Below are 121,758 nucleotides of genomic sequence, written 5' to 3'. Positions count from 1 at the left end.
TCTGCTGTCATCAGATTTTTGAGGAAGTCTGTGATTCAATTCATTCAATGACATTTGATAACTATTATATGCCTATTACACACTAAATATTGTTCTAGGTGGTGAGGATAAAGCAGTGGGAAAAAAAAACCAGACAAAATCCCTTCCATACAAAGGGGGAGACAGAAAATAAATCATAAATAAAGATAAGTGCCATGTAGAAAGACACAACTCAATAAGGAGGAAAGGTTAAAGGAGGCCTGTGCTGTTTATCTGGGATGGCCAAGAAAGGCCTCTCGGCAGTGGCAGTAGGCAAGGGGGCAGGAGGCAGGGAGACCAGTGAGGAGGTGACTGCAATAATCTAGACAAGCAGTGATGGTAGCTTGATTCTGGTGGTCACAGGGGAGGAAATAAGAAGTGGTTACATTCTGGGTATATTTTCAAGATAGAGTCGACAGGATTTGCTGATGGATTGGATGGGGATATGAAAGAAAGGATTGGTAATGACTCCAAAGTTTTTGGTCTGAACATCAGGATGAATGGAATTGCCATTAACTGAGATGGGAAGTCAGTCTGTAGGCAGGCAGTAAAGGGCACTTTAATCACTGTCCCAGAGAGACTTCACAACTGGTGACAAACATCTCTCTTTCCCCAGCTGTTTCCTGTCTTTTGTGAACCCCAGAGAGATACAACCAACAAACAGTTTTTTCCAAGACCTTTCTAAAGCTGAGGCTTCAGAAGCTAGGCCACATGTAGGTACCCCACTCAACTGTCCCAGTAGAGCCCAGGCTTCCAGCCATCTCCGCCAAGGTGCCAGGCATGCGTGACACTATGTTGGATTCTCACAGCCAATCCATCTGCCAGCTGTGCAACCTCAACTGACACCACAAGGATCACATAAATGATCCAGCCAAGTCCTGCTTAAGTCCAGCTTCTGGTGGTGGCTGCTGGAGTCTAGCTCTACAGCCTGTGGGAGAGGTATTTGTTTTCATAATTAATTATCTTGGGACCAGCCTGACCCAGACAAAAGCATGAGAGAGACATTGCTTCTCCTTAGCATTCTGCAGACTTTTCATCCAGGTTCTCTCTCGCCCATCAAAAGGAACATGTGTCAGTCAAAGCAGCGGAGATTGCCTGCTCAAAAAGATCCAGGCTATAGAACTAACTATCAGCTGGCCAGTGCTAGGCAAGTTATTTAATTTCTTCTCCCCTGGTTTCCTAATCTGGAAATAACAATGATTGTCATAAAGATTACAGGAAATGAAGGCATGTGTTCCATTACACTTGCTGCATGACAAACTACCCCAACAGGTAATGACTTAAGACAACCAACATTTTATTAAATCTCACAGATCCCGTGGGTCAGGAATTTGAGCAGGACTTGGCTGGATCATTTATGTGATCCTTGTGGTGTCAGTTGAGGTTGCACAGCTGGTGGATGGATTGGCTGCGAGAATCCAAGATGGTGTCATGCATGGTTGGCACCTTGGTGGAGATGGCTGGAAGCCTGGGCTCTACTGGGACAGTTGAGTGGGGTACCTACATGTGTGGCCTATCTGGAATGACAATCTTAGTTGACTTTTTTTTTTTTTTTTTTTTTTTGAGATGGAGTTTCACTCTTGTTGCCCAGGCTGGAGTGCAATGGCGCACTCTCGGCTCACTGCAACCTCTGCCTCCTGGGTTCAAGCTATTCTCCTGCCTCAGCCTCCCAAGTAGCTAGGATTACAGGCATGCGCCACCATGCCCAGCTAATTTTGCATTTTTAGTAGAGACAGGGTTTCTCCATGTTGGTCAGGCTGGTCTCGAACTCCCAACCTCAGGTGATCCACCCACCTCTGGCTCCCAAAGTGCTGGGAATATAGGCATGAGCCACTGCACCCAGCCCTTAGTTGACTTCTTACGTGGCAGCTGGGTTATCCTAGAGCAAGCATCCCAAGAGAACCATGTAGAAGCTGTACGGCCTTTTCTGACCTAGCCTGGGGAGTTAGATGGCATAATTTTCTTCACATCCTTTTAGTTGCAAGTGAGTTGTAAAGCCAGCCCAGACTAAAGAGTATGGGAATTAGACCCCAGCTCTCATTAGAAGAGTGACAATATCAGATTGTACAAGAGCATGTGGGACGGGAGATAATGTTGTCATGTCTTTAGAAGTGTTAAATGAAATGAGGAAAATAAAGCACCTGGCATAGCCGCAGGCTCATAGTATGTCTTTCAGTGGTGGCATTTCCTCTCCCTTGACCTTTTTGTCCTTGTCACTTAAGCTCCTTCTGCTTCCCAGCAGGGTTTTGCCTTAAGTCATGCCCTATGGAGGAGAGACAGGTAATTGTTCATACTCATCCTATGCTATTTGCATACCGCCAAAAGCAGTGATTCCTTCCAAACCCACAGGAATCAAACTTTAATTGTTAGAAGAGATGTTTTTGAAAAGTGGTTTAAGTGGAGCCTCTGAATCACAGCCCAAGCTACTTGCTATAGTCAAGACCAGTGTTTACAGGAGAGAGCCCTAGACTTGGGTTCAGGAGGTCAGAATTACTAGCTATTTGGCTTTAGGCAAGTTACTTAAGTCTCAGAGCTGCTTTAGTTTCCTTAACTGTACAACAGGGATAGAAATACCAGCATAAGTTTCACAAATCAAGCAATTGATTTGTAAAGTGTAAAAGACTATACAAATCTCAGGTGCTGGATTATATTTTTTAGGTCATTCCCAATGAAATGGTGGCTAAACTGAGGCATTGACTAGGGTCAAATTTGTGTTTCACTCTGATGGTTTTTAAACATGGCTGCAAATTCTTTGACCCTCCCCCCATCAAGATGTGAAGTCTATGTCCTGTCATGTATATTGTACCCTTGAATGTGGGCGGAAGTGATACTATGTGACTTCAGCTAGATCATAAACGGAGAAGCTATTTTTACCTTATTCACTGGAATAGTTACTCCTGAAGCCCTGAGCTACCACATAGGAAGTCTAACTACTCTGAGGGCCTCCATGCTGTGAGGAAGCCCAAGCTACATGAAGAGGTCATATGCAGACACTCTGGTTGGCTGTCCTAGTGAAGCCCAGATGGTCAAGTCATCTCAGCCCAAGTGCCAAACATATGAATAAGAATGCCTTCAGATTATTCTAGCCACCAGCTACCCAAGTCTTCCCAGCTGATAGCCAGACATTATAGAGCAAAGACCAGCCAGTTCTCTGGAGCCCTTGTCTGAATTCCTGATCATTAGAATCCCTCAGCACAAAAAAATGGTGGTTGTTTTACACGAGCAAGTTTTGGAGTGGTTTACTACACAGCAGCAGATAACCAGAACAGCCACTATTAGTATTTTTTGCCTTGTGCATGCTACTTACACACTCAGATCCCTTGTCTGAAAAATGGGGATGTAATAATAGTACTCACTGTCTAACTGGGTTTTTGTGAGCATTGGATAAGTTAAGAGACTTGTGTCTGGCATAGTAAATGCCCAAGGAATACTTTTACTGTTGTTCTTACTGACATTCAGTTACTTAAGGCTATGATCTTGTAGAGCTGTTTGAGAATGAACACTGTCAGTTTTCAGGTGGGATCATTTTAAGCAGCTTCACATCTAACATTAATGTCTCTCCTGGAGGCCCTGCTCCTCACCTGTCACAGGTGTGTTACATCTGCTGGCTTGGGGACTCAGTGATGGTGCCCTTGGGAAGTTTAGGCTTCAGGGGAGGGGCTTGTGGCAGATGTGCAATCTACTCCTTTTCCCGCTCCCTACTGAAAGCCCAGCTGGCTCACTTTAACTATCAGTAGAGAAAGCAATTTTCCAAATTTCCTTTCTCCCTAATTCTCACAACATCCTAGTTATTAAGATATCTGTATCAGTCAAGGACCCTCCCAGAAATGGATGGTACCCTCATATTGGGTGATTTGGGAAGGGTTTAATAAAAGAACTATTTGGGAAGTTATGGAAAGGGTGGAAAACCGCATGGGGCGGGGGGTGTGCAGTGGCCCAGAGATTTTGCTCCTAGGTCTGGAGGGGAGAGGACACAGAGAGGCTGTGTGGTGGCACTGCTAACAGATACCGTCTTACAAAAGGTGAAGCAGCCACACTTGCAAGGAGGAAGTTGGAAGAATAAACTCCCCGACCTCCAATTTCCTGCTGAGGCCCCCACTGGCCAAAGAGGGCTGTCTGGTACCCAGAGCAGGATGGGAAAGCATAGAGAGGAGATCTGCAGGAGCAAAGGGAGCTCAGCCAGCCCAAAGTCATCATCCTGATTTAATTTACAGAGGAAAAACCATGAAGGTTCAAACAGGTTAAGTATCTTTCCCAAGGATATAAGGAAATGGATGCCACTTCCTGGAGGGATGGCCCAGTCATTTTCCTTATGAGTAGGTATTTGAATCCAAGTTCCCTGATATTATTGCAAGATGTGGGTGGTGGTGGTGGTGGTGGAGGAAGTGGAATATGACCAAAATACATTTGAATTTGAATCTTTTAAAATTATTTATGTCAAGTGGCTTCATTGGGAGAAAGATTCTCTCACTAGGTTGGGCTAATGGCCGCAGGCTGTGAGGAGAGCGAGTGATTAAGGTAACTCCTTCTGAACCCTAGGAATCATCATCTTGAATGGAAAGACATCTAATGTTTTTTTCCTTTTTTCCACTGGGTTTTCAATGTGACTTCAACTCAGTTCTTCCTTTTCTCTTACATTTCAGCGAAGTCTGGGTTCTAATGAAGACTGAGCTGAGAAGTATTTGCTTCCCATGCTAGTAAGCAGGCAATATTTGTGTTATCTAAGAAGTGTATACCAGCCGGGTGTGGTGGCTCATGCCTGTAATCCCAGCACTTTGGGAGGCAGAGGATGGTGAATCACTTGGGGCCAGGAGTTCAAGACCAGCCAGGGCAACATGGCAAAACCCCGTTTCTTCTAAAAACATATTTAGCTGGGTGTGGTGGCGTGTGCCTGTAATCCCAGCTACTTGGGTGGCTGAGGCATGAGAATCAGTTGAACCCTGGAGGCGGAGGTTGGTGAGCTGAGATTGCGCCACTGCACTCCATCCTGGGTGACAGAGCAAGACTCTGTCAAAAAAAAAAAAAAAAAAAAAAAAAAAAAAAAAGCTGTGTAACATAGGCTAATGCAAGAGAGATTTGGGCTGATTTCAGGCATGAACAAAGTTGACTTTTCACTGAATCTCTCTGAGCCTTATCTAGGAGGCTGGAGTGTGGCCAGAAGGACAGATTCTGAAGCCAGACTACCTGGCTTTGAATACCAGCTCTGCCATTTCTAGCTATGTGACCATCAGCAGTGGACTTAACCTCTCTGTGCCTTGGATTCCTTATCAGGAAACCAGGAATTGTAATAAGAGCGCCTGCCTTCTAGTGCTCTTGTCAGAATTATACTGCTAAATATTGTGAAGCACCAAGAGCAGCCCCTGCTTGCTGCCAAGTAGCAATAACTATTAGCAATTTTGATCTCATAGTATGGTTGTGAGTACCCAATGAGTTTATAACATGTAAAGTACTCAGCATAGTTCTTGAGACATAGAAATGTTAGGGTTTGTTTTTACTTGTCATTCATTTATGCAACAAGTATTTATTGAACACATAGTAAGAAGCAGACTTACTGTGAAACTAATTTTGCTTAATCTATAAGCCCCTCAATTGCACAGCCCCTTCCAAAGGCCCTAGGAGGACCCCTAAGAATGTCTTTATATTTTTTTTGCCTAATTATATATTCTCTTTCTTAAAGGATACTCTCAAAACTGCAAAACTTTCTGACCCTATAAAACGTGGGTCTGCCTTCTTAAAGTTTATTATTAGGAGTAGTAATTATTATTTGGGTGAAAATCATAATTATTTGTTGGAAAATTAGGTGTTGTTATAGGTGACTTACGAGGTCTTATTTTATTACCCTGAATCTTTATGCATTTAAATATCCCAAAGAAAGCCAGCCGTGGTAGACTCAGAGGCCAGCGGCAGAGCCCTGTGTATTCAAACGGGGATGACAGCATTTCCTCCTTTTTCACCTCCTGCTTCCCCTTTGACACATTGTCATCATGGTTGTGCCATCTTGTTAAGCCTGAAAGCTTATATGAAACAAAATGGTTTGCATCAGCTGCTCCCTCTGATGCATTATCTCAAGGCTATGGACTGGGCTAGGATTCTTCTGGTAGGGAGGAGGCTTAGAGAGCGTGGAACCCCAGACCTTCGATTCACAGATACAAGAAAAACCTGGATAGATGAGTGCTCAAAGTTAGGACCTAAGCCCAGCGCTCCTTTCCCTACAGACAAGCAATGATCCATATTTGTCCAAATACCACGTAATGGGTGTCCAGATGTTTTCTCACAATGTACCGACTGTTCAGGTATCTGCTGCACACACGCAAATGTCATTTCCAGCCTGCCCCGGTGGAATGGCCTGTTTGGATGGCAAATAAGACTTTGCTCCCTCTGAAAGCCTCTGTACACAGAATGTGTGCAGCCCATCTGACCCTAGGCAGCTGACTCGGGAAAACAAACAAATTTGTCAACAGGGACAGACATTAAAGACACACACAGAAAATTTATTTTACATGGTTATAAGTCCCTCTAGAAAAACCTGTGCTTTTGTGGACTAGAAATACTTACGTGAGTAAGCTAAAAATAATTAGACATTTTAAACCATAGCAAGGTATCATTTCATATATATCTAGTGCTATTTATTGCCATTCTGGGGGAAAAAAGTATAAAATAGAATTGCCCATCATATAGGTCATTGTGGGGAATTACATGCAAAATTAATTTATTCCTTACGCCAGACAAGCACATATAATTATCTGCAGTGGCTCGGATTGAAGTTTTAAACAGTGCTGGGAATGGCAATGGGTAAAAAAGGAAAGCTTCGGATGGGAGCTTTCAAATAAATACTCCGTTAGAACCGGTTTATTAACTTTTGATATTAAATGAATATATCTATGACAGACTTGTTCTGGGAATAAATTATCTTTAACCTTCTCTGTGTACCCAAATGTCCATACAACTTTCAAAAATTACACTGGGCAACCTTGCTTTTAATAGTGCCTTTTATACATGGCCATTTGAATAAAGGCTCTTCACAAGTTAAATAATTTAATTGCACATTATTTTTAAAAGCCTAGCTTTAAAAGTACTAGGGGATTGAAATGGATGATGATTTTTATTTCAGTTGTCTTTTCATCCAGCTCCTTCCTTTTTGTTCCTATAACATATTATATAAACTTTCATTAGAGCCAGTGACAATCTGAGTGTACATGTTTTTTCCAGCTGTCGTATCCATAGTTTCTCCTCTGACTCTTAAAACTGTCCCACCTTGGGGACAGTTGCCTGGTTGTTCTAATTATAGCACAGGTCACACTGAGCTGTGGCATCTCCCTACTGAGATTGTGGGTTCCCCGAGGAAGGGAGCCCTTTATTTTCCTTTTATCTTTGTGTCCTCAGTGCCAAGAACAGAATCCGAGACATAGTAGGTACCCTGGAAATGTTTACTGAGGGACTAACAGCCAGTCACCAAAGGATTGATATTTCCCACTGAGATTTTTTGATTAAGCCCAGTCTTAATTATTTCATTCTAGTTACTGTATTGTGCTTGAGCCTACTCGCTAATCACAACTGGCCACTAGTAATGACTGGAAAAGAAAAAATGAATTGACTTGAAATCCCTTTGATTGAGTGATAGAGTTATAAGAAGACATGAGGCAGAGGAAAACAAAGGAGGAGGTAAGTATCACCCAAGGCCTGGGAGTGTTCCACAAACAGCAATGATTTCAAAATTTTCTTATGGAACAGGATGTGCTACTCCAAAACCAAAGTTTGGAAAATGAAATCTCCCTTGCAGTCAACAAGTATTAAGATCTTTCAGTATTTATAGTGATATCACATGCTAAAAAGAAAACTATTTATAGTGCCTGACTTGCGTGTGGCTGTAGAATAATATGTTTTAATCTTGAAAACATAAAAATGATAGTTTATAGAATTATAATAACTAATCCTTTCTGAAAAGGTCTAGAATCCTTAGGGAAATGCATGTTAAGATTCAGTTTTAATATCATGTAGTTCACTTTTATTTAGTAGAGTAGAAGAAATAGTAGTTTTGATTCATAAATTTATTCCTCTGCTGAAATTATTCCCAAAACATAAATATCAGAACCAATGAAAAGGGAATAAGATTTCCCTCTGATAACAAAGGATATTTAGGAAAACTGTCACTGGATAATTTGAGTCTTACAGCTGTTTAAGGAAATGTCTACCGTGAGCACTTTTTACCACCAAATTGTGAAAGCAGTAAGAACTCATTGTCTAACAATAAAGAAATCCAAGAAATGAAAATTGCTTCTTTTCTATTCTTCTCTCCAGAAGTAACAATAATTTTATTTATTTATTTATTTATTTATTTATTTATTTATTTATTTATTTAGATGGAGTCTTGCTCACTCGCCAGGCTGGAGTGCAGTGATGTGATCTCAGCTTACCGAAATCTCCACCTCCCTGATTCAAGTGATTATCCTGTCTCAGCCTCCCGAGTAGCTGGGATTACAGGCACCCGCCACCACGCCCAGCTAATTTTTGTATTTTTGGTAGAGACGGGGTTTCACCATCTTGGCCAGGCTGGTCTTGAACTCCTGACCTCAGGTGATCCACCCACCTCGGCCTCCCAAAGTACTGGGATTACAGGCGTGAGCCACTGCGCCCAGGCAATAATTTTATGTTTTAATTTAAGCAAGATTAAAAAAGGTTTTTGGCCAGGTGTGGTGGCTCATGCCTGTATTCCCACCACTTTGGGAGGCCAAGGAGGCTTGAGGCCAGGGGTTTGAGACCAGCCTGGGCAACATAGTGAAATCCCATTTCTACGAAAAATAAAAAATTAGCTGGGCATGGCAATGTGTGCCTGTAATCCTAGCTACTTGGGAGGCTGAGGTAGGAGCATCACCTGAGCCCAGGAGACTACAGTGAGCCATGATTGGACCACTGCACTCCAGCTTGGGTGACGAAGTGAGACACTGTCTAAAAAAAAACAAAACAAAACAAAAGAAAAAAAAACCAAAACAATCCAGGCATGGTGGCTTATGCCTGTAATCCCAGCACTTTGGGAGGCGAAGATAGGCGGATGGCTTGAGTCTAGGAGTTCAAGGGCAGCCCTGGGCAATATGGCGAAACTCTATCTCTATCAAAAATAAAAATAAAATTAGCTGGATGTGGTGGCATGTACCTGTAATCCCAACTACTTGGGAGGCTGCGGTGGGAGGATCGCTTGAGCCTGGAAGGTCGAGGCTGCAGTGACTCTAGCTGGGGTGATAGAGAGAGACCCTGTCTCAAAAAAAAATTTTTTTTTAAGTAAGTATGGTTTGTACACACACACACACACACACACACACACACACACACAAACACATGCATACATCAATGCAAAGATACTTTTTCTGGAGGTCAATGTCACTTTACTTGTTAATGGAGTATAAATCAGTTACCAGTTATAATCCTAAAATCCAATGATCCAAAAGAGCCTTTCTTTATTTTTAATTTTAAAGAAAAGAAATTGCAAACACAGTACAAAGAGGTCCTTGGAACCCTGAAGCCAGCTTCCCCCAATGGTTACATCTGGTATAACCATAGTATACTATCCAAGCCAGGAAAGTTTGTTTTTTTTTTTCTCACTTCTTTTTGAAACATCAAGTCATCATTTTGGGAAAATCCTGCTGTAAATATGACAAGAGACACTTTGAATTCTTTATACCCACATAAAATTTTTCTACAAGGTTTCTATGTAGTAGAAGGACCTATTAACAACTTTAATAAGTGAAAGTAACAAGATATCAGGTCACAAGCCTGGGTAGATGTCAACAACATAACATGTAATGGGCTTTGACAGACAATATTGTTTTAAATTCTACAACTTCCTAGTTTGAATAAACTGAATTTAGAGTAAAAAATGGTATTGATGGCCCAAACACATTTATACTTAGTGGTAATGAGACTGAAAATAAATTTTTCTTAGAGTACTAGGTACTTCATAGTACATCATATATACTTTGGAGCATTGCTCCAAACAGCAATCAGCAGTATCTGTAACAATCATAAGAACGATGGCACCAGTATATTTTAGTTGGAACTTAAAAACTTGCCTTGAAGGCCTCACCCACATTAGTTCCTCAAAAGCTGTGTGTTTTATGTTGGCACCTTCATTTGGTACCTCATTCCCTTCACTCTTGAGGTTGCATTTAGCAAAATCAAAGAATGCAAATAACACAGTAATAAAAGTATTCCCAAAATGCAGTTTCATCATTATTAAGCAGGTGGTTTGGGGCTTGGCAAACATAATGACAGTGTATTTCATAAGCTAGAACTATGAAGCAGAGCACAATAGCAAGTCAAAAGAATCTGTAAGATAAAAAAATTAATTTATTTAATTAAGAAATACTTACCGAAGGTCACCTGGTGGGCAGGCACAGTCCTGGGCACTGGGTATACAATGCTAGATCAGACTTTTTCTCCCAACAGTTTGACATCTCAAAAGTAGAGAGGTAGCTAATTGTGTCTTAAAAGCACTATTGGGCCAGACACGGTGGCTTACACCTGTAATCCCAGCACTTTGGGAGGCCGAGGCGGGTGGATCCCAAGGTCAGGAGTTTGAGACCAGCCTGGCCAAAATGGTGAAATCCCCTCTCTACTAAAAATACAAAAATTTAACTGGGCATGGTGGCACGCGCCTACAATCCCAACTACTCGGGAGGCTGAGGCAGGAGAATCACTTGAACCTGGGAGGCAGAGGTTGCAATGAGCCAAGACCACACCATTGCACTCCAGCCTGGGGCACAGAGTGAGACTCCATCTCAAAAAAAAAAAAAAAAAAACTAAAGCACTATTGTCCAGATAGTAGTTGTCACTGCCTACACATTTGTGAATTTAGTTATAATTCCTTTAATGTTTTGGTCAGTCTTAGTCCATTTTGTACGCTATAACAGAATACATAAGACTGGGTAATTTATAATAAACAGACGTTTAGGCCCAGCATGGTGGCTCATCCCTGTAATCCCAGCACTTTGGGAGGCCGAGGCAGGCGGATCACTTGAGGTTAGGAAATCGAGACCAGCCTGGACAACATGGCGAAACCCCGTCTCTACTAAAAATATAAAAATTAGCTCAGCGTGGTGGCGGGCACCTGTAATCCCAGCTACTCAGGAAGCTGAGGCAGGAGAATCACTTCAACCTGGGAGGCGGAGGCTGCAGTGAGCTGAGATCATGCCACTACACTCCAGCCTGGGCAACAGAGGGAGACTCCATTTCAAAAACTAAATAAAATGAAAAATAAAAAGTTTATCATTTCTTGGTTCTGGAGGCCAGGAAGTTCAAAATCAAGGGGCCAGCATCTAGTGAGGGCCTTCTTGCTGCATCATCTCATGGTGGAAGGGCAAATAGAAGGTAAGAAGGAGACAGTGGATAGAACTCATAGCCTCAAGCACTTTTAGAATTGGCTTTAATCCATTCTTGAGAGCAGAGCCCTCATGACCTAAGCACTTCACATTAGGCCTCACCTCCCAATACTGTTGCATTGGGGATTATGTTTTCAACACATGTTTTTTGGGAAGACACACTCAAATTATATCAGTCAACAAATCATTTAAAAAGCATTTAAAGAAGGAATATGAGTCCTGGTTATTGTCTAAAACCCTTCTGTTGACCCAGAAAAATCATTAAGACTCACAAAATGGGTGTCAAAGCATTGGGAAAAACCTGGAGACAAGAATGGAGCACTTTCTTAAGATATCCTGAATATATATGATACTCTTGATGTCTTAGAGGACAATATGATACATATACAATCTATACATTATATATGTATTAATAAACATATTTTCCTTTTATATATACGCAAGAGGAAGATATGATAAAAATTTGTGTAATTAAGTTTACTAAAAAGTAATCCAAAGTAATCCAATAGGAAAATAAAAATCTTTCAATGCATGGTGCCAGAACAATGGATACCAATAAGAAAAAATAATTTGCTCTCCACCTCATACCATATCCAAAATTAATTTGAAACCTTAAGGTGGTGGATAATTGGGTATAAAATTTCAACTTTTTTGTATGATTGAAAATTTTCAAAATAAGATGGTGGAAAAAATTTTTAAAAAGAAATCCAGGCTGGGCACAGTGGCTCATGCCTGTAATCCCAGCACTTGGGGTGGCCAAGGTGGGTGGATCATGAGGTCAGGAGTTCAAGAGCAGTCTGGCCAAGATGGTGAAACCCCATCTCTCCTAAAAATATGAAAATTAGCTGGGCTCGGTGGTGGGCGCCTGTAATCCCAGCTACTCAGGAGGCTGAGGCAGGAGAATTGCTTGAACCCGGGAGGCAGAAGTTGCAGTGAGCTAAGATCACGTCATTGCACTCCAGCCTGGGCAATAGAGTGAGACTCCATCTCAAAATAAATAAATAAAAATAAAAAATAAAAATAAGTTTAAAAGAGCTCTTTCAAGAAGTACAAAACAAAAATTTTAAGTGATAAGGAGTCATTGTCTCATAGTTTAGTTGACAGGGTTTCTCTCTACTTTATTAATTGTACACAAAATAACGATATATCTTACAGTTGATGAAATTTTAGATTTGAAGAAATATAATGGTTCATAGGGTGGAAAAGAATACAATCTTCCCTGACCTTTAGGAGCTTACAGTAGAGAAAGGAACATGAACCTCAGAGTGGGTGGCATTGAGTGCTGTAATGGGACCGTAGGAGTGCACCTACAAAGCAGCCCTTATATTTTAGAGCTTGACAGCTTGCACTGGGCTTCCACGTTTATATTTATGGCATCTTCTTAACCATCCTGTTGGTAGGCCACATGATTAGCCCAATATACACTGGTTTAATGAACCCATAAAAAGAGTGGGGCCCAAAGAAGTTAAATAACTTAACTAGAATCATTTGGCTAGTAAAGGCTCAGTCTCAGACAAGGTTCTTCCAATAATTCTTCCTCCTAAGCCACATTTGTTTTAGGTTGGGTTCCCTAGAAACAGAACCTGAGATGGGGATGCCCTTGTGCAAGTGATTTATTGAGGTTGTGATCTTGGGAAAAACCTGTAAGGGACTAACGGATGTAGGATAGGGCCAGGGATTGAGGCTAAGTGAAGATGTAGGTTCAGCCCAAGTCCAGCCTCAGTCCGATCTCATGCGCAACCCTGGAGAGGGAGTTCCCACTTTGGGGTAAGAGGCTGGGCTTACATACCCCTCTATCAGTCTGTCAATGGCGTTGGGTGCCACACCTTCTCATGTTGGGAATATGCATCTCTGAACAAGGTGGTTCTGAGTGCAGTTATCTGTAGAAGGTGGGGAGCTGTGACCCATTAGCAGCCAAAAGTCAGCAGCAGCTAGGGAATGGTTCTGCCAGCCAGGTAAGGCGATCTTGGTGGGGCAGCAACCACATCTACTACACCACCGCCGCTCTCAGTGAGAATTCTATCAGAGACATAGCCTCACATATTATCTTAGGGGAGGCTCATTGTCCTCGCTAATGACTTCCCTGTGAGATATTGTAAACAGGTAGCGTTTAACCATTAGGCCTGCTCTGAGAGTTAGACAATGTTTACTGCAAAATAGATATTCCCGTGACATTATGTTCTGCTGGTCTAGAGAGGTCTTAGTTCCAGAGGGAGGAATGCTGCTATCAAGAGACACAACAATGATTCCATTAAACTGGAAGTTAATATTGTCACCTGGTCACTTTGGGCTCCTCCTACCTTTAAGTCAATAGGCTAAGAAGGGAGTTACAGTGTTGGCTGGGGTGATTGACCTGGACTACCAAGATAAAATCAGTCTACTACTCCACAATGGAGGCAAGGAAGAGTATGCGTGGAATACAAGAGATCCATCAGGGTGTCTCTTAGTATTACCATGTCCTGTGATTAAGGTCAATGGGAAACTACAATAGCCCAATCCAGCCAGGACTACAAATGGCCCAGAACCTTCAGGAATGAAGGTTTGGGTCATTCCACCAGGTTAAAAAAAACACGACCTGCTGAGGTGCTTGCTGAAGGCAAAGGGAATACAGAATGGGTAGTAGAAGAAGTTAGTCATCAATACCAGCTACGACCATGTGACCAGTTGCAGAAACAAGGATAATAATTGTGCATATTTCCTCCCTATTTTGTTAAGAATATGTTTGTGCATGTATACACTTGTACTAAGAAAATATCTTCATTTTAAATTTCCTTTCTTTTTCCTTTATCGTGTGACGTAAGATTTTTTGACTTTATATCAGCATTTAAGTGTTGTTAACTTTATGTAAAAACATTTAGGTTAAGAATTAGTGCGCTTCCGGTTGTACAAAGGATAGCTGTATTATGTTAGGTGTAATTATGACCTTATTATTGTCTTTATTTGGAAATTATGTATGATTTCAGGAAATGTGTATGGCTTCAAGTTGACGAGGGGTGGACTTGTGATCATTAATATTGTCAACTTGATTGGATTGAAGGATGCAAAGTATTGTTCCTGGGTGTGTCTGTGAGGGTGTTGCCAAAGGAGATTAACCTGTAAGTCAGTGGACTGGGAGAGGCAGACCCACCCTCAATCTGGGTGGGCACCATTCTCAACAGCCGCCAGCCTAAAAGCAGGAATGGAAAGGCCAGACTTGCTGAGTCTTCCAGCTTCCATCTTTCTCCTGTGCTGGATACTGCCTACCCTCGAACATCTGACTCCAAGTTCTTCAGCTTTTGGACTCTTGGACTTACACCAGTAGTTTGCCAGGGGCTCTTGGGCCTTTGGCCACAGACTGAAGGCTGCATTGTCAGCTTCCCTACTTCTGAGGTTTTGGGACTCGACTGGCTTTCTTGCTCCTCAGCTTGCAGACAGCCTATTGTGGGACTTCACTTTGTGATCCTGTGAGTCAATTCTCCTAATAAACTCCCCTTCATATATACATCTATCCTATTAGTCTGGTCCCTCTAGAGAACCCTGACTAATACGATAGAGTTAAAGACAAACTCCTTGTACTGCTTTATCTCAGCTTACTGTAGAGGTCATAAACCAGGGTCAACAGGCAGGATTTGGCTCACAGATGCATTTCATCTGGACAGTACAGTGTTTAGATGTTTTAAAAAGTTGGTTGCCAACATTTAAAAATTTGGAGATTCCAAATTGTGGGCTCTCTTGCTTTCACTGATAACTTGAAAGGGCTGAGCGGCTGTGCCAACATTCCAACATGGCAACAGTTTGAGTCTCAATGTAAAGCAAGCTGAGCAGTGGCCTCCCATTGCAGACAGGTGTTCTCCCACCTGGTGGGGTCCACCTCTCACTTTCACTGTGTCTGCCCTGAGGGTATTGCAATTAGTGACTCCAGGTATAACCTCCTTGCAAACCCTTTGCATGTATTTTTAAGAAAATTTTATGAAAAGTGTATATACTTTGCCCGGTTCTCCATCTACACAGTATAATTAATTTATTAAACTTGAAGTATAATATACATATAAAAAGTGCATATTTCACAGTGTACACCTTGATGAGTGTTCACAAATTAAACATATCTGTATGATAATACCCAAGTCAAGAACCAAAACATTTCTAGCACCACAGAAGCCCCCTTGTGTCCCCTTCTGGTTACCCCTGCCCCTGGGTCACCACTATCCTGATCTCTATCAACATAGATCAATTTTGTCTGTTTTTGTAGCTTCTAAAAATAGAATTGCCTATCTAGTATAACTTTAGAAACATTTTCGATAGAATATGTTTGACTCCAGTTTGTAATAAAGCGATACACTTTACTGTCCTGCCATACACTTTGCAGAGCCTTCTGCCTCAGCCATAGAATAACTGCATTTCCAGGTGAGCTGGGCACAGTTTAATTCCATTGAGGTTTTCGGTACACTCCTGGGAAGAACTTGGTCAAGAAGACATTGTACACGAAAAGGACCTCTGAGTATTGGCGCCTCGGGAACTGAGTTGTGCTCTACCAGGGAAGATAATAAGGTTTTACCTACAACAATAGCCTTTGTTTTCAGTCTACGTGTAATTAACAAATCCCCTGCTCAATGCCAAACTCTGGGGATATATACAAGAGAAACTTCCCCTTAAGATCTCATAGTCTGGCCTGGATAGAAACACGTGGCTGCTATTTCTAGTTCAGGATGATAAGTGAGTGCATGACTCTGGAGTCAGACTGCCTAGGTTTAAAATCATGTCACCACCAATCAGCTGTGTGACTTTGGCTCAGTTCCTTAAGCTCTCTGTGCTTCAATTTCCTCACCAGTAAAGATTATTAATAGTACCTGCTTCATGAGTCTATTTTGTGGCTTGAATGAAATCGTTTGACCGGGTGTGGTGGCTCACACTTGTAATCCAGCACTTTGGGGGGCAATGTGGGAGGATTATTTGAGGCTAGAAGTTCAAGACCAGCCTTAGCAATACAGTGAGACCCTCACCCCACCCCCAGTCCCTTGTCTCTACAAAATAATAATAATAATAAAAAGCCAGACATGGGGACACATGCCTATAAACCTGTACTCCTAGCTACTTGGGAGATTGAGGCAGGAGGATTGCTTGAGCCTAGGAGTTCGAGGTTGCAGTGAGCTGTGATTGTGCCACCGCACTCCAGCCTGGACAAACAGAGTGAGAGCCTGTCTCTAAAAATAAAAAATTTAAAACATTTAAAAAATAAATATGAAAGAAAAATGTCAAAAAAAAGACCAAAAAAAAAAAAAAAAAAAAAGGAAGTCATCTAAGTAAAGCACTTAACACAGTATCCAGAAGATGCAGACAGCTCAGTAAATGTCACCATTGTTGTTATTGTAAAGGAACACAGAAACATATGAGGCATACTGAGGAGGGACTCTAACCCAGGCTGGATGGAGTCAGGGGCTGGGGGAGATAGAAAGTGGAGAGGAATGAAAGGAGGTAGAGGAATAATCAGAAAAGCCTCCACTTAGGTGATCCCTTGCTTGAGTTTAAAGTTGCCCTTCAGGAGTTAGCCAAATATTATCCAAGTTAACCAAGGGGAGAAAGGACCGGAATGTGGCAGAGAGAGGAAGGGTGTTTAGGAAGAAGGAACAGCCTGTGCAAAAGAAAAAAGGCATTAGCGAGTATTATATGTTCTGGGCATTACACCCCAAAGTGTTTTCCTGAAGAAACCAAGAAGTGGCAGGAAATGAGTTTAGCAAAGTGCATAAGGGTCAGATTATGCAGACTGTTTTAGAGAAAAATTAGAAATAAAACCAAGTGATGATGACTGCATATGACTGCAGTGTCCTACTGAATTTCTGAGTAAAGGGCCCACCCAAGGGCTATTTATTTCTCTAGGCAAGTGTACCATTGTGAGATTTTGCTACTTTTTTTTTTTTTTGGGACAGAGTCCTGTTCTGTCGCCCAGGCTGGAGGGCAGTGGGCTCACTGCAACCTCTGCCTCCTGGGTTCAAGCAATTCTCTTGCCTCAGCCTCCCACATAGCTGGGATTACAGGTGTGTTTCACCACACTCTGGTAATTTTTTTGTATTTTTAGTAGAGACGGGGTTTTGCCATGTTGGCCAGGCTGGTCTCGAACTCCTGACCTCAGGCTATCTGCCTGCCTCAGCCTCCCAAAGTGCTGGGATTATAGGCGTGAGCCACCATGCTCAGCCTTTTTTGTTTTTTGAGACAGAGTCTTGCTTTGTCACCCAGGCTGGAGTGCAGTGGGGTGATCTCGGCTCACTGCAACCTTTGCCTCCTGTGTTCAAGTGATTCTCGTGCCTCAGCCTCCTGAGTAGCTGGAATTACAGGCGTGTGCCACCACGCCTGGCTAATTTTTGTATTTTTAGTAGAGACAGGGGTTCGCCATGTTGACCAGGCTAGTCTCAAATTCCTGGCCTCAAGTGATCCACTCTCCTCGGCCTCCCAAAGTGCTGGGATTACAGGTGTAAGCCACAGTGCCAGCAGATTTTGCTACTTACTATTAATTAAGGACTCAGACTTTGTGACGTTCCATGTAAATTAGTAGATTTGTGTCTAGCAGAGATGTAAATAATTTCTGTCTGGTAGAAAAATAATCCCAAAGGTTACAATTTTATTGCCTTGCAGGATATTAGCCAGTTTTATGTCTAACCTAGCAAACTTATTCTAATCATTTTTTAAAGGACCATATAAATCCTAGTTCCCCAAGCAGTCCAGCTCTATTTTCTGATTGGTTCCCTCGCTAATTAATGAATTCAATAAATTTTAACCTTTTTGTTCTGTATTTGTATGAAAGTCTAATTTTTTCAGTTTTCAAAATTATACTTTGATGAAGGCCATTGCATACCATGATAAGAGGTATGGAATTTATCCTTAAAAGAGGAGGAAAACTTTGAAATATTTATGCACAAGGATGACATGATTATATTGGCATTTGGAAAGGTCATTTTTTCAGCAGTGTCTAAAAGGAGTGAGATAGTCATTGATGTGAAATTTAATTCTGAAAACCAGCGGACATTTGGTGGCAACAGTAGCGATAAGAATTTCTGAATATCCTGGGAGCAGGTAGTAATTTCCATATGGAAATTTTATCATGTACAGAATCAAGGAAGAATGGTATTTACACTGCAGTTTAGGAGGATGTCCTGCATATTAATATCTATTAACAACCACTATGGTAATCAGAGGACATAAATATTTTAAGTAGATAAAAGAAGTTGTGCTCTAGGGTTACCATCAGAAGCACATTATCAATGTACCCATGGATATGCAGTTAGAAAAATGAGTCATCACTTGCCTTCAGCTGGGAAGAAAGCCAGTTTATCTGCTGTGAAGCTATCTCTAATACCTTTTTCTCTTCTCCTGGTATTCTCTAAACCCAAGAGATGAAGTAGAATAAGGAAACATCTTGGGAAGCTCAAATTATCTGGCAACACTGCCTCTGGTCAGTGAAACCAGGGAAAGGAAGGACACATACTATTCACATGCCTTTGTGTTTTACACCATTGGAATGAATGCACTGGTGTTCTGCATACTGCTGTACCCATTGGGCCACCCTCTGTGGGGGCACCATTCATATTGTAGACATTGTAGATCTGGATAAATGTGCCTATTTTTTGGTAGTTGTCAGTAAAGTGTCTTGGATCAGGATTGCGTTTTTGCACAAAGGCACCAAATGGGCTAGGAGTGGCCTCATGAGTGACTAACTTTTTCACATGTATTTAAAAATGATAACAGGTCAGATTCCTAGGATTTGGGAGGGCTGACATTCTGAAGTGTTTTTCTCATATTACTCACTATTGTACCACTGTTTCTCCCTTAAGATGTACCTATTTCTCCAAAGTTCTGGAAGGTAAGCAGAAGGCACAAGTTCTTCACCCTAATGAGCATGATCTTTCTGTTTTGTGTTACTTTCATATTTAGAATCCTTCCTACAGATGACACTTGTCCGTGTATCTATCTGTCTATCTATCTATCTAGACAGAGTCTTGCTCTGTTGCCCAGGCTGGAGTGCAGTGGCACAATCTGGGCTCACTGCAACCTCCATCTCCTGGGTTTAAGCAATCCTCATACCTCAGCCTCTGAAGTAGCTGGGATTATAGTCACGTGCTACCATGCTGTACTAAAATTTTGTATTTGTAGTAGAGACGGGGTTTTGCCGTTTTGGCCAGGCTGGTCTCGAACTCCTGGCCTCAAGTGATCCACTCTCCTTGGCCTCCCAAAGTGCTGGGATTATAGGAGTGAGCCACCACGCCCAGCCACACTTGTCATTTTAAAAAGCTGCTTAGCATCTACTCTGCCATTAAGACATTACTTTGAATTTCCTTTGGGAAACCACTCTTTCCTCATTCTCAGCCATGTGATTTAGACGGGATTGATTCTAAGGCTGAGCCCCAACTGGCCTAAGTCACCATCTGGGCCACTTGACTGGTTCAGCAAAGGGAATATATCCCAATCAGAACTAGTGAGACAGGAAGGTGTTTTCTGGGGTATTTTGCTGCCACACAGGCGAGAGCCTGATGCTGCTGGAGGGAGAGCAGCTGGTATAGTATGAGAAGAAATCTAAAAGCATAGAAAAAAAGTCACCCATGGAGACATCATTTGAGTCTTGCATCACATTGATTCTGAAGCCAGCACTGCCTTTGGATATTGTGGTTATGTAAGCCAATGTAGTCCATTTCTTGTTCAAGCAATTTGAGGTTTTTTAGGGAGGTTGGTTTTGTTTTGTTTTGATTTTGCCCACATGAAACACACACACATCCTCAACTAATCCGTTCTATTTCTTATGTGATTTGGATTTAACCATTTTCAGACTAATGACTTAAAGGATGACTCCAGGCTACAGCAGATCATTTTAAAAGTAACTACTTGCTATTAAAAGCACTTAAGTTCAGGCGCGGTGGCTGATGCCTGTAATCCCAGCACTTTGGGAGGCCAAGGTGGGAGGATTGCTTGAGCCCAGGAATTCGAGAGCAGCCTGGGCAACATAAGGAGACCTCATCTCTCCAAAAAATTAAAAAATTAGCTGGGCGTGTTGGCATACACCTGTAGTTCCAGCTACTCGGAAGGCTGAGGTGTGGGAGGTCAAGGTTGCAGTGAGCCATGATTGTGCCACTGCGCGCTAGCCTGGGTAACAGATGAGATCCTGTGTCAAACAAAAAACAAAAAACAAACCAAAAGCAGGGGGTGTGGGGGAGGCACTTCAGCACTTAACACAAATTGCTCATGTGAGAGCCTCATATTATTTGAAATTTACAATTACTTTTTTTTTTTTTTTTTTTTTTGCTCTTAAGCAGAAATGATTACCCTGACTACTCTTTCTTGATGTTTTGCTTTGGATAAATGAACTGTAACATCATGCGTTTCACAGTATGGGTCCATTCAGGAGAAAGAACCACACCATAGGTGAAGTAGAGGAGGCTTTATATAAAGAAGCTTTAACTATGCTAAAAGAGTAATAATAAGATACAAGAAAACGCTATGTGGTACCCTAGGCTGAGGGAAAGTACTAGAGGAAGCACAAATCTGGAAGAGGTTCACATCTCACTGGAGAAGGTGTGGTTCAGCCCACCAGGCAGCAGAGTGGTTTCCAATTCTGCTGGGCCAAAGCTGGCCTACAGCTGCTGGAAAGCAAAAGGCCACCTTCCAGAGTGCAGCCTGGGAGCTGGGCTTGGGTGAGCGTGGGAGTCCGCATGGGGACAGGAACCCCTCAGGGCACATAGGCTGCACCAGAGCTTTGGTTTCCATGACAAGAGGGCCATGGAAAGGCTGTCACCAGGCTGAGGCTGTAATGTCACAGAGGGACTGTGTCCTGGGCTGGGGCAGGCTCTACTGGATGTCCTGGGACCCATTTCCACTCGGGAAATGACAGGAGAGTCTCTTCCTCCTGCAGTTTCCTCCAGCACCCTGTACAGAGAAGTTTAATTAACATCATGCCCTACTTCAAGAAGAAATGCTTAAAAGAATTCTAGGCTGATCCCAGAGCATATACTGAAGGTTGCATTCAGAGCTGAGAAGCAATAAATTGTGTTTTTCCAAGAATACAGCTCTGTCCAATTCATTAGGGACTGTTTGGGGGGAAAGAATAACAGAAGTTGCCTAATCTTACATACTGAAATTCCGAGTTGGGTTAAGGGTTTCCTGAAGGGGTGAACTTAGTCCAGGCACGTGTCCTCTAGAGTGTTCTATGTACTAGTATGAAGCAGAAAAAAATGGAGATACGCTGTGCTGAGCAAAGTGATAAGACTGACTGTTGGACACTCCAGAGCTTTCATATGCTAATGTATAATAACTTCTCTCCAAATTATTCAAACTGATAACCCTTTTTCCTTCAGGGTTATGTACAAGTTGCCTATAGCAGATTTTTTTTTTCTCAAAATTCCCACATCTTCCCACATTCTCTTCTTACAATGTGATATTGAAACTCTTCCCATTGAGAATTCGGATCTGTTTTTCTTCCTCTGAAATTTGCGTGAGCATACGACTATGTTGGAAGCGATACTACATGGCTTCCAAGGTTAGATTATAAAAGACAAAACAGCTTCTGCTTGGTTCTCTTGGGACAATTGTTCTTGGAACCTAGCCACCATGCTTTCAGGAAGCCTAAGCAGCCACGTGCAGGTTTTATGTCCAAAAGGCCCAGCTGCAGTCCCAGCCAACAGCCAGAATCAGTCACCATACATGTGAGTGAGTGAGTGTTCAGTTGATTCCAGCTCCCAGCCATTGAGTCACTCCCAGCTTCCAGGTCTTCCCAGTCAAGGCCTCCGACATTGTGCAGCCGAGGCCAGCCAGCCATACAAAGTCCTTCCCAATTCCTGGACAAGTAGGATCCATGAGCGTAATACAATGGTTGTTGTTTGAAGCTACAAATTTAGCCTGGTTTGTTACACAGTAATAATTACTGGAGCACACCCTGTAGGAAAGACTTTCTTGCAAATCCCAACTGCGTTACAGTTTTGTCCCATCCTTCAATCCTTCTTTTCATTAATATCAGGCTGTCCACTGGTTAGACCAGATATCCACTGCTCTACCAAAATGATTGCCAGTGTGCTGCGACCCTGTGAGCAAATTCTTCTCCTCTGTGTGACCCATACTGACCCGGGCACTTTCCAGATTCTTTCTCCATAGTGTAAGATATGTTCTCCTTAGGTCTGGAGAGGAGAGGATGCTTGACTTAGCCCAGGTTGTTTAACCTTAGGATTGTGTGTTGGTCACAAAGTGTAAAGAAGTGAGTCTGAGCGTAGCCAGTTCTGTTTCTTCCCTTTCAGAGTGACTGCCCACTGTGGTATTAGCCCTCCCCAGGATAACTCCTCCTCCTTCTTCCCACTCCTCCTCTTCCCTTTCCCCCTTTGTTTTCCTCTCTCCTTCCCCTTCCTCTTCTTCTCCTCCTATTCCTCTTCCTCACTCCCTCCTGCTTCTTAAGCAGTTACCAGAAGCCAGGCACAGCAACATAACGAGGTGTGAGCAGTGCTGTCATCCCCTGGTTGGTGCTGTTCGTATTCCTAATCCCTGTGGATCCCTTTACCATTTCCCTGCACACAGGCTTCCCAGCCAGCACCTGAGTCTCTGGTTTCTTTGTCCTAGAATGGTTCTTGGGCTGCCTAGTTGCAAATGCCTGGCAGTTTACACACCTCCTTCCCCCAGTAGCCCTTAACCCTTGTGGAACTAAACCAAAACTTTCCTCTATGGAATCTGGCTTGACATAGCACTTTAGCTTGGCCCTCTTCCCTTCTCTGTCTCCTGGGAATATTTCCTGATATGTCACTTTTGCATGAATCCTAGTCTCAGGGTCTCTTTCCGAGAAATTCAGCTTAAGATATTTCTATTTAATAATCAGGGAAACTGAGAAGTAAATTGCACAATCTCTGTAAAAAAATAAGTGATTGACATTGAGATTTTAACCTGGCTTCCTTTGGATCTCAAATCTACATACCTGCTCATTACTCAATACCGCTTCCCGAAATAAGGCAGCCAGTTAACACCTAGGTCTCTCCCCAGGACAGCTCTAGGCAAAGCACTGCTAGGAAGAGCCACCCATGCCAAGTCAGCTGCCTGTTTATCCACCACCCCACAGTTCTTTAAAGGTAATCCTTTGAGAGCAGATCGTGCTATTTTGAAGTTTGCAGCCCCACAACATTATTATGCTCATGACTCTGCAATTTGGACAGGGTTTGGTGGGGAAGGAAAGGCTCGTCTCTGTTCCATGTGGTGTCAGCTGCAGGCCTCAACTGGGGAAAATCTGCCTCTAAGATGGCGCAGTCAGGCTTTCAAGTTGGTGCTGTCAACTAGACGATCAGCCAGGGCTGAGGCTGGAGGGGTCTCTCTAGGTGGGTCTCTCCATGTGGCTTCTCATAGCAGCAGAGCCAGGCTCCAAGGGCAAGCCATCCCCAAAGAGAGCCAGGAGGAAGCTGGGTTGCTTCTGTGGTCTGGGCTCAGAAGTCAGATAGTATCACTTCTGCCCTTCTCTACTGATGGAGGCAGTCACAAAGGCCCACCCAGTTTTTTCAAGGGATGGGGACAGCCACAGGCTCCACCTCTTGTTGGGGAGTGGCCAGGTTCTGGAAAACGTGTGATGGGAGATATTACTGTGGCCATTTTTTGGAAGCACAATCTGCCACACAGATATTATGTTCATTCTCTTGAGTTAGCTTCTGCCAGGCATGGAAGACACGGGCATCAATAATTCTCAGGTTCCCAGCTTCTGCTCTGTCATCCGAGAGGGATGCCCTTCTTGCCTTTGGCCCAGTTTGGGTTGCATCTTTGTTCCAATTGCTGTGGTATGAGATTGGATAATATTATTGGTTTATTTGGGGTTGGGGCCCTACCTCTGCCAATCCCTGTGGCTTAGGGTGTGAGATCTGAAAGCAGATGGCTCTAAACAAGAGGATAAGGATGAGGGTAAGGAGTAGAGCCAGAAGAGGGGAGGGGTGCTATCCCGAGCAGACACATTAATAGCTGTTCACCATAGGCAAGAGACCCTGACCTTAAGACATGCTGTCTTGGAGGCATTGCTTGTAAAGACTTCTCTTCCCTCCCCTCCACTGGGCGGCAAAGAATGTGGCTGCTTGGATAAATGGGCTCCCAGCCTGCCATCCCAAGGGAGGACTTGTATTACTTTATAGACCCAATTCTGCCAATCTAGCTAGAGGTTTAGGTGGAAGTTGTGGAGATTTATGATTAAAGAAACAAACCCAGCAGGTTTAGCAATAAATGGGATCCATTTCTTCTTGGAAGTTTCTGCTCTGAGAGGTGTGGAGTTGTAAGTTTTATGATCCTTGATGGTGGCAGTCAACCCACATATGTTTCTCAGAACAATTTCTTTGAACACTTCAGTTTTTGTTTGAATTATTTTGTTTTATTTTGTTTGAAATTATTGTTTATTTAAATGGACAGGTATCATTGTATGTTTTTTATCATGTACAACATGATGTTTTGAAGCGCATATCTATTGCGGAATGGTGAATCTAGCTGATTAACAAAGGATCCCTTCAGATTTTGAATGCCAGCACTGGCCCTAAAAAATGAGAACTGCTTGAGACCATCTGAATACAATTTGGATTTTGGGAGGCCAAATATTCAAGACCTTTTGTAATCTGGATCCAGCTAAAAAAATGATAGCCTTTATTTTCACTACCGATTTAAGCTTCAACAAGTAGAATTTAACATAAGGTTTTAAAAGCCAGGCACAGTGGCACATGCCTGTAGTCCTAGCTACTCAGGAGGCTGAAGAGGGGGGAATCCCTTGAGCCTAGGAGTTCAAGGCCAGACGAGGCAACAAGTGACATCCCATCTCCAAAAAACAAATAAATAAAAATAAAATAATGTCTTAAATATCCCTTTTCTTTTCTTTTCTTCTTTTCTTTCTTTTTTTTTTTTTTTTTTTTTTTGAGACAGAGTCTCACTCTGTCACCTAGGCTGGAGTGCAGTGGCATGATCTCGGCTCCACCTCCTGTTTTCAAGCAATTATCCTGCCTCAGCTTCCTGAGTAACTGGGATTACAGACATGCGCCACCACGCCTGGCTAATTTTTGTATTTTTAGTAGAGATGGGGTTTCACCATGTTGGCCAGGCTGGTCTTGAACTCCTGACCTCAAGTGATCTGCCTGTCTCAGTCTCCCAAAGTGCTGGGATTATAGGCATGGGCCACTGCCCCCAGCCTAAATATTTCTTAATACTTTTATTTTTACCTATGGTGGTTTCCTCGGAAATGGATTATAGATCTTCTTTTTTGTTTTCTTCCTATATTTTAATATAATTGAGGAAATCCAACAAACATAATTCGGGGAACATAAAATTCCTCACTCAACAGGATCCCCTCAAAGTCATCAGGTGCTGCTGGAACATGTCTGTGGGAGAGAACACACTGCTGTGAGAGGCTGTCCATCTTCCACCGCCCGACAGTCCTCACTGTGAGAAGGGTATTACATTAAAGCCAATCCTGCCTGTCTCTCATCCAGCAGTGCATTTCTGGGCTCTGGACCAAGAAGCACAATTCTACTTCTTCCCATGACCGCCCTCTGGATATTTTGAGATGTTATCAGGTTCATTACACATGTTCAGCCCAAACTTTCTGTTGCCTAAGTTAGTTGTACCCAGAATCGAAACCCCACACCATTCTGACTGTCCTCCTCAAGATGGATCTTCATTTTAAATGTTCCCTCTGAAAGGGGAGTGCTGTACTGAATATGGTATTTCTTCATGCTTTCATCAACCAGGCATTGAGCACCTATGTGGGGGGCAGGCACTGCTTGTCATCCAGGGATCTAGAAGGTCACAGGACAGATGCAATCCCTACCTCACGAAGTGTGTCATATCCCGAAGGAGCTGGGCATGCAGAGTGTCAGGTGTTGGGGAGTTGGGCATGCAGATTGTCAGGTGCTGCTTTGATTTTTCCTGACCACCACTCTTTTGTCCTACTCATGCTGCCTAAAACTGTATTATCTGATCTGATTTCCACAACAAACCATGTGTCATACAAACTGGGACAATGCCAGGCACCTGTCATCCCGTACCTGTGCAGCTGTATTTATTTTATGCATAAATACAGCTGTCATTTCTCTTTTATCTTGTTGGCTACACCTCAGGATTCTGATCTGTTGATATCATTTAAATATTGATTATGCAATCTCTTTTATTTGCCATTTCTCTGAGTTTGGGATCATCTGCAAAGTTGATAAGCATGAATTTTAAGGTTTTTGCTTTTAAATTAATAGCTGATTTTTTTCAAAATGGGAAGGATGGAGCAATAAACAGCACCCTATGGAATACCGCACTAGTTCAAAAAGTCTCAATAAAATACTTGAATGAACAGCTAGATATGAAGAATAAGTTCTAATGTTCTATACCAGTGTAGGATGACTACAGTTAACAATAACATATTATACAGGCCAGGCGAGGTGGCGTATGCCTAAAATCCCAGCACTTTGGGAGGCCGAGGCAGGCGGATCACTTGAGGTCAGGAGTTCGAGATCAGCCTGGCCAACATGGTGAAATCCCGTCTCTACTAAAAATACAAAAATTAGCCGGGTGCGGTGGTGTGTGACTGTAATCCCAGCTACTCAGGAGGCTGAGACACGAGAATCTCTTGAACCCGGGAGGTGAAGGCTGCAGTGACCCGAGATCGTGCCATCGCACTCCAGTCTGGGCAACAGAGTGAGACTCTGTCTCAAAAAAAAAAAATAAAAATAAAAAAAGAAAGAAAAGAAAACAAACAAAAAAACCCCACAAAACCCAATAATATTTTATACCATTTCAAATGGCTAGATAGCTAGAAGGAGAATATCGAATGATCCCAACACAAAGGAATAATAAGTCTTTGAGCTGATGGATATGCTAATTACCCTGATCTGATAATTGTACATTAAATGTATTGAAACATCTCTATGTACCCCAGAATATGTACAGTTATTATTTGTCAATTAAAAAAATAAAATAAATACTTGAATGAATGAATATGTCCTTTTCTCTGAAATTTTTAAAATCTGCTTTTCTAAAGTCACATTTACTATTCTCCAAATCAATTGATCACTTTTTTCCAAAGGGTTCCTGGCATTTCAATGTAACCAGGCTGGTTGTAGTTACCTGTTGTTTGGAGGATTGTACAAATTACCATATGCCCACTAATCCTCCCCTTACCCCTCTAGAAAGGAAAACTGGGTTATTTGAATGCAATGTTCAATTCACCTTTGGTTGTGCCAAAGAGGATAGCCTTTAAAAAAGGATCTGAGGTCAAAAAAGACATCTGCTGCACCCTTTTGTTGGTAATTTTAAAACTCTGGGCTAGTCAGGAAGATTCTATTTTTATGCTCATTGTTGAGAGAATCAGGTAACAACAGGAAAACAACCCTATGGAGTGAAATCAGATAATCCCAGACAATGGGTTGTCTGGCCACTGCCACAAAGCTTCTGGTCCAGCCTGCAGGGAGGTAATGGTCTTCTCGCAACCCTGGAGCAAGTTCTGCTTCCAGAGGCTTCACAGAGCAGAAGTTGGAGCCATATCAAGTAGGCCTCTGATTTATGAGGGTAAGTAAGACAGGAAAATAAACATGGCTCCTGCCTGTGCTGAGCCAGGCTGTGTCATGGGGCTGAGGTGTGTGTGCCTCTGTGTGTGTGCGCATTCCTCATGAGCACAGACCTGGCTGCCCAGGATTTCTGCAGCATGCAGTGTTGGTGAGGTAAAATTCTGAAACCAAATATTGTTTATAATCTTGCTGTTACAGGGACTGACAGATTTATTTTATTATCAAAATGGAAACTCCTTTATGTCTCCCAGGAAGTTTATGGACCCCCATGCACCATGGTGTGTGGGGGTGGGTTTGGTTTTGTTGGCCTGGAGAACAAGCAGTCTGGAAATACTTAGAGAAATTAGATGTGCAAATATGTACCTGACAGCCCAGTATTCTCCTCTCCTGGATATATGTCCCAGAGAATCTCATTCCTAGGTACATGAGGACACATGGAAAACAACATTCATTGCAGCATCCTATGTGATAGAGGAGTTGGAAGCAACCTAAGGAAGGCGTCCCTCACTAAGGGAGTAGAAAAGTACACTGTTGAAGAGAGACAGACACTTAGACCAGATGGAAGCAATGAACTAAGGTACATAAATAATACAGACAGACTTTGAAAACATGATGTTGAATGATAATAATTTTTATTACTATCATTTTTATTTTATTTTTTATTTATTTTATAACCAAGGGAGATCTAGAATTGTGCAGCTTGATGTGTGGTGCACTGTCCACAGCCTCAGAATCCCCAGGCAACCTGTTACAAATGTTAACTCTCAGGCCCCATGCAGACCTGCTGAATCAGAGTCTCTGGTCCAGGAATCTGTTTTCTCCAGATCATCCTGATGCAGCTAAAGTTGGATTACCAATTATATGCACTTAAAATGCATACATATACTAAGTTGTGCTCTGTATTTTTCAAAGGTAGGGTCATAGCTAAGGAAATACTACACATTATAATGAGTGCTGATGGGGAGAAGGGTGGAACAGAAATGCAGAACAGAGACCGGGCACGGTGGCTCACACCTGTAATCCCAGCACTTTGGGAGGCTGAGGTGGGCTGATCACCTGAGGCCAGGAGTTCAAGACCAGTGTGACCAACATGGTGAAAATTTGCCTCTACTAAAAGTACAAAAATTAGCCAGGCATGGTGGTGTGCACCTGTAATCCCAGGTACTTGGGAATCCAGGAGGCAGAGGTTGCAGTGAGCCAAGATCGCATCACTGCACTCCAGCCTGAGTGACAAGAGTGAGACCCTTTCTTAAAAAAAATAGAAAAAGAAAAAAAGAAACACAGAACAGAGATGAAGGGGGAAAATCCAATAAAATAAAATAAAATACATGTAAAAGTGAGGCACAGCCCAGGCACAGATGATAGTAAGTGATACACTGAATCATAAAAGAATGTAATTCTGTAACTGATGTTAAAAATATTTGTCTGGTTCAGAAAATCCCAAAGAAAACTGGCATGCATTTGTAGTCCCAGCTACTCAGGAGGCTGAAGTAGGAGGGTGGCTTAATGCCAGGAGTTCAAGATCAGCCTGGGCAACAGAGCAAGACTCTGTCTCTTTAAAAAAAAAAAAAGGAAGGAAGAAAGAAAGAGAGAAAGAAAGTAAGAAAGAAAGAAAGAAAGGAAGGAAGGAAGGAAGAAAGAAAGAAAGAAAGAAAAAGAAGAAAAGAAAAGCTGGAGAAAGAATTAGGACTTCAGATCCAGGGGAAATTTTTTTGCCCTTTATTTGAAGTCCACTGACTCTGCTCCGGCCAGCAGAGGCATATTCAGTGAATCAAACTGTGTCTATGTATGAACAGAAAACCAGTTCTTTCTGCTCCCCATAAACAAATATTTAAGGAACATCAGTTTAAGGGAATGCCAAATTATTAGCTTGCCCAAGATGTCTGCATCTCATATTCTGGCCCTAGAGGATTACCTGATTTTAAGAGACCTGTAAGTCAGGTGAGAGGATGTAGTTGGAAGAAAAACACAGTTTCTCTACTAACCATTTAGCCTACAGACCACATAGGACACATTCAGAGAATCAGGTCTGAGGAGGCCTCGGCCCACCCAACAAGAAAGCGGAAATGACCACAAAAAGGCCAACTTTTCTCCTGTTTTTTTTCCTTTGTTTGAGACTCTTACTTCTGACTGTTGGGAAAAGCTGAGTGGTGGTTTCCCTTGGCTGAGACCTTATTAGGGAATTAAGGTGCCAGAGGAACGGAGACACTTTGTGGGTGGACAGGTTGGCATGGTGCTGACAAGGGGTCCTGTGTGTCCCAGGGCATACCAGCCCCTGGCTCATCTGAATGCCCTCTCAGTGGTGAGGAGTTGAGTGGCCATCTGAGGTGGTTGATGGTGACAGGTCCACAGCCTGGGAGTGGAGAGGGCTGGGTTCTCACTGGGTTCTGGAAAGGGAGACCACACCATCACCATTTATCATCCAAACTGTGGCACTTTGAAAAAGCCCTAAATACTTCTATGTGTATTTCCTAAACCTAAGGACATTCTACATTGATAGCAGTGCCGTTATCTAATCTACAGTCTTCAGATTTCACACGGCCTGCTGATGTACTTTTTTTCCATTCAGGATATAATCTTGTACCATGTGTTGCATTTAGTTGTCGTTTCTCTTTAGTGTCCTTTAATCTAGAATGGTTCCTTGGTCTTTCTTGTCTCTCATGACCTTGATATGTTTTGTGGCTCAATTGTTGTGTGGAATGTCCCTCAGTTGGGGTTTGTCTGATATTTCTTAGTGATTAGATTCAGTTTATATATTTCTGGCAACAATATCACAAAAGTGCTGTTGTGTCCCTCTTGGCACATTTTTTTTTTTTTTTTTTTGCGACAGAGTCTTACTCTGTTGCCCAGGCTAGAGTGCAGTGGCGCGATCCTTGCTCACTGCAAACTCCACCTCCCGGGTTCAAGCAATTCTCCTGCTTCAACCTCCTGAGTAGCTGGGATTACAAGCGCATGCCACCACGGCCAGCTAATTTTGTATTTTTAGTAAAGATGGGGTTTTACCATGTTAGCCAGGCTGGTCTTGAACTCCTGACCTCATGTGATCTGCCTGCCTTGGCCCCCCAAAGTGCTGGGATTACAGACGTGAGCCACTGTTCCTGCCCCTTCTCAGCACAAATTTTTTCCTTTCTCTCTTTTTTTTTTTAGAAACTGATGTTTATTTTCCATCAGCCTTATTTCCATGTTGCTTAAGAGCCTGTGCAAGAACAGCTTAAGACCATTCAGTGGTTGCTCCTACCCATTCAGTGGCCTGAGCAGTGGGAGCTGTAGACCAGTCTTCCGTGGCATGCTGAGAGCTCTAGTCTTCAGTAGGGATCTGCTGGATAGGCACAGAGGGCACCTGCACACCTTCAGACCAGTCTGCAACCTCAGGCTGAGTAGCAGTGAACTCAGGAGCTGGAGCAGTCCATTCGCCCTGAAATTCCTTCTTGGTCACAGCCTTTTCAGCAGCAGCCTGCTCTTCTTTTTCAATCTCTTCAGGATCTCTGTAGAAGCAGAGATCAGGCATGACCTCCTACGGGTGTTCACGGGAAATGGTGCCACGCATGCGCAGAACTTCCCGAGCCAGCATCCACCACATCAGACCCACTGAGTGAGCTCCCTTGTTGTTGCATGGGATGGCAATGTCCACATAGCACAGAGGAGAATCTGTGTTACAGAGCAATGGTAGGTAGGTTAACATAAGATGTCTCCGGGAGAGGCTGGTGGTCAGCTCTGGGGTCAGTAAACACAAGAAGCCATGGCTCCCAGAAAGCTGCCTGGATCTGATTGGTGAAGGTTCCAGGGGTGAAGCGGTCAGCAATTGGAGTGGTTCCAGCGGCAGCAGCAAACTTCAGCACAGCCCTCTGGCCAGTATTCCTGGAGGATATGACACTGACATCGCAGGGTTTTCAATGGCAACAATGGCACGAGCTGCCAGCAGAAGCTTCTCCCAGGTCCTCTTCAGATTTAGGATGTAGATGCCATCACTTCCTTTTATAGACGTACTGTTCCATCTGGAAGTCAAGATTAGTGCCACCTAAGTGGGTTCCTGCTGCAAGGAACTTAAGGACATCCTCCTCCTTCATCTGTAGGACATCAAGGGCTCCGGACATTGTGAAAGTTTCCGTTTAAGTTACGACTGGAATCCAGAACAATGCTGTATGCACCCCTCTGTGGGTAGCGTGGAAAGTTCTGAGCAAATCTTAACAGGAGGCACATGATGTTCATTGGTACCATCTGTGAAGATATTCATCTTCATTACTGGATTAAGCATCTGCCAGATTTCTCTACTGCAAAGTTACTATTTTTTTCCTTCATAATTCCAACAATTTTTTAGGGAAATACTTTGAAAGCATGCATATATCAAACATGTATTTTGAGAGGAAAAAAGGGTGCTACTGATACTCAAACTGTGAGAACAGAAGCAAACATATCATCCTGGGGAAACTAGGCCATATGGTCATCCCAGTTCTGAATGACTTTTGTTATTTCCTGCTGTAATGTCCAGGTTGCTCCCAGCCACATTTTAAGGGTCACATTCATGGCGAAACCATTGCTGAACCCCCTCCTCTTTGCCTCCATTTCACCCTGTGAGATGACCATCATAGATTGTTATGTCTCTCTGACTTCCTGTCTCTTTCTGTCTCAGACCGACAGCTCCTTGAAGGCAAGAACCTTGTCATATCTTTATCTCCTAGGGCCTTATATGGGGCTAGTAAGCGAGAAGCATTTCCTAAAAGTTTGAATTCATAGTGACCTCTGAACATTGGTTTTCTCATCTTTTGCAAAGAGGGATAATGAACTTTGCTGAATTGCCTCTAAGGATCAACTGTGATGAGATTTTACAAGTGAAAGCACTTTATAACCTACAAAGTGCCAGAGGACTCTGAGGCACCACTGTTTGTTTGGAGCTAAGAACGACTCCAACACCAGTGAGCACTGCTGGGTCTCCTCTCACACTCGGCAGGTGGCCACCCAGACTCTGATCTGAAATCAGCTTGTTCACTCCTTCATCCTGTGGCTGCCTTGTTGGTCTTAGTAGTTTCAGGGCTGAGCACAGAACACAGCCAGGGGTATTCGATAAGTGTTTTGAAAGAACACCCCTATGAATGAATGCATCTAGCCCCTTTCCCTCTTCTTAGTGTCCAAAACTCCGAAAAGAAATTTAAGAACTAGCACTGTACCTGACACAGTATTGTGTAAGCATTCAAGATGAATGCTATGTAGAGAATTACAGCAAGTAAAGAGATTGAATTAGCAAACAAATAACTACTCACAAAGAAAGCCCCAGACTCAGATGGCTTCACTCGGTGAATTCTATCAAACATTTGAAAAAGAATGAATACCAATTTTTTCACAAACTCTTCAAAAAATAGAAGAGGAGGGAACATTTCCCAACTCATTCTATGATGCCAGTATTATCCCTGATACCAGAGACAACTCAATAAAAGAAAACTCCAGATCAATGTCCCTTATAAATGTAGTCAAAAACCTTTAACAAAATACCAGTGAAATAGAAGAGTTACACACCCTGACCAAGTGGGATTTATCCCAGGAATACAAGGTTGGCAATATATGAAAATAAATCATGTAATATACCACATGAATGGAAAAAAGGAAAAAAGCCACATGGTCATCTCAGTAGACACAGGAAAAGCATTTGACAAAATTGAACATACTTTCATGACAAAAACACTCAACTAACCAGGACTAGAAGGGAACTTCTTAAACCTGATAAAGGGCATCTACAAAAAGAAAACCGATAGGTAATATCATATATAATGGTGGAAGACAAATGCTTTTTTCCTAAAATCAAGAATAAGATAAGAGTGTCTGTGCTCATCACTTCTACTCAACATTCAACTAACTGACAAATTAATTAGGAAAGAAAATAAAATAAAAGGCATCTAGATTTGAAAGGAAGAAATAAACTATATGTTACCTATTGGCAGACATAGGTCTTATATCTATAAAGTTATGAAGTATCCACTAAAACTTACTAGAACTAACAAACAAGTTCAGCAAGGATGTAAAATCAATATACAAAAATCAATTATATTTCTATATGCTGGCAGTAAACAATCTGAAAAATTAATCTAAAAATTCCATTTCCATTTATAATAGTATCAAAAAGAGGAACATACTTGGGAATAAGTTTAACATAAGAAGTATAAGACTAGTACACTCAAATTACAAAACACTGCTGAAAGAAATCAATAAAGACCTAAATAGATGAAAAGACATCCCACGTCCATGGATTGAAAGACTTAATATTGTTCAGATGGGAATACTCTCTAGAGTGATCTATAGTTTCAATGCAGTCCTTATCAAAATCTCACCTGGATTTTTTTTGCAGCAATCGACAAACTGATCTTGAAAATCATATGGATTTGTTAATTAGCTCAATTGAGCCATTTTGTAATGTACGTATTTCAAAACATGTTGTACATGATAAATATATACTATTTTTCTTTGTCAATTAAAAATTAATTAATTAAAAAATAAAACCCAACAGTAATGAGAAAAACTAAAAAAAAAAATCATATGGAATTCAAGGTATCCAGAATAACCACAATCATCTTAAAAAGGAAGAATTAAGTTGGAGGACTCACACTCCTCTATTTGACAACTTACTACAAATCTATAGTAGTCCAGACAGTATGGTACTGGTGTAAGGATAGATATATAGGTCAATGGAATTGAAGTGAGAGTCCTGACAGAAATTTATACATCTAAGCTCAACTTGTTTGCTAAAAGGGTGCCAAGATCATTCAGTGGACAAGGAAGTTTCTTCAAAAATGATGGTGAAACAACTGGATAGCCATATGCGAAAGAACGAAATTGAACTCCTACTTCATGCCATATACAAAACTTCATCAAAATGGAGCAAAGGCCTAAATAAATGTGAGAGCTAAACTATAAAACTCTTAAAAGAATGCATAGGCTTAAATCTTCATGATCTTGGATTAGGCAATGGTTTCTTAGCTATAACACCAACAGCACAAGCAACAAAAGAAAAAATAGATAAATGGGACTTCATCAAAATTAAAAACTATTATGCTTCAAGGACATCTTCCGGAAAATGAAAAGAAAACCACTGAATGGAAGAAAATATGTGTAAATCATGTATCTGACAAGGGGCTTATATCTAGAATATGTAAGAACTCTTACAATTCAGTAATAAAAAGATAAATAACCCAGTTTTTAAATGAGCAAAGGATCTGAATACACATTTCTCTAAAAAGACACACAAATGGCCAATAAGCACATGAAAAGATGTTCAACATTGTTAATCATCAGGGAAATGCAAATCAAAACCACAATGAGATACTACTTCACACCTACTAGGATGGCTAGAATCAAAAGGTAGATAATAACAGGTGCTAGTGAGGCTGTGGAGGAATTAGAACCTTCATATTTGTGCTGGTACAAACATAAAATGATACAGACACTTTATTTAATAAAGTCTGGCAGTTCTTCAGAATGTTAAACATAGAGTTACCATATGACCCAGCAATCCCACTCTTAGGTATATACCCAAGAAAACTAAAGACATATGTCCACACAAAAACCTGCATACAGATGTTCACAGGAGCTATTATTCATAATAGCCCAAAAGTGGAAATGACCCAAATGTCCATCAACAGATGAATGTGGTAAAGCCACATAAGGGAGTGTTATTTAGCCATAAAGAGAAATGAAGTATGTGCACCTGCTACTTCATGAATGAACCTTAAAAACATGCTAAGTGAAATAAGCCAGAAACAAAAGGCCACATATTGTGGGATTCCATTTATATGAACTGTCCAGAGTATGCAAATCTATACAGACAGAAAGTGGATAAATGGTTGCCAGCAGCTGGGGGCAGGGAGGACAAGGAGTGACTGCTAATGGGTTGGAGTTTCTATATAAGGTACAGCCTTTTCGGTTTGCCTGGGACTGAAGGATTTCCCTGGGATGTGGCAGTACTTCCAGTGCTAAAGTTGGGGCAGTCCCAGCTAAACCAGGACGGATTGGTCGCCCTATTCCATACCTGGAAATGAATGTGTTGTATTAGATTGTCTCTAAGGTCTCTTCGAGCTCACAAATTCTTTGAGATTTGTGAAAAAAACAACAAAAGCAACAACACACGCTGGAAAACAAGAAAAGCCTCTTTTTCTTTCCCTGTCTGGTAAATGATCCTCTTTGGGCTAGCTTGCTGTCCACACCTGCTGACTGTGTATCACAGCCAGCAGCAAAGTTCCCTGGTTTCAGGAGAAGCGTGGGTACCATGCATCTAAAACAACATGCATACTTAGCCTCTAACCCCAGATCAATTGAATCAGAATCTCTGAGGGTGGGACCCCGGCCGTGGGTATGTTTTTAAAGCTGCGCAGGTGATCCGAATATGCAGCCAGGTGTGAGAATCAGTGCAGGGTGATCTGAGAGCCACCCAGCTCCTCATTTCCTTTACTCCCAGCCTGTGTCAGCTCCTCCATTTGATTGGACCAAGCGTTGTGAGACATATGAGATGAGCCAGTCAGAGCCTCTCTCTGGAATTTCAACTAACACATTTGGGGAAGCTTGACAAAGGCTGGAGAGGCCATAGCAGGTCAAAGGCCAGTGTGCTGGGGAGGAGCAGAGGCTGAGGGAAATCAAACAAGACCAAGAGAAACTGAGTAGAGAGAGTGCAAAGCAGACATGCAGAGGTCAGAGACAGAGCAACTGGTCCATTCCAGGGTTTTCCTAATTCTAGTCTTTTGTATTTTTATAATAAATCCTCTTTTTCTTAGCAGTGGAGGAGATTCCATTTTTCAAAGATGGCTACAACACTATCTCCATCCCACATGCTCTCCTCAGTGTGATCTTGCCACTCCCCCATCAGGAGGGGACCTATGATTCCTTTCCCCTTGAATCTGAGCTGACATTACTATAGTCAACAGAGTGCAGTGGATGTAACACTATGTGTCTTCCAAGGGTAGGTCAAAAAAATCATGCAGCGTCCATGTAGTTGTGACATATAATAAAATGGTTTTGCTTAATCAACAAAGTTTTAGGGTAGTTTGTTATGCAGTGATAGTAAGTGGGACAGGTAGTCTAAGAAAATCCATGTTCCTTGTCATCAAAAGAGCCTGACGAGCACACCTGACTCCATCTCTCAAGGTCTGTCCTCATTTCTAACTCAGCCTTGGTTTAGTTTTCACCAGGCACCCAACCACCAACCTGTCACCACCAATGGGTAAACTTGAAGTGTGAATAGGAATTGCTGATGCTTTCATAGCCAGAATGGTTCTGAAAAGTACACAATGCAATTATAAAGTATTAAGAGAAAATATCTTTTAAATGTGGTAAAATATACATAAAACTTGCCATTTTAATCATTTGTAAGTGTATAGTTCAGTGGCATTAAGCACATGAACACTGTTACACAGCCATCACCACCATCTACCTCCAAAACTTTTTCATCTTCCTAGAATGAAACTCTGTACTCATTAAACGACTCCTCATCCTCCCCTCCCCCATGTCCCTGGAACTACCACTGTACTTTATGTCTCCATGAGTTTGGCTACTCTATGTACCTCATATAAGTGGAGTTATACAGCATTTATCCTTTTGTATCTGGCTTAGTTCACTTAACATAATATCTCCAAAGTTCATCTATGTGGTAGCAGGTGTCGGAATTTCTTTCCTTTTTAAGGTCAAAGAATAGTCCATTGTATGGGCCAGGCGCAGTGGCTCACACCCGTAATCCCAGCACTTTGGGAGACTGAGGCAGGTGGATCATGAGGTCAGGCATTCGAGACCAGCCTGGCCAGCATGGCGAAATCCCATCTCTATTAAAAAATTAGCCAGGCACGGTGGCACATGCCTGTAATCCCAGCTACCCGGGAGGCTGAGGCAGGAGAATCGCTTGAACCCAGGAGGCGGAGGTTGCAGTGAACCGAGATTGCACCATTGCACTCCAGCCTGGGCAACAGAACGAGACTCCGTCTCAAAAAAAAAAAAAAAAAGAATAGTCCATTGTTGTATGTGTAGACCATATTTTGTTTCTCCATTCATCTCAGCGGACACTTGGATTTCTGCTACTTTTTGGCTATTGTGATTAATATTGCTCTGAATGTCAGCGTACAAATATCTGAATCCTTGCTTTCAATTCTTGTGGGTATATACCCAGAAGTGGAACTACTAGATCATATGCTAATTCTATTTTTAAGTTTTTGACGAACCACTATACTATTTTCCATAGCGGCTGCACCATTTTATGTTCCCACCAACAATGCAAAGCAGTTCCAATTTTCCCACATCCTTACTAACTCTTGTTATTAACTACATACTGTGAAAAAAAAAAACCTTCCTAATGAGTGAGGTGGTATCTCATTGTGGTTTTGGTTTGCATTTCTCTAGTGATTAGTGATGTTGGGCATCCTTTCATGTGCTTATTGCCATTGTATATCTTTGGAGGAATGCCTATTTAAGCCCTTTGTCAGTTTTTTAATTGAGTGTTTTTGTTGTTGTTGAGTTGTAGGAATTCTTTGTATATTCTGGATATCAATCCTTTATCAGTTATATGATTTGCAAATATGTTCTCCCATTCCGTGGGCTGCCTATAAACAATATAAAAAGAGCTGAAAAAGACTTTCTTTTGTCTTTCTTTCCTTTTTTTTTTTTCTTTTTTTTATGAAGTCTCGCTCTGTTGCCCAGGCTGGAGTGCAGTGGTGCAATCTCGGCTCACTGCAGCCTCCGCCTCCCAGGTTCAAGGGATTCTCCTGCCTCAGCCTTCTGAGTAGCTGGGATTACAGATGTGCACCACCACGCCCAGCTAATTTTTGTAATTTTAGTAGTGATGGGGTTTCACCACGTTGGCCAGGTGGTCTCGAACTCCTGACCTCAAGTGATTCGCCCACCTTGACTTCCCAAAGTGCTGGGATTACAGGCATGAGCCACCATGCCCGGCTGAAAAGGACTTTCTAAGTGTGGTGCCAAAGCAGAAATTATAAGGAAACTAATTGAACAATTTGACTACATAAAGATAAAAGTGTTAGTTATGATAAAAATATCATAAACCAAAAGGCAAATGACATTGAAAGTATTTTTTTTACATTTTATGGCAATAGCGTTTTAATATATAGGAAATAAAAATCAATAAGCAAAAGGTACGACCCAGTAAAATTAAATAGGGCAAAAGACACATACAGTTATACAAGCAGAAATACACAATCCTGTCTACACCTGAAAAGTCTCGTGGAAGCAAAACTGATCTCTTGCCTCCGTTAAGTCCCATGGTTAGAGGAAAACAAACATTTTGAACCCTCTCTAATTCTAGCCCCCCAAATAAATGAACTCCTGAGCATTTCCTGTAAGTTGCTGACTACTTAATGCAAACAACTTTATCCCAGACTTTTGCAAAACTGCTGTCTGAAGACTACCCCAGCCTTTGTAGAAATGATAACCCCGTAAGAAAATTGCCGGTTTTCTGTCATGAACACACCAACTACAAATTCAGTAACCTTGGTAAGTTTGCAGTGTTTGCTGTTAATGACCTGTTGTGTTTTTTATCTGATGAGCAGTTCCTTCTGAGGTCCCTGTATTTCTTGCAAGTAAACTTTTTCCTTTTCTAAATGCTATTATCTCCAAATCTTCAACTTACTGATACTTAAATGCAAATTGAAAATATGAAGATGCCATTTTCACCTATTAAATGAGCAAAGTTGTATTTTTCCAAGATATTGCTCAATGCCAGATGGATGGGCACTAACCTGGGCACTCATACGTGGCTGGTAGGCAGTTGAGTCATATTTATTGAAAGCTTTGAAAATCTACCCTTCAAATCCTGTAATTCTACCACTAGCAATAGACCAATGGATATAATTAGGTTGTGTATCCCCAAATTAAAATAAAACACTAAAAATGCCATCAACTTATACATGGTTAAATATATTCCCTAAGGATATTTAATACTATGGGAAAATGCTCTTGGTTTAATACAAAATGAAAAAAAAGATGAGATCATACAGGGTGTTTGAAATTTTGACATTGAAACCGTATATATGGCATCCAAAAAATCAAGAGGAAAAAGAAAGCATTTTAATTACCACCCTTTTCCTTTCTTTAAGAAGAAAAAGAAATCATTCTATTCTGCTGACATTTAATAACAGAGAACAGTAAAACTTCTTAAGTTTAATTAATTTAGAATCACATATAATGTTCTGTGTTAAAGTGGATGAAACTGGGTGTGATGGTTAGGAATGAAGAAAATAAACAAGACGGGGCAGAGAAAGAAAAGGGAGAGGCTGGGCACAGCGGCTCACACCTGTAATCCCAGCAATTTGGGAGGCCGAGGCCGGTAGATCACCTGAGGTCAGGAGTTCCAGACCAGCCTGGCCGACATGATGAAACCTCGTCTCTACTAAAAACACACAAAAAGTTAGCTGGGCATGGTGGCACAGGCCTGTAATCCCAGCTACTTGGGATGCTGAGGCACGAGAATAGCTTGAACCTGGGAGGCAGAGGCTGCAGTGAGCCGAGATTGCGCCATTGCACTCCAGCCTGGGTGACAGAGTGAGACTCAGTCTTAAAAAAAGAAAAAAAAAAGAAAGAAAGAAAGAAAAGAAAAGGGAGTGGAAGACAGGCATGATAGTACAGGAATGCAGCAGAGTGACAGACTTGGAAACCTAGGCATAATGATCAAATGAAATCAATCCATGGTGTACTGTTTCTCTCTTTCTCTCTCTCTCTCCCCCCTCGTTCTCTCTCTCCTACTCTACACACACACATACACACGTACACACACACACCCCAGCCTGTTGTTTCAGAAAGCTGTCATAGAAACCAATGAAGAAGTCAGCTCTGCGAATCAACAGGAACACAGATTCTTCTGCAGATACATGTACTAAAGTTGAAAGAAATGATGTTCACATCAAATCCTTGTCAATAGAGCACATGCAGGAACATGCACGCTGGAGTTTGCAAAGGACATCAGAGATGTCTCAGAAGTTGCGATCAGTTGTTCTGGAGGAAAAATAAGTCACATTGCAAGCGGCTCAACGCCCTTCTGTGGAAATTGCCAATAAGCATTGTGTGCATACTCCCACCTCCAGGAGGCAGGGACCTCAGGCCAGGTTACTCGATTATTTATTGGAGATCTGATTTAAAAGAATGAAACCAGTTTAAAAAATAAAGGCAGGGCAGGGGAGCAGGCAAGGACTGGCGGAAAGAAAAGAACAGGCAGTTATTTACAAAGGACACGCACATGCGCACAGACGCGCAGGTGCAGACCTGTAATGTGATCAGAAAGGCAGTGTACCAGAAAATGAAGCAAAAGTCTTTAGTGAAGATCAAAACCAGAAGTAATTGTCCACGGCGGGCCCAGGGTACTGTAATGCGAAGCAAGCCATGCTGGCTTCTGTGGGCACAGAACTCACCACCCACGAAAGATCTCTGACTTGCTGGGTTAAAGGAGGTCTGTCCTCTCTCAAACTAAGACTAACACCCTGGATTGCCCAGGTTTGAGAACTCTTTATCAGATTAAAAGCCTCTAAGGAATCTGCCTCAAGTAGTAGAAAAATATCCCAGATTTGGAATTAGGAAAGTGTCACAAACACAGGAGAATTAGCACTAGGTATCTGGAAAATAAAGCAGGGTTCTCTGGCCCAGTATGAGAGAAATAGATCAAGTTAACAGCATAGTCATTTAGGTGCTTGTGGAGAGAACCCAAGAAGCGATTTGACACCTGTATGTGCCCTTCCTGGTGTGGATTTCAGGAACCCCGGGGCCTTTGATTCTCAGGTGGTCACTCCTTTCGGTAAGTCAAGGTGACACAATCTCTGAGGTGGCTGAAAAGACCATAGCCAGAAAGTCCAGAGGACGCACACACATACCTGTGAGTTGGATAATGGCAGGATGCACGGCGCAAACACCACACATCCCTCTCCTGTTTCCTTTAACTCCAAGAGAAGTGACCTCAATCTGGGGCATTACTGTGCCACTATCTGGAACAGAAATGGGGCAGGGTTGTAAATGACAAGGAAACATAGGCAACCCCCCCAGTAAGGTGGCAAAGCCTTTTGTGGATACGAAGGGTGGATGCTGAACTCCTCACCCCCACCCGTGAGAAGGTTACTGTGGTGACTGCTGTGTGAGCCCAGTGACAGGGAACAGAAACACATGCGTTCAAGGAAATCGTCGGAGGGATGAGAAGGGAGGGAAATTGATTTGACAGCTTGTTGCTGCCACAGCTTCCTTAGCAAAGATAAGATCAGGATGGGGTTTATTTAAAAAGAGACATCCTGATGTCTACCCAAGATGTCCGTTCTTATTGTATTTACTCTGTTGGCAGGAGTAAGGAAGAAGTCACTTTTGGGTAAACGCTGCTTAAAGTAGTAGCCATTCCAAATTTGCAGAGCAAATTTGTAAACGGGGAACTGAAAATGAACCAAGAAAAACTAGCACATCCTTGGCAACCTACCCTTCACAGGGCTTCAGCTGGGTTTTCTTAGAAACACAAACCATCTTTGTCAACAGAGCCTTGACACCCACTCATAAGGTGTACTGGCCGTCATACTCCAGTCCCTTTAAAAAGGGGCCTGCAGCTCCTTCACTGAGAACCAGTCAGTTTTGCTTAACAGAATTGCAAATTTGGTGGCTTAAATCATGTAGACTAAACATCCCTAAATGAAAGTGGTTTACAGAAAAAAGTTGGGATTGCTCCTCAAAGATACCTGCATCAGGTCTGGCTGTTCAGTGGGATCCCGTGGGAGCTCTGGAGACATTCATTCTAAGTCTGGGACCCACTCTAAAGCAGTGAAATCAGAATCTCAGAAAGGCGGGCAGGTCCTTGGCATTGTTCCCAAAGGCTTCCAGGTGATTTCAACACTCACCCGGGTGAGAAAGAGTGGTCCAGGGCGGAGCTTGTCAAAGCAAATGAGCACAGGACTCACCTGGGGATCTCCTTCAAGTTCAGAGTCTAATCCAGACAGGTCTGCGAGACGAGAGTGAGTTTCTAACGAGCTTCAGGTGATGCTGATGCTCTTGATCCCAGGCCACACAGGATAACAAGGGTCCCCAGGCCTACCTCTTTAATTATAGGGATTGGAATGGAGGATTTTCACCAATGAAGTACAGTTCAAAGCCAGTCAGAAACTTTTTGATCATCATGGTAAAAACAAAACAAAACAAAAAAACAAAACCAACTTTATTTATATGTGAGGAGAGGTCAGGGGTAAGCAATCAGATCAGATGAGTAGAAATCAGATGCTATTAAAAACAGTTTTGAATTTCAGTTACATTTTTCAGTAAACATTACTTCAACTGATGAATGGGAAAACAATGTAGCATATCCCTACGATGGAATATTATTTGGTCATAAAAAGGAATGGAGTTCTGATACATACTACAACATGGATAAACCTTGAAAAATTAGGCTAAATGAAAGAAGCCAGTCACAATAGACCACATATTATATGATTCCATTTATATGTCCAGAATAGGCAAATTTATAGAGACAGAAGGTAGGTTGGTGGTTGCTTAGGGTTGGGGATGGGGGAATAGGGAAATGATAGCCAAAAGGTGAAGGTTTTTTTTTTCAAGTTGGTGAAAATGTTCTAAAATTGTAACAAAAACCCATCGTACACTTTCAATGGTTGAATTGTATGATATATGAACTACATCTCAATAAAACTGTTATAAAATACTGGAAGATCTTTGCAGTGCATATAAGCAACCAAATATACAAAGGATATATATTTTAAATGTATTGCATATACTATATTATAGTCTTTAATATATTATCTTTATATAATATACAGGCATACATTATATATAATATAAAATATTAAGATTATGTAAGGACAGACTTTCAGGAGCAAGTCAACTCCAAAAAAAAAAGGAAGAAGAAAAGAAAAGGAAAACAGAGGATATGCACAGTCAACTCACAAAAGGAAATTGGAAGGCCAACGAACACAAGGAAAGAAGCTCAACATCTTTGGAAATCAGGGAAATGAACATTAAAATATCAACCAGATACCATTTCAGACCTATCAGATTGGCAAAAACCTACACAAATTAGTATGGCAACACCAGGTGATGCCAAATGTGGAGAAATGAGAATTCTTCTATACTAATAATGGTGGGAGAATAGATTGGTCCAAGGCCTTTGAAAAGCAATTTAGTAATATTTTAGTAAATTTGAAGATGTGAGTATCCCATGGCTTCCCAGTATATACCCATGAGAAAGTCTCACTTAGGTACACAAGAAGCATGCACAGAAATATTCTCCATTTTGTTTCTTTATTAGTAAAAAAAAAAAAAGAACCTTCAAACAACCTAAATCCCATCAATAGGGAAATGAATAACTAGAATGGGATTTATTCATGTAATGGAAAGCAAGACAGCAGATAAAAAGAAATGAATTTGAGCTATTGTATGCAATAAAAATATTTAAAATAGAATTCATATTTTATCTCCTTAAAAATGAGACTAAATAGAGCAAAAGTATAGGAGAAAGTCGAGTTGATAAATATATACATAGCTTGCATCTGGCACACCATCACTCCTGCCACACTGCATTGGCAAAGCAGGTCACAAGAGCAAAGCCAGATTTGAGGGCCTGGGAAATATACTCTGTCTGTAAAGCCTGTAAAGTCTTGTGGCAAAATGCATGGATTCAGGGAGGGATGAAGTGGAGCCAAGATCTACTACATCACTATGTCATTTGATCTGCCAAATCGCCATGTCATGTGCCTATTTCCAGACAGGAACCAACTGGAACAGAGCATCCCCTAGTGGTCATCTGTGGGCTAGATACTGAGGACACACAGTATCAGTAGAACCTCTGGCTTAGGGAGAACTGCCCAGTCACCAGAACATGTTGTATGCACAAAATGATCAGTAAGATATTCAACTTGAAGCCACAATTGACCCATGTGTTGAAGGAAAGGTAGGACTTAGTGTCCAGTGGAGACAAGGATGCTCTGGGAAGGAGAGGTGCCTTGAAGAAAGACTGGTGGTAGCCATACCTCTGTGCCTTTGTAAAATGGGACTATTACCACCTTCCCTGAAATAAGTTATAGGAAAGGGCCCGACACATAGTAACGGCTCAGAAAATGTTAATAGGCTCCAGAAACTGAGCTCTAATCCCGATCTGCATCCACATCCCACTCACTTTTCCAGCTACCACCGCACTGTCCCTTCTTCCCCCACTCCCAGGCTTTCTGCCATCACAGAGCCTTAGCACATGCTGCTACCTTTACCTGAAACACCTCTTCCTTCCCTATTTAATTCCACCCCATCCTGCTACATGGGTCGAGGGTCACTTCCTCAGGAAAGCTTTCCTTGACCCTAGTTACAACTTTGCTTAGCACATGACATGTCCTCAATAAGTATCTGTTAAATGAACGATGTTGGTTGAATAACCCTTGCGCAGTGCTGCCCTCAAGTGATTACCCTGGGTATTGCAATAATTAATTTCAAACGGTTGTCACACTTAGGACGGCAGGATCAATGAGAACAGAGTCCTGAATGAGTAAGTCCTGAGGAATGGGATGCAAGATTTATAAATTACCCGCAAGAAATGAAATGTGAACTTCTGAAGTTCAGGCCTCACCCTGGAAACTGTGCTGGGCTTAGACTCCCGCTTCTTCCTTCCTGCCACACAGATACTTCCTTCACCCAACTCTGGCTTCAGTAACTGCCTGGACACTGGCCTCACCCAACATCTCTGCTCCTCATCCCCTTTTGATCTGTTGTCCAGAGTGTCCTCTTGCTTCCTGCACATCTCCCCACAAAGGCCCCAAGCAATTCAATCCAAATATGGATTTGTCATTTTCTCTCTGGGTTCTTCCCATCATGAAGTCCCCTAATATGTTCAGGGAATTGGGAAAAGCAAATGACATGTTTTCTGACTTCTCAAGAAACCCAAGATAAAAGATACTATTTACAGAAAAGAAAATTAAGGCCTAGGGGGAAGTTAGCTCCCCAAGTTCACACAGGTCTAAAATTTGAACCCCCACCTGACTCCAAAGTTCTGAAACTAGAGGTGGACTAGTTTTAGGGGGTTATGACTTTAAGAAAAACAAAAATCTATGAAAACAAAGTTTGGTACAGGGCCTTAGAAAGGATTTACACAAGTGAGGGTCTTGAAGCTTACATTTCATTAGCTTCATGATTACATAGCATCCTAGTGAAAATTACGCTGTCTCCAAAGATAACAGACAAGCAAACCAGAAAGAAGATTAGGATGCAAAGAGGTTTTATCTTTCCTACGACTCTCCTTGCTGAAACTGCCTCCTTTAAAAGTATTTCCCAGGTGTGTTCCTGGAATCTTTCCTAAAAGCAAAAAGCAGGAAGCAAGTGCTTTTGCTTTTGTCAGAATGTCAGTGTCAGAATGAGAGACAGAAGAAAACAGAAATTTAATAAAGATGTTCATAAGTGGATCTCCAACATCAAGGAAGAGAAAGAGATCAAGAAGCAACAAAAGTCCCCCAGACATCTAGGTGGACACAGGCCAGCAGTGAAAGTAAAGCTGCTGTATGTCAAAATGTGTGGTCTGGGAGTTTCCGGATAGCTGAACACATGGAGGTCCCCGGAGGCTGGTGTGCCCAGGGAGGGCGTAGAAGCTCCATGCCCCTGGCCCCATACCTGACCCTATGCATCTCTTCATTTGTATCCTTTGTATTCTGGGGACTCACATTTTGCTCCAGACCCCTATTTCCCAGGCTTTGTCCCCTTGCAGAGAAAGGCCGCATCAACTCTATTTTTCCTGTTCAAAAAATTTGCCTGCTAACCTAGGGATTGACAGACTTCAAGCCAAATCTGACCCACTGTCTATATTTGTAAATAAAGTTTTATTGGAATAACAAAAAGAAACTGTGGTCTGTTTTGAGTTTAAAAGTCAAAGTGAAACTTAGACACTGGGCGCTTTCTAGTACAAATTTAGTTTAGTTCATAAGAAATACGTGTTCTTCTAAAAACTTGACCAAAATGCCATAGGAATAGTGATGTTGTCTTTCACAGCCTGCCAACTGCCTAGGGAAGTTATTCACGAAGAGCGACCTCTAGTGGGCAAGGGTCATAGTTAATTAGAACCTGGAACTCCCCCAGAAAAGCATCTTACCCCCATTTCAGCTTGTTTTGACAACAGCTTGAAAAGGTTTTGAACAAATAGTGAATTTGTGATTAAAAAAAAATGTTTCTTGTTTTAACATTCGTTATAAACATCTCATTTACATGAACCTTTCTGTGACTATAAAAACTTTCAAGGCCAGGTGCGGTGGCTTACAGTTGTGATCCCCGCACTTTGGGAGGCCGAGGTGAGTAGATCACCTGAGGTCAGGAGTTCAAGACCAGTCTGACCAACATGGTGAAACCCCGTCTCTACTAAAAATACAAAAAACTAGCCGGGCGTGATGGCGGGTGCCTGTAATCCTAGCTACTTGGGAGGCTGAGGCAGAAGAATTGCTTGAACCCGGGAAGTGGAGGTTGCAGTGAGCCAAGATTGTGCCATTGCACTCTAGCCTGAGTGACAGAACAAGACCCTGTCTCAAAAAAAAAAAAAACAAAAAACTTTCAGTACCAACTATTACAACTATAGTAAGATGGCTGCTTTAACACAATTGTAGTTTTGAATAACAAAAAATTTTATTTTTTACAGTGAAACTGACAGGAGAGACATAAATTATTAAGTACAAAGGCTCACATTTCTGGGACTTATTTGGTTCAATTTAGGTCTCTGGTTATTATAAAGAATTCCCTAATAGAGGCTGTAGAGGTAATTAGGAACAGAAGGTGAGGTCAGAAGCATAAATTGCAGCCATCTTTGTGGAGGGGGATTTGGCGGTTTCTATTAAAGTATAGAACACACATACCTTTGAGCCAGCAATTCTGCTTCCAGGATTTTATGATGTAGATTCACTCATATAAATGAGCAGAAATCCATGTGCAAGAATGTTTTCTGCACCAATTATTATAATAAAAAGAAGAAAACAAATATTTATCTGTAATAAACTACGGAAGAGTCATAGAAAATGATGCAGATATGTAGAATGATGTAGATTATATTGATACAGAAAGTTCAATATTAAAACTATTAAAAAAGTTTTAAAACAGTATTGTCTTAAAATATATCGCATGCATGAACACAGTACATTTATGAAAGTCTGCAAAAGAGTGATTACACTTTCAACCCTTCACATCATTGTTTGCTTTTGCTTAACTATGAACACCCATTACTCAAAGGAGTTAATGTAGTCTTATCTAAGAGTTAAGAACACAGACTTTTAAGCCAAACTCCCCAGGTCCAAAACCTGGCCTCATTAATTGCTATCTCTGTTATTTGGACACGTTCTTTATCCTCTTTGTGCCTTAGTTTCCCCATCTGTATATGGGGGTGATACATTTTTATTAATGTTCGTCTATGCAAAGCACTTAGAACAGTGCTAAAAGTGGGCCAGGCATGGTGGCTTATACCTATAATCCCAGCACTTTGGGGGGCCAAGGCAGGAGAATCACTTGAGGCCAGGAGTTCAAGATCAGCCTTGGTAACATGGTGAGACCCTGGTTTCACAAAATATTCAGAAATTAGCTGGGTGTGGTGGCTCATGCCTGAAGTCCCAGCTATTGGAAGAAGCTGAGGCAGGAGGAATGCTTCAGCCCAGGAGTTGGAGGCTGCAGTGGGCTAGGATCGAGCCACTGCACACCAGCCTGGGCAACAGAGGGAAACCCTGACTAAAAAGAAAGAAAAAGAGCAGTGCTGAAAGTGTTTCGCTACTGTTATTTTAACTTACAATTTTAAAAACTAGGTGTTGATATATTAGGGAAAATTGGGTGAAGGGTACCTTTGCAATTTACTATGAATCTGTAATTATTTCAAAGTAAAAAGTTAAACATGCAGTTATTAAAAATAACTGATATAAAAGATTGTCAAGATGTCATGTCAAGTAAAAAAAGCAAGATGTGGAACAATGCGTCAAGTAAGCTCAATTTTGTGTAGAGAAATGGGGAAGGGAATGAGAATATATATATTTTGCTTATGTGTGTGAAATGAAATTCTAGAAGAGATTGTTAAAAACTAATAACTACTTGGGAAGAAGGCTTTATTTTTGAACCAAATGACTGTGTTACCTATTGAAAAATGATTTAAAAATAAGACTAGTAACAAAAATGCAAATAACACTTCCATCATAGCATAAAAGCATTTCCATTTGTAACGAGTCAAATAACACCAATTTGACAAATAACAGGGTGCATTGAGTTCAACGGTAAAGTACTTTCCAGTGGCACTATTTCACTCACAGTGTGTACAATTCAGACAAGTTTAATTCCTAAGTCTTTGAGGGGGAGCTGAAGAACCACTCCTTCGGGTTTCAGACAGACAGGTTTTAGGAGGTTACAAGTAGCATATGGCCTTATCTAAGATCTAGTGACATTTCTAACTTAAAGCTTTTGAAATGAGGAAGACATCTTAAGGACATCACCACCTGGTGAAGACTTCTCTGATGTTAAGCACATGTTATAAGTCCTGGAACTTGCTGGCATTAGTCCTAGAGAAAGAAGGATGAGGCTGAGCACGGTGGCTCACGCCTATAATCCCAGCACTTTGGGAGGCCGAGGCGGATGGATCACGAGATCAGGGGTTTGAGACCAGCCTGGCCAACATGGTGAAACCCCGCCTCTACTAAAAATACAAAAATTAGCCGGGTGTGGTGGTATGCACCTGTAATCCCAGCTACTCTGGAGGCTGAGGTAGGAGAATCACTTGAACCTGGGAGGCGGAGGTTGCAGTGAGCCTAGACTATGCCATTGCACTCCAGCCTGGGTGACAGAGTAAGACTCTGTCTCAAAAAAAAAAAAAAAAAAAAAGAGAGCGAGAGAGAGAAAGAAGGACTATTGGATATACAAATTTGGATTTAGCCAGAGTTATCCTGGGTAGGGAAGGGTCGGACAGACATACCCATAGGCACGCCCACACTCATATATAGCCTCCTGTGTCCAAAAAAGTGATGGCAAAACAGACACTGTGATGCTGTAGTGATCAAGGGATTAAAATTTCCCTAATCTCTTGATGTTTCTGCAAGTTCAATTTTTAAATTCCTGAAACATCTATTTTTTTTCATGTCTGATAGTAAGCAGATGTTGTGACAAGTTTGAGTGGGGGCACATCTCATACATGAGCATGAAAACTCAATCATCACACTTATCAACCACAAGAGGATCTCCTCAAACATCTTTTTAGCAATGTATGAAGTGAAGTTATGCTAGCTGCTATAACAAGTAACTCCTATGTCTCAGTGGCATAATACAATAATTTTTGTACCTATCAATCACAGACCAACGTGATTGGGGTGTACTTTCTCCATATTGTCTTGTAGAATCCTGGCTGAAAAGGGGGTCCATCATCTTCAATGTATGGCTTCCAGAACATACTGGAAATTGATATACAACCAGCACGCACAGAAGAAATAATAAAGAATCAGACAGAACACGTGAAAGTGACACTTTTCTCTCCCTGTGTCATTGACTAGAACTCAATCATGTGATGCCACCTAACTGCTGGGGGTTTGGGAAATGTAATTTAACTGTGTATCTACAAAAAAAGAAAAGAAAAGAAAAAATAATTTAGTGAACACATGGCATTGTTTCTGCCACAAGCAGATATCACCATGATCATTTAATTTTTCTCCTTTAATATGTTGATTTCCTGCTCTTTACGGACCTTAACAGCAATCCTATGAGGTAGGCTGCACAGATATCATTCCCACTTACCAATGAGAAAAATGAACCTCAAAGAGAAGTTAGCTGACTTGGCTAAACAACATGGATATTAAATGTTAAGCAGGAGCTAGAACAAGTCTTCCCACAGTACCAGGCCTGCTGTCTCCCATCCTACCAAAGGTAACATCACTTGCTTCAGTAACTTGAATCAATCACAGCTTCAGTAAATTAGATTATCCACACAGATTCTTCATAAAGCGTATTTCCTCAAAAACGTTCACCATCAACTTAGTTTATATGCAGTCATAAAAAGTTATAAAGACCATGTGATTAAATTTTAATGGAAATACATTATGGAGAATAACATAAAATTGAATGCACATAATTAAATCAGGACAAATTTCAGCCTTTTCTTCAAAAATTGCCTCCTTTTTCTCTCTTCTGTAACTCCTATCAGATGTATGTTCAAGTCCTATTCTATCTTCCACTTAACCTTTAAATTCTCAAATATTTTCTTTGCTACTTTAATATCCTCAGATCTATTTTCCAGTTTGCCAATTCCATCTGCAGCTCTGTCAAATCTAGTCTTTAATCTTTCCATCTGCCTATTTTTAAACTTCAAATGATTATATTCATTCCTAAATGTTTGAATAGGTTCCTTTTCAAATCGGCCTGGCTGGGTTCTTTTTTTATTTCCTCCTATACAATTTATTTTTTAATCCTTCTTTTATGCCTTTATTTTTAAAAATATCTTTCAAAGCATCTGGCCAGGCTCATGCTTGTAGTACCAGGGCTTTGGGAGGCCGAGACAGGAGGATTGCTTGAGGCCAGGAGTTTGAGACCAGACTGGGCAACATAGCAAGACCCTATCTTTACTTTAAAAAAAAAGCTGGGTGTGGTACCATGCCCCTGGAGTCTTAGCTACTTGGAGGCTGAGGCAGGAGGACTGCTTGGGCCCAGGAGTTGGAGGCTGCAGTGAGCTATGATAACACCACTGCAGTCGAGCCTGGGCAACATAGTAAGACCCCCATCTCTATAAAGGATTTCAAATGATTTTTAAAAAGCATCTATCGTATTACTCAAATTATCTGAAATCCTAAGATTCTAACTCTGTTTTTAAAAATCTGTTGGTTTTCACTCATAATGAATTATTTTTCAATTATTTTATTTATCTTTTCAAGACAGTGTCTCACCACTCTATCTCCCAGGCTGGAGTGCAGTGGCATGATCTCTGCTCACTGCAGCCTCAACCGTCCTGGGCTCAGGTGATCCTCCCACCTCAGCCCCGAGTAGCTGGGACCACAGGTGTGTGCCACCACTGGGTGACAGAGCAAGACTCTGTAGCAAACAAAACAAAACGTTTTTCTCACATGGAGCCCAGCTTCCTTGTTTGTACCTCTACCTGGGTTTTCTTATTTCATTTTTTTCCCTGACAACATAGCCTTTGGTGGGCTCTCGTGTAGCATAAGCTTCACAACTCAATCCTTTCGACTCTGGCAATCAGTCCCCTATTTGTTTCAGGATTCTAGGAATTTCCCTTACATTTTTACGAGATCAGCACTGGTTATATTTTCCCAGCTTTTAAAGGTATACATGGAGTGGGGAGAAGGGGATTTCAAATTCACTAGAAGGTCTCCATCCTAAACTGCAATTGTATAAAAATATCAGTAAACAATAAAAACAGATGCATTTAAGGCCTGGGATTAGAGATGAAGCCCTTCTGTTGAAAACTGTTTTTGATATTGGTAATGAAACACAGTTCAGGAAAAAAGAAAAAGCCGGCAAATAAAATGATTACCTAAGCTGATAAAAAGAAAAACAGGATCCACGGTGCAAGTTTAGGGGGTTAAATGTTTATTAAATCAAGCTTTTAAATTATATATCCACCTACAGTCTATAAACAAATATAGTACACATGTATGTAAAAGGCTAGCAGATAAGAACCAGTGGAAAAACTAAAGTTCACCTTGCACACCGGCACCTCATCACAACACCCTCTTGGTGTGGATGCCATGGGGCCATGCTGTAGTCAAAAGTTAAATGAAAAACCACAAGTTTAGTTTGATTCCGTCTCCTAGGGTGGATTTCATTCAGATATTTGTTCCATATTATAGGAGGGTGGATCCTAGCAAGGCAACAGTGTAGTTTTTACATTCACAGATTGGCTGAAGTAGTACAAATTGAGCTGCTAATCTAGGTGTCTCCCTCCCTGTTACCATACTTCATAAGAAATGTGAATTAAAATGAACAATGGACCACAGGTGGTTATAAAAATAGATAACTCGCAGAGTCATAAATATCTACAGTTAGTAGAGCAGAAATTTCTAAAATTTACCTTTTTCCATAATGTGCAGAATATCCTAAGTATCTTCAAGAGACACAGTCAGCAGACTTCAGAGTGGTAATTACAAGGGCATTTGTAAAGAAATAACACTCGAGTACAAACCCAGAGTAAGAAGCTGAATGCAGATGAAAATACGCAAAACACGCAAAGTTCCAACTCCTCACATCTCATTATGCTACTTACTAGACACCACAATTAGCTTACAGCCCTTTATATATCTTTTAAAGTAACTTTTTGTTACCTGTGTACAAACTTTAACAAAGATTTTTCATGAGACAAGCAAAGTGGGTTAATGGTGGCGCTAAAACTGCTGAAACTTGGAGTGTTTTGTGTGCTTTCGTATACTTCTGTGTATGGGGCTTTAAAATGCTCCAAAAATGTTTTGGATAGAGTTTTTAAAATTCCCATGAAAATCTATTTTATAATCATTTCAAGGTATAGAAAAAAAGAAATCCTAAACTGGCGTTGAGGGACAGGCCCAAATCTCACAAAGTAACTTAAATTCTAGGAATATATAAATTACATTCATATGTTCCTTTAACACGTATCAAGTGCTATGTAAGGTAACTGTAATGGATTCTGAAGCCAATCTCATTTAAAACAGTACAGTAAATCCCATTCTAATTCTACAATTAAAGCACTTATTCCAGGTAATGTGCGTTTCAGCAAAGCTGACATCTTGTACAACAGTGTCACCTTAAAGCTTCATCAAAGATTCACAGCAGGCCTGAACTGTAAAAGTTCAGAACCAACAATGCCACAGGTAGTTATTCATCCTAATTTCTCGCAGGGAGTGAAGGGTCTACTTGAGTGATCCTAAGGTCACCTAAGCCTAGAACAGTGTTCCCTGAAAACTCCAGCAAGTCTCCTCACCAAAATCTCTTCAGCGTAATGTGTTTGGGACTTGCTAGGCTAGAAAAATGGGTTCCACTGATGTATAAACATACATTCGACACCTTCAAGAGGTGTACAGACATAGTGTTTCCCAGACTCACTTGACCTTTCCAGGGAACACCTGGAATAATCACTGGCTCTTGGGACAGTCATTTCCTAGGGAACACAATTAGAGGAATGCCAAGTTAAAGCAGATTTTCTAAAGTAGTGGTTCACATATTGTAGTAAGCATCAGAAACACAGATGCCACACCCCTTCAGAAGTCCAGGGTGGGACCTGGGAACCTGCATTTCTGAGACCACCCCTTCCCCCACCCCCCCACAAGTGAAGCTGATGCTGCTGCACCGAGGACCGCCCTTGGAGTGGCACCTGTTGAGAGGATGGCCTGCATAGATCTCAGCTGCAGGAAGCCCTCCTATGGCCTCAGGAAAGGCTGCACATGGCATTTGCACAACCAATGAGTCGGAGGTCAAATCAGCCCAGTGACTTCTCAGAGGGTCATGCACCTTGGCACTGCACTTGACTCCTGGCTCTGTCCCTGCTCACTAGGTGACCAGGAGGAGTGACTGCATCTAACAAGAGGACTAACAGTAGCCCCTTGCACCCCCCAGTGGATCTGTGATGTTTAAGATAAATGTTTGCTAAAAAATGCACTAACTAGCCTAAAGCATCATACAAGTGTCTGTTAATCAGAAGAATGTGCCAGCCACAGCAGGAAAATCCCAGATAAATTTTCTGTCTTGTTACCTCTGAGCCTTGACGAAGGCATATTCTGACAACTAACGAAGAGAAAAGAGGCTAAAAATGCAGACAACTGCAGTGAGGGGGAAATACATGAGTGGATTATCTAATTAAAAATGCCTGATTGTTAAAAAAACAAAGGTCAGCCCACAATCAAAGTAGTTAATTATGCTGGCTTTGAGATAGTGTTTAAAAGTTAAATATGTTGATCTTTGAACACACTCACTCCTCCACTCTACCATGTTAATGCTGGTTAAAATTTAACACTAGAAAAATGAGAAAAAAAATCCTCCACTCAAATACATATGAATTACACCTAAAAAATTTAGCTGAGATCGTTCCAATCTTATAAGCTATGATTGTGTGGAAATTTCATAAGCAATTTTGAAAAAAAGACATCAAATTTTGGCTCATAGAAACATCCACAGAATGAGGAATAAACCACCATTCACATGTTTGCATGTGTGTTTAGTTACTGCCCAGTACATCTTTGCTAATGAACTGCCTCTCACAATTCAAAAACGAACCTGTAAAAATTCATACATATCCGTGATGAGATTACAGTCAAACATCATGTTGCCAAGTCCTGGTTTCCACGTGAACCCAAAAGATTGATCAGAAAGGCAGAACTTCCCCCAACACGTTGCATGATTCACTTTATGTATGCTCTGGATGGCTCTGAAGACAAGACAACATCTCTTGAACTGGTCTGCTTTCGTAGCAGATCTGATACACTGCAGTAAACAATGGAAACCTAGTTGGGAGGAAATGTGAAAAGACAAAGTTAGGCCACTGGATTTACCTCAGAGAATAAGTTAGGTTTTCTGTCCTAACAGATTGCAGGTTAGTATGTGACTATGGAAAACACAGTGAGCACTTTCTACATTCCTTTATTATTTGGTCTGCAGAGAGCCTCTGGAATGTGGCTGTCAGATCCTGGGGCAACCTAGACCATCCTCTGCCTAATTAAGCTTGGAGCACACTGTCCACAACCAAGTCACACGGTGATCCTACCAGGGCAAACTGTTGTCATTTACATAGGAGTTGTGGCTCCAACTGTTGGTCAAATCTTGGAGGAATCTATATTCTGTCATTATTTTAAAAGTTGTAAAAATAAATTTTTAAATTGCAAGGAGGCATTGCTCTCCCTTCTCCAAAAAGAATCATCCCAAGGTAACAATGAGGCAGTCTACACATCACCACAAATAATGTAGGCTGGAATGCTCCCGCAAGAATCCGAGTGAGGACCCACGATTAGCAAAGCACTCATCTTATGTCAGAAGCTTGATTTATCTTACCTTTTCTTCCAAGATGTGAATACAGATATAAGTGAAAAATCACTAAAGAAATAATTTCATCAGGCTTTTTTTCTTTTTTCTTTTCTTTTGCGACAAAGTCTCACTCTATCGCCCAGGCTGGAGTGCGGTGGCATGATCTTGTCTCACTGCAACCTCTGCCTCCTGGATTCAAGCGATTCTCCTGCCTCAGTCTCCTGAGAGTAGTTGGGATTACAGGTGTGTGCCACCACGCCTGGCTAATTTTTGTATTTTTAGTAGAGACGGGGTTTTACCATGTTGGTCAGGCTGGTCTCAAACTCCTAACCTCATGATCCACCCACCTTGGCCTCCCAAAGTGCTGGGATTACAGGTGTGAGCCACCGCGCCGGCCCAGGCTTTTAAATACACACACACATAGCTCAAAGTGAGCTTGGCAGAATCAATAGAGTCTTGAAAGGCAATCCTGAAAATTAGCTGGACAGAACCTTATAATGATAATTTTTAAGAAGAACAAATAGTACTAATAGATCACATGTCTTTATGAGAGTCTATCGTTGTAGGGTTGTTTCTTCATTGTAGTTTTTTTAAGGTATGGAATGTTTTGCTACTTTTTTGTGGAATGTTTTATTTTTTTGGAGTCAGGTAGACCTAATCAAATCTGACTCTACAGACTACTAACTCTGGGCAAGTTTCACAATCCTTCTGACCCTGTTTGCCCATCTGTAAAATGGGACTGGATACACAGCCTTGCTGCAAGTATTAAATGACATATGTTTGAAGCACACAGTACACACTTGGCAAATGGTGGATGTGCAGTAACAACAGCTTATAATAGCAGCCACAAGATGGATAGTGTGTCCTGGACCGAGAAAGCTCCCTGAGGACTGGGACCAAGTCTGTTTTTTTCACTACTGTATCCTCAGTGCCTGGCACCATGCACGGCAAGGGGCAGGTGCTCTGTGAGAATTCGTTGAATAAATTCCTGTGGATTGGATTTAAAGCCTAGAAACTTCAGCCCCTTTCTTTGTCCTTCCATGCTATGTTTCCCTGTTCCTAAAACAATAACAATGTATATGTCCCCAAAGCAGTGTGGTAGCAGATGACTGGCCATCCAAAGCCATTTCCAACCTGCTTCTCCCTTTCCCCAAGGTTGGAAGAGACTACTCACCTTCCTAGCCTTTCACCTAGAATTGGTCAAGTAACACAGTCCTAGGCAGCAAGACATAATATATCTGCTGAAGGTTTCTCGAGGAAGATTTCTCGAGAGGCACTAGAGGAAAAATCTGTTACCCCAGACTACTCTTGTTCCCTTCCTGAGTGTAAAAGTGAATGTGATGCCTGGAGCTGCTGCAGCCATCTTGAGGTTCAAGGGAAAGCCAACAGGATCACTGAGATTCTAATCCAGAGCCAGAGCCACTGGGCCAACACTTTAATCATGTTCACCTCCATATTCCCTGTTATAACTGTGTGTTGCTCTTGCAGCTGAAAGCACTCCCAACTTTTAAAACTATCATTTCCAAAGTGCATTCTGTGGAAGGGATGTTAACAAGAGATATGAAGTGTGTGGAAGAGAAATTTCTACAGACAAGTAACTTGTTTAATCCTTACAATCACCCCATGAGGTAGAAAATATTGTCCCCATTCTATATATGAGTAAATTGAACCACAGTTTTGGACTCTGAAGCCAATGATCAACCATTAGGCTACACTGCCCATCTAAATATTATTTTCTATTACATAAAATGCTAAAAGGACAATTAGATCAGTTTGGAAGACTCTCTAAATAAAGTTAGAGGTGAAAGGAAGAAAAAGACAACATTTCATTTCAAAAAATGACAAACCAGAGGCCTGGGTGTGCTGGCTCACGCCTGTAATCTCAGCACTTTGGGAGGTCGAGGCAGGCGGATCACGAGGTCAGGAGATCGAGACCATCTTGGCTAACACAGTGAAACCCCATCTCTACTAAAAATACAAAAACTTAGCTGGGCGTGGTGGTGGGCGCCTGTAGTCCCAGCTACTCAGGAGGCTGAGGCAGAAGAATGGTGTGAACCTGGGAGGCGGAGGTTGCAGTGAGCCAAGATCATGCCACTGCACTCCAGCCTGGGCGACAGAGCAAGACTCTGTCTCAAAAAAAAAAAAAAAAAAAAAAAAAAAGGACAAACCAGTCAGTCAGCTATCCCCACTAATCAATACTGAGGGCTTAAGATGTTTCAGACTTCAGACTAAGTGCAGGGATGTGCAGTATTATAAATAAAGCCAGGCCAGGCGTGGTGGCTCATGCCTGTAATCCCAGCACTTTGGGAAGCCAAGGTGGGCAGATTGCTTGAGGCCAGGAGTTCGAGACCAGCCTGGACAACGTGGTAAAAACCAGTCTCTACTAAAAATGCAAAAATTAGCTGGGTATGGGGGCACGCGCCTGTAATCCCAGCTACTGGAGAGGCTGAGGCAAGAGAATTACTTAAACATGGGAGGCGGAGATTGCAGTGCTGAGATTGCACCATTGCACTCCAGCCTGGGTGACAGAGTGAGACCCAGGAGCTTGCAACATGCACCTCAGAGAACATGTTGTGTACGGGCTGAATTGTGCCCTCCTCCCAATTAATATGCTTAGGTCCTAACCCCTAGTATCTCAGAATGTGACACGGCCTTTGAAAAGGTAATTAAGGTAAAATGAGAGGCAAAGAAAAGTTCCATTCAAGAAAAGACGGTAGCATAGGGAGTAAGAGGATGTACTGCAGGAAGTTACATTGGTGCTAGATTGAGGGGGGCCACATCTGCCTAAGGACCATGTGCTTCACTCTATAAGAGCAGGAGGCCTCTGAATGTGAATGCTCAAGCTGGTAGGGACCATGGTGTTCATCTGGTCTTCCATCTTAATTTTGTGGATAAGAACACTGGGGCACAGAACAGCTAAATACGTGACTTGCCCAAGGCCACATGGCTAATAAGCCACAGGGCAGCCTTGAATGCTGCCCTCCTGCTATTTCTTCTATAGCAATGGAGAAGAGAAGGGAGGGAGAAGGAAACAGAGGAAGACCGGAGTAGTGGTGGTCAGAATGAAAAAGAAAAAAGGAATCAAAGTAAGAGGTGGTGCAAAGGGAGCACGACAGGCCTCTGCCTTTGGGAGGCAGGTGGTACAAGGAATGGGGAGGAGTCCCAGGGGATTCTACACTCCAGCCCAGAAGGGTGCTGCCACGTCCAATCCAGCAGCGATGTTATTAAGCACAGGTGGAGCCTGTTCAATCTCTAATCAGAAGAAATAAAATGGGACATGACCAAGGAGAGATGTCTGCGCAGAGCAGAGATTTACCTGCTTGATTACACCTGCTTTTGAAAACAGGCAGCTACTGGCCCCAGAATCGCAATTCTAGTCCATGTCCCCCTGGAGCTAACAGGCTAATGCCCAGCCAACCTGTCCATCCAGAGAATCCTATCAAGGCACCCCATGGTAGCACACTTGGGGTGTGTTTCAAGATGCCACTTGAAAATTCTGGTTGGGAGAGTCTCACTAAACAGCCAAGTATTATTTTTTTTTGAGACTTAAAAAAATTTCTTGATAAATGCTCAGTGGTCATTAAAGTAGTCCAACCACACACAAACATATCACTGTCTGCTGCTAAGTAGGTAAGGAAAACCATGCATGTCAGAGGCATTTTCCTTTTAGTCACAATTTAAAGGTAGTTCTCCTCCTTTGGCAGCCTGTTTGTGAACTTCCATCTCTGCATGGCTGGTTTTAAAAGCCATTTCAGAAAAATAAAGTGCAAATTAAAGAGGTAAGACAAATGCTCCATCCACCCTCATTTTAAACTTTCAGTACAGAACTCCATGGCTGATTAATTTGTTCTGGGTAAAAGGAGGAGGGGTGCTGGGTGCAGGGGGAGGTAAAGATGCATGACTGGGACCAGCAGACACCTAAACTGACAGAACCAGGATAAAGGAGCTGCAACCAGAGATAATAGCAACAACATCCACGACCCTCCTCCCAGCTTGGAGAGAAGCTCATGCTCTGAATTAGCCACAATCAGCATGTCATTCCAGCTGCCCAGCTCCCTTCAGTCCTAGGCAACAAGACTTCCCCTCCCCCAGAGAGTATTACGGGAGAGTTAAGGATACATGCAATATGCTGCATAAGCATTTATGCGGTGGTGTAGTTGTCATCATGATTATGGTCCTCCACAATCATGCTCAGTAAATCGGCAAGAGAAAGTGCTGTGGAGCAGGTAGGGCTGGGGAGTGGCCTCAGGAGAGGCTGGGAAGCTTTTCTGGTGCTACAGGGCTCACTCTCTCAATCAGGTGGCAAATAAACTGACTTAAACCCACCTTTAACACACAACTGGCCTGGAAGGGCAATGGAGGATGGATGCACCCACCCATCTATCCATCCATTCACCCATCCCACCCATCCACTCACCCATCTATCCATGCACCCATCCATCATCCATCCCTCCATCTATCTCATCCCATGCCACCCACCCACCCATCATCCATCCATTCACCCATCCCACCCATCCACTCACCCATCTACCCATGCGCCCATCCATCATCCATCCCTCCATCTATCTCATCCCATCCCACCCACCCACCCATCATCCATCCATTCACCCATCCCACCCATCCACTCACCCATCTACCCATGCACCCATCCATAATCCATCCATCCATCCATCCATCCATCCATCCATCCATCTATCTCATCCCATCCCATCCCACCCACCCATCATCCATCCATTCACCCATCCCACCCATCCACTCACCCATCTACCCATGCACCCATCCATCATCCATCCATCCATCTATCTCATCCCATCCCCTCCCACCTGCCAACCCACCCACCCATCATCCATCCCTTCATCCCATTCCATCCCATCCCATCCCATCCTAAGCCCCATCTACCCACCCGATGAAGAGACTGGAAGGCTGTGCACCAAACTTAACAGAGCTACCTTCTAATGGTATAATGTTGGGCTAACTCATCCTTCCTTCTTTTCTGACTTGACATTTTAATAACATAACCATACTTTTTAATAAAAACAAAAAAGTAATTTTTACAAATTTTAAAACGTATGATATGTAGCTTTTACCAACCACCCTGCGAGACAAACTAGAATCTTAAATTTTGTATTTTATAACATGACTTATAGAATTGAGCTCCTTTCATTGAAGTTGAGCCTGGTTTTGTGTAAACACATGTTTTGGGAGTAGGTAGATGCTTCTCATCACAGACGTTCACATCACACAAAGGACTGAACTAATCCAGATAAGTTCTAAGGGCACTTGTCAAATAGTCTAGCTCATCTCCGTGGGGCTGGAAGTCCTGAGAATAGGAATGATGGACATTTATCTGGTCTCATGGGCGACTGAGAGACTTACTTGTCCAGTAGTCCCTTCTGTTTGAGGATGCGGTACACTTCAGCAGAAGTCTGCGGTCCTTGGAGCTTTTGCCCATTCAGCATCTCCTTCTCCAACTCTTCAATGGTCTTAAAAACAAAGGATTATATATTAAAAAAAACTATGGTAAAGACTAAAGAATCATTTATTTGTTTAATTTTTAAGTGTTTTTTTTTTTTTTTTTTTAGAGAATGGGTCTTGCTATGCTGTGCAGGCTGGCCTCGAACTTGCGGCCTAAAGCAATCCTCCCACCTTGGCCTCCCAAAGTGGTGGGATTACAGGCATGAGCCACCACGCCCGGCCTAGCATCAATTATTTCAAGAGCAGAGTGAGAGAAGAGCTTCAATCCCCTGCTGGAAGCCAAGGAAAGATAAAGACACAAAGATAAAGAACAGAAGAGTCAAGTGAAAAAGCAGCCAGGCAAACAGAACAATCCCAGCAAATAGATGCTGGCATGAAATCTCCACTGGGCTGCAGCTCACCCCAAGCCAGGAGTCTCAAGTGAGGAAGGAGGGGGTGCGGGAGAGTAGGTGAGGGGCTACCTTCCCAGTTCTGGCGAAGGCCTCGGCCACCCTGCGGTTCCGCCCTCCGTAACAGGTGGTGATCAGGTCGGCCACCCCGCAGCTCTCTAGGAAGGTGGCTGTAGACACTTGGCCTTTGCAGAAGATCCTGGCAAAAGCAATCATTTCCATGAGTCCCAGGCGGATGACGGCCGCTTTGGTGTTGTCTCCACAGCGGAGGCCGTCGCAGAACCCAGCTCCCACAGCTACGATGTTCTGCAAAGGAGATGACAAAGCCCAGATGCCGTTACAGCACCCACCGCAGGTATGGATGCCAGAGGTGGTGGGGGAGGCCGAGGCAGGGGCAGACCAGGGACATTGGCTCCATCTTCAAAATACTCAATGCCGGGTTCTGCTCTTGTACACCTGGGTGAAAGAGATGACGAAAGGAGAGACAGGGCTTCCATATTCCCCTTTCTAGGACAAAGAGCCCATATTTGGGGTCAGCAGTTGAAGAGCATTGGACAGAAAATCAGAACGGCTGATAGTAGTCTTTGGTTAAATAATGTTTGGACAAACTACTTTACTTTTTGTTTTGTTTTAAATGGAATGCTTTATGCAACCATAACATTCATACAGAAAAGTACACAAATCCTAAGTGCACAGATTGAAGAATTTTCACAAACTGAGCACACCCCCATAGCCAGCACACTGATCAAGGAAAAAAGCACAGCCAGTGCTTCAGGAAGCTCCCGAGAACCCCTTCCAGCCCACCTCCACCACCAAAGGTAACCACTCTCCTCACTTCTCACAGCATAGATGTGTTTTACCTGCCTTTCAACTTTTTGTGAATGGAGTCATACAATATGTAATATTTTATGTGTAGCTTCGTCTTAATTCAACATCGTGTTTGTGAGATTCATCCATATTTTTACATAGAGCACATTTATTTTAATTGCTGCATAGTACTCCATTTTGTGAATATGCTGCAATTTATTTAATTATCTCCTGTCAACTGGCACTGGGGTAGATTCCAGTTTGGGGCCATGACAAATAGTGCTGCCATGGACACCCTGGCACATGCCCTCCGGTGACTACGTGCAGGCAATCCTGTTGGGTATGACCTAGGAATTGAAACACTGGGTCATGAGGCCTGTATGTGTGCAGCTCAAATTCCAGCCTTCTGTTTCATTTAATAATCCCCAAATGAGTATTTATGGAGCACTCACTCTTTGCATGGCCTCTGCTAGACACAAGGCAAATGAGACACAGAGCCTGCCTTTTCAGAAGCTGATAATCTGCTAAGGGGGCTGGCAATCTAGGCCAACTGCCTGTTTTGTAAATAATGTTTTATGGGAACCCAGCCATACCCATTCATTTACACATCGTCTATGGTTGCAGATTTGAGTAATTGCAACAGAGACCGTATGGTCCACAAGGTCTCTTCTGTCTGGCCCTGATGGAAAACGTTTACCAGCCCTGACCTTACAGGAAAAATAAAACGTGTACAAATAACTGTTAATGCTCAGCAGAAAGTGATATTCCATAAAAGGTACTGAGAATCTGAAATTCCGTTTCAACAGGTATGCACTGAGCATGTACTGTGTGGGGAGCACCCCACTCAGCCCTGGAGGGACACAGTGATTGCAGGGGCTAGCGGGTGGCAGGGGGAATGCAGGGGCTGAAGATGCCCCCAGGGGAGAGCTGCAAAGATGAGAGTTAAGACATAGAGCTTGTCCTCAAGGAGCTGACAATCTGGCTGAGAAAAGAGACACAACAAAGCACATCAAAAGGCAGAGGGGATGGAGTGAACCCGGGAGGTGGAGCTTGCAGTAAGCCGAGATCGCACCACTGCACTCCAGCCTGGGCGAGAGCGAGACTCCGTCTCAAAAAAAAAAAAAGGCAGAGGGGAGAGAGTGTGCTGACAAGCGGCAGGAGCCACAAGCTTCCGTTCACAGCAGGGAAGGCCACGTGGAGGAGGTGGCATCTGAGCTGGGCTCAAATAATAAGTAAAAGTCAGATTACCACCTATGACAAGTAACACCTGCACAGTTGCACAGGTGGTAACTCAGTTGGAACTTCAGTTGAGCCCCTGGGTTCCTGGCCCCTTCCACTTTTCCAGCTCCTTCACCAAGAACACTCAATGCCCCCCAAAAAGCAAATATCCAACTGTCTAACCACACTAGCAATTCCAGTAATACCTGGTGACTGTACAGAGAGCCGTGGGAGATTTTAAAACATGAACTTAGTTTGGGAAATGAGTTAAAATAAGTGTATTTTAATAAAACCAAGTTTTATAGTGAAAGAATAACTTTTCTTAAAACATCAGGCCTATAAAATGTGAGGGATGAGATGAAAAACAGAATGAGCTGGGGAATAAAAATGTCTTCTCTAGTACACAGGCAGTTTTTGATAAAACACATCAAACATAGCATTGATGTGGCCGGGCTCACCATGACAAACAGACTTGGTCATTTAGATACAGCTATTGCTCACCAGAAGACCGAGGCGCAAAGATACTTCACATGAAAAAAACATCCAATTGGGCCTCCTGAAGTTTCCGTCTACTCCCCACAGACCCACAGAACAGAGCCCTCTCTTGCCCTCTCCCACGGGGTGATGTGGAATGAAGAGGGCTAGAGAATAAAGGATGGGGATAGGAAGGCCCCCCTAGTGTCTTCTCTTCCTGAGCAATAATGTGAGAGCTTACTGCGGTTGCCGCTTATGCCTCTCATTGCAGTCAACATAGAAAGGAAAAAGTAGAAAAATTCCCTAAAAATGATGCAGGCAGAGCTGATGAGGAATTGGTCCTAGGAACTGACAGCCTGACCAAGTGCATATGTCTTCGTAAGGTACCAACTTGCCTGAACCTGCGAAAGCTTCTCAGCCTCTTCCTACCACACAGGCTATGCGAACTATAGATCTGCTGTCATCAGTTCTCAGACAGCAATCATTTCAAACTTCCACGTGCAGGGACAATGGAAGGGGGTAATTCCTGGCTTACACACTCTCAGCAACAGGCAGCATCATGGAAGAGGCAAGGCAGAAGCCGTGTGAAAGGAGCCAGGAGAGATGCTGGGGGGTCGGGTGCGATCCAGTTCTGCAGCTCTGCTTCTAGAAGGGATGAGTTGCCGAGTCAGGATGGGACAGCCAGACCTTTTAGGATGAGTGCTATGCAGAGGCTAAGAGCAGGGACCATAAGAACACCTGGGGCTGGGCCCACCTAGGTCTGGACGCCCTTCCCAGCATAGCAGCCAGACTAAGGAGGCTACAAGGAGACGGAAGCGGTACACGGCACTGACATCCAGAGAGCCTCTACATTGTCACAGTGTGACCTCGGCCAACCACTCCACCTCTCAGGCCATCTTCACCTCAGATGTAAAATTCAGGGCTTGGACAAGATTTTTCAAGGCCCTTCTAGTATTGACATTCTTTCAGGAAAGTTGGTGCAATTGTAGCCTGCACTGGGGCTGCAACCAGTACTGGGGCAACAGATTGACACCTGGGGACATGCAGTGGGTCTGACTGCCAAAGCCCGGAGGCCAGCCCTTGGGTGAGCTGGCCAAGTGGTTTTATTGAAGTTGCCATGCAATGTGGCGAGGCTTAGGCTGTTGGCCAACTGGTCAGATTCCTGAAATTGCTCTCTGATGCCCCCTGGACTGTGTCCCTATGTCCCCCTCCATCACAACATGAACCATTCTGAAACTGTTATATGAAAAACCAACCCCAGGAAATGTCTATGGGCTGAATGGGAGAGAACATGGACTTCTGTTCAACAAGGGGCTCCTGTCAACAGAGGAGGGGAGGCACTTATTTATTATGTGCCTTCAGCCAGCCCAGGCTAGTTACACACTGCCTCATCATCATTCCCATGACTCTGAAGTATGTACCTATCCTCCTATTTCCCAACTGGCACAACTGAGGCTCAGAGAGGTTTAGCGGCCCACTGAGAACACCTCACTGGTAAAAGATGGAGTCTGGATGCGCCCCTGGTGCCTGGCTTTGCAGCCCGCTCTGTCCCCTGTGCCTTGCTGCTCCTGTGTGGGAAATCTGCCCTTCCTCCAACCTCGGTCAAAAAGACCTGCCTGACCCTTTGCAATTGGTTGTCAAAGGAGAGTGCCTCCCTGGCCTACACCAAGGCTTGGGAGGTAAAAACGGTAGCTTAGGTTGGGCATAATCCTAGCACTTTGGGAGGCTGGGGTGGGTGGATTGCTTGAGCTCAGGAGTTTGAGACCAGCCTGGGCAACATAGTGAAACCCTGTTTCTACCAAAAATACAAAAAATTAGCTGGGCATGGTGGCACGCACTTTTCGTCCCACCTACTTGGGAGGCTGAGGTGGAAGGATCACTTGAGCCGGGGAGGTGGAGGTTGCAGTGAGCCGAGATCATGCCACTGCACTCCAGCCTGGGTGACAGAGTGAGCCTGTCTCAAAAAAAAAAAAAGTAGCTTAGGAGAAGAAAAGGTAATAAAAAATAGCAACAGCAAACCTTACTGAACTGTTCTAAGAGCTTCATATATTATTACCTCATTTAAACCTCACAACATTGTCACAGGGCAGGTCCTATTATCATGGGAACATGATAGGAAACTGAAGCACACAGAGTAAGGACCTTGCCCGAGAAGATCACGCCACACCGTGCTGCTCTAGGGCCAGTGAGTGAAAGGCGCAGAGAGGCCACCGCAGAGTCCAGATGAGAACTTTCTAACAGGAAGAGCTGACCTCACCCAACAGGAAAGATTTAGCAGGAGCTCTCTGCAACCAGAACCATCCAAGCAGGACTGTATGGACAGGCCCTGAGCTCCAAAGCAGTGCTTCTATGTTGCTGTACTCAGAAAAGCCACATGAGGGTGCCTGGGTGCTCCCTCACAGCTCCTCTGTGGCCCCTTCACTGCAGGGCATGGGAGTCTAGACCACCCCAAAGCTTCTACTAGAAGCTTTTACTAGACATTTAACCTTCCCACCAGGGGAGATCAGGAGACCTAGTGCAGGGTAAACTCCTCTCTCCTAAGAGGACCCTGGGCTGCAACCCAGTTTAGTCGCCTTATGACAGATCTTGAAATCCTCATTCTCTCCCTCCACCACTTATCATTGTCAAAAGAAAAATAAACATACTGAGCCAGTCAGAGCGTGTTTGAACAGCATCCGAGCAGATGTCCTCTGAGATCGCTCAGATGTGAAAGTTATCATTATCCACTGTGCATTTAAATCTGCTTTAAACTCTTTTGGAGCTAAAAATACCATAATTTTCAGAAAACAGACGTGTGTAGCTCTTCCCCATCTCCTGAGTGACGGAATACTCAGAGGCAATCATCCACTCTTGAGTGTACTCTTTCCAGTTCTGAATAGGGGTGGGTTGGATGGGGCTCAATTCCTCTCCCACTTCCACCTTCCCACAAAAAGAATAAAGAACAGGAGAACCAGCCCATGCTACCTGCAGGTTACATAAACATTCTCACCACCCAGCAAGAACTGCCTCCCCGAAACCCAAGTCAGTACTCACTGTTTTCTCTCAGTCCAACAATCCATCCGACTCGTCCTGAGGCTAGCTGCTAAGAGGAGACTGTCTGCAGCGTTTGGGATTACTAAAGGCAAGGTGCCACATATTGTTTGCTGCTGGCCCCTGTCTAAGGCAGCCTGGCTGAGATGTCAAGGAAGGCTGAGGCAGGCCCACACTTGGCCCACCTAGTCGGTCGCACCAATATGAAGCTGCCTTAGCTGGAAGAGCATTGTCCAACAGAAGTTTCTGCAATGGTAGAAATGTTTTATATTTGCTCTATCGAATACAGTAGCCATTAGCCAGCCACTGAGTCTTCAAAATGTAGTTACTGTGACTCCGAAATGGAATTTTTAGTTTTTAAGAATTTTAATTAATTTGAATGTAAATGTAAATAGTACATATGCCTAGTGGCTAGCATGTCAGATTATGTAGGCCTTGCTCTCACTCACATAAAGGTGCTTTTGGGCGAGCAGTGGCCCTGACTACAGATGAGACCCAAAGCTGGGCATCCCGGCATGGTTTACCACAGCCAAAGCCCTGGAGCAATCCTACATGCCCAGCAATTAGAACTGCAGAACAGCCCCACAAAGGAACACCACCAGCCTGTACCACGGGCTGCTGCTTTATCCCCAATCTATTCTTTCCTTCTACAATAATAGAGTCTCTTATTTTAATGCAAGTGTATGGCTATCCAGAAAAAAGATCCCCAAAATGATTTTCCAGCCTGCCTTGTAGCTAGTTATGGTCACACCTAGTGTCCCACTGAGATGAAGCCAAGTGACAAGGTTGATTTTCCAGAACCTTCCTTGAAAGATAGCTGCCACGTGCTCTTTGTCTGTCTTTTTTTTTCTTTCTTTCTTTCTTCTTTTTTTAACCTCGCTGCTTGGAAGGTAGATGTGACATTGATGTTCTGGTCACTTTCATAGACCATGAAGACAAGGGCCACACCCTATGCTACCCTATGCCATTCAGTGTTTGTCTTCTCCAAAACCCATGTTGAAATTCGGTGGCCACTGTGGCAGTGTTGGGAGGTGGGGCCTAACAGGAAGTGTTTTGGTCATGCGTGTTCTACCTTCATGAATGGACTGAGGCTTTTCCTTAGAAAAAAGACTCCGGGAGTGGCTCTCTGTTTGCCTCTTCCATTCCTCTGTTGCATGAGGGTCAGCGCTCCTCCCCTCCAGCAGCATTCAAGGTGCCACTTGGAACAGACCGTGCCCTCATGAGACACCAGAACTGCTGGTGCCCGATACTGGATTTCCCAGCCTCCAGAACTGTATGAGCCAACACATTTCTGTTCATTATAAATCACCCAGTCTCAAGTGTTCTGTTATAGCAGCACAAAATGGGCTAAGGCACCAAGTGAGCTGGAAGAAGCCTGGATCCCTGCGAATTCTATAGAATAGAATTGTCATACATTCTGGATTTTACATGAGAAAGAAACGTCTACCTTGTTCAGCCAGTACAGTTTGAGCATTCCTAATCTGAAAATCCAAAATCCAAAATGCTCCAAAATCTGAGACTTCTGGAGCACCAACATCATGCTCAAAGGAAATAGTCACTGGAGCATTTTGTATTTCCAAATAGGGATGATGAACTGGTAAGTATAATGCAAATATTCCAAAAAAGAAAAAAATCCAAAATCCAAAACACCTCTGGTCACCAGTATTTTCGATAAGAGATACTCAACCTGTATTATTTTGGGTCTCTGTTAATGAAACTCAATGCTGATAAAGAATCTATTAAAAATGATAGCCTTCTGGCCAGAATCGCCATCTTCCAATAATTTACCAAAATGATGAATACAAAAGGGAAAGAGGAGAGAAGTACCTGACATATGTTCTCCAGGCCTTTTAGAAAGCATGAAGTTGCTCCTTTGGCCACATATATGTGAATCTATCAAAAAGGTGATATTGGCAGGGTGTGGTGGCTCAGGTCTATAATCCTAGCACTTTGGGAGGCCAAGGCTGATGGATCACTTGAGTCCAGGAGTTTGAGATCAGACTGGGCAACATGGTGAAACTCTGTCTCCACAAAAAATACAAAAATTAGCCAGGCATGGTGGCGAGCACCTATAGTCCCAGTTACTCAGAAGGCTGAGGCGGGAGGATCACTTGAGCCCAGGAGGCAGAGGTTGCACTGAGCTGAGATTGCGCCACTGCACTCCAGCCTGGGCAACAGAGTGAGACCCTGTCTCAAAAAAAATAAAAAATAAATACATAAGCTAAAAAACCTTTTTTTAAAAAAAGATGATATTGTAGACATCAGGGGAATGGTCACCGTTCAAAAAGGAATGCCCCACAAGTGTCACCATGGCTAAACTGGAAGAGTCTACAATGTTACCCAGCATGCTGCTGGCATTGTGGTAAACAAGTTAAGGGCAAGATTCTTGCCAAGAATTAATGGGTGTATGGAGCATATTAAGCTAAGAGCTGAGATAGCTTCCTGAAACACATGAAGGAAAATGATCAGAAAAAGAAGGAAGCCAAAGAGAAAGTTACCTGGATTAGACTGAAGTACCAGCCTGCTCCACCCAGAGAAGCGTACTTTGTGGGAACCAGCGGGAAGGAGCCTGAGCTGCTGGGACTTATTCTCTATGAACTCATGCATAATAGGTGTGAAAAATAGGCTGGGTATGATGGCTCACGCATGTAACCCCGGCACTTTGGGAAGCTGAGGCGGGCGGATCACTTGAGGCCAGGAGTTCAAGTAGTTGGGACTACAGGCACATGCCACCACCTCTGACTAATTTTGTTTATTTTTGTAGAGATGGGGTGGGGGGGGTCTCACTGTGTTGTCCAGGCTGGTTTTGAACTCGTGGACTCAAGCAGTCTTCCCACCTCGGCCTCCCAAAGTGCTGGGATTACAAGGATGACCCACGACGTCCAGCCATTGATGAGTTTCACTTTTTTAACATTAATGATCTTTAGTAATATTCTCCATAGTAGCCAATTACAAAACGTACACTACAGATGTAATACATCTGTTGGCCAGCTACAGCCTGGCCAACATGGCAAAACCCTATCTCTACTAAAAATACAAAAATTAACTGGGTGTGGTGGAATGCACCTGTAATCCCAGCTACTTGGGAGGCTGAGGCATGAGAATTCCTTGAACCTGGAAGGCAGAGGTTGCAGTAAGCTGAGATCACACCACTGCACTCCAGCCTGGGCAAGACTCTGTCTCAAAAAAAAAAGTTGTTAAGAAAAAAAAGACTACTAGACTATTTAAAAACGCAGAAAACAATAACATAAATCAGGCGCTGTGGTGCATACCTATAATCCCAGCTACTTGGGAGGCTGAGGTAGGAAAACAGCTTGAGCCAAGGAACACAAGACCTCTCTCAGAGGGGAAAAAAAAGATAACACAGATTAAACAATATACTTATGATTTTTGTACTTTTCTATATGAAGTACCTCTTAAAATTTATATTAAAACAAACAAAAAATACACCTCCAATCAAAGAAGCCAGACACAAAAGAGTGCATACTGTACAGTTCCACTTATAAAAATCCTAGAAAATGCAAACGATGGCATATAAAAGCAGATCAGTTGACTGCCCAACTGGAGGCTGGGGTGATGAGGAACCTCAAAGGGACATGTGGAGTTGTTTGGGGATAATGGAAATGTTGTGTACTTTGGTAGTGGTTTTCGCAAGTGCATGCACACAACTCTCAAAACCCATGGTATTATAAACTCTAAATAGATGCAGTTTGATTACATGAATTACACTTTCTTTTTTTTTTGGAGACAGAGTCTCACTCTGTCGCCCAGGCTGGAGTGCAGTGGCACGATCTTGGCTCACTGCAGCCTCTGCCTCCCAGATTCAAGTGATTCTCGTGCCTCAGCCTCCCGAGTAGCTGGGATTACAGGCACACACCACCATGCCCAGCTAATTTTTGTATTTTCTAGTAGAGATGGGGTTTCGCCCTATTGGCCAGACTGGTCTAAGACTCCCATACTCACGTGATCCACCTGCCTTGGCCTCCACAAGTGCTGGGATTACAGGTGTGAGCCACCATGCCTGGCCTAATTACATGAATTACACTTAAAGTTGATTTTTAAAAAAGAATATATCCTTACTAAGAGATGAATACAGCTAAGAGTTCATGAAGGACATTCCGAAGGTAGTAAGAGGCACTGGTACAAAATGATTATGCATAAATCCTTTGAATTTTCTATTTTATCCTTGTAGAGAGTTGTTTTCACATTTTTCCTAGTAAGTCAAATGCTCCACATTTTTGAGTACAAAAAGATAATGTACATTTTGTAAATTGGCTAGTATGGAGAATATTACTAAAGATTGTTAACATAAAAAAGTAAAACACATCAATGGCTGGATGTGGTGGGTCATGCCTGTAATCCCAGCACTTTGGGAGTCCGAGGTGGGAAGACTGCTTGAGTTCACAAGTTCAAGACCAGCCTGAACAACACAGCGAGGCCCCATCTCTACAAAAAATAAACAAAATTAGTCGGGCATGGCAGCATGTGCCTGTAGTCCCAGCTACTCAGGAGGCAGAGGTGGGAGGATAGCTTGAGCTTGGGAGGCTGAGGTTGCAATGAGCCACGATTGTGCCACTGCACTCAGTCTGGGCAGCACAGCAAGACCTTGTCTCAAAAACAAACAAAACACACACACACAAAATCAAACTACTTGAACACTAATATCTAGTTTTTGTTTTAAAAAGGACCCATACACATACGTACACACTAAAAACATTGGAAGGGTATACAACAAACATTAACTGAGGTTATTTCAGGATGTAGGATTGTCAGTGATTTGATTTTTACTTCCTTCTTTACACCTTTCTGTTGTGTGAAAACAAGGAATATGACTATGTTATAGTCGGGGGAAAAACCCATCGCTGTTATTTATGTGATGAAAGCAACATACGGCCATGTGTCCTTGCTCTGGCAGGCTCTGATGAGAGAGGGCTTCGTTTCATTCACGCTGCCTGATTACTAACCAGAAAAGTCAAGTGGTACACAGTAACCAAAGAAACTGGGCTGAGAGTCTTAAAACCCGTGTTCACGCTCTGAGTGTGCCAGTGTTTGCTACCCTAAAGTCATTTGCTCTTTGGATCTCGATTTCCTTATCTGTACAAGACAATGGTTGGAGTTAATAATTGCTACAAGTGCCTGTTTCTCAGTTTTCAAAAATTTTAGCTCTGATGCAAACCCCCAGGAATGATGGTAACTGATCTCGTTTTAAAAGATTGTGTGGGAAGTTGCAGGGAGGATGATTAAGGGCCTTCAACCCCCACCTCCCTGCATCCCCCATGAATCCCTTTCCATCAAGGTAGCTGGCACATCCACTTACAGTCTTCCTGCCAGCAAAAATGAAAGCCATTCTAAGTTCAGACACAAGACCAGCATGGGTTCCCGTTAGCAGAAGCTTTTCCAAAGCCCTCACCTCAATCTAGACTCCTTCTTCTCACCCAGCACTCTTTGTTCTGGGCAGGGTTTCACAGCTTCTCCATGACCACCAAAAACATCCAGTCACTTGAAAACAGCTTTGGAGCAGCTCAGGCCAGCACTGAGCAATTAGGCATTCACGATGCCCCCTGCTGTTGAGTGGTAATTAGTTTAATGAAGGACTATTAAAAACACATAAAAATCTCAACCAACAAAAATAAACAAAGCAGCCAAAGTCAGCGTCTTACATGTATAACTGGGCCTGCATGTAATGTAATGCTAATGCAAAGAATGCCCCACACAGGCGCTTAGAAATATGCATGTGTGCTCCCTAGGAGCCCAGGCCTTTAATTGGCTTTAATTTTTTTAAATGCTCATTGTATATCATGACCACACATATATACACAATGTTAATTCTAGAGAGTGGTTTTAACTTCTGACTAGAAAAAAAGATATACAATTTATGAGAAAGCATAGACAGGCATTCTTTCCAACTTTGCAACTCCCATCCAATAAAGACAGATGACTGGTGGATTGCCTAACCTCTTCCCTAGATGCTCAAATTTCTGAAGGGTGGCTTTTTGCTGCAAAAGAGATGACTCAGAAGTGGCTCAAAAGGGGCATTCACATTGAGAACTTTTTATTTCCCCTATTCCCCCCACTCTTTTTTGTAGATGATAGTGAAATGAAGGCAACTTGGATAGTGAGGGGGAAGGAGCAGGTAGCTGCTGCTGTTCCCTGTTGGCTGTTCCCCCAAGTCACGGCAGAGAGAGGGACAGTGCCTAAGGCTTTAAAAGCCAGCAGCCAACAAGTCAGGAGCCCAGGTGTGGAGACCTCCCTTTACCTCAAAAGAGGGGAAAAAAAGATAACATAAACTACATACTTATGATTTTTGTACTTTTCTGTATGAAGTACCTCTTAAAATTTACATTAAAACAAACAAAAATACACCTCCAATCAAAGAAGCCGGACACAAAAGAGTGCATACTGTACAGTTCCACTTACAAAAATCCAGCAAGCCACTGGCCAGTGGAGTGCGTTTCTTTAATCATATCTTCTCTCTCTTGAGGGCAAAGACAAAACTATTCTTAGAAAAACCTCTACCAGCAGCAGATTATTTTTTCCCTTAATAAGAACAACCAGCCAAACTAGTAGAGTAGCATAATTCAGAGGAAACAAGATCCTTTTCCTGCTCAGGATGAAGTGTGGGAGAAAAACATGAATGAATAGAATCATTTGCTCCTGGGTGAAACCCTGTCATCAAGGAACTCCCATGCTTTCCAAATATCAATGCTGCCAACTTCCCAAGACCAAAACATCACAATTCCCCCATATTTACAAGTTAAAGCAAGCCACGAGTAACAGAGGAACTGAACCACCCGGGAAAGGCTGCAGCAAAACAGGAAGTTATAAACAAGACTCTCAATTCACTATTCTTCGCTGATGTGGGTGCACAGAACACAGAGCCCATTCTTGAGGATTAGACTCAATGATGCTAACATTTGCCTTGCTTGATGAACTCCTCCCCTGAGGCTGACTTTACCTTCAGCGCACCACAGAGTTCAACAGTGTCTGCATCATCAACCACGGTAATTCGAAAATTTGGAGTCTGCAGAAGTTCTTTGAAGAGAAGGCCGTTCTCCATTACTTTGCTGCCTGTTGAAAGGTTAGACAACAAGGATATTAATAACAGCCTCTAATCTTAATTTTCACACCTAATACACTTTAACTTTCTACTTACTATAAAAGTAACATATGTTCATGATAGGATATTTAGAAAACACATAGGAGCAGAAATAAAGTAAAAATATCCCGTTTCCAATAGAGGTGATCATTTACAATTTGACATACATTTTTGACTGACCGAATGTGAATCTAAAGTTTTTCTTGGCCAGACACGACGACTCACACCTGTAATCCCAGCACTTTGGGAGGCTGAGGCGGGCAGATCACGAGGTCAAGAGATTGAAGCCATCCTGGCTAACATGGTGAAACCCCATCTCTACTGAAAATACAAAAGATTAGCTGGGCGTGGTGGCACGTACCTGTGGTCCCAGCTACTCAGGAGGTTGAGGCAGGAGCATCGCTTGAACCCAGGAGGTGGAGGCTGTAGTGAGCTGAGATCACACCACTGCACTCCATCCTGGGCAACAGAGCGAGACTCTGTCTCAAAAAAAAAAAAAAGAAAAAAGCATGATTGTCAACAAGTAAAACTACACCAAGAAGTGACACACTGTCAAAATAATCCAGGCCATCTGAGGGTTGAGAGAGGATGGGGAGTGGATGAAATGAGACTGGCCAGGAGTTAATCATTTCTAAAGATGGGTGACGGGCATGTGAGGTTCGTGATACTACTCTACTTTTCTGAAAAGTTTCATAATAAAACACAATATCTACACCCAATACTTAGAAACACAGTCTACTCTGTAGCATTACTGTTCTTTCATTTAGCTGAGTTCCCCTTTTCCAAATGTTAAAACTATGTCAGTTTGTGCAAACTGTTCTCTTCCTTTTTAAACAGTCCACCAGGCTGTCTAGGTGACTCTGTGCAACACTGTTGCATCATCTGGGTTGGGTAAACCAGCCCCGGCCCCTACATCATATTACAGCCTCATCGTGTCTCCTCCCACTGCTCAGTGCCTCCAACATGAAGCATGCTCCTGAACATTGCAGACCAGCCCCTCCCTCAAGTCACTTTAATCCAGCCATCTGCAGCTGGAAACTTGGGTTGCTGGTGAACAAACTGAGGAATGGGCAGGGGAAGGCACACTCTTGGCTTGCCATAGATACAAGGTAGGGTCTATGGGTTCCTTTGTGGCTGCAAATAACGCAATGCCCATCCAAGAGGTGGGCTTGATTTACAGCAATCTCATATTTTCTCAAAGGTACCTTTTAAAATTTATTACCTTAAATCATGGATAATAGGTAGTAACTTTATTTATTTATTTATGAGACAGAGTTGCTGTGTTGCCCAGGCTAGAGTGCAGTGGCACTATCTCAGCTCACTGCAACCTCCACCTCCCAAGCTCAAGCGATTCTCCTGCCTCAGCCTCCTGAGTAGCTGCAACTACAGGCATGCGCCACCATACTCGGCTAAGTTTTGTATTTTTAGTAAAGATGGGGTTTCGCCATGTTGGCCAGGCTGGTCTCGAACTCCTGACCTCCAGCAATCCACCTGCCTTGGCCTTCCCAAGTGCTGGGATTAAAGGCATGAGCCACCGCACCCGGCCCGCGAATTTTATTATTAATATAATACCAGTCATAAGCCAGCGCGGTGGCTCATGCCTGTAATCCCAGCACTTTGGGAGGCTCAGGTAAGTGGATTACTTGAGGTCAGGAGTTCGAGACCAGCCTGGTCAGCATGGCGAAATCCCATCTCTACAAAAAATTCAAAAATTAGCCTGGCGTGGTGGTAGTGGTGGTGTGTGTGTGTGTGTGTGTGTGTGTGTGTGTGTGTGTGTGTTCCCAGCTACTCAGGAGGCTGAGGCATTATAATCATTTGAGCCCAGGGGGCGGAGGTTGCAGCGAGCCGAGATCACGCCACTGCACTCCAGCCTGGGCAACAGCGTGAGACTCCATCTCAAAAACAACAACAACAACAACAACAACAACAACAACAACAACAAACCCCAGTAATAAACAGTGACATGGCAAGCAGGGACGCAGGGCATCTGTACAGAACAGATAATGCCGGACAGCCATGTGGGAAGGCTGCCCAAAACTCAATGTAAACCAAAGACAGGAAAATCCCCTTTTTCTGTCACACCAAGTTTTAGAGGCAATTAACCTATGTAATAAAACTCCTTCAAAACCCTTATTTTAGTTTGTGATTCCATATGTGTTTGTGTGCTTACAAGTTCCATAAGGAGCTTATGTATTCTAGACATTTGGCACCATGCCTGATACATAAGAGGGTTTGAAAAATATTTGTGGAATGACTGGATTAAAAGCCTCAGAGTCTGTGGTATGCCCCAAGAACGAAAGGAGACCTCACCACAAGAGGGCACTGTAGTTCACCATGACAGGATTTTGAGGCCTGAAGCTGCCCTATCTTTTCCCTCCACAGAAGATTCAAGTGGGCCATGATTCCTGAACCTACCGCAATTTAAAATAGTCCCTATGCATCAACAAAGGATGTCTGGATAACCACACTGCAATGATCAAATACAGAAAATGTAATGTTTATATAATATTATTATCTAACATATAATCCACATTCAAATCTCACCAATCACCTCTGCATTGTCTTCCACAGCAACCCTCCCTGCCTAATCCAGGACCCCACATTGCACTTAGTGCTCATGTCTCCTTTTTTATTTTTAGAGACAAGGTCTTGCTCTGTCACCCACGCTGGAGTGCCATGGTGCGATCACTGCTCATTGCAGCCTCCACCTCCCATGCTGAAGCAACCCTCTCATCTCAGGCTCTCGAGTACCTGGGACCATAGGCGTGCACCACCACACCTGGCTAATTTTTGTATTTTTAGTAAAGATGAGGTTTCGCTTGTCATGTTGACAAGGCTGGTCTCAAACTCCTGACTTCAGGTGATCCGCCCGCCTCAGCCTCCCAAAGGGCTGGGATTACAGGTGTGTGCCACCACACCTGGCTAATGTTTGTATTTTTTGTAGAGATGGGATCTCATTATGTTGCCCAGGCTGGTCTCAAACTCCTAGGCCCAAGTGATCTCCCACCTTGGCCTCCCAAAGTGCTAAGATAATAGGTGTGAGTCACCACGCCTGGCTCGGTAATATATCTTTAGTCCTCTTTATTCTGGGACACTCCTTTAGCCTTTCATTGTCTTTCATGACACTGACTTTTTTGAAGAGTCAAAGATACCATTGGCCTGTTGTTTTATAACATATCTCTTACTTTGGGCTTGTCTGATATTTTCTCATGATTAAATTCAGGTTATAGGCTGGGCACAGTGGCTCGCACCTGTAATCCCGGTACATCAGCAGGCTGAGGCAGGAGGATCCCATGAGGCCAGGAATTCAAACAAGACTCTACTTCTAAAAATTAATTAATTCAGGTTATATAAAACAATTTTTAAACATCACTTTCATATTCTATCTTACTTTCAATGTTTTACTTAATTTTATTTTTTTTAAAGAGACAGGGTATTGCTGTCACCCAGGCTGGAGTACAATGGCGTGATCATAGCCATTGCAGTGAGTACAGCCTCGCTCAATCTCCTAGCCTCAAGGTGATCCTCCCACAGCAGTCTCCTGAGTAGCTGGGACTACAGGTATGTACTACCATACCAGGCTAATTAAAAAAAAATTTTTTTTTCTTTTTTGGAAACTCCCAGCTACATTTCCCAGGGTGCAAACTCTTGGCCTCAGAAGATCCTCGGCTTCAGCCTCACGAGAGCTACTCCACCCAGAAATGCTTTACTTAATTTAATTCAGGTCATCAGTGCTTATCACAGTCCACCCCACAGAGAAGGCATAGAAGCACCGGGTAAAGAAATGCCAGAGGGAAAGAAATGCAACTTGTGTGCTTTTATCTGTTTTTTAAAACCAAAAAAGCCTAATGTATCCAACTAGAAACTTTCCTACAACAAACAGGGCTAGAGTCCTAGCCAGGATTGGATCAGGGATTGGGATTGCAGATTAAGATTTAGTCTTCCAGAATGAACTGGGAAAGGATTATTGGCAAATAGGATTGAGTTGGAACAAACTAGTTAATCTTTTTGGGAAAATATAAGTAATTACATAACAATTTCACAGGCTATATTAAAACTGCAGATAAATAAAAGAATTTACTGTAAAAGAATAAGACATATTTATATATGTATATACTAGCATAAAAATATAAATAAATTTTTTCCAGAAGAATATTTAGAAACTGCTAATAGTAAAAGCCATTAAAAAAGAATGAAATCAGCCTGGCGCGGTGGCTCACATCTGTAATCCCAGCACTTTGGGAGGTTGAGGCAGGTGGATCATGAGGTCAGGAGATCAAGACCATCCTGGCCAACATGGTGAAACCCTGTCTACTAAAAATACAAAAATTAGCTGGGCGTGGTGGCGCATGCCTGTAATTCCAGCTACTTGGGAGGCTGAGGCAGGAGAATCGCTTGAACCAGGGAGTCGGAGGTTGCAGTGAGCCAAGATAGCACCACTGCACTCAAGCCTGGCGACAGGGTGAGACTCCATCTCAAAAAAAAGAAAATCATGTCCTTTGCAGCATGGATGCAGTTGGAAGCCATTATCCTAAGTGAGTTAACATAGGAACAGAAAACCAAATACTGCATGTTCTCACTTACAAGTGAGAGCTAAACATTGGGTACTCATGAACATAAAGATAGCAACAACAGATACTGGGGACTACTAGAGAGGAGAGAAAGGAGGGAAGGATTGAAAAACTACCTGTGGGGTACTATGCTCACTACTTGGGTGACAGGATTAGTCATAACCCAGACCTCAGCATCATGCAATACACCCATGTAACAAACCTGCACATGTACCCCCTGAATCTAAAATAAAAGTTGAAATTATAAAAAACAAAAAAGAAACTGCTAACAGTGATTCCCTCTGGGAAGAGGGAAATGGGTGGGAAATTACAATCTTAGTTCTACTTTTCCACCTTCTCATGGTGCTTGAATTTTTTTTTAAACCTGTGTCTGTATCACTTTTGTAAATGACAACCTGGGCAGGTGGTATCATAGGCTATTCTTTTCTTCTTTGTATTATTTGTGATACTTCTCCTCTCCAACAAATATTATTTTTCAAAAAAAAGTTTTGTATCCAAATATATGGAATTGCTGATGGAATGCTATGCAGTTATGAGGATGTACAGTATGTTAATAGACTCTGAAAGGTTTTTGTTACATATTCAGTGAATAAAGCAATTATTAAACAGTATATGATTCACTACAAACATAATAGTTCATACAAATAGAAAAAAAGGATATATAAAAAAATTATCAAAAATTTAAAATGGCTTTCTTTTGATTATCTCTATCTTCCATAATAATCATGTAAAATACCTCCATAATTAAAAATAAAAATTAAGGTAGAAAATTCCAAAAAAATCCTAAAAAGTCCTACGTATAGGCAGGTATAAGAATCTGGAGCTACATTTTCCTGCGCATTCATCTCACGCAAGAGAGCCTGACATCTCTCAGAGCTTCCTTTTACAAAGCTGCCAAGGGGAAATGATTCATATTGCTTGCAGGTTTGATAAGGGTGAAAGTAAGTTCTGCAGTGGTAGATAAACTTTTGCAAAGCATCTGAAAATACAATAATATTACTCTTCCAACAAAGCATCCTTTAATATAGTACACGGACACTTGAGAATTCTCAAAGCCCCTTTCAAAAGAAATGAAAATTTTCATAACGTCAATGTGAGAATAATGTATCTAATGTATAATGTGTAAGAGTAGAAAAGGCTTACTAGTTCAGGAAACAGAAGACTCAAATTTGTTCCTGGCTTCTACATTAGTGTGTGATCTTGGGGCAGGTAATTTATTCTCTGAGTCTTATCATTCACCTGAAAATGGAGGTCATTCAACCAATTTTTAGATCTCACTGGAATCAATGAGGATCCAGATACTAACATTTGTAAGAAAAGAAAATTTGGGCTTCTGAGGCCAGGGGACCCCTACCATGGATGTAGCCACCTGTTTCTTGGTACAAGCAACCTTGCACTTCTGTGTTTAACCTCAGTAATTCATTATTGGATCACAGCAAGTCAGAATGCTCTTCTTGGCCATATTCATTTATATTCATTCTGGAGGTTGTTGAAACACTTCAGTTCCACAAAATAGCCTCCTTAAGTAAAACCCTCGCCCCACTGAATGCCCAACTAAGGAATGTTAAGAGGGACAGGGAAGAGTCTATTACAGAAAATATCAGAAATGGAATATGTACATGTTCAAACATCAAATGTCCAGACTCCTGGGGTCCCTCCCAGGCAGTGCTTACCGATGGTGGTCTCACAGAACTTCTCTGCAGCCACCTCATTGGCAATGTTGGCTCCCATCAGCACACTGATGTCAATACCCATCTTCTCACGGATGATGTCAGAAATGAGCTTCAGCCCCTCGGGGCCCTCGTCTATGCCCTACAAGGATGCCAAGAAGTTAGGAGAAAACAAACCGCCAAATCAAAGAGGCATGGGATAGTAGATGTCCCATGGCTACACAACTTGAAAAATGTCTCCTACTTACAAGAGTAAAAGCATCTATACTGCCTATGTACAGCTTAAAGAAGAATCAAATGAAGAAAATAAACATGTACTCATCACTCGTGTTAAGAAATACAACGTGACTGACACCACTGAAGTCCCCTGTGTGTCTCCTCTCAAGTTCATCCTCCTTCTACCCCTGCTCCCCAGGGTGAACCACTGTCCTGAATGCTGTATGCATTGCTCCCTTGCTTTTCTTGACTATTTTACCACATCGGATGGTCCCTAGACAATGTTATACGTCATTATCCCTGGGGTTTCAAGTCTATAAAGAGAGTTGTGCCATTCACCTGTGATGTGCTGTCTTGAACTACAATACCGTTTTAGAGATTCACTCATGTGGCTGCATCAAACTTCTGGTTCGTTTCTGTTCACTTACTGCACAGTATTCCAAAATGAATAGTTCACATTTCATTTGTCTACTCTCTTGCTGATGACATTTGGGTTGCTCTGGTTTGCCTTCATGAACATTCATCTGTAAATGCTCTGGCACAGCCTCTCTTGGGAGTTCTTAATCTTTCCAACGACATGGACCTTACCCCTGGTAGTCTGGTGAAGTTTATGGACTCATTCTCAGAATTTCATATGCATAAAACAAAACACCTAAAATAACCCAGGAATCCAATTATGTTGAAATTTGTTTAAAAAACAAATTTATGATAAAGTAATATATGCACTGTTTTATTAATGCAATTAGAAAAAGATGTCATGGCAGGTCTAACAATTACCACAATTTCCAAGTAGTGATGAGTATAAATGATACCTTGAGATATCAGAAAAAGGTGTAAACTGAAATGAAAGCCCTGCGACTCCTATTGACAAGGTCTCAGATCCTGCTAATACTGCTATTACTGAAATTTTGGCTGTGAGCTGCATTCATAAATGAAGAGAATGCTCATTTCACTTAGAGGTTAAAATGAGTTAGAATGTAAGGATTTTTTTCCACCACATTTAAATGCATGAACTTCCTGTATTCAACCTGTGGACCTTCAGAGGTGGTTCATGGAGTTATGGTTAAAAACACATGCTTTAGGGTATATATCCAAGAATGGGCACTAATGGTTATTAGTTTCCCAGTTAATTCAAACTGCTGGTGCTTTCCAGATGGCAGGCTGAGCCCCCAGAGTGGACTGGAAGGGGCGGCACAGCTCTTCACATCACTGCTGCTGCTAGTCGGCTGCAATGGAAAGCAGCCCACTCTCAATCTGAGCTAAACTAGTCTTATATTTTTTATGACTTTTGGGCATCTTTAAGAACACAAATGAAAAACCGCCACAACTTCCCCTTCAGCTCCAAATCTCAAGCAGATGAAAGTGTGAGGAAATGAAATTTCTTGATAACCAATGTCTAGCCCTGGGCAGCATGCACTTGAGTTACCTTGATGAGGGTGATTCCCAGCGCTTTCTTGGGCACTCTCCCAGTGATCTCATCACAGATTCTGTGAATGAACTGGTGGGGAATGACAAACACCAGCAGGTCTGCATCCTGCACAGCCTCGCTGAGATTTGACATGGCAACCTGCAACCAAAAGGCAGAGAAGACCGTTTCTCCTCTTATATCAAACCTTGCCTGTCCACATGGTTTCACTCACTGACCATTTATCAGATGCCTACTATGTGCAGAGCATTGCACAGATAGACAAGGAAGGCAAGTGTGTTTGCTTTGCCTTCCTTATTCCTTATGGGGGTCTGAAGCAGAGGGTTTGCCTCTGTCACCAGCTGGGCAGGTGAGTTATCCTCTCCACCCCTCAACTGCCTTATCTGCAAAAGGCACCACTAATAACACTATGTGGGTTGCTCTCTGTTGCTCTCCCACCTCACCAGCCCCCATCCATTTTCCGCTCTTCTCTGCCCCATTCTGTTCTCAGGAGGCTGCTTTCTCTAAACTATTTCCCCAGGCTCCCTTGTTCTCTGGCTTCCAGTGGGCTTCAGCCAATGGGAGGCACTGTCAGGAGATCAAAGGATGGGAGGAGAGACAGGTCAAGGGTATTTATCAGCCTCCTCGGGCCACTTCTGCCTAGGCTCACAGTGTTTCTGGCTTGGCTTCATTCCACAGCTGTCCCTGCTGCCAGGCAGCCCCTTTCTAAGGCCATGTCTCTAAGCCCTCTTCAGGCTGGTGACATGTTCTTTCCCTGACCCTTTCAGGGGTAGTAATGGCTTCCTGCTGTTGCTAATCTCCGAGCACTTCACCAACCCCTGTTGATTCCCTCGACCCCATGGCCCCTCTGTAAATGATCCCACACTAAACTCTCCTTTGAGAGTGCCACTGTGAGGACTAAATGATATAGAAAACTGCCTGGGACTTGATATACACTCAACACATGTCAACTATTAGGACGATTTCTTTCCTTAAGGGTGAAGATTAGTTTAACACGGCAGAAGTGAAGGCATGCAGTGCGGACTCCAGGGCACATGGTCTCTGGCAAAGGCTTCTTGCTGCACCTAGTATCTGTTCTTCCTTATTCCTCAGCATTAGAACCCCTAGTTTCAAGCTGGGCTCCTGAATGCCAGCAAAGAAGGCTATGTTTCCCTGTGCTCCTTGCTGCTAGGTGTACCATGTGACTGAGTTCTGATCAAGGGAGCATCAATGGAAGTGTTGCCTGTGACTTCTAGAAAATATCCTGGAAGGTCCTTCTCCTTCCTTTTGCCAGTGGGAATGTGAAGGCATGGCGGAAATTCAGACAGTCATCTTAGACCAGAAGGAGGACAGCACATGCCGAGATGGCAGAACAGTGGAATCAAACAAGTCTCTGCCACCATGATGCTACACCAACCACAAATGTCTTTACATTAGAGAAAAATGCACAAACATTTACCTTGCTTAGACCACTGTTATTTTAGGTTTTCTGTCATATGTATTTAAACCTAACTATAACTGACTTAGTCCCCATTAAGCATTCCTGGTTCCCAAAATGAAAGGCCTTGGATGAAGATTCTTCTCTGAGGAAATCGTGTCTGTCACAGGAACATCATTCGGAATGGGCCAGCCTCTGAGGAAACCTAGTTTGGGGGTTGTGATGGAGATTGCCAACTCCCAGCCAAAATTCCTTCTCCCCTTTCTCTATAATCACAGACCTGTAAGCTGGTCGCTAGTCATCTAGCCAGGGACTGCGTTTCCCAGCAGTCCTTGCAGCTACACATGGCCATGGACCAAGTTCTCATTGTTGGATGTGAGAGGGAGAAGTGGTTTCCACTGACAGCCCAGAGCCCTCAAGACAGTGGGTTGCCTCCTCTACACTTTCTCTTCCCCCTTTCTGTGAGCTGAAAACCTTGGTAACTTAGCCTTGATCACACTGAGGGTTACAAGGCTTAGGAGATGGTACAGGGGGAAAAAAAACAAAAAACATGGGACCAAGAATAATAGTGTAAAGCAAACCACTGGAGTATTTCTATGTGAGAGGAAGACAAGTCTCTTGTTCTTTGTCACATTATTATGTCTTTTGCAGTATCTTAGCCTATTACCTTGATTAATGCCTGTGCTAAGAGTTACTCCCTCACACAAAGGATTCCCCAAAGAAAATGTATCTGAAGTTTAATTCCCTTATCCCTTCAGGAGGTGTGGAGGACTTCCATAATTTATTGCCTAGCCTCCATTCCCCTTCTTTCTAGAAGAAGTTTCCTTAAACTTCCTTTCAAAAGCTACAACTTCCCCATTTTATCCATGCCATTTGGGTGGAATTGGCCCCTACCCCATTTCAGGGGTGGTTCTTAACTTGTTCAAGCTAATGGGCACATTAAACAATCAGAGCCAACAAGAAACCAGTAGATGTCTTCTGGGAAACAGATGCTTCCTTATTCTTCAGGAGTAGCCTGAACAATGTCTTTCCTTGAACAGTGTGGGATGCTGCTGTGAAGTCTGGAACTACTGCAACCATGTTTACAAATGTGAGGGGAGAACCTACGCCACGGGGCTACCATGTGGATGAAGCCAACTTTGTGGATGGCAAAGCAGGGGAACAGAGGGAAAAACAGGGCCCTGTTAATATCATGTAACCTGCTGGTTCAGGCTACACCTGAAGCCAGCACTGCCTGGATCTTTAGTTACTAGAGCCAAAACATTTAGCTTTAAGCTGATTTGAATTACAACCTAGAGTCACTCCCCATAGAGCAGATCAAAACCCAAAGCTCAGCACTTCTCCATCGTTAGTGGCAGACCCAAAGGCAGGGAAGGCCTATTTGCCTATTTTCCTCTTTGAAAAGACTTCTCCAGATTGGTAATCTAGGCTAGGTAGTCCATAAGTGGCGAAGATTTATTACAAAAAATCCACCTGCTACATTATTCCTCTCACACCTGGAGACTCCACCCCCTCCAACAAAGCATTTTCTGATTCTATTGCATTAATCTCCCGATGCAGGCTGGGCGCCATGCTCATGCCTGTAATAATCCTAGCACTTGGGGAGGCTGAGGTGGGTGGATTGCTTGAGGCCAAGAGTTTGAAACCAGCCTGGCCAACATGGCGAAACCCCATCTCTACTAAAAATATAAAAATTAGCCAGGTGTGGTGGTGCACACCTATAATCCCAGCTACTTAGGAGGCTGAAGCATGAGAATCACTTGAACCTGGGATGGAGAGGTTGCAGTGAGCCAAGATCGTGCCACTGCACTCCAGCCTGGGCGACAGAGCAAGACTCTGTCTCAAAAAAACAAAACAAAACAAACAAAAAAACAACCCTCTCGATGCCAACCCACAATTGGCCTGTGTGTCGTTTATTGGCAAAGCTCATTGTTTTGTTCTCATGTGTTTGCCTGTGTCCCACCCATCTTCCCACGGCCTTCACAAGAACTCCGATCACTCCTTCCCCTTCAACACTGGCCTTGCTCAGATGGACATTTATGCACCCTACTCCCTGGTTCATACGGAGCCTGGCCGCCTGACTTTTAATTAAAACCTATTCCTCTGGACCTACTGTTTCTCCTCTTCCCCATCCACCTCTAACACATACACACTCCTCCCTTTCCCCTTTTGGGGCATTTTCAACATGGTGAAGTGGAAAAAACACCAGAACCAAAGAGAAAAAATATAGGTTTGAAGGTCTGGGTTGCACATCTGCAACTGACCAGCTGTGTGACCTCTGCCAAGCTACTCAGCTTCATCGACCTCAGTCACTCCATACGTAAAATAGAGATAAAAATTACCTTTCCGATCTGGCTACCTCACAGAACCCTTTCCAATTAAGTAATATGAGTGACAGTGTTTTGAAACTACAAAGACCTTAACAAATGAAAGCTTATTCATCAGAAAAATCTACCCGTGTCCTGCAAATCCTTAACTTTTAAGAAATCGGCCTATTCCCATGTCTCTTGCTAAAATACATCCCCAGCCAGGCTCAGTGGCTCATGCCATAATCCCAACACTTTTGGGAGGCTGAGGTGGGAGGACTGCTTGAGCCCAGGAGCTCAAGACCAGCCTAGGCAACACAGTGCGACTTCATCTTTACAAAAAATAAAAAAAACTAACCAGGTGTGGTGGCGAATGCCTGTGGTCCCAGCTACTTGGGAAGTTGAGGTGGGAGGATCACTTGAGCCCAGGAGGTCGAGGCTGCAAAAAGTTGTGATTGCACCACTGTACTCCAGCCTTGGGGACAGAGTGAGGCCCTGTCACAAACAAACAAACAAACCATTCTCAAGGAAGCTGCTAGCTGACCAGGATTTCTTCTGTCTCTTACATTTCCTTCTTAATAAATCAAAGAGGAACCTGCAGGTGGTAGGGAATGTGATGGTCTCTAGGACAATGTGGTTGGGGCTTATTCTCCTTGGTGGAATACTTAGGGTTTAACCCACAGAAGCAACATGTACAATGCGAGCTGTATTTTTATGGTGTGCATGGTCCGATCACAGAATATTATTCCTCTTACACAGTATCAGAACAAGTTCTTATCAGCTAATGAGATCATGTGAATCTCATCTTTCAGAATAAAACCTTTTGCTAAGCCCCTACCCGATTTTCTGCTCTGAAAATAATCAGGAGCTGCTTTGGAAATGGTGACTGATTTTGTGAGCCTCCTGCCAAAACTCTGAAGGTGTCCATCGTTCCAGATTCTGAAATATGCCGGGAAGCACAACTCAGAACAACAGGTCTTGCCTTTCAATGGCAAGTAGGACAAACAACCCAGAACGAAGGCATCAGGGCTGGTTTGCTTAATGCCCAGACTTTCAGGAGCCCAGTGCTCTTAGTCTAAGTTAATAAAAACCTAATAATAAATAAAAACCACTGGAAACAAAGCTGATGAAGTCGGTGTGGACAAGTCTGAAGGTTCTTTTGGACTTCCTGGATCCACCATCACTGTCCACAGTGTGTGCTCAATGAGCTTTTACCTGTTAGCAACATCTTATCTGCAGCCATCAGAGTGGGCAAGAAAAAGACCTCACTTTCATCATCACAGACTGATCTCCTCACCCTCCAAAGATGCTATTTTATGGTCTTTAAAACCAATTAGGACTAAAATGCTTTCTCCATTCATTCATGACTATAAATAGGCTCACTGGATCAAATCTGAAGAAAAAATCTCTAAGTAGGAAAATAAGAACAGCTTCTCCCTGCTGTTCCCAGAAATAATCACTATCAATATTTTGGTACATTCCTTCCAAGGTCTTTTCGAGCCTACAGAAATGTCTAAAATTGTATTTATAGAATTAAAGTAATATTTTATATCTTTTTAATATAGTATTATAAGAATTTTCCTGTTATTCAAATGAAGACTTTTCCCCCTAAAATCCATGAATCTTACTACAAACCTTTTTGTAGCAACATCATAGTAATGACAGATAAAACAAGGATAAGCCAAATAAAAGATACCAAGGCTGTTCTCATTTTTATCTAATCTCTTAGGGCCACTAGTTATTTCTACTTCAAGTCTGTATGAATCTACATGTTGAAACAATTCTGGTTCCTAATGAGAATGGTGTGGTTTAACAATGGTCCAGCTGCCGTGGCTGCACGGAGCATCGTGGCCGGGCTCTAATGCCAGTCAGCTAACCGGACACCATGGCAACTCACCTACATTATCTGGGGGATGTGTGTACTCAGATTCAAGACAATACCAGGAGTAAAACACATAGCAATGTCATACTTGGGACATAGTAGAGGCTCAAAAATAGCGTAATTTTCCTCTGTCTCTTCATCTCACTTGCAGCCAAGCTCTCAGGTGAAATTCACATACTTGGCTCTACATGCAGAAACATGACCCTCAGACAGAGGACCTTATCTGATAATTCTTATGTAAACATGCCACTGCTGGTAAGTAAGGCTACTTCTGGAAAAATAGCTATCCATCGCCTGGATTCCCCAGTACAACACCAATAATATCAATTTATTATGTACCCCCATGGTTCCCAAAGCATGGCTCCTGAACCAACAGCATCCCCATTACCTGGGAACTTGTGAGAAATGCACATTCAGGGACCGCACCTGAAACCTACTGAATCAGAAACTATAGGAGTAGGCCCACATATCCCTGGGAAGCTCTCCCAGTGATCTGATGAACACTAAAATTTGAAGATCACCAGGGAAAACTACTCCTCTAATGAAATCAAAGAGTTAAACCCAGGGAGGAAAGGAGTAACACTGAGGTTTCGCACTGAACTGATATTTTAATTTTCAGAAGGCTTTCAGCAAAAATTAATAGGTATTACCCCAACCCTAGTATCCAAATGTAAATGATTAATTTTTTTTTAAGTCTTGCCCTAAACTTATTTCCCATGTGATGCCACCTAAAAAGCACTGAAACAAAACTCTTCATCCTGGTTTGTTCTTCCTCACCACTTCCACTATCCTTGGCATTTATTCAAACCACAAATAATGCCAGGCACTATTCCAGGTGCTGAGGAGACATTAGTGAATAAAGACCTATGCAAGAAACCATACTCAAAGAGTTCACAGCAGAGTAAAAAGGTAACACTGGACTTCATAATTAAAAACTTTTGTGCTTCAAAGGATACCATCAAGCAAGTAAAAAGAAAACCCACAGAACAGGAGAAAATACTTGTGGAGAAAGGGGACCTGTATCTAGAATATATAAAGAATTTGTATAACTCAATAATAAAAAGACAATCCATTCTTTAAATGGACAAAGGATTTGAATACACATTTCTCCAAAGATATACAAGTGACAATAAGCACAAGATGCTCAACATGGTTAGCCATCAGGCAAATGAAAATCAAAACCATGAATGAGATACTCGCTAGGATTAAAAAGTCAGACAACAGCAAGCACTGGTGAGAACGTGAAGAAATTGGAATGTTCACACACTGTTGATAGGAATGTAAAATGGTACAGCCACTTTGTAAAACAGTCTGGCAGTTCCTCAAAAAGTTAACTCTACTCCTAGGTATACACACAAAAGAAATGAAAACATATGTTCATACAAAACATTGTATATAAAGGTTCACATTGTACATAAAGGTATTATTCATAATACCCAAAGAGTGGAAACAGCTCAAATGACCATCAACCAATGAATGGGTAAACAAAATGTGGGACATCCATACAACAGGATCGTATTCAGCCATAAAAAGGAACGAAGTATTGATACATGCTACAACATGGATGGAGCTTCACAGCATTATGCGAAGTGAAAGAAGCCAGTCACAGAAGACCGCATATTGTAAGACGCAATTTATATGAAATATGGAGAACAGGTAAATCTATAAAGATAGAAAGTAGATTAGTAGTCACCTAGGGCTGTGGGACAACTGGGGAAAACAGGAGGTGACTATGAAAGGGTACAAGTTTCTTTTCAAGGTGATGAAAATGTGTTAAAATTGATGGCAGTGATGGCTGCACAGCTATGTAAATATACGAAAAAAGCCACTGAATTGTATGGTCTGTGGATTATATCTCAGTGAAGCAGTTTTTTAAAAAGGAGGCAGGAGATGAGAGGCAACGGCAACTATATTTCATGGGGGTGCTGGAATCTAAATCCTGGTGTCACTGGCTGAAGCTGGAACAGGGAAGCAAAAGAGTCCTCTACCTTGATGAGCTCCAAACACAGGCTCTGGAAATAGAGCTAGAAAACAGGATCAACCATTTTGCAATTACAGAAAATAATGAGCATTCTTTTTTTTTTTTAGATGGAGTCTTGCTCTGCTGCCCAGGCTGGAGTGCAGCGGGGCAATCTCGTCTCACTGCAACCTCCGCCTCCTGGGTTCAGGCAATTCTCCTGCCTCAGCCTCCCGAGTATAGCCGGGATTACAGGTGTGCACCACTACACCCGGCTAATTTTTCTTTTTTTAGTAGAGATGAGGTTTTGCCATGTTGGCCAGGGTGGTCTCGAGCTCCTGACCTCAAGTGATCCGCCCCCTTCAGCCTCCCAAAGTGCTGGGATTACAGGCATGAGCCACTGCACTCGGTCCCAAAGTACTGGGATTACAGGCGTGAGCCACTGCACCCGGCCTTCAGAAAATAATGAGCATTCTTTTCATTTGGATCTAAAGGGAAATCGCAAACCCAGACGGGCTCAGCTTTTAGTGAGCAGGCAATGACATGGTGAAGTCATTGTAACAGAAGGCTCCTATGTGGGAGGGGCCACATGATGAGTGTGGACCTGGGGAAGGGTCAGGTTGGCAGCAGTTTGGGGGTCTCACACAGAAAAGGCTCAGTCTGAAGTCAGCACATCAAATGACAGCATAAACAGTGAGCTTGTGTTGACGGAAATGCAACAAACCTCTCCTGCTTGAATTGGAAAGAAAAACAATGATTAAAAACTGTACTTTTAGGTGGCTACCTGAGGCTGGAGGGTGAGGGACTGGGGACATATTGGTCAAAAATTTCACTTAAACAGGAAGAATAGGTTTGAGAGATCTATCAGACAACAACAGGGTTCTGGGAGTGAATTCTCCTGCCTCTGTCCACACCCAGTGACCAGGGGTGGGTGGTGGAGTCAGTCAAGTGGGGGGCAGGCTCTCTCAACTCCTCTATGTCGATTCCTTCCCTCCCACTCTCCCTGTTCGCAGCACAGGCTCCAGCTTCACAGAACCACTCAGCAGATTCACTTCCCCCAACATTCCTCAAATATCCAGTGTAGGAAAAGCACTGTGCTAGGGACTGTGGGTGAATGAAGAACCAGAAAGCAAGGTCACACACTGAGGGCACGTGGAGGTAGACAGACAGGTACACAAGGGACTGGCACCAGGCAGGGTGGGAGGAATGTAACAATGAAGCATGTAGTTTACCAAAGGGAAGGGGCAACCAATTCTGATAAAAATGAGAAAAGTGAAGCTCAAAAGAATGATCTGCCCCAAGAATGGATTAGAGATGACCCCACAGGCCTTCCACTGCAGTGGGAACAGCTACCTCTTTTATTCTCTCCAGCAGATATTTGGACAACTTAACTTCTAAGCTCACAACTCTAAAGGTTCTTCTTCCCCCACCAACTGCACCAAGAATAACTGTAGGGAAATACTGGCTCACCCAAGTCCAGAGCAGAAAGTCATCACTGTCTAGAAGGCAACAGATTCAGCATGCTCAGGGATGTGTCCACCAGGAATCAATCTGAACCGTAGCCCTTAGCTATGTGACCCTGGACAAGTTCATTAGCCTCTTTGAGTCTTGGTTTCTTCCACTATATAATCAAAATAATCACCCTAATAGGAAAACCAGTAGTATCAACCTAAGAGGGTTATTGAGAGGATTAAATGAGACTAAATGTATTGCTTAGCACAGTGCTTGACACTAACGAACACTGTAACTAAAACTTCCCCACATTTATTGATTTAGAGATCGGTCTCCCCTGCTCAGTTCCTTGAGGAAAGCAACACTGTCTTATTCCTCTTTCTGTCCCCAGCACCCAACACGGTGCTTTGCATGCACAGTGCATGCTCATAAGGTTTGGTGAGTGAATATATGCAGTAAAGGGTATTTCGTTAACAAAGGAGATGAGCTTCTTGGGTTAACCATAGGAATCAGACAGCCACAACTGTCTGTTTTTCAAAGAGATTATGATAGAAAGCCACAAAGGGGTGAATCTGACAACAGAAGAAGTTCATAAATTCCACTCAGACAAGCAGCAGGGTACACCCTTTTCACTCCCCAACCTCATTTCTTTCTTCCCCCGCAAGTCAATAGAAGGAGGTCAGGCAATAACCTGTATTTTTCTCTCCCAGACTTAATAAGCTTGAATTTAAACTGTCAGTCTTACATTTTCCCATTTTCTTCTATCTCCTTCTGTAATTTAGGCCTTGACCCTGACTTTAATTACAGACCATTGCATTAGCTGTCCTAGCAAGCTGATCTCATGCACTTAGGGTACAGCAGGAGCTACTTGGGGAGCAGGAGCAGCCTAAGGCAAGTTTGTTAGTTCCAGACGTGGCTGGCACTTTGAATGCCAAGGAGGAAACCTGTTATGGGCTGTACCTCAGAATGTGACTGTATCTGGAAACAGTGTCTTTAAAGAGGTAATTAACTTAAGTCATTGGGGTGGGTCTTTATCCAATATGACTGCTATCTTTATAAGAGGAGATTATGACAGAGATAGGATTAGAGGGAAGACCATGTGAAAATACAGAAGATGCTATCTACAAGCCAAGGAGAGAGGCCTCAGAAGAAATTAACCCTATCAACACCCTGATCTCATGCTCAAAACCTCTAGAATTATAAAAGATAAATTTCTGTTGTTTAAGGTACCCAGTCTGGCACTTTGTTAAGGCATCCTTAGCAACATAATAGGAAACCCATTTTCAGAGTCAGGAAGACCAAAACCAACCAACCAATTGGTAGTGGAAAGGAACTGGGGAAAAGGGAAGCAACTTTCCCAGTTCCAAAACCCAAGTGCTGCTCAGCCAAGCACAACTTGCAGAATGAACCAATGTACATTTCACCCCAAAGTCTTACCACATTTTCTGGCAGCTTGTGTCCAGGAAGATATTTTACATTTTCATGGTCATTATTTATGATGTCTGTCAGTTTTCTGCCATTAACTGTTTCTTCAAAGACCCACATCTTGACTGTGGAGGCAAATTTCTGAAGTTTCTTGACATTATTACCAATTATTTTTGCAACAGCTGAACCCCTACAAAAGAAACCGTGGAAAAGAAAAAAATAAACTCACTTGGGCGGGAGAGAAAAAACATTTGATTAAAATTCAGAAGACTTGTGTTTTGATTCTGATTCAAACACTGAGCCTACTCAAGATGTGACATGTATCAGCCCCAAGCCATTTGAAACTTAGTTGTTTTCACATGGAATACCACCGCCTGTGAATGGGAAAGCACCAGAATTTGGCTTAAGGTCAAAATGCACCACCCCTTGAAACTAGTAAGAATCAACCTATCTTGGAAGACAACGTCACAGGCAGAAGAGAAATCCACCCCAAAGCATGAAAATGACCCTAGAAGGTCTTGAAAGGATATTGAGATGTACCTGTGGTAAAATAAACTGTGTCTTGATGAACTGCAACAGGTGCAAAGCAGAATCACAAAGGAAAGACAAGAACCTGACTGGATTCCAGAAGAGGAGCAAAGGGAGAGCACAGGGCCCAGTTGCTGAGTACTTTGCACTCCCTCCGCCCTGCAACCAAGCCGGCCTCTGGCCCCCAAGCTCCCTTTTCTCTGCATCTCTATTTAGCAAACATGTTCTAGTGACGGCTCAGTCTCCCACAGGCTTTCCTACAGGGGACAAGAATGACCCTGATTTGTTAACATCTGTCCTCCCGACAGCAGTGCGGGTCTGCACGTGGTTGCTGCAGCAGAGGAGGTTGGACCAGACACCTGTGTCCATCTCACAGAAGCTGCTGATGGGGCCATGGTGGGCACTTGATCCTAGCTGAGCCTGTCAGCTTTCCCCTCTGGACTTTCAACTGAGAAACAGTTTGTTTCTTAGATGACTTTCCTGGTGTGAGGAGCAAATGAGAGAATGCAGTAAAGAGCATCTTGCAAATTCATGTGTTAGGGCAGTTGCTACTTTTTCTCACAATTATTCTCAAGACAAGTTGATGACATGGAGTAGAGGGTGATAACAAAAGGCGGGGGCAGCCAAGTGGATGCAGAACATGTTTGAGACATTTATTTTCATCCCTGGATGAATCTGTTATTCTAACCCAAATATAATACATCCCAGCATATAAACCTGTATGCTTTAACAACCACAAAATTTCAAATAATTCTAACAGATTATAAATATTGTCCCTTTCCTGACATAGAAGGGATAAACTGAACCAGTGGTTCTCAACTTTGGCTGCACACAGAGTTACCCGGGAGATTTAAAAATCCTGAGTCCCAGACCACACCCCAGGCCAATGGAACTGGCACTTCTGTGGTGGGATCAGGCATCTGTACTTTTTAAAGCTCCCTGATGACTTGATGTGCAGCCAGGGCTGAGAGCCACTGCTCTGCACAATGATTAGAATTCTGATGCCCTCCTCCCTCACAAAAGAATAGCTGTAGGTATCAAGGCTATGCAGCTGTACTTGTGAAATTCTTATTCTATGCCAGCAGGACAGGTTATTAGAAAAATACCCATTAATCTAATTCTCCTACTGACACTTTGTAGAAGGGAGGCCAGGAATCTCCCACCATCACTACCACCTTTATTCTAATCTTGGAAACAGCTGCTCACGTACTCACAGGGAGATAAAGGCTGTGGTTCACAGTGTTCCCTGGCATCAAGTAACTTTCACAAGGTCATAGAGAACAAGTGTGGTTCTGGGGGACTGAGCATCAACTGACGAGGGACTATGAGACACCAGGAATCTAAGTCTAGTAAACCAAGTGGAAAAATAAATCAGAACCAGGAATCCCTCCCCATGATCTTACTGGAATACACTTGCTTTCCCCTTTACAGCTGCCTCTTGGGGAAGCCAAACATTTGCAACCAGAAGCAAACCTGTAGTATCTGCTGCAATGAGTTGGGAATATTTATTTATTTATGTATTTATTTATTTATTTATTTATTTAATTTATTGATACAGGATCTCACTCTGTCACCCAGGCTGGAGTGCAGTGGCGCAGTCACAATTCACTGCAGCCTCGACCTCCTGGGCTCAGGTGATCCTTCCAACTCAGCCTCCTGAGTGGCTGGGACTACAGGCACGTGCCACCACACCTGCCTAGAGTTAGGAAAATTTAAACAAACATTGGTACCATTAAGAACTAAGCCCTCCAGACCATGTCTGTACGTCCTTTGGGATTCAATGGGGCTTAAAGTGACAGGATAAAAAATTAATAAGGGGAATTCCAGTTATTTTACTCTTGGGGGGTCATCAAGACCTCATTCTACCTCATTCCTGGTTTCATCAATAATTTCAGTCATTCACTCATTTATCTCAGTCATCAAATATTTACTGAGCACCTACTATGCGTAATGCATTGGGCCAGATGGTGGTAATACAGCAGGGGAAAGGCAATGTGTTCTTTGCTCTCAAAAGCTTACCACCCGCTCAGAGAGATAAATAGCTAAAAGGCATTCATGATGCTGTGTGTGGTAAGAGGTGGAAGAAAGTGGAAGCAGATGTGGTTAGAAGGGTAAACTGCAGTGGACTTCAATACAAAGGAACCAACTGCAATACATGTTGATCCATGACAAGTCTCCCAGGCTCAACCTTCTATTAAGAGAACCATAATGGACAGCCCGACCCAGGGTGCAGGGAGAAGACATAAGGATGGTGCTCAGGAAGACCAAACCCCGCTGAGAAGCAAAAAAGGCTTTGCAAATCAGGGCTGGGAAGAGCAGACACAGCAGTGCTTTCCACCCAAATACTCAGCTAACTGCAGACACATGAGTGAGCCTGACCAGCTGATCCATAACTCATAAGCAATCATAAATGCTTGTTATTTTAAGCAGCTGAGTTAGGGGAGAGTGGGCTGTGTTGCAGCAAAAGCTGATAGATGCATAAATACAGCATCTTTGACACAACTAGAGGCCACTCCAAGTGAATTGTTGGCCAAGCTGTTGGATTTGCCACCCAGGGATTGGCAATGTGGTGGGAGGGATTGGGGGCTGGGGTAGTGTTCAGTGCTGAAGGAAGGACTGTGGAATTAAATTCACATATGGAGAGGAACAAAATGATCCTAGTACCTTAAGGCCTAGTTTTGTTCTCTATATATAATTTATACAGTAATTTTTTTGGCAAGGGTGGCGGGGAGGCAGGGCATGGAGGAGGAGGACCAGGACTTAAAACACTATATTTTATTTTGTTTTAACCCCCTTTGGCATACTCTCTCTGTTTGTTTGTTTGAGACAATGTCTTGCTCTGTCCTCCAGGCTGGAGTGCAGTGGTGCAATCATGGCTCACTGCAGCCTTGATCTCCCAGGCTCAAGGGAATCATCCCTGGCCCCTCGAGTAGCTGGACAACATGTGTGCCACCACGCCCAGCTAATTTTTTAAAAAGTTTTTGTAGAGATGAAATCTCTCTATGTTTCCCAGGCTAGTCCTGAACTCCTGGGCTCAAACGATCCTCCCACCTTGGCCTCCCAAGGTGTTAGGATTACAGGCATGAGCCACTGCGCCCAGCCCAATCTCCATGTTGAACTCAATATTTTCTCTGTTGTCCACTTTTATCTGTGTGGTTTATAAAAAATCAAAAAGTATAACCCGCACCCAAAATTCCTTTGTGCCTCTGGAATGGTACTAGATGCATTTGTCCCAAGTGTTACCTCTTCTGACCAATGTGAAAGAGCAGTTTCATTTTTCTTGTGGATGAAATAGAGCAAGGAAAGTGTTTTGGAGGAGCCAGAGGGTTTTGAAGGGAACAGAGTCTACTTATAAGTGACACACCCTGTTCTAAAGAAATGGGCCAGGGGTGGTGGCTCACGCCTGTAATCCCAGCACTTTGGGAGGCCGAGGCAGGTGGATCACAAGGTCAGGAGATTGAGACCATCCTGGCCAACATGGTGAAACCCTGTCTCTACTAAAAATACAAAAAATTAGCTGAGCATGGTGGCGTGCGCCTGTAGTCCCAGCTACTCAAGAGGCTGAGGCAGGAGAATCGCTTGAACTCGGGAGGCGGAGGTTGCAGTGAGCCGAGATCATGCCACTGTATTCCAGCTTGGGCTACAGAGGAAGACTCTGTCTGGGAAAAAAGAAAGAAAGAAAGAAAGAAATGTGACTGGCCAACAGAAGGCCAGTCCAAAAATGTACATAGATATATTAGAGCTGAGCTTAAAATAAAAGTACTGACTACAGTCCACAAAGGTGGTTTGCATGTGAACAGGTCATAGTTGGGGACCTGCGGCCACACTGCTGGCACTCTCCATGTCTCAGCTGCTTTCTGTAACACTACACAAGCATAGTCAGGCATAGGTCTTGTCTGTCTATCTATCTATCTATCTATCTATCTATCTATCTATCTATCTATCTATCTATCTCTTTCAATTCCTGCATATCTATCTCTCTGTCTATCTACCTGCCTGCCTATTTTTCAACTCCTGCATATCTATCTATCTATCTGTCTGTCTGTCTTTCGACTCCCGCATTTTGAGAATTGAGGGCACAGGTCTTCACATGGCTGGGTCAAGGGCACGAGCAGCCACCTCCACATCAGGCTCAGCTCATCCATCTACAAAATGATGGGGGAGTCAGGTAATCTTTAAGGTTCCTTCCAGGTCTATGATCGAATCCAGTGCTTCCCAAAGTGAGAAATGGGTACTAGGGATACACACGAAACCAAATGACACTGAATCACTCGTGCCCTTTTCAACTCTCATGGTCCTAAGCGAGTGCAGAATGTCTCACTGCAGTGCCATTAAGTGGTTACCATCTCTCCAGCATGTGCTAATTTCCCTTCTTCACAAAGTCTGAAGAGGCCTCAGACTCTGAGCCTTGGCAGGTAGTAATATCTGGCAAGAATTTTATAACACTGTCTTGTTTTCATTCTACTGGGTTTTGTTGTTGTTACCTTCTACTTGTGATATTTACTATAGTGGTATGAAGTTGTCTTTTAAAGTAAACATTTAGGCTGGACACAGTGGCTTCCACCTGGAATCTCAGCACACTGGGAGGCTAAGGAGGGAGCATTTCTTGAGCCCAGAAGTTTGAGACAGCTTGGGCAACATAGTGAGATCCTGTCTCTACAAAAAATAAAAAATTAGCTGGGCATGATGGCTGCACCTGTAGTCCTAGCGACTCAGGAGGCTGAAGCGAGAGGATCAGTTGAGCCCAGGAGGTCAAGGCTGCAATAAGCCATGATCATACCACCGCAATCCAGCCTGGGTAATGGCACACAACCCTGTCTCCAAAAAATAAATGAATAAAAATCAACTTTTAAAGAAAGAATAGCAATCAAATAATACTATAGCTATGAAGCAGATAGAGCCAAAGCCATAAGGGTGCTGCCTGCATGATGTGTTTAACCCTACCCAAACTCTTCATCTTGCAGATTAAGATGCATGAGACTCAGTCATGTTCACCTTGCATCCTACAACCAGGTATGGCCTCCAGGTGGGTCTTACCTGGGGAGGAGGTTGGGGAGCCTTCCAGGCAGAAGGAAGGCCCCTGGAGCAAAGGTCAAAAACTAGCTAAGGCAGAACTTGGAGGACTCAGGTCTGCTGATGGCCAGTCCTGGGTCTTTACATAGATGTATAAAATTCTATTACCCATGAAATAATGAATTGTCTTAAGTCTTAAGCCTTAAAATATACACTATTTCACAAATCCTGTAATGTTATGCAAATAAAATTTAAAAGGAACTTGAGTAGATGGGTACTGCATATAAGATTTCATTTAATCTTTATTACAGCCCATAAGAGAGGTGCACATTATCCCCATTTTACAGATGATGAAATTGAGCCCCAAAGAGCATAAATGAATTACCTAAGTCATGCTGTCCATCTACAATTAGCAATTCAAACCCAGATCCGAGTGTCTCCAAAGCCTGCACTTGTTGCTAATTCATATTTGCCCTATTGTAGTGTAGAATCTTTTATTGAAAATATTTATTGAGCACCCATTAATTTCAGACACCATGCTGGGTGCAAGGCATACAAGCGAATAAACGCAGACAAGTCCCCATCCTCATGGAGCTTGGAGACTGGTAAACAGAGATTGACGCTGTTTCAACAAGCACAGAAAAAAATGTAACTGTACTGCCGGGCATGGTGGCTCATGCCTGTAATCCCAGCACTTTGGGAGGCCAAGGTGGGCAGATCACGAGGTCAGGAGTTCAAGACCAGCCTGACCAACATGGTGAAACACCGTCTCTACTAAAAATACAAAAATTAGCCGGGCGTGGTGGTGCGTGCCTGTAATCCCAGCTATTCAGGAGGCTGAGGCCAGAGACTCACTTGAAACTGGGAGGCAGAGGTTGCGGTGAGCTGAAATCACGCCACTGCACTCCAGCCTCGGCAACAGAGCAAAACTCTGCCTAAAAAAAAATATATATATATATATATAGAAATATATATATAGAAATATATACATAGAAATATATATAGAAATATATACATAGAAATATATATAGAAATATATACATAGAAATATATACATAGAAATATATATATAGAAATATATACATAGAAATATATATAGAAATATATACATAGAAATATATACATAGAAATATATATATAGAAATATATACATAGAAATATATATATAGAAATATATATATAGAAATATATATAGAGAGAAATATATATATAAAGAAAGCCTAGCCAGGGCGGAGCTCTGAGGCTTAGTGGGCCTTACCCGGGGAGGAGGCTGGGTACCTTCCCGGCAGCAGTAAGGCCCCTGGGGCAAAGCTCACTCATAGCAGGTGGCATGGCCAACAATAGGCACAGATTTTATCCAGAACCAACACATCCAGAGAGGAGAGAAAAGAAGGAAGAGGAGACAGGTTAAGGGAAGGAGAGAAGAGGAGACAGGGCAAGAGAAATGGAGAAGATCAGGGAGACTAAGGGAGGAGAAAAAGAGGAGGGAGGGAAGGTGGAGAAAATGGCGTGGCAGGGGCAAGAGGCAAGGAAGGGACGGGGTGGGCAAAAACAGCACTAATTTGGTGCGTACCAGGTGTCAGGCACTGTTTCAAATACCTTACCCACAGTATCCCTTTTAACCCTTCTGCTCTACGGCCCTGAGTCCCAGCTGGATGGACACCCGCCTGCAGGAGGTCCTAACCCCCAGCTTGGCAATGCCCTCCCCGCCTCCACCCCCAGCTAACCCTTTGCCATTCACTCTGTCCACAGCCTTCTCACCCCTTTCTTTCTAAAAAGGTGTAGTATTTAATTAGGCTGGGAAGGTACTACTTCAGCCAAGGAATGGACGCCTGTTTTTAAATAAAAATAAAAATTTCAGAACCCTCTAAATTCATTATGCCAAGGGGGAAGTTAGGCCTTGGAGACTGGGTTATGTATAACTTGCATGCTTGCAATTCTGCTTCACTCTCTTCCCCACTGTTCTTGACTTCCTCATTGTAAATGACTAGGAGAGACCAGATCTTCCCGCTTCTAATTGCTGATCTTTGTTGTACATTAACTGCCTCCTTCATTGTCCTGTACCTAACTCGCACCAGATAGCGTCAGTCCAAGACCCAATGATGGTTACATCTGCTGTGTGGAATGTTAAATATACCTTCCCCACCATCAAAAAGACCACCTTGACTAATCAGATCATTGTAACTATGCATTAAGCCTTACATAGAAACATGCTGAAATCCTGTTAAACTTCCCTGAACTTTTTCTATATGAACACTCTCAAATTTCTTGGAATCTGTTCTTTCTGGGCAGGCTCACTTGTTTTTGTTTGTTTGTTTGTTTTTTGTTTTTTTTGAGACAGAGTCTCACTCTGTCACCAGGCTGGAGTACAGTGGTGCGATCTTGACTCACTGCAACCTCCGTCTCCTGGGTTCAAGCGATTCTCCTGCCTCAGGCTCCCCAGTAGCTGGGACTACAGGCACGCGCCACCACACCCAACTAATTTTTGTATTTTTAGTAGAGACAGGGTTTCACCATGTTGGCTGGCACGGTCTTGATCTCTTGACCTTGTGATCCGCCTGCCTCGGCCTCCCAAAGTGCTGGGATTACAGTTGTGAGCCACTGTGTCCGGCCGGCAGGCTCACTTTTAACCTTCGCACTTAATTAAACTCTCTTTAAACTAGATTCTGACCTTTTTGATTATTTTAGGTTGACACTATCAAGTTGGGCCTAAAAACCTGATGAATTTCTTTGAGGCCAGACAGGACCCTACAGTCCATCCTTCTTTTTACTATGGAGGAAGCGGAGGTCCGGGAAGAATTCACCATCAGCTAGATTCTCCACATTCCATGTCCCCATCTCTTCCAGAGCTGACCCGGGCTGGTTCCATGGGCAAGAGGGTGGTCCTTTGTGGTTTAAATAACATGTACTTTTTCACTCATAAGAGCAATACATGAAAAAAAATTATGAATAATCTCACCACCCAGGGAGAACCACTATTAACATTTTGCGTAATTCTTTGCAGTCAAAGGGCTTTTAAAGAACAACCAAATGCCAGAGTATTAGATGCAAATGTTAAAAATGAAGTATTTTAAAAATAGATTCAACTTGGCGAATGTTATTTGATCTCTACATAGGGAAGCTTTCTAAGCTTAAAATCAAAGAAAGAAACCACAAAGGAAAAAAGATCAATATGAACAACTTCACTTCAAAGAGGAAGGAGACTGAAAAGGTTTTCTATCAAAATTCAAACTGCAGGGGAAAATGCTTATGATAGAATGTTACATTTAACAAAAAGGATGTAAAACTGTACATACCCTATGATTGCAAGTGTGCAATTAATAAATAATACCACCTCAGATCCACTTAGATGGCTACTATCAAAAACACAGAAAATAATAAGTGTTGGTAAGGATGCAGAGAAATCAGGACCCTTGTATACTGTTTGTAGATTTGTAAAGTACTGCAGCCACTGTGGAAAACCAAATGGCAGTCCCTCAAAGAATTAAAAATAGAACTAACATATGATCAAGCAATTCTGTTTCTGGGTACATACCCCAAAGAATTGAAAGCAGGGTCTCAAAGAGGTATTTGTACACCCATGTTCATAGCAACACTATTCACAATTGCCAAAAGGTGGAAGCAACCCAAGTGTCCATCAACTGATGTATGGATAAGCAAAAGGTGGTCTACACATGCAATGGGATATTATCCAGCCTTAAAAAGGAAATTCTGACATACGTTACAACATGGATGAACCTTGAAGACATTATGCTAACTGAAATAAGCCAGACACAGAAGGATAAATAATGTATAATTCTACTTATATGAGGTACTTAGAGTAGTCAAATTCATAGAGACAGAAAGTAGAAGCGTGGTTTCCAGGGACTGGGGAAAGAGTGGATTGAGGAACTGTCGTTTAATGAATATAGAGTTTCAGATTTGCAAGATGAAAAGAATTCTGGAGATCTAATTCTTTTCAATATTTTCATTGTTTTCAATACGAACAATGTGAACATTCTTAACCCTACTAAACCGTATGCTTAAAAATGGTTAAGGTGGTAAATTTTATGTTATGTATATTTTGTCACAATTAAAAAAACACACACACTTAAAAAGGATGGCAAGAAAACACACAAGAACAAGCATAAGACCCAGCCTACGGTCAGATCCTATTAAAAGTGCAGTTCGTGGACCAGCAGTGAATATATCCCTGAGAGCGTGTTAGAAATGCTGAACCTCAGGCCCTACCCCAGACCTGCTGAATCAGAATCTGCTCTGTAACACAATCCCCAAGAGATTCACATGCACATTGAAGTGTTGACATAGTAGATGCACAACAAACATTTGTTGCATGAATACATCCTTTCTTATTGGTAAGTTTACAAGCAAATGTTATTGTGTTCTTCATACTTGCCTATCTTTTCCAAATTTTCCCAAACAGGCATGTATTAGTTTATTTTTTTATTCTGATTTTAAATCATTCCCATTTAGATATTTTAACAGACCCCGAATCCAAAGCAGACAAGTTTCAGCAAGTCCCAAGGCCTGTTAGCCAACCAGAAAATAGAAGCTATGGAGGTTTAACTGAAATCCACAGATGCCCCCTAAGTCTCATTTTAGTTGATACTTATTTCAATATGTTTTCAGAGCAGCCAAGTAGGAGCAGTTTGGGATGGACCACACCTCTGTCAGCCTGTACAAAAATGGCTATCCATGACCTGGTCAGCCATGCTATCAACCCCACACACCATGGAAACAATGTTCATCTGAGTGAATGGAGGAATGGTCAGTGATTAATTCAGATCAGAATCAAAGACATAGGTAGCAGGAGAATCTACCTGCCCACTCAGGAGAACAACACACAGGGTCCTGGAGAATGTCTAAGTCACAGTCTCAAATTGCCTTTAAGGACCACCAGTCTTAAGCAAGGATGGCAGAGAACCAAACTGTCCATGGTGCTTCAAATAAGCATATTCTACATCCTAGCACAAACTTTTTAGATAAATACATTCTGCAAGCCCATCTATTGATAATAGAAAGAACCATGTAGTGCAAATTCTAACAGCCACCTGGCATTTGGTCTCTGTTGACATAACAACTGAAAGACTATACACCCCTGCCCGCATTCCTGGATAATGAGAATTACTGAAAACCATTTCCAAACATCCACCAGAGTCTCAACAATGCAAAATCTCAGCTTTCAACCCTGAGCTCTACACCAGACATGCTAGGTAATCCAGAACAAACAAATCTCTTTTCTGCTTATGTTTCTAGGCCCTCTACAGCTGGAATGTTACTCTCCACCTTCCTCATACTTGCTTATTACAAAGTGAAAAATGAAATAAGAAATCATGACTAAATTATTTCTCATGTATTGTTCTGGCTTCCACCAACATATATGCAGATGGTTCAGTATAAGGCTATTCACTGCAGAACTCTTAGAATATCCATCAAGAGGAAACTGATTAAACAAAAGCATACCTATACCCAGCAATATTATACAAGTATAAAAAAGAATGAAGATGTTCTTTATGTATAGATATGGAAAGGGCTTCAAGACACAGTTACATGAAAAAGCAAGGAGAAAATAAGTATGTAGAGCTCCACTGCATACGTAGCTACACGTAGTATTTACATTTTAATTAGTTAACATTTAAATGTAGTCCGAATAGCCACATTTCAAGTGGGCAGGAAGGCAGAGAACTTCAACCACTCTACTGCATAGTATCTGTGTAACTTAGAACACATTACATAACTTCTGTAAGCTCAGACTTATTATAAAATAAGGATGATGACAATACAGTACCTCATACTGTGAGGATTAACTCAGATAACACATAAAGTGCTTAAGGGGTTAACCGGGATAGTCCTTACTACTGAATCTAACATTTGTGCAGCTGTGGGCCAAAGCTGAGCATGAGCTGGCTGTGTCAGTCAAGGCCTCACAGATGGGTTCTCCTTTGGTAGAAATAACTAGTCCAAGTAGTAGTAAATTTAAATATGAGTAGTAGTAAAATTGGTAGTAGTAAATCAGTCCAAGCTAGATGCTGTCAGTCCCCACCCCAATCCCCACCCCAGCTTGCTATCGTAGGTCACAGCACCCTTTCCTGGCAAAGCTACTCTCTTCCCCAGAATCCTTCTCAACACAAAACTCTCTGCAGCCACCATTAATCAACTAGAGTCAGTGCTTGAGATGAAATCTATCTGCCATCATTGCTGGTCCTGGTTGTGAGGATCAGAATCATGTTACTCAAACTCACAAGAGTTCCTTTTAAGCAGGTTACCATAAGATTTGTTGTTTAAAACAAGATCCTTTTGAGAATGCTCTGAAATTAGACTGGGACAAGTATAAACCACAGTTGAAGACAAATGTGAATGCATGGTCACTTAATTATATGTGATAATGCAAATTTATCCATAATCATTTCTAACATTTATATAACATATTACAGTTGTCAAAGTGTTTGCACATGCAGAATTTCAACAGACGACCCACACAATGGAGAACCATGGAGTACAGTCTACAAAAGGCACTTCCTGTCACTGGGTGGATCCACTCAAGAAACCCAACTTAAAAAGTTCAACCTGGCCGGGCGCGGTGGCTCACATCTGTAAACCCAGCACTTTGAGAGGCCGAGGCGGGCGCATCACGAGGTCAGGAGATTGAGACCATCCTGGCTAACACGGTGAAACCCCGTCTCTACTAAAAATACAAAAAAATTAGCCTGGCGTGGTGGCACATGCCTGCAGTCCCAGCTACTCGGAGGCTGAGGCAGGAGAATTGCTTGAACCCGGGAGGTGGAGGTTGCAGTGAGCCAAGATTGTGCCACTGCACTCCAGCCTGTGCAACAGAGCGAGACTCCGTCTCAAAAAAAAAAAAAAAAAAAAAAAGTTCAACGTACACGAAAAGGGTTTAGATGCTTGAAGACATTTCCATCAAGCTGAGGTAGCTACATGAATTACTAATTTCAGCTTGGGGATATTTCTGTCCAGATGGCCAGTGTTAGGGCTATTAGGTTAGAGTTCTCCTGCTCCTCCAGGACTGGAGAAACACAAATTCTTTGGTTCTTTTTTTGCCTATAACCCATGCAAACTACGTCCTTTCTTCAGCACTGGAAAAACCGGGTAGAGAAAATCCAAATGATGAGGATATAGTTTTCTTAGGACATACATGTGACTCTGGCTGTAATGATAATGAGAGGTGAAGCCAGCTGGACTTCTTGGGTCCAGTGGGGACTTGGAGAACTTTTCTGCCTAGCTAAAGTATTGTAAACGCACCAATCAGCACTCTGTAAAAACGCACCAATCAGCACTCTGTGTCTAGCTAAAGGATTGTAAATGCACCAATCAGTACTCTGGAAAAATGCACCAGTCAGCACTCTGTGTCTAGCTAAAGGATTGTAAATGCACCAATCAGCACTCTGTGCCTAGCTAAAGGATTGTAAATGCACCAATCAGCACTCTATAAAATGCATCAATCAGCACTCTGTAAAATGGACCAATCAGCACTCTGTAAAACGGACCAATCAGCAGGTTGTGGGCAGGGCCAAATAAAGGAATAGAAGCTGGCCACCCCATGCAGGGGTGGCAACTGGCTCAGGTCTCCTTCCACTCTGTGGATGCTTTGTTCTTTCGCTCTTCACAATAAATCTTGCTGCTGCTCACTCTTTGGGTCTGTACTACCTTTATGAGCTGTAACACTCACTACAGAGGTCTGCGGCTTCACTCCTGAAGTAAGCGAGACCACAAACCCACCTGGAGGAACAAACAACTCTGAACGTGCCACCTTTAAGAGCTGTAACACTCACTGGGAAGGTCTGTGGCTTCACTCCTGAAGTCAGCGAGACCACGAACCCACCGGAAGGAAGAAACTCCGAACACATCTGAACATCTGAAGGAACAAACTCTGAACACACCATCTTTAAGAACTGTAACACTCACCGTGAGGGTCCGCGGCTTCATTCTCGAAGTCAGCGAGACCAAGAACCCACCGGAAGGAACCAAGTCCGGAAACAATAAGAATGAGAAACTGTTTTACTATCTAGGACAGTGTTTCTCAAACTGAAGGTTATGCAGGCACAAAATAAATACAAGGAGAAGAGATCACAGTTAATCACCCACAGTAACATTTGTTACTGTGAAACATTTGTTTCTGGTTGGATATGAAGTATCCTCCATCATAATATAAAATTGTATGTTAGTTAGTTGCAAGTCAAAAAATTTAAAGCCACAGATTTAGGAAACTATGACTCTTCTGAACACATGGACTAGAAAAGCATCTGGCCCAATTCGTGCTACAGCTTGAAAAGTGCCTATTAAGTTCATGAAGGTTTGCCTTCTCTTACTCTTGTTAGAACCCAACCACCATATGGAGAAGCCTAAGCTAGCCTGCTGAAGGATGAGAGACATGTGGGCTGGTCACCCCTGTCACGCTGGCTGAAGCCTGCCCACTGCCAGACATGAAGGAGGTCATCTAGGACCAAGAGTCCCAGCCAGGCTGGGTGTGGTGGCCCATGCCTGTAATCCCAGTACTTTGGGAGGCCAAGGCAGGAGGATCACTTGAGCCCAGGTGTTCGAAATCAGCTTGGGCAACATAGTGAGACCCCACCTCTATGATGAAATCTGAAGATTAGCCAGGCATGGTGGTGTGTGCCTCTAGTCCCAGCTACTCGGGAGGTTAAGGTGGGAGGATTGCTTGAGCCTGGGAGGTTGAGGCTGCAATGCATTGTGATCATGCCACTGTACTCCAGCCTGGGTGACAGAGTGAGACTCTCAAAAAATAACAACAAAAAAAAGGTGGGTGAGAGTGTCCAACCAACTCACCAGCCAACCACAGCCATATGAGTGAGCCTAGGCTAGATCAGCAGAAAATCTGCCAGGTTAGTCAGCCCACATTGTTAAACCCCAGAATCATGAGCTAATAAATGATTGCTGTCTGAAGCCACTAAGTTTGGGGGTAGACTGTTAGGCAGTGAGAGATGACTGATTCAGTTCTCCTCTTCCAATTGTGGAAGAGACTGAGCCTCAAAGCAGAATAACTACAAAGTGTCACCAGTATAACCTTATGGGAGCCCAGGACACTTCTGGCACAGTGAGCTTAGTTCCTGACATCACCCAGTTGGGGAGGAGGAAAGGGAAAGGAGAATGGTGACACAGATGGTGAGGATCCCAGAAACTACTGTCCACCTGCAACCACTGAGAGACTTGCGGATGCTACTTGGCCTGCCAGAGACAAGATTTAGGAGATAATGTGACTTTTCTGTCCAAAGGGACATGACTTAGAGAAGAGTAGGCTCACCTAAGTGTTGCTCTGGGATTAACAGGTAAAAGTTAGAGGTGATAGATTTTTAGCTTAGATTTTCCTAAGATTTTTCTTCACATACAAAGAAAAAAAAAGATAAGATTTTTTCAACAATTAATCCTCTAATTAATTTTAAGATCAATTGCCTTGAAAATAGTAAACTATAATCATCTGTCATATCTATAGGAGAAGGGATGACTACATTGGTGGGAAACTGAATGAGATGATTTTTAAGGCCTTGCTTCCATTTTATTTCTCAGAAGGGGAATACAAAATTGGATTTTGTTGGGAGGATACTCAACATTTTTATGAAAATGATATTTATCCTCATGTAAATGTATGCTTCACACTGAAAATGGTAAGAATTTATGGAAACATGGTCTTTGGGGTTAAAAGGATCTGGGTTTCAAGTCCACCTAATAACTGTTGACTTAAGCAAGTTTTCTCTAAATCTTAGTTATGTCATCTAACATAGGATTATAATAATAGTACCCCACAGGCCTGTCACATGTTTAAACGAAATAACATCATGTACATGACACACAGAAAATGATAAATTATTATATTTATGCCTCTTAAGGAAGAGAAGGAGATAGAATGGAAGAATGAAGCAAGAGGTAAAGGTTAAGAGATGAAAGGTTAAGGTAAGACACTGGGAGCTCTCGACTCATTCCTAGAATAGTAGTCATTATTATATTATATATATATTTTTTGAGATAGGGTTTCCCTCCTGTCACCCAGGCTGGAGTGCAATGGTGCCATCTTGGCTCACTGCAACCTTTGCCTCCTGGGCTCAAGTGATTCTCCTGCCTTAGCCTCCCAAGTGGGTGGGACTACAGGTCCATGCCATCATGCCCAGCTAATTTTTCTATTTTTTTTTGTAGAGACAGGGTCTCACTAAGTTGTCTAGGCTGGTCTTGAACTCCTAGGCTCAACCAATCCACCTACCTCAGCCTCCCAAAGTGTTGGGATTACAGGTATGAGCCACTGTGCCCGGCCATGAGTTTTATTTATATTTTATTTATTTATTTTTTAGATTTAGAGACAGGGTCTTGCTATGTTTCTCAGGCTGGACTCAAATTGTGGGGCTCAAATGATTCTCCACCTCAGCCTCCCAAAGTATTGAGGTTATAGGCATGAGCCACTGCACCCAGCCCCACTCATGATTTGTATACCGAACAGGTGGGGGAGATGAAGGAAACAGGTGATTAAATATTACTTTTTAAAAAGCTGTACAAACTTTCTCACCTTAGCCTACGAGGGAACTCTAAGTCTCTTCCCAGTTCATCTCCAGTCCATCCTATCAACTCTCATTCCAACTTCCAAGGCAGAAGTGTGTCCGTGCGCCTGTCCTCAGGGAAGGATTATTTCTGACCATAAAGGAGCTAACTTATAGTCACTCAAATTGTTTCTGAGCTCTCTGTGTGGCGAGAATCACAACAGAAACTGAGTAGCACAGACAAAAGGGTGCCCAGGGCGGACGAACAGCCAGGATGCTGCACCCAACCAGTTCCAGCAGACCAAAAAAAAAAAAAAAGACAGAGTCACAGGTCCAGTTTCAGTCATCAGAGCAAAGTGGGCCAAAGCTCTCCTTGACTTTCGGTATCAGAGAAAATGTCAGGCTGTGGGGTGATGTGAAAACAAGGGCAAGAGATAGGCAACTCCCAAGGACACTCCTCCAGCTGTCTATCAGCCTCTCTCCTCATCTCCTGTCTTCTCTCCTATCCTCTGCCTCTCTACCCCTTGGCCAAACCCCAAACCAGTCCATTTTGTGACTTAATGACAGGTCCGATCAAGGATGATGAAACTAATAATACTAATAGCAACTGTCATTTACTGAGTGCTAGTCACCATGCACTCTCCCCAGATCATTTCATTTAATCCTAACCATAATCCCAGACAGCAGGTATCAATACATGATTCTTAGAGAGAAGCACTTTTCCCAAGGCCTCAGAGCTGCCAAGTAGGGGACCCAGACAGAAACCTAGGCAGTCAGATTCCCAAGCTCTTTTTTATACCACTGCACTACCCTGCCTCCAAAGGAGATTTGGGATGTGTTTCTGGACATATGCTTCCTATCACAAGGGTTTGGCTGTAAATACAGCCCTGAGGTTTTAACTCTAGAACTTTATTTTGCACTTTGTCTGGGTGATCTTCCCAAGGTGCTGGTTAAAAGAAAGAAACTTTGGGCCAGGCACTGTGGCTGATGCCTATAATCCCAGCACTTTGGGAGGCCAAGGCGGGCAGACTACTTGAGGCCAGGAGTTCAAGACCAACCTGGCCAATACGGCAAAACCCTGTCTGTACTAAAAATATAAAACTTAGCCGGGCATGGTGGTGCCCACCTGTAATCCCAGCTACTCAGAAGGCTGAGGCATGAGAATCGCTAGAACCCAGCAGATGGAGGTTGCAGTGAGCCAAGATGGTGCCATTGCACTCTAGCCTGGGTAACAGAGCTGACTCTGTCTCAACAACAACAAAAACAAAAAAAGAAAAAAGAAACTGTTTCATCTTTGAAAGAACCTCAGAAGCTTTTGTTGTTTTTCCAAATCAAATTTACAGGGTCAGGAAAAGTCATGCAGGTTAGGAAGTCCCTCCCTGCACCTGCGGCAGTAGGCAACACAGCAGGGCTCAGCTGGATGCATGACGGCCCCTCCTCTAGCCTCCTCTCTCTGATCTATGTAGAGAAAATGAGCTTCACCAAAGGACAGGACAAGGGCATGTTATACAACACGTCTACTTTCCTGCCCAGGACCTTCCTGGCTGAAGCTCCCTGGCAAGCCAGCTAGATTCAATATTCTGATAACTGTATTGCAACTGATGACAACTGACTTGGGAGAGGCACTCCATGTGAGAGTTCTCAAATGTGACAAACACCTTTATTTACACAAGCAGGCTAAGCTGCCCTAAAGTTCCAAGTATAAATATTGCTTAAGCAACTTGACATTCCTGAGGTAAGAACCAGATCTGGAAGGGTAGGTCTATCTCTTGGTGATCTGTATTAAAATTGGCAAAAGGCTAAAGTTCCTTCAGAAAAAAAAATCTCATTCTCAGGGGATATGATTAAGCAAGTCTAGTTTCAGTGGTAATTCTGACACAAGTGGTCTTGGGACCACACTTTAAGAAACACGATTTAGGCCGGGCACAGTGGCTTACGCCTGTAATCCCAGCACTTTGGGAGGCCGAGGCAGGCAGATCACGACGTCAGGAGATTGAGACCATCCTAGCTAACACAGTGAAACCTCGTCTCTACTAAAAAACACAAAAAATTAGCTGGGCGTGGTGGCGGGTGCCTGTAGTCCCAGCTACCTGGGAGGCTGAGGCAGGAGAATGGCGTGAACCCGCGAGGCGAAGCTTGCGGTGAGCTGAGATTGCGCCACTGCACTCCAGCCTGGGTGACAGAGCGAGACTCCGTCTCAAGAAAAACAAAAACAAACAAACAAAAAAAGAAACACGATTTAAAGTGTAACAGAGCAGTTACTCCATTCCACTTGGCAATTCCTTTGGTCTTATCTTCCATGTCCTCACTGATCTCAGACCTGAAGGTAAGTTGTTTAAGGACCGGGACTGTGTCCAGCTGTGTCTGCATTCCTGGTCAGACCACAGTCTCTTCACCGGGCAACACTCAAATGTCTACTGACTAGAGCTGAACACCCCTCTGGGGCTTCTCCATGTTGTTTTCAGTTTCTGAGTTTCTGAATCCCTCTGGGGAGGTCGTGATCCTCTCTCTAGGACTGGAGTAACTCTGTACCCAAGGCAGTGGCACAGAAGCCAAGAATTGTTCCCGTCTAATCCCATAATTAATGAAGCCAGGCAGCCAGCCCAAACCATCAGCACATTTCTCAATTGCTCTGCTTCAGTATCACTGGCCAAGTTCTACTCCATTTCCCTGGGCTGGAGTGGGCCAAGGAAACAGTCAAGTACACCAGAATGAAGAAGCCATGGGCAGGCAGCCAAATCCCAGCAGAGGGGGCAGGAGGCTCACTTCACTACTCTTGCTCCAGGCCCAGTTCCAGCACGGCAGAGCTGTGCTACTTGTCCTGCATCTTGCAAATTAGGAAAAGGGGCTGTCATCTGTGGAATTTTACAGACTAAAAAACTAATGTTAAAAAAACATGTGCTAAATGGGTGCCTTTCAAGTGGCATGGCCAACAGGGGAGCTGACACTGCACTCAAGTGACCTTGACATTAAAACTGGCAAAGCCGGCCAGGTACGGTGGTTCATGCCTGTAATCCCAGCACTTTGGGAGGAAGAGGCAGGCGGATCATGAGGTCAGGAGATTGAGACCATCCTGGCTAACACGGTGAAACCCCGTCTCTACTAAAAATACAAAAAATTAGCCAGGCATGGTGGCGGATGCCTGTAGTCCCAGCTACTCAGGAGGCTGAGGCAGGAGAATGGCATGAACCCAGGAAGCGGAGCTTGCAGTGAGCAGAGATCGCGCCACTGCACTCCAGCCTGGGCGACAGAGCGAGACTCCGTCTAAAAAAATAGTAATAAAAAAAAACAACTGGCAAAGCCAAGCTGAAAGTCCAAATTAAGCTTTGCAGCAGCAAGGTACCAACTCTATTAAATATTGTGTAGAACATTCTGTTGTTGGTTGAAAAATGCAGCTCACAGAAAAGTATGCAATACCCTAGTATTTGTAGCGTGGAGGGCGAAAGGACTACATGTAAGCATTCACTTGCATGGAATTCCTCCAGAAAGGACAGAAGTAATTCATAACACTGGTTTTCCTCCAGGAGGTACTCAGGGGGGATAAATGTGGATGGGTGATGTTTCACTGTTTTTGGTACTCTTTGGTTTTTGTTTTTTATTTTTTGTTTTGTTTTGTTCTTTTGAGACAGGGTTTCACTCCCTTCACACAGACTAGAGTACGATGGTGCAATCTGATTTTGGCTCACTGCAACCTCTGCCTCCCAGGCTCAGGCGATTCTGCTGCCTTAGCATCCCAAGTAGCCGGGACTACAGGCGCCTGCCACCACACCTGGCTAATTTTTTGTATTTTCAGTAGAGACGGGGTTTCACCGTGGTCTCGATCTCCTGACCTCATGATCCGCCTGCCTCAGCCTCCCAAAGTGCTGGGATTACAAGCGTGAGCCACCATGCCCGACTAATATTTTATTTTTTGTAGAGGCGGGGTTTTGCCGTGTTGCCCAGGCTAGTCTCAAACTCCTGGGCCCACCTCAGCCTCCCAAAGTGCTGGGATTACAGGCATAAGCTACTGCGCCCAGCCCTGGTTGTTAAACAATGTGAATGTATTATTCAATCAAATATCATTATGGTTTTAAAAATTAGTTTTTAGGCAGGGAGCGGTGGCTCACACCTGTAATCCCAGCTACTCAAGTGGATGAGGCACAAGAATCGCTTGAATCCAGGAGGTGGAGGTTGCAGTGAGCCAAGATCGCACCACTGCAACAGAGTCTTAGTATTGACTTAGCATATGCCAGGCACTAGGGTAGATGCCATTCTCAAAAGTTGGGAGACAGATAATCAAATAACTCCTTATAATGCAATGATGCAGGCCAGCAATAGGGACACAGAGGCCACTGGCCTTGCTGGGATGGAAAAGTGAAGAACCAGGTAAGGTTTCCTTCAATAAGTACTTTCTGGGCCAAGTCTTGAAAGAGTAAAACTAAGACCAACTACCTAGGACCAACTGCTGCAGCACTTCTGATGCCTGTCACGCCACAGAAAAACCGGTAAACAGAAGCACTGAAAGGACATCATCACTCTTAACTATTGTACACCAGTCCCTCCAATGTGGCAAGGAGTGTACAGCAATGAAAAAAGGCTTGGAAACACCAGATGCTACACTTTGCTTCCTTCCCCCTTCACACCCCCACCTCTACATTCACCCAAACACACCAGAGAATCCCACAGTGTACGTTTGATTAAGGGTACTAGAAGAACTGACATTTCTAATGTGCTCTATAAAATGTTAAAGTCAAATAAGGCCCCAAAGAGACGCAAAGCTTCGCAAACATCTCGGCAAGGGAGAATTCTCAACGCCTCAGGGAGAGCGGCCTGTTGAAACTTGGATTTTCTTCCTGATACGACGTGCCTAAGATAGTGGACCTATCAGAAGCGGGGGCGAGACGGGCACCTTGAAGGGCAGAGCATGCCCCGCCCGTGACCTGGGCAGCAAGAGCCCTTTAGCCCTCTCCGCCTCGGTTTCCTCAACACCGAAACTGCAGTAAGAATGCTCGAGCCTCCTCCAAGTCCTTGACCCAGGAGATCCGCCGTGGAGAACGGAATACGCCCTTAGGATATCGTGCAAAACACCCAGGCGTGGCAAGCAGGTGGCTTCTGTGCGCTCAGTAACGGGGGCGCAGACAGGTGCCCGCGTGCGCGGGGTGCCCTCTCTCCGCGCTGTCCCCCGCACGCACGCGAGCCCAGCGCCTCCCGAGCGAGTGCCCCGGTGCGGCCTCCTCGGGCGCACGGTGCCCAGCCCAGCAACGAGGTCGCCCACCCCGCCTCCCTGTGCGCAGTGCCCGGTGCCCACGCCGCAGCATGGGGCGCGCAGCCCTCACCGCCCGGGAGAGGCGCTTCCTGGAAGCGGAGCCCCGGCCTCCAGCCCGCCGCCGCTCACCAGTTCCCCGAGCCCACGATGCACACTTTCAGGGGCGCCGCTGCCATGGCCAGGCCGAATGTAGCCGCCTGGACCGTGCTTCCCTGGCCGGCTGCCCACCTCCGCCTGTTCAGCCTTGCCCGCAGCGGCTGGCGGCGGCCCCGCCCCTTTCGCCTCTCCGCCAATGGTCGCGGCCACCCCCGCCCGGCGCCGGGGGCCACAGCTGACAGCCGGGCAGGACCCGCTTCGCCACTCCCAAGAACCACTGCGCACGCCTGGCCCCGGCCGGCCTCCCGGCCCGGCTCCGGCACCGCCCCGCCCTGCCCGAGGCACATCGGGACATGTAGTCCTCACCCCCCGTCGCTGCGCGGCCCTAGGCAGCAGCTCCCGCCGCGCCACGTGCAGGCCCAGGCCACTGAGCAGCGACTCGCGCCCCTGGTTCCCGGTGGAGGCTGCACTCCATCCTCATGGGTGGAGCAGACCCAACCAGCTTGCCGTGGTGCCCCCTACACGCTCCTTTTTCCCTACTCGGGAAGGGCTGCCACATTGCCATTTGGAGCCGAGAGAGGCTCCTAGGTTGACTCTCAAGCCGACCAGACTTGGGGCAGAGCTCGAAATGCCCACCCGACCTTGTCATCCTCTGTTTCATTTGCACAAACAAGACACAGCCTGGCACCTCTGAACTTCTTAGAGAACTTGGATCTTCAGAGGACTTTGGAATTTGGCTGAACAGTACCTGCATTTCAAGGATGACACCTTTTCTAGTTAGAGTCAAGATAGAAACTTGACCTGGTGCAGTGGCTCACACCTGTAATCCCAGCACTTTTGGAGGCCGAGTCAGGAAGATCACTTGAGCCCAGGAGTTCCAGACCAGCCTGAGCAACATAATTAGGACCCCCCACCCCTCTGTACAAAAATTTAAAAAATTAGCCAAGCATGGTGGCACGCACCTATAGTCCTAGCTACTCAGGAGGCTGAGGCAGGAGAATTGCATGTGCCCAGGAGGTTGAGGCTTCAGTGAGCCAGGATAGGGCCACTGCACTCCAGACTGAAGGACAGTGAGACCCTGTCTCAACAAAAAATAAATACATAAAAATAAAGGAAAAAAGGTAACAACAGCTTGCATTTAGTGGGTGTCACCCTCACACGCTTACTTGGCAGGAATTGCCTTACCATTGTCTTTGCCCAGGGCCTGACTTATCCCTTGCTTGTGGTTTGTTTGCATTTGTGAGTAACACAATGCTCTCCTCCTTCTTGACAAATAGAACCTTAGTTTGTTCATTCTGAGCATCAGTCTCTGCCAGGCACTGTGCTAGACGCTGTCAGAGTAGGACAAAGTCCTTTCAACCAGTGGTTCTCAAACTCTGCTGCATATTAGTCACTGGGGCTTTTAAAAATCCCCATGCCCAGACACCATTGCAGGCCAGTTACATCAGAATGTCCCATGGTGGGATCCAGGCATCAGGATATTTATTTATTGACATATATTTTTTGAGACAGTCTCCTTCTGTTGCCCAGGCTGGAGCAGAATTTTTTAAAGTTCAAGAGGTAATTGCAAAAGTAAGCCAAGATTGAGAACCAGAAGACTAAAATATCAGTGGATTCTGGCTAAAGAAACAAATACTCTAGTACCTACAAAAAACGAAGCCTAGGCCGGGTGCCGTGGCTCACGCCTATAACCCCAGCACTTCAGGAGGTCGAGGCAGGCAGTTCACCTGAGGTCAGGAGATGGAGACTAGTCTGCCTAACTTGGCAAAACCCCATCTCTACTGAAAATACAAAAAATTAGCCAGGCATGGTGGCAGATGCCTGTAATCCCAGCTACTCAGGAGGCTGAGACAGGAGAATCTCTTGAACCTGGGAGGCGGAGGTTGCAGTGAGCCGAGATCTTGCCTGGGCGACAAGAGCGACACTCCGTTTCAAAAAAATGATAATAATACTAAGCCTATTAGTTTGATGCTCAGAGAACTGTTATTTTTGCTTTTTTCTCTACATTGTATGAAATATTTATTTGTGTTACTTATGATATTTACTTAAGGAAATACTTAAAGGGAGCTGGTGAGTCAGAGCAGTCTTTCCATCCCCTCACCAATGGTTTGTTCTCAATTATTTGCACTAATGCAAGGATACATGCAGGGATAATGGGAAAGATGGACTAGTAAAGCTGTATTAATCCTTTCTGTATTTGTGTAACAGAACGCATTTGTCAAATTGAATAATGAAGTCATGTCCTTGGGTAGTACACATACACTGCAAATATTTATGTTATCTAACTGAACTAGGGTCCCTTCACCTGACACAGTAAGGCCAAATACCCACACCAAGGTTTGCAGAGGGAGAAAGAAGGGTGTTTATCTTTAGGGTACCAAGCAAGGAGAATCAGGTAGCTCCTCCTTGATGGCTGGTAAGTAAGGGTTTTTTAAAGGCAGCTGGGGGCCAGGCGCGGTGGCTCACACCTGTAATCTCAACACTTTGGGAGGCCGGGGTGGGAAGACTGCTTGAGCTCAGGAGTTCAAGGCCAGCCTGGATAACACATACCGTGTCTCTACAAAAAATTAAAATTAGCTGGGTGTCCCAGCTAGTCGGAATAGGCTGAGATGAGGGGATTACTTGAGCCTAGGAGGTTGAGGTTGCAGTGAACTGTAATTGTGCCACTGCACTCCAGCCTGAACGAAAGAGCAAGACCCTGTCTCAAAAATAAAAAGTAAAATAAAGGTGCGTGGGGCAGAGGTTACAGGCAAAGTCATAAATCAATACATGGAGCTACACATTGGTTTGACCTAAAAAAGCAGGACATCTCAAAGTGGGGGAGGGGGACCCACAGGTCATAGGTGAATCAGAGATTTTCTTTTTTGCAATTGGTTAAGGAACTTTAGACAAAGCTTTGTCTAAAAATTTGGGGTCAGCAGAAAAGAACGTTAGTTCTCAGCCTGGGCAGTATAGGGAGACCCCATCTCTACAAAAATAATTTAAAAATTAGCTGACCATGCTGGCACAGACCTGTGGTTCTAGCTACTTGGGAGACTGAGGTGGGAGGATTGCTTGGGCCTGGAAGGTGGAGGTTGCAGTGAGCCATGATTGTGCCACTGCACTCCAGCCTGGGCAACAGAGTGATACACTGTCTCCAAAAAGAAAAAATAAAAGAAAAAAAAAGAATGTTAGTTCTGATTTGCAGACATGACTTTCAGGTGCCTCTGAAAGACGTTGAAGAACAGTGGTCAGAGTTCAATCCTCAGTTCCTCCTTATCTGAGGTCTACATGCCAGTGGATACATTTCGTGAGGGTCTGGGTTTTTAAAAAACAACTCAGGGACATATGTTAAGATGCATCATTAGTTTCTATAGGGACCATCTTCTGACTCTAACTTCCTTGGCTTTTTATTTTTAATTTTTTTTTTATTTTGAGGTAGAGTCTTACTCTGTCATCCAGGCTGGAGTGCAGTGGCACAATCTCAGCTCACTGCAACCTCTGCCTCCCAGCTCAAGTGATCCTCTCCCTCAGCCTCTCAAGTAGTTGGGACTACAGGTACATGTCACAATGCTAATTTTTGTATTTTTTATAGAGACGGGATTTTGCCATGTTGCCCAGGCTGGTCTCGAACTCCTGAGCTCAAGTGATCTGCCTGCCTCAGCCTCCCAGAGTGCTGGGATTACAGGCGTGAGCCACTGTGCCCGGCCTTGGCTATTGTTTTAAGCTACTATTACCTTCTTGCTTATTAATTTGCTCATTTACTTCTAAAGGCTGGGAAGGTGCCTGAAATTTCCCTTGAAGGAACTCAAGATTTTCTGTTATTTCCATGCTTGGGAGATCCACAGGCCTTTAAGAGAGGTCCCTGCTCTGTCTCCTTTACACCAAATGATTCATTTTTAGCAGTTGCCTTAAAGTTTTTAGTTTATTTTAAAAAAGGTTTTTTTTTGGTAGAAACAGGGTCTTGCTATGTTGCTCAGGCTGATCTTGAACTCCAGGTCTCAGGCAATCTTCCTGCCTTGGCCTCTCAAAGTGCTGGGATTATAGGCAAGAGCCACCACTCCTAGCCACCTAAAAGTTTTTTGTTTTTTTTTCTTTTCTAAAAATTTTTTGGGGGTCACCTAAAAGTTTTGTACCTTCTCTGGAAACTCTTATTCCTGAATATTACAACTACATTTGCATGAACGTGAGCTACCCACCTATTCTGTGTGTTGGGGTGATCACACCCAACACTAAGCTGTGGGTGCTACAAAGTCCAGTGGAGTCAAAGGAATGAGAAAAGACAAGAGAGAAAGTGGGACCAGGGGGCCAATGCTAGTATGGAGGCTGCAAAGGCCCTGAGCTCTGGGAGCCCAGAGCTATTTATTGGTGATAAAACAAAGAAACAGGTGGTGAGGATGTGGGGGTTGGAAGGAAGTGGCGTATCAAGCGAATGAGCTACAGCTGTGCCAGTTTAGCATTTTCTTTGAAACATATGGCTACTTGAGATAACGGGAGTGCTAGAAGCAAGGAGCCCACAAGTCTAGACCCATTCCAAAGGCCACAAGGGGTTTTAGATCCTGGACCCCTGACATGTTCCAAGCTCTGCCTCAGCTTCTTTCCCAACACTCAGCTTTTCTCCCAACACTGTGGACATACCCTGACCAGCATCATCCTACAGTGTTTATTGGTCACCTGATATGCACAACACATTGTGCCAGAACAGAGAGGATAGTCATTCGGTTTTACAGACTGGTTACAAAGATTAAGACAAAAAACAAATAGGTGAAATTTATGAACTTAATGTTGAGAGAATAAAGCAAGTTTCGGGAGAATACATACAGTGTGATCCCATTTCTGTTAGTTCAGAAACAAGCAAAAATAAATCTATCACTAGGGATTCACATGTAGTGAAACCGTAGAGGAAAACAAGGAAAGGAAACACACAAAATGCAGGATCATGGATATGGTGAAGGGCAGGATTAGTTATTTATACATTTTGCACGTATTAAATAATTTTTGTGTAGATGTTTAATGAAAATCATGGGGGAAAGGAGAAGCCACAGTACAGAGGAGTGAAGAATGCCAAACGAATCACGGTGGATAGGAACTAGTGACCTGCTTTCCAATTTTGAGATAGCTGATCTTCTGCCAGTCCCACTCTCTTTTGTCTAAGATGACAGTGCCAATGATGTTGCCACCTTCTCCAAAAGGGTTGAGTAGCCTGGAAGACAAAAGGTTAGCCATTGTCATTGTGACAGTGCCAACTCTTCGGGGACCTGGAGAAGGCTTAGGGCAGAGGTGTCCAATCTTTTGGCTTCCCTGGGCCACACTGGAAGAAGAACTGTCTTGGGCCACACATAAAACACTAATGATAGCTGATAAACTAAAAAACAAAACAAACAAACAAAAACTTGCAAAAAGAATCTCATAATGCTTTAAGAAAGTTTACGAATTTGTGTTGGGCCACATGTGGTCCATAGGCTGTGGGTTGGACAAGCTTGGCATAGGGTGTATATAATTTCATGCATGGAGACAATGTCTTTAACAACATGACTGGTTCATGCATTGTGGTAGAAAGAGGTGCCACTAGCTAGCCAGGTAAAAATCAGGCAGCACTTTGGAAACTCAGCCCAGAAATCTTAGAAAGGTCGCTGAGTTCATGAAGTACACTTTTTATTTTCCACATTACAGAAGGCCACGGCAACAGTGTTGCCAAACTTTTCTATGTAACTGGAGTCCCCTTTCCTCTCTCCAGGTAACATTTCCCTCACTTTTAAGTCCTCACTCCCAGCCTCCTACACCATTACTAACATGCTCCCAGAGGCGTTTCTGGCTTATATCTGCTGCCCAGTCCCAAAGCCAGTGCTGCGTGTTATGGTATTATCAATACTCCACTTCCAGGTATCAAAATCTGTCCTGATTATTGCTTGTTGCATAACAAACCATACCAAAATGTAGATCTTAAACAACATTTCTTTATCTCTGGAATCTTACATGGGGGTGGATGTTCAAATGGGGCTGGAAGGTCCACTTCCAAGATGATTTGCTTGGATGGAGCAAAATGGAGGCCAAAATGGCTGCCAAATTGTGGCTGTTGCTGCCTGGGAGCTTGGCAGAAGCTGAGGGCTGGAGGCTGGAGTCCTCTACGTGGGCCTCTCTGGAGCTGCTTCTCCATGGCATAGTGCCTGCGTTCCGCAAGGAAGCATCCCAAGAAAAACAAAATGGAAATTGCCGATTTCTTAAGACTTGAGTCCAGAAATGGCCATGACATCACTTTTGTTGTGATCTTTTGGTCAAGAAATTAGAGTCCAAATTCTAAAGGAAGGGACATAGGCTCTACCTCTCATTAAAAGAAGTGTCAAAGAATTTGGGGATTATGTTTTAAAATTGCCATTTCCATGCTCTATATTATATATTCATATTACAAGTGAGGACACTAAGGTACAGCAACACTAATAAACACTTTCCAAGGGTCCAGTGGTGAGTCAGGACCAGAATTTTTGGATTCATATCCTGCACTTATCAACTGTTCATTTATTCTACATGTACTTACTGAGCACCTACTATGTGCTGGTCACTATGCTAGGTCCCAAAAATTAAATATTAAACAAAAGCTGGATGAGGTGGCTCACACCTGTAATCCCAGTACTTTGGGAGGCTGAGGTGGGCGGATCACTTGAGCTCAGGAGTTCGAGACCAGCCTGGGCAAGACCCCATCTCTAAAAAAAAAAAAAAAATTAGCCAGGTGTGGTGGTGCATGCCTGTAGTCCCAGCTATTCAGGAGGCTGAGGCAGGAGAATCACTTGACCCCAGGAGGTGGAGGCTGCAGTCAGCTGAGATTGCGCCATTGCACTCCAGCCTGGACAACAGAGTGAGAGTCTGTCTCAAAAACAAACAAAGAAGAGAGGCAAGGTTCCTGACCTCTTAGATGCTTATATTTAAAGGAAGATGTAGACCAATGAACAGGGAAACACCCTAGTGTGATAAATGGTACCAGCTTAATATGGCAGCTCAGAAAAAGACCCTTGTCCCAGATTTGGGAGTTTAGGGAAGGCTTCCCAGATAAAGTAAGATCTCTGCTGAAACCTGAAGAAAAGGTAGCATCGGCAAAGTAAAGGGGTGGGAGAGCAGCTAATGAGCTGCTCCATGCAGAGGGAACAGCACAGGCAAAAGTTCAGAGTCTAGAGAGAGAATGGGATATTCAGAAGCTAAGAGGAGTTTAGTATGGATGGAGGGAAGAATGAATGAGTGACAGAATATGAGGGGAAAGGGGGAATGGAAATAAATAAAAGCAGAGAGGTAGAGGAGGTACCTGATTATGGTTGGCCTTATAAAGCATATTGAAGAATTAGAACTGAAATCCTAAAGGCCAAAAAAACCATTATAGGGTTTCACCAGGAGCTTAACATCATCAGTCTTGTGTCATAGGAAGCATGCTCTGGATGAATTCACAGGGAGAAGGCCCGAAGGCTGAGGCCAGGAAGGAGCCTGCTGCTGTATTCTATAAGAGCCATAATAATGGCTTAGAGTGAGATGGAGACCAGTGTGGTGGTAACAGTGATGGAGACAGGTGATTGAAAGTCAGACATATCTAGGAAGCAGAAAAAAGAGACTTTTTTCTTGGAGACAGAAAAGGGTCTAGGATGACTCCAGCTATCAGTCTTGGGCAACTGAATGAATATCATTTGCTAAAATGGGGAACCCAGGAAGAGAAACCGATCTAGAGAGAAGGATGATGAACTCAGTTCTAGACAAGTTAAGTTTGGGGAAGGTCATTTGATATCCAAGTTCAGATTTC

At 43.2% G+C, this 121,758-nt stretch overlaps 1 protein-coding gene, 1 non-coding gene and 1 pseudogene across 3 annotated transcripts; all 3 read right to left on the bottom strand.

Annotated features, from left to right (window-relative positions):
* Positions 1–26,732: 26,732 nt before the first annotated feature.
* On the bottom strand, positions 26,733–31,983 carry LOC100610833 (small ribosomal subunit protein uS2B-like; annotated as a pseudogene).
* Positions 31,984–49,955: 17,972 nt separating this feature from the next.
* LOC112208869 (small nucleolar RNA U13) lies at positions 49,956–50,055 on the bottom strand. The gene has a single exon (XR_002943420.1). It is a non-coding gene; the product is annotated as a small nucleolar RNA U13 (small nucleolar RNA).
* Positions 50,056–52,391: 2,336 nt separating this feature from the next.
* GPD1L (glycerol-3-phosphate dehydrogenase 1 like) lies at positions 52,392–114,323 on the bottom strand. Of its 2 annotated transcripts, XM_016940623.3 has the most exons (8): positions 114,033–114,301; positions 92,628–92,805; positions 82,177–82,317; positions 80,538–80,676; positions 74,153–74,265; positions 61,741–61,974; positions 61,181–61,287; positions 52,392–55,287 (listed from the first exon to the last, which is right to left on the bottom strand). In XM_016940623.3, the coding sequence occupies exons 1-8, from the start codon at positions 114,077–114,079 to the stop codon at positions 55,191–55,193; spliced, it is 1,056 nt and encodes a 351-aa protein (XP_016796112.1). In that variant the 5' UTR covers positions 114,080–114,301; the 3' UTR covers positions 52,392–55,190. The 2 variants fall into 2 exon arrangements, with proteins under 2 accessions (XP_016796112.1, XP_016796113.1); XM_016940624.2 differs by lacking the exon at positions 92,628–92,805 and having other exon boundaries at positions 114,033–114,323.
* Between the last annotated feature and the right edge of the window lie 7,435 nt (positions 114,324–121,758).

This window comes from Pan troglodytes, chromosome 2 (genome assembly GCF_028858775.2).
Source record: "Pan troglodytes isolate AG18354 chromosome 2, NHGRI_mPanTro3-v2.0_pri, whole genome shotgun sequence".
NCBI classification, from domain to species: domain Eukaryota; kingdom Metazoa; phylum Chordata; class Mammalia; order Primates; family Hominidae; genus Pan; species Pan troglodytes.
This window is presented reverse-complemented; position numbering and strand designations above follow the sequence as displayed.

Excerpts from the sequence above, each read along its gene's own strand:
- GPD1L (XM_016940623.3), bottom strand. The coding sequence starts at position 114,079 with ATGGCAGCGGCGCCCCTGAAAGTGTGCATCGTGGGCTCGGGGAACTG. Across the intron at positions 92,806-114,032 it reads ATCGTGGGCTCGGGGAACTG|GGGTTCAGCTGTTGCAAAAA; the intron begins GTGAGCGGCGGC and ends TTTCTTTTGTAG. Across the intron at positions 74,266-80,537 it reads GTTCTGTGAGACCACCATCG|GCAGCAAAGTAATGGAGAAC; the intron begins GTAAGCACTGCC and ends ACCTTTCAACAG.